General features: G+C 46.6%; 5 protein-coding genes and 1 pseudogene across 5 annotated transcripts; 1 reads left to right on the forward strand and 5 right to left on the reverse strand.

Moving 5' to 3' along the window:
• Positions 1 to 18014: 18014 nt before the first annotated feature.
• On the reverse strand, positions 18015 to 29286 carry kmt5c (lysine methyltransferase 5C). Its single transcript, XM_062480409.1, has 9 exons — positions 28700 to 29286; positions 28383 to 28515; positions 27979 to 28141; positions 27413 to 27522; positions 27095 to 27258; positions 26665 to 26684; positions 26336 to 26472; positions 25987 to 26147; positions 18015 to 25528 (listed from the first exon to the last, which is right to left on the reverse strand). Exons 2-9 carry the CDS (start codon positions 28493 to 28495, stop codon positions 19602 to 19604), a joined length of 6795 nt encoding a protein of 2264 aa, XP_062336393.1. The 5' UTR covers positions 28496 to 28515; positions 28700 to 29286; the 3' UTR covers positions 18015 to 19601.
• A 1578-nt stretch (positions 29287 to 30864) lies between these two features.
• LOC134038675 (zinc finger protein 271-like) lies at positions 30865 to 48144 on the reverse strand. The gene is made up of 4 exons (XM_062484207.1): positions 47942 to 48144; positions 39214 to 40386; positions 32794 to 32869; positions 30865 to 32393 (listed from the first exon to the last, which is right to left on the reverse strand). The coding sequence occupies exons 2-4, from the start codon at positions 40245 to 40247 to the stop codon at positions 31233 to 31235; spliced, it is 2271 nt and encodes a 756-aa protein (XP_062340191.1). The 5' UTR covers positions 40248 to 40386; positions 47942 to 48144; the 3' UTR covers positions 30865 to 31232.
• Positions 41021 to 54318, reverse strand: LOC134036909 (zinc finger protein 658B-like). The gene is made up of 4 exons (XM_062482084.1): positions 54214 to 54318; positions 51507 to 52573; positions 47886 to 47892; positions 41021 to 42453 (listed from the first exon to the last, which is right to left on the reverse strand). Exons 2-4 carry the CDS (start codon positions 52396 to 52398, stop codon positions 41562 to 41564), a joined length of 1791 nt encoding a protein of 596 aa, XP_062338068.1. The 5' UTR covers positions 52399 to 52573; positions 54214 to 54318; the 3' UTR covers positions 41021 to 41561.
• A 6790-nt stretch (positions 54319 to 61108) lies between these two features.
• Positions 61109 to 64292, reverse strand: LOC134036579 (zinc finger protein 239-like). Its single transcript, XM_062481581.1, has 3 exons — positions 63980 to 64292; positions 63415 to 63530; positions 61109 to 62371 (listed from the first exon to the last, which is right to left on the reverse strand). Exon 3 carries the CDS (start codon positions 62228 to 62230, stop codon positions 61484 to 61486), a length of 747 nt encoding a protein of 248 aa, XP_062337565.1. The 5' UTR covers positions 62231 to 62371; positions 63415 to 63530; positions 63980 to 64292; the 3' UTR covers positions 61109 to 61483.
• Positions 64293 to 69008: 4716 nt separating this feature from the next.
• Positions 69009 to 69078, forward strand: LOC134015954 (U6 spliceosomal RNA; annotated as a pseudogene).
• Positions 69079 to 71245: 2167 nt separating this feature from the next.
• Positions 71246 to 77775, reverse strand: LOC134038681 (uncharacterized). The gene is made up of 14 exons (XM_062484217.1): positions 77767 to 77775; positions 77118 to 77449; positions 76817 to 76933; positions 76497 to 76691; positions 76266 to 76381; positions 76102 to 76160; positions 74734 to 75182; positions 74314 to 74638; positions 73384 to 74191; positions 73065 to 73274; positions 72647 to 72959; positions 71900 to 71959; positions 71536 to 71798; positions 71246 to 71490 (listed from the first exon to the last, which is right to left on the reverse strand). The coding sequence occupies exons 1-14, from the start codon at positions 77773 to 77775 to the stop codon at positions 71246 to 71248; spliced, it is 3501 nt and encodes a 1166-aa protein (XP_062340201.1).
• Between the last annotated feature and the right edge of the window lie 66063 nt (positions 77776 to 143838).

Here is a 143838-nt window from a genome sequence, read left to right on the forward strand (position 1 = left end):
ATTAATACAGCCTATAAAAACTAAATGATTATGAAATAATGAATTTTAATTGTATTTAAAATAATTGACTAATTCAAAGAACAAAATAATACTTGTAGGCTTAAAGGCGCACACGATCATCCTCACATTCTGTTCCTGTCAATCCTGCATGAGGGAGGGCCGAGCCAACTCACACAGTCAGAGAGTAGTCAAAACTCGGAGGAGAGCCATGACAAATCAATGCATTTTTTAAGATATGTGTTATATAAAATACTACTAATAACAATTGATATGTGGTGGTCGAAATATGAAAAAATGCAGGATGTTCGTGAATTTACCAGCTAACTTGCTTCAGACAACTTAATTTGCAATTCATTGTTGCTAGCTCTACTAACTAGGCTAATAAGAGCTATATATATAAGACTTACTTTGTATGCCAACGAACACCAATAATTAGAACTAATTTGACAGACTATAAGCCAACTGACTTCTGGTTATGATACACGTGCTCTCTAGCTAGCTTCAGTAAAAGTGTTGCTTATGTTAGATACTAGCTAGACCTACAGTCTAGCTCTAACTGCGTTTCGAATCAAACAAGCTATAATCTTACGATAAACTTTATCTAAAGCTAGCTATATGAAATACTACTAATAACAATTGATATGTGGTGGTAAAAATATGAAAAAATGAAGGATTTTCATCAATTTACCAGCTAACTTGCTTCGGAGACACTGAAAATGAATGGGGTTGAACGGTGGAAAATGCAATGTTTGGAACTACAGGTCGCATGTGACACGCTTTACTTCCGCATTCCTCGATAACAATGGGAGTCTATGGAAGTGTCGCAACTCTCTTTTTCTATGGCTCTGGATAACATGCCTCTGAAGTTTGACTTTTTGCAGAATTACAATACTTATAGGCAACTAGTCATCATATCTTCCGCTCCATGAAACACATGTCAATGCTTAGTAGTAGGCTACACATATATGGTTCTTTAATGTATTTGCATTGTACTACAGTTTTTTTAAATTGCTAAAACACTAAAACCCATCGGCTGAACAAAGTTCTCAGTTGCCTGAACTCATGTAGCTAATTGTGCAGTCTGTTGTCAATACCTTAAACCATTTCGCATGGTAAAACACAATTTGCAGATCTCACATAGACTTTTCAGCAAAACTCTAAACACATTCTCATTCTCAAAACACATTCTGCACTCTAATGCACATGTCATCCATACTGGTAAACACAAATGGCAACAATCAAATACAAATAGCGAAAACATGTCATTGACTAAACACAACCACTCAAAATATATTTTACTTGTTTCAAATGATGTGACACAACCAATATAAGCCAGTTCAGAGAGCAAACAGGTTGTTGAAGGTGGGAAAATATTGCTTGTGATGTCGACGAAGTGCTCTGGCCTGACCCAGCCCAAAGACAAGAAGAAGCACATTGATCACATGTTTACTCCTTAGATTTTTGTCCCTTTTACTGTAGTATTGTATACTGTAGTACAGTGCATTGTAGGCTGTATACTGTACAATGAACAAATTGTATGGCCCTGAACATTGTGCTTTCCATTTGTTACAGTAACCGTACTGACTGCTCAATAGATTTTGACTGGTTGCAGGTTCATATCAACAAAGAACAAGATTGAGTTGTGAGTAGTGAGATGCAGGGTACAGTACTGTATAGGGGTACAAGGATGGAGAAAGAACAAAAAAAATTGCAAAGAGCAAAGCAGAGTAGTAATTTCTGATACATTTTGAGCTACTATGATATAACATGTTGTCGTTCATCAAAAGACAATGACGGATAAATATGAAATTTGTTTTGAGATTACGTAAAAATGTACTTCTCCTTCAGAACTATATGTTTTGAACAATGTGTTTTCCATTTTTTTGTGTATTGTTTACTGACTGCTTGATAGTGTATATCATTTTGATCACTTTGAGAGCAGTGTTTGATTTTGAGCACAGGTAAATCTGTTTTGAGGCGAAAGCTTGATTTTGAGCACAGGTAAAAGTGTTTTGAGGCGAAAGTTTCATTTTGCAAGAGGATTCAGAGGTTTTGTAAATAGTGCTTGAAGATGAGGTTTTGTGTTTACAGTTTTGAGAAAATGGGTGACTGTTTCAAGAATGTGTTTTAGCAATTGTGAAAAACTGTAAAATGCGTTCATTTTCAATGGGCATAAACTGGTGCAGCCCACATTTTTCAACATTAACATTTCAATATAACAAGTCATTATGGCCTTTGGAAAAATGTTTTTTGGGGGGGGGAGGTGGGGTCGTGCATTATAGACCCCTGTGCCTAAGCTTTTGTCCTTCATGGCATTTTGTCCCCTTACTACTTTTACTTGTATACTTTTAGTTTTGAAACCATTACTTTTATACTTTTACTTGAGTAAAAAGCTTGAATTGATACTTCAACTTCTACAGAAGTATTTTTAAACCCTAGTATTTATACTTCTACTTGAGTAATGAATGTGAATACTTTTGACACCTCTGATAGGGGTACAAGGAGGAGAAAGAACAAAAAAAAATGCAAAGAGCAAAGCAGAGTAGTAATTTCTGATCAATTTTGAGCTACTATGATAAAACATGTTTTTGTTCATCAAAAGACAATGACAGATAAATATAAAATTTGTTTTGAGATTACCTAAAAATGTTCTCCCTGAGAACTGTGTGTTTTGAACAATGTGTTTTCAATTTTTTGGTGTATTGTTTACTGACTGCTTGATAGTGTATATAATTTTGATCACTTTGTTTATGATTTGAGAGCAGTGTTTGATTTTGAGCACAGGTAAATCAGTTTTGAGCCGAAAGTTTCATTTTGCAAGAGAATTCAGAGGTTTTGTAAATAGTGCTTGAAGATGAGGTTTTGTGTTTACAGTTTTGAGAAAGTGGGTGACTGTTTCAAGAAATGTGTTTTAGCAATTGTGAAAAACTGTACTTCCTACCTACCGTGATCAATTGCATGTCTTAATTACCGCCCTGTATAGAAAGAAGGACACTAGTTGTTGGGGCCTGAATACATTCTGCTGGTGCACCACGCACACACTCTGTCACCACAGACCACACACACACCACACACATAACCCTGACGATGACTAAAACTTATGTGTGCCTACGCAGAAGCCAGGAGCACCGTAGGATGACCCCTGTACAGACCAGAGAAGAAGAGAGAAAAAGAGAGAAGAAGAAGAGAGAAGATGAGGAACTGAAGTTCATCTTCTCGAGTGCTGATTCACCGGGGCATCATGAGCCAGAAGTGAAACAGCACAATGATACATTCACCAGGCAATTCTCCACTCACAAAGTGTGTCAAGCCTCTCATTGAGGACTTTCCCTCTAAGAGCTTTCCTGTTTATAGGGTGTACGTTTATGAACATATGTATACATATCTTTATATACATATCTATCTATATATATACATATCTATGTATGTATGTAACTACCCCGTTTGAAACAGTTAAACAAAATGCTGTAAGAAATAATTAAACAACTAAAACAAAAAACTTTCATACTGCCATACATACAAAAACAATCATATATAAGAAAATATTCATGTAAAACCTCTTGAGTGCCTAAGACTTCTGCACAGTCCTGTATATATTTATATATATCAGACACATACACACATATCTGAATATTAATAAAGAAGCTAAGTCAGAGGTTCTACAGAGAGACGGGGTCAGCAAGAGGAAAGCTGACATCACTAAGAACACACCAGGAAGCAGTCTTCAGTGTGAGCAGGGATGTTGCACCAGAACACACCAGGAAGCAGTCTTCAGTGTGAGCAGGGATGTTGCACCAGAACACACCAGGAAGCAGTCTTCAGTGTGAGCAGGGATGTTGCACCAGAACACACCAGGAAGCAGTCTTCAGTGTGAGCAGGGATGTCGCACCAGAACACACCAGGAAGCAGTCTTCAGTGTGAGCAGGGATGTCGCACCAGAACACACCAGGAAGCAGTCTTCAGTGTGAGCAGGGATGTCGCACCAGAACACACCAGGAAGCAGCCTTCAGTGTGAGCAGGGATGTCGCACCAGAACACACCAGGAAGCAGCCTTCAGTGTGAGCAGGGATGTCGCACCAGAACACACCAGGAAGCAGCCTTCAGTGTGAGCAGGGATGTCGCACCAGAACACACCAGGAAGCAGTCTTCAGTGTGAGCAGGGATGTCGCACCAGAACACACCAGGAAGCAGTCTTCAGTGTGAGCAGGGATGTCGCACCAGAACGCACCAGGAAGCAGTCTTCAGTGTGAGCAGGGATGTCGCACCAGAACGCACCAGGAAGCAGTCTTCAGTGTGAGCAGGGATGTTGCACCAGAACGCACCAGGAAGCAGCCTTCAGTGTGAGCAGGGATGTCGCACCAGAACGCACCAGGAAGCAGCCTTCAGTGTGAGCAGGGATGTCGCACCAGAACGCACCAGGAAGCAGCCTTCAGTGTGAGCAGGGATGTCGCACCAGAACGCACCAGGAAGCAGTCTTCAGTGTGAGCAGGGATGTCGCACCAGAACGCACCAGGAAGCAGTCTTCAGTGTGAGCAGGGATGTCGCACCAGAACACACCAGGAAGCAGTCTTCAGTGTGAGCAGGGATGTCGCACCAGAACACACCAGGAAGCAGTCTTCAGTGTGAGCAGGGATGTCGCACCAGAACACACCAGGAAGCAGTCTTCAGTGTGAGCAGGGATGTCGCACCAGAACGCACCAGGAAGCAGTCTTCAGTGTGAGCAGGGATGTCGCACCAGAACGCACCAGGAAGCAGTCTTCAGTGTGAGCAGGGATGTCGCACCAGAACGCACCAGGAAGCAGCCTTCAGTGTGAGCAGGGATGTCGCACCAGAACGCACCAGGAAGCAGCCTTCAGTGTGAGCAGGGATGTCGCACCAGAAGGCACCAGGAAGCAGCCTTCAGTGTGAGCAGGGATGTCGCACCAGAACGCACCAGGAAGCAGTCTTCAGTGTGAGCAGGGATGTCGCACCAGAACACACCAGGAAGCAGTCTTCAGTGTGAGCAGGGATGTCGCACCAGAACACACCAGGAAGCAGTCTTCAGTGTGAGCAGGGATGTCGCACCAGAACGCACCAGGAAGCAGTCTTCAGTGTGAGCAGGGATGTCGCACCAGAACACACCAGGAAGCAGTCTTCAGTGTGAGCAGGGATGTCGCACCAGAACGCACCAGGAAGCAGTCTTCAGTGTGAGCAGGGATGTCGCACCAGAACACACCAGGAAGCAGTCTTCAGTGTGAGCAGGGATGTCGCACCAGAACGCACCAGGAAGCAGTCTTCAGTGTGAGCAGGGATGTCGCACCAGAACGCACCAGGAAGCAGTCTTCAGTGTGAGCAGGGATGTCGCACCAGAACGCACCAGGAAGCAGCCTTCAGTGTGAGCAGGGATGTCGCACCAGAACGCACCAGGAAGCAGCCTTCAGTGTGAGCAGGGATGTCGCACCAGAAGGCACCAGGAAGCAGCCTTCAGTGTGAGCAGGGATGTCGCACCAGAACGCACCAGGAAGCAGTCTTCAGTGTGAGCAGGGATGTCGCACCAGAACGCACCAGGAAGCAGTCTTCAGTGTGAGCAGGGATGTCGCACCAGAACACACCAGGAAGCAGTCTTCAGTGTGAGCAGGGATGTCGCACCAGAACACACCAGGAAGCAGTCTTCAGTGTGAGCAGGGATGTCGCACCAGAACACACCAGGAAGCAGTCTTCAGTGTGAGCAGGGATGTCGCACCAGAACACACCAGGAAGCAGTCTTCAGTGTGAGCAGGGATGTTGCACCAGAACACACCAGGAAGCAGTCTTCAGTGTGAGCAGGGATGTCGCACCAGAACACACCAGGAAGCAGTCTTCAGTGTGAGCAGGGATGTTGCACCAGAACACACCAGCGTCCGGCTCGTGAGGCCCAGTGAGGAGCTACGGTGGGAATCCTGCCGCGCTGCTGACGCTGGTGATTACCGTCCTGGGCCACAGCCTCCGCCACGCGCCCCCGGCTAAAAATAGCTGCACTTTGATGATGCACTGGTGACTGCTGGGAAAATGCCCATCCCTCCCTCCTCCCTCCCTCCCTCCCTCCCTCCCTCCCTCCCTCCCTCCCTCCCTCTCTCTCTCTCTCCCTCTCGGTGCCACAGTCGGCCCTGATCAGCCCCGGCCCAGCCGGCCACCAGGGAGATGCTGGCTGGTGCGTCAGTCTTATTGCCATGGATGGGATTGTTGCTGAGTGCCAGATGTGGATTGAACCAGACATGGGACGTGCAGAGAGGGAGAGAGAGACAAGAGAGAGAGACCAAGAGAGAGAGAGAGAGAGTAGAGAGAGAAATAGAGAGAGACGACACAGAGAGAGAGAGTAGAGAGAGATAGAGAGCGAGAAGACAGAGGACAGTAAGACAGGGGAGGACTAGAGGTGTCATGTCCACCTCCAGGGGCTGCTGGTATCAGACACCTGGCTGTCCTGTCTGACAGCCCACAGCTCTCCAAGGTCACCAACCCAGGGTCACCAACCCAGGGTCACCAACCCAGGGTCACCAACCCAGGGTCACTAACCCAGGGTCACCAACCCAGGGTCACCAACCCAGGGTCACTAACCCGGGGTCACCAACCCCGAGTCACCAACCCAGGGTCACCAACCCCGAGTCACCAACCCAGGGTCAGCTCTACAGCAGCGCTGCTGAGGACGACAAACAGCTGCTACCAGGAGGTTTATACTTTAGGTTACTTCGTTAAAAAGCCGCTTGTTTTCCTACATTTGACAAAACTGAATGTACCAGGGTACAAGGCACCAATTACGTATCTACAGCACAGAGTCATATTTAGACTGGAAAGTCTTCTGCCCTGCAGGGGTCTGATGCTCAAGACAGCTCCATCTTTCTGTGATATTTTCAATAAAGGAAAACACAGAGATGGACTCTGAGAGATAGATGAGGACACAGGACAGAGGTGGACTGAGAGAAGAGGAGACAGAGAGAGAGAGAGAGAGAGGTACAGGGAGATCCTGTAGAGAGAGAAAGAGAGGTGGGTGGAGAGAGAGAGGAGAGGAGACAGAGAGAGGGAGAGAGGACAAGAAGTAGGACAGAGCGCAGGGGAGGCTGTCTGTCCCAGATCAGTCGTTTACCTCGGGCGAGAGAGAAAGAGAGAGGGGGAGAGAGGGAGGGAGAAACTATAGAGAGATCGAGGAGAGAGCGATATACTGTAGAGAGAGGGAGAGAGATATACTGTATACTGTAGAGATAGAGAGGGAGGGAGAGAGAGGGAGAGAGAGAGGGAGAGGGACAGAGAGAGAGAGAGGGCTGAATCTGAAGTTATGAACTACATCCCTCTAACCCTAACCCTCCGGAGAAATGTAGCAAATATTGAAGTGGAAGTAATCCTCTATTCTCAGCACTTAACAAATAAACCAGGAGGAAGACAGGGGGTCAGAGAGACAGAGAGAGAGAGAGAGAGAGAGCATTGAGAGACCGTCACCACAGTGAAGAGTGAAGCGAGGAGGAAACAACACCACTGCTGTACACATCACAGGCCCCAGAAGACAGCTCGGAATGTTGAACGTGACTAGAATTAATCCAATTAAGACAAACTAATCAACATAAGTCTGGCTCAAAACCTCCTCTCTTCAGGGTAGGTAAGCATCAGACTCATGGTTCTGTGTGAAGAGAGATATTCAATTAGTCAGATTAATTAGAATAAACCAGCGTGGTGACAGAGAGCCCTGTGCTCTCCGGGGTCACTGCAGGCGAGAGCATCTGCAGATAGGCAGACTGAGCCTCCCGCAATGACACGTGAGTCTGAGTGTGTTTCCCCGGCAGCACTGGCTCCACACTCAGACCGAGAGACTACCTGGAAGCTACGCCAGGTAGATGTAGGACCTCTCAGAGCGGTCGTGGCCAGGGTGTTTAACTGAAGCACTTCTCACAGGAGCTGATGTTGGTTCAGCACCTGGACTGTGTCCTGTCACACCCTGCTCTGGTCTTACACACTTCACACCCATCCCACACCCTGGTCTGGTCCTGCCCGCCTCACACCCCCTCTCCAGACTGTCTGGGTGAACGAGGTCTGGCCCAGTCTCTCCTCGTCCTGGTCCTGGTCCTGCTTGAGCTGTTGGTGGGTGACTCACTGTTGGACAGCCGGTAAGCCCCATCAACTGTTACTGTAACTAACAGACTGACTGAGACACGTGTGCAGACTGTCTGTGTGAGCATGTGTGTCTGTGTGTGTGTCTGTGTGTGTCAGTGTGTCTGTGTGTGTCAGTGTGTCTGTGTGTGTCTGTGAGCATGTGTGTGTGTCTGTGTGAGCATGTGTGTGTGTCTGTGTGAGCATGTGTGTGTGTCTGTGTGAGCATGTGTGTGTTTCTGTGTGAGCATGTGTGTGTTTCTGTGTGAGCATGTGTGTGTTTCTGTGTGAGCATGTGTGTGTTTCTGTGTGAGCATGTGTGTGTTTCTGTGTGAGCATATGTGTGTTTCTGTGTGAGCATGTGTGTGTTTCTGTGTGAGCATGTGTGTGTCTTTGTGAGCATGTGTGTGTGTCTGTGTGAGCATGTGTGTGTTTCTGTGTGAGCATGTGTGTGTGCAGTGACATCATGACGTAATAAGTGTTTGAGTGTATTTACACAGCAAGACAGGACCATTCAACCGTCTGAAGTCTGAGTCCAACTCTCTCTCTCTCAGTCAGGCAGAACCACTCTGGTCTCACAGACACACTAGTTTATCACCATGGTGACCTCAGCCCTCCTCAGACTGGCTGGAGAACTGTACAGCGGTCTCCCCTGCCTGTGATGCAGCTCTGCCTGTGATGCAGCTCTGCCTGTGATGCAGCACTGCCTGTGATGCAGCGCTGCCTGTGATGCAGCTCTGCCTATGATGCAGCGCTGCCTGTGATGCAGCTCATCCTGTGATGCAGCTCTACCTATGATGCAGCTCTGCCTATAATGCAGCGCTGCCTGTGATGCAGCTCTGCCTGTGATGCAGCGCTGCCTGTGATGCAGCTCTGCCTGTGATGCAGCGCTGCCTGTGATGCAGCTCTGCCTGTGATGCAGCTCTACCTATGATGCAGCGCTGCCTGTGATGCAGCTCTACCTATGATGCAGCGCTGCCTGTGATGCAGCTCTACCTATGATGCAGCGCTGCCTGTAATGCAGCTCTGCCTGTGATGCAGCGCTGCCTGTGATGCAGCTCTGCCTGTGATGCAGCGCTGCCTGTGATGCAGCTCTGCCTGTGATGCAGCTCTACCTATGATGCAGCGCTGCCTGTGATGGAGGAGTGTGAGAGATGGGGGAGCTGATGGAGGAGCGTGAGAGATGGGGGAGCGTGAGAGATGGAGGAGCGTGAGAGATGGGGGAGCGTGAGAGATGGGGGAGCGTGAGAGATGGAGGAGCGTGAGAGATGGAGGAGCTGATGGAGGAGCGTGAGAGATGGAGGAGCTGATGGAGGAGCGTGAGAGATGGAGGAGCTGATGGAGGAGCTGATGGAGGAGCGTGAGAGATGGAGGAGCGTGAGAGATGGAGGAGCTGATGGAGGAGCGTGAGAGATGGAGGAGCTGATGGAGGAGCGTGAGAGATGGAGGAGCTGATGGAGGAGCGTGAGAGATGGAGGAGCTGTAGATAGACGCTGGGGATGGCAGAAGCAGTGCTGGAGCAGAGCAGCCATGTCTGAATGAGTCTCTTCCAGAGGATATGTACACACACACAGTGACAGGATGCTGTAAGTGTGTCTGTGTGTGGGTGAGTGTGTGAGGGTGTGTGGTCTCATGTGTGTGTTTGTGCGTGAATGCATACTAAGAAGGATCTGTTTATGGCAAAGCGCACAGTTACACCTCGCTCAGCTACCTATGATAGGAACATAATTGTATTATTCGCTCATGATGAGTCGGGGCTGTGTGTTGGCGCAGCAGTGTGTGGTCTGTGTGCCAGCGTTGACCTGCAGGATGTTCCCGTGTGTGTGTCTCTGCGTGTGAGACTGGAAGGATTCACACGGTGCTCATCCAGCTGATGTTTGCACCAGTGACATCGCTGAGTGCTGCTTGCCGACAGCATCCCTAGGAGAACGAGGCGTCACTCAGCCACCCGGCGTGCGTGCGGGCGTGGACGGGTGTGTATCAGGTTGTGACAGGACGGTAGACACAGGGACTTTCAGATACCGCTGCCGCTTCCTTTCACACTCTGTGTTCTGATGCATACGCTCAGTGTGATGCCAGCGCAGAATGCAACCCAACGCTGGCATCCTCTCCTCATCCTGAACAACAACCACGTCTCTCCTGGACTCTCTGTGTTGCTGTGTTGGTGTATTCACCTCCTTGTCTCTGTCTGTCCTGGACTCTCTGTGTTGGTGTATTCACCTCCTTGTCTCTGTCCTGTACGCAGACCAACTGTTTCTGCTGCTCCCAGGCAGCGATGACCTGCCTGATAGGAACACTGCTGTTTGAACACACAGCTGAGACTCATCATGAGCAAATAATACTATTATGTTCCTATCGTAGGTAGCTGAAGAGCGATGTGTAATTGTGGACTTTGCCATAAACAGATAACTCTTAGTGTGCACACATACTGACACACACTCACACACACACACAGACATTGCTTTCCTTCTGTCTGTCCTTCTTCTGAGATCCTCCTCTGCCTTCTCTTTCTCTCCTTTCATCTGAACATCTACAGTCTTCATCGGAGGACAGGCAGCACATGTGCGTCTATAGTTACAGTAAGGACACCACTCCTCATGCTCATCTGCCAGGGAGACGGACGCCTTCAGAAGATTCACATCAAAGCCGTGACTTGAACACACCCCCACACACACACCCTACCAACCCCCCCACCGCAAGTCCAACACCTCACCCTCCAGCCCCCCCCCCACACACACACACAACCTACCCACTTCCCCTCCAACACCCCACCCTCCACACCCCCCCCAGCACCCTCGCCAAAAAAAAATCCCGCTCCTCTCAGCTTGCCGAGCGAAATCCCCCCATCGTCTCCCGAGAGAAAAGGAAATCACTTGACTTACTGTCTTCTTCTTGGTGTCTTGTTAAACAGGTCCTCCAGTGGACGGAGGGGGGGGGGGGGGCAGGAGAGGGGGGGGGGGGACCCAGCAGCTTCCAGATGCAGATGGGTTTAAGGAGAGGGAGGTAGAGGGAGGTAGAGGGAGGTAGAGGGAGGAAGAGGGAGGAAGAGGGAGGAAGAGGGAGGAAGATCACGGCTGCAGTAGTCAGACCCCCAAAAATCACATTTTACGGCAGGTCTGCAGTCTGTGTTCGCTGGGAGCCGATATCCTCAATGCCCCGCTCTATCTCCCTGCAGCGGCACGGCGCAACGCTTCTGTTTCCTTGGTTCTGACGATCTCCCTCTCCCCTGCTCTCTCTCCTTCTCTCTCTCCCCCTGAAGCATGTTCAAACAGCCCAGATCTCTCTCCCTTTCAGCTGGTTGGTTGGTTTCTCTCCCTCGCCCCCTCCCATACCCATCTCTCTCTTTCTCTCTCTCCCTGATGCTGTGGCCCCTCCCCCCTCATCCTCTCTTCCTGGTCTCACTCTCAGTCGCCTCCATCAGCACCCACAAACAAGGCTCCCTCCTCCCTCCCCCTTCCCATCCCTCCCTCCCCCTTCTTCTCTCCTCTCTCCCTTTTCTTTCTGTGTATCTCTTTGATGTTCTGAGGAGTTTGACTCTTAGCTGTGAAGGGAATATGCATGTTCTCATTGAGCTGAAGACAGCGCTGCAGATACAAGTAGGATTCCACCCAACATAACAGACCCAAAACACTGTCAAATCTAATTTACATTGCACAATATTGACGGCGCAAATACATTGATAAATAAAACGCTCCTGTTGTTCACATTTCTGGTTGTCAGAATTCAGTCTTAGCACCCTAAATGCAGCCCAGTCTTGGTTATGTGCAGGACTGAGCACACGCAGAAAGACATGCATATTGAAATGAAGTGAATCAGGAATAAAACATGCGTGTAAGCGAATTGGTGAAGCTGGTGCTGCAAGGCTTGTTACCATCAAGACGCAGAGAGGAAGGAGAGGGGGAGAGACAGTGGGTGGAGAAGGAACACTAACTAGACAGAACAGCAACTGGTTATCGACTTCACCAATCCCATCACTGGTGAGTGAGAAACATGGAAGCTGCTGTGGAGACGCTGACAGCAGACTCTCCTGGTTCCTCTTGTCCTCCTGGAGGGGTCTGGCAGGGCTGTTTGAAGCTGCTGTGGAGACGCTGACAGCAGACTCTCCTGGTTCCTCCTGTCCTCCTGGAGGGGTCTGGCAGGGCTGTTTGAAGCTGCTGTGGAGACGCTGACAGCAGACTCTCCTGGTTCCTCCTGTCCTCCTGGAGGGGTCTGGCAGGGCTGTTTGAAGCTGCTGTGGAGACGCTGACAGCAGACTCTCCTGGTTCCTCCTGTCCTCCTGGAGGGGTCTGGCAGGGCTGTTTGAAGCTGCTGTGGAGACGCTGACAGCAGACTCTCCTGGTTCCTCCTGTCCTCCTGGAGGGGTCTGGCAGGGCTGTTTGAAGCTGCTGTGGAGACGCTGACAGCAGACTCTCCTGGTTCCTCCTGTCCTCCTGGAGGGGTCTGGCAGGGCTGTTTGAAGCTGCTGTGGAGACGCTGACAGCAGACTCTCCTGGTTCCTCCTGTCCTCCTGGAGGGGTCTGGCAGGGCTGTTTGAAGCTGCTGTGGAGACGCTGACAGCAGACTCTCCTGGTTCCTCTTGTCCTCCTGGAGGGGTCTGGCAGGGCTGTTTGAAGCTGCTGTGGAGACGCTGACAGCAGACTCTCCTGGTTCCTCTTGTCCTCCTGGAGGGGTCTGGCAGGGCTGTTTGAAGCTGCTGTGGAGACGCTGACAGCAGACTCTCCTGGTTCCTCCTGTCCTCCTGGAGGGGTCTGGCAGGGCTGTTTGAAGCTGCTGTGGAGACGCTGACAGCAGACTCTCCTGGTTCCTCTTGTCCTCCTGGAGGGGTCTGGCAGGGCTGTTTGAAGCTGCTGTGGAGACGCTGACAGCAGACTCTCCTGGTTCCTCTTGTCCTCCTGGAGGGGTCTGGCAGGGCTGTTTGAAGCTGCTGTGGAGACGCTGACAGCAGACTCTCCTGGTTCCTCTTGTCCTCCTGGAGGGGTCTGGCAGGGCTGTTTGAAGCTGCTGTGGAGACGCTGACAGCAGACTCTCCTGGTTCCTCTTGTCCTCCTGGAGGGGTCTGGCAGGGCTGTTTGAAGCTGCTGTGGAGACGCTGACAGCAGACTCTCCTGGTTCCTCTTGTCCTCCTGGAGGGGTCCGGCAGGGCTGTTTTTGCGTCGGTATCCATGATGATTCTTGGGAGTGTGTCGGTCCTGCAGTCATATCTCTTCTGGCTCCATGACATCAAACAATTTCAGCCCATAATTGGTTTACTCTGAGCTGTGATGGGAGGCCCTGTCAGGCCCAGGTCCCGGTGCTCTGCTGGTGGAAGTTCTCACCAGAACCATCTGTCACAGCACTCCCATGGCTGACGCTGGATGGACTACAGATGCTGATGAATTTAGCTGAAAATGTCACAACAACAAATGATTAAACTGTGGTTATGGAGACTAGCGATGCACTCTGACATGATAGGGAGACCTGTATCTCTTCAGGTAACCGTCCACATTCAAGATGAAACGGGTCCTAACATACTAGCACATTACGTGTACATTAAAGCGATCACTCGTTTTAACTGTGTTTATTTCGATCTGTAAGTGCATCGCTTCCTGATTGAGATCATTTACAAGAACTCAGCTGTGATGCAGCAATGTGTGTGTGAATGTGTTCATGTGCGGTTACTCTTTATCGTATTTCAGAGGAACTGACATATTCAGTGACTGTGGGACACTTGCTTTCTCGCGGTAATCCTCTGCAAAGAGCTTGTTTTCATCACATCATAACCTACCCCCAGCCCATGAGCACTGCTGCTGCTAAACATTTATTTTATGTAATTTAGTTGTTCTTTATTGTTTGTCCTATACTATGTTTCCAGAATGCTAAAGGCATATTTTAATGTCAATTAAATGGACAATAACGTTTCCTTATCTTAGATGATCAAACACAGCTCATGTCTTTAACCACACAGGTAAGCAGCCGACTGGCTGAAAAAGGAAACATGGTTTTAATAATGATAGGAGCCAAAAATGCCGTTTGTGGCATTGCCATATTTATCCAGGCCTTTCTCTCACACAGCTTTATCATCGCTGTGATTTACAGCCACGCCCTGGCATCTTCAGCCGACAATCACCTGGGAAATAACATCGTCCACCCCAGCACTTCTGAGCTTCCATCCGCCCTGCCCTTCCTCTCCTCGCTCCCTGCCCTTCCTCACCTCGCTCCCTGCCCTTCCTCTCCTCGCTCCCTGCCCTTCCTCTCCTCGCTCCCTACCCTTCCTCTCCTCGCTCCCTGCCCTTCCACTCCTCGCTCCCTGCCCTTCCTCTCCTCGCTCCCTACCCTTCCTCTCCTCGCTCCCTGCCCTTCCTCTCCTCGCTCCCTGCCCTTCCTCTCCTCGCTCCCTACCCTTCCTCTCCTCGCTCCCTGCCCTTCCTCTCCTCGCTCCCTGCCCTTCCTCTCCTCGCTCCCTGCCCTTCCTCACCTCGCTCCCTACCCTTCCTCACCTCGCACCCTGCCCTTCCTCTCCTCGCTCCCTGCCCTTCCTCACCTCGCTCCCTGCCCTTCCTCTCCTCGCTCCCTGCCCTTCCTCTCCTCGCTCCCTGCCCTTCCTCACCTCGCTCCCTGCCCTTCCTCTCCTCGCTCCCTGCCCTTCCTCTCCTCGCTCCCTGCCCTTCCTCTCCTCACTCCCTGCCCTTCCTCTCCTCGCTCCCTACCACTTCAGCCTTCCATTTTCTCCATCCTCCCTCGCCTCTCTCTCTCCCCTCTCCCTCCTTCCCTCCCCCTCTCTCCCTTCTCCCTCCCTCCCCCTTTCCTCCCTCCCCCCCCTCCCCTCCCTCTCCCTCCCCCCCTCTCTCCCCATGGCTCTCTGTCGGCTCCACCAGAGCTACGTCACTGTTCTAAACACCAGAACAGGCAGCCACTGCCCTGCTTCTGTGACGGTGTCTGACAGCCTGTAATAACCAGGTTCTGACCCATGTAGTGGCAGGGAGGCAGGGCGGCAGGGAGGCAGGGCGGCAGGGAGGCAGGGCGGCAGTGCAACAGGGAGGCAGGGCGGCAGTGCAACAGGGCGGCAGGGAGGCAGGGCGGCAGCATGCTCAGTTTAATGGGATTGTGATATACAGCAGCAGTGGAGGGTGTGTTGAATAATTGAGATGGAAAGTCGTCATGATTAACATGGTTCTTGGTGAAAAAGATAACAATTATGGAATTGTCAGAGGCAGATATTCAGTGTTGAGAAAACCCTCTGTGACAATGCTTGTAAAAGGGACAAATACATTTGATGTGATGTGTTGAGGTGGTGCTGACAGCTGCTTTGTGGTATACCTCACAAATATGTACCTCATCTTCAAGTCCAGATTTAGGAGGTTGGAAGTTATTCCGATTAGTAGTTGAAAAAGATACCATATTAAATAATCAAGTCATACATACTTTCTACATTTAAAAGGAATTATATTACGTGGTTTAGTCCATTCTACTGTAATAGAGCCCAAATGTGTTTTTAATAACTCCAACCGGTGGTTCATATAAACCAGTCCATCATCATTTCCCCAACTGCCCGCAAATACATAAATACAAGTAGTGAATTTCCTCAACCTTCTCCTGCTGAAAGATATCAGTGTGGTGCCAGTGCCAATACCAAGGACACTAAATGCTCTGAGACCATTCCATGGCCTGCCTCTCCCTTTCTCCCTCTGCCTGCCTGCCTCTCCCTTTCTCCCTCTGCCTGACTCTCTCCCTCTGCCTGCCTGCCTCTCCCTTTCTCCCTCTGCCTGCCTGCCTCTCCCTTTCTCCCTCTGCCTGACTCTCTCCCTCTGCCTGCCTGCCTCTCCCTTTCTCCCTCTGCCTGCCTGCCTCTCCCTTTCTCCCTCTGCCTGACTCTCTCCCTCTGCCTGCCTGCCTCTCCCTTTCTCCCTCTGCCTGCCTGCCTCTCCCTTTCTCCCTCTGCCTGACTCTCTCCCTCTGCCTGCCTGCCTCTCCCTTTCTCCCTCTGCCTGCCTGCCTCTCTCCCTCTGCCTGCCTGCCTCTCTCCCTCTGCCTGCCTGCCTCTCCCTCTGCCTGCCTCTCCCTTTCTCCCTCTGCCTGCATCTCTCCCTGCCTTTCTCCCTCTGCCTGCCTCTCTCTCCCTCTGCCTGCCTCTCCCTCTGCCTGCCTCTCCCTTTCTCCCTCTGCCTGCCTCTCTCCCTCTGCCTGCCTCCCTCTCCCTCTGACTTTCTCCCTCTGCCTGCCTCTCCCTCTGCCTTTCTCCCTCTGCCTGCCTCTCCCTCTCCCTGCCTGCCTCTCCCTCCCTCTGCCTCTCTCCCTCTGCCTGCCTCTCCCTCTCCCTGCCTGCCTCTCCCTCTGCCTGCCTCTCCCTCTCCCTGCCTGCCTCTCCCTCCCTCTGCCTCTCTCCCTCTGCCTGCCTCTCCCTCTCCCTGCCTGCCTCTCCCTCTGCCTCTCTCCCTCTGCCTGCCTCTCCCTCTCCCTGCCTGCCTCTCCCTGCCTGCCTCTCCCTCTGCCTGCCTCTCCCTCTCCCTGCCTGCCTCTCCCTCCCTCTGCCTCTCTCCCTCTGCCTGCCTCTCCCTCTCCCTGCCTGCCTCTCCCTCTGCCTGCCTCTCCCTCTCCCTGCCTGCCTCTCCCTCCCTCTGCCTCTCTCCCTCTGCCTGCCTCTCCCTCTCCCTGCCTGCCTCTCCCTCCCTCTGCCTCTCTCCCTCTGCCTGCCTCTCCCTCTCCCTGCCTGCCTCTCCCTCTGCCTCTCTCCCTCTGCCTGCCTCTCCCTCTCCCTGCCTGCCTCTCCCTCTCCCTGCCTGCCTCTCCCTCTCCCTGCCTGCCTCTCCCTCTCCCTGCCTGCCTCTCCCTCTGCCTGCCTCTCCCTCCCTCTGCCTCTCTCCCTCTGCCTGCCTCTCCCTCTCCCTGCCTGCCTCTCCCTCTGCCTGCCTCTCCCTCTCCCTGCCTGCCTCTCCCTCCCTCTGCCTCTCTCCCTCTGCCTGCCTCTCCCTCTCCCTGCCTGCCTCTCCCTCTGCCTCTCTCCCTCTGCCTGCCTCTCCCTCTCCCTGCCTGCCTCTCCCTCTGCCTGCCTCTCCCTCTCCCTGCCTGCCTCTCCCTCTGCCTGCCTGCCTCTCCCTCCCTCTGCCTGCCTCTCCCTCTGCCTCTCTCCCTCTGCCTGCCTCTCCCTCTCCCTGCCTGCCTCTCCCTCTGCCTGCCTCTCCCTCTCCCTGCCTCTCCCTCTGCCTGCCTCTCCCTCTCCCTGCCTGCCTCTCCCTCTGCCTGCCTGCCTCTCCCTCTCCCTGCCTGCCTCTCCCTCTCCCTGCCTGCCTCTCCCTCTCCCTGCCTGCCTCTCCCTCTGCCTGCCTCTCCCTCTCCCTCCCTCTGCCTCTCTCCCTGCCTGCCTCTCCCTCTCCCTGCCTGCCTCTCCCTCTGCCTGCCTGCCTCTCCCTCCCTCTGCCTGCCTCTCCCTCTGCCTCTCTCCCTCTGCCTGCCTCTCCCTCTCCCTGCCTGCCTCTCCCTCTGCCTGCCTCTCCCTCTCCCTGCCTCTCCCTCTGCCTGCCTCTCCCTCTCCCTGCCTGCCTCTCCCTCTGCCTGCCTGCCTCTCCCTCTCCCTGCCTGCCTCTCCCTCTCCCTGCCTGCCTCTCCCTCTCCCTGCCTGCCTCTCCCTCTGCCTGCCTCTCCCTCTCCCTCCCTCTGCCTCTCTCCCTGCCTGCCTCTCCCTCTCCCTGCCTGCCTCTCCCTGTCCTCATTATGAGAAGGCTGTTCCACTTGGCATAAAAGTTAACCCATCACTTTCCCCAAAGAACCCAAACTGGGTCATGGCTTGGGAGAAGGAGACCAAGATGGACAGAGAGGATGGAGAGCAGAGAGGGACAAACACAACAAAGTGATTCTTAACTAGAGTAAGAATCAACATGACAATCAACATCCTGAGTTTGGCACCATGCCAAGTACACCAGTCAAAGGAACGAATACAAGGAGAATTCATTAAATAAAATGATTTAATTTAACAATTTACAGATTTATATTTTTTACAGCAGATCTTTACAAAGTTTGTAAAGAGTTTGCCTCTTCAAAAAGGCTTATATATCTTTGCCGTGACTCCAACTGACTAAAATTGATCTGAGGACCATGTCATAACAGAAGATAAAATTAATTTCCAATCACTATATAAAACATTTCATTTTGAACAGTGTGTAAAATATTAAAATACATTAAAGCACCATTCAAGAATGAGGATTTTCAAATAAATAAAACATTGGCCTGCAAATTATGCAAACACAAACAGTACCAATTCACTGTTTTCACATGAAACACAGCAGTCACTCTCCAACATTGCTCCAGAAGAACAGCATTATGCGGCTGGAATGCTGAAAGTAACATCCAACATGCCTAGCAACTGTAAAAAAACATGTGATGAATTGCAAAGAAGGTGAAATAAACCAGATCAATGACAATATTCAAAATGAACCGTCACATAAAACTTGACACTGACTGATTTACATCCAGCCTACTGGACCCACACAAAGACTGCCATGTTGCTACAGGATGCTTTGGTGTTTAGTGAACAGTACCAGAGGGGACACAGAGATGATGACAGAGATGAAAGGTTACATACACACCCTGAAGCCGCTCTGAAGCCGGTCTGGACTCGCTCTGGAGCGGCCTGTGTGTGCAGCTTGCTGCCTGGACGCCGGATGAGGAGCAGACCTGACAAGGGTTCTACAACTGCGTATAGTGAAATTTGAAAACATTTTACAGCACACTGTTCATGCACTGCCTTATTCGTTTACGCACCGCTGACTCACCGCTGACTCCCTCATCCAGTTCGGCAAGGCAGTGCTTAGACACAAAAAGTGTGTGGCGGACAATCTGATGCACACATTCCCTGTAGACTGGACTAGACAACATACATACTAAAACCAGATTCATATTAGTTCTTTCAGAACCTAGCAAATTCAAACTGAAAGGGTGAGAGCTTTGGCAAACAATGAGCCAAAATGAACAAGTATTAATCGATAAACAGTGCAACACACCGCTTTTAAACTTATCAATAAAGATGAAGGAATCATCGTTATGCTTCAGTTTATGTTCCATCAATTTTTTACAGGGAAGTTCATGCAATTATGTTACATGTCAAAACATGCTCTGAATTACTGGGCAACTGAGTTGAATGAGCCCACCTTGAGGTGAACCTCAGTTATTACAGATTGAATGAGCCCACCTTGAGGTGAACCTCAGTTATTACAGATTGTCAAATGCTTAAGGAGCTAGTTGCACTCACAACAGCTATTTTTTTTAACCAATTTTAATTTTGACATTCAGAGGACATATGATTAAAAACAACCAACTCCTACTTCATAAAAATAAATACCATCAAATATGTTTAAACTTGACTCACAGATTTGCGAGCAAACAACCCAAAAATCCAATTGCATCCTTGAAATCGATGTACGCAATCAAAAAACAAATCAAAAGGACTGACAGACACATTTGCAATGTAACACACACTTTTTTCAAAAACAACAAACAATCCCAAACGTGTCACTTCTTGAACGCACACGTCATCCTCAGTCTGTGTACTGCAGATCCAGATCCACAGTTCCGTCCGTCACCACCAGCCTCAGTCTCCTGGGCTTCCTGTCCGAGAGGGGCGTGGCCGTGGGCGGGGCTGGTGGGGGGCCGTAGTGGGAGGTCGGGGGCTGTGCCCTGGGCTGGCTCGCTGCTTGCGTGTCCCTTCTGCACTGGTCCTCCTGACCTTTGACCCCTGAAAAGCCCCCCACAGAGAAAGAGGGTGAGTTCGACCTCTGGGGTCCGCAGGGCTCAAGGACCAGCCTCCCCTGGGTGCCTGAAGGCTCCATCAGGCAGTGGTACGTGTAGTTAGCGTGCCCCGACCCCGGGAAGCCCTCCGCCCCGTCCCTGAGGCCCAGGGTCACCGAGTGGTCCCCACTGAAGTTCAGCACGTAGGGCTGGCCCTGGTGCCCGAAGGGGATGGAGGAGGACGACAGGTTTTTGTTGCCCGGTGCCTGGGGGCCGGAGGGGGGGATGCTGGTCGCCAGGGGGCTGTGGAGCTGAGTTACAGAAGGAGAGAGGGACGACCCGAAAGTCAGATCAAAGGAATCCTGTTGGGCGTAGCTCAGCTGGTGCTTGTCAGGGGGTGAGTCATGGCTCAAACTTCTCTGATCGGGAGTCTCGTAGCTATTTACCTGGCTAGGGAAGAAGAAGGGCCGCTGGAGGGAGGAGAAGTTCATGCTTCTAAAGCTCGATTCCAGAGGCTGGGATTTATCCAATGTCTTACTATGGCAAGGCGAGTTGTTAAAAACAGAACTTTCTTTGTTACTGAGAGCATTTGACTTTGTGGGGTAGGTGGACGCGTCGAGACTGACGCCGTCTTTTCCTGAAGCGAGGCCTTGACCTTTCTGACAGCCAGGGGTGGAACCGGAGCGTTTCTGGCCCAGCTGGGTCCCCTGACCAGTCTTGTGACTTAATTTTGTCACAGGAAGCTTAGATGTAACAGCAGTGGGGCAGCCAGCCATAGTGTTGTCTTTACAAGGAGCACTGTTCAAATTCTGGCACTGTTTCCCTCCTTGATACTTGAGCACACTCTGGATCACGCTGGAGCTCTTATCACAGGTGTTGAAGAGAGGGTCCCCGGTAGTGGGAGTTCTCACGGAGAAGAGCGGGGGAGGGAACATGTTAGAAAAAAAGGATGAGGGGACGGACTTGTTTGTGCTACTCTGAGAAGCGAGTCTGAACGAGTTGGACTGAGAAGTGGTGGACGGCTGGTGTTTATTGAACAGGCTCATACGATGAAAGGGCCCCTGTGTTTTGAGTTGGGACTGGACTTTTGCCTGGCTGGAGCTTGCTACTGTTTGCAAGGCCTGGACGCCAGGACTACCTTGAGTGCTCTGAGAATGGGTGGCATACGATGCACCAAACACCTGTGAGTCCTTGGGTAGACTCTGGGGTTTATTAGCTGAAAAAAGGGGTTGTGCTTTAGGCTGTGTTTTGGGATCTTCTTTAAAGAGTTTTATAGATGAAGTTTTGCTCAAAAAACGATCCATGAAAGTCCCTTCAACATTGCTGGCCTGAACGGAAGTGAAGTTTGCACTGGCCATATTTTCATCTTTGGAGGAATCCTTCACTTCACATCCCAAGGAGGGAAGGTCATTTTTAGAGGACAGGAGGCTGGGGCAAAACTGCAGATCTTCTGTACTAAAGCTGTTCCCTGGACTAGGAGGTCCGAGGTATGGGGTTTCTGTGGCCCAGGTGTCGGGGGGGCTGTGAGAGAGAGGACTGCTAAAGGGGTCAGTAGCTGGTTCCAAAGAACAGAGACCCGATGGAGAGCTTGGGAGAATGTTCTGAGGATGATAATAACCTTCAAAATTGAGACACTGAAAGTCCAGCAGGTCTTCACAGCAGGTGAAGCTAGGTTCTGTGGAGAGAATCCTGTCTGGGAAGTTGAAGACAGGAGATTCGGACTGTGGCTGGCTCACAGGGACGGAGGTGGTGGAATAAAGGGGGTTTTTCTCTAAGGACTGGGACGTACATAATCCTTCAGAGAGTCTAGAGAGGCTGTGATTTATCTGTTGTAGGCTATTATTAAGACAGGTGGACGCTGTCTCTGCATTTGAGCAAACGAGAGGCATCTCTGTATTGTGCTTTTGTTTCTTTCCCCTACAACTAGACTCCGAAACGACCCGACCCTTCATCCGATCAGAAACAGAACCAAACTCGTGAATGCCATCGTACTGGGGTGAGTGGAGGGATAGAGGTGAGAGGGACAGAGAGAGACGGTGAGTGTCAGGTGAGGTATCCATGACACTTCTGCAGCTTCCAATTTGTTGACAGGAAGACAAGCCCTCTTTTTTGGGCTTGAGGGGAGTCAGAAGCCCTCGGCTGGGTCTCTCTGGGAAGGCCGGAAACTCCAGTCTCTCCGAGTCTGCTCCTGCTTCTCTCTGCTCTCCTTCCGTATTGGGGACATCAACCTCCCACACTCCTTCCACCTTCCTCCGCAGCTTTATTCTAGGTAAAGGTACATCTTTTTTATCTTCCGTTTTTACTTCCAATTGTTCACCCAGTGCCTCACATTCACCACAGCTTCGTTTATATCCAGCATGTACACCCTCCACTTTGGCTGTTGCCTCCTCTGCAGATGTCGCTTTATTACACTGTGATTCTCCTCTCTTCCCCAAGGGCTGCACACACCCGTCTGACCTGTCAACACACCTGTCTAGCACATCCCTGGTCTCCAGCACATCCCTGGTCTCCAGCACTCTGGTGTCCAGCACATCCCTGGTGTCCAGCACATCCCTGGTGTCCAGCACATCCCTGGTGTCCAGCACATCCCTGGTGTCCAGCACATCCCTGGTGTCCAGCACATCCCTGGTCTCCAACACATTGTTGTGAGAACCACCTAGCTGCCCTGGTTTCTCAAAATCAGTTTGGTCAGATTTTACTACAACTGCGAATCCCCTCCGTCTTTTACTTAATTCGGAACATTTATTTTTCAGACCACATGACTGAGTGCCCCTGTCCATCTCTAGGTTTAATCTTGACACAGAATTCAAAATGGCACTAAAAGGATCACATAAATCTGAACTTGCTTCGTTTTCTGCTTTTAACTTTAAATCCTCGCTCAACGCAGCTTTCTCTAACTCCCAAACCTTGCCTTGCTTTCTCTTGAAACGTATTCGGAAGTTTAAATCCTGCTCCTTCTCAGCGCAAGCTTGAGTACTTAGATAGCTAGGAACCTCCGCATGAAGCTCAGGAACTTTCACTCCATCCTTCATGTCCTCTGGATCTTCACCTGGGTGATGCTCTGCAGGATCCGGAAGGTTCCCGCCCAGCCCAGGCCCGTTGTTGTCACCCAGAACAACGGCCGCATTCTTAACACCTTGTCTTTTTTTCTTTCTTGGCCGGCCTCGAGGACGCTTTTTATCTTTGGGACACAGTTTTGCGTTTATTCTGAGCGCCCGTCTCTGGGTTCGGGCCTCCAGTATCTTGGCCCGCGATTTTAAGGAAGATTTAAAACACTTTCTAACTTCATCACTGGCCTCCGTCAATGCTGTGGTGGTTTCAGGTTTTTTTTCTGGAAAAGGATCAAGTTCCTGGTTCTGGTCTGTAGGACTCACGACTGAGAGATCCTTAGGGGACGGCTCCTCCACTGGAGAGCTTAAACCTTGCTCAGAGTCAAAGTCCACAGAATTCCGAAACGTGCGTTTCTTCAAGGGAATGTTGGACTGTAGGGGCGTCTGCTGTGGACTGTCCACACGTGGGGCTCCCACAGGGGGCCCCGTGGGCAGAGTGTCCGAACACGCCAGCAAAGGTTGGGGAAGGGGAGTTGGAGAGCGACCCTCTACATCGCTCTTGGTTGCGGAGGCGTCTTTGTTTGGTTTCCTGCCTTGGTTCCGTTTCTTCCGCGGTCTGCCTCTCCTTCTCACCATCACTTCCGGGACCGTCTCGGGCAGCGAGACCGTCTCGGGCAGCGAGACCGTCTCGGGCAGCGAGACCGTCTCGGGCAGCGAGACCGTCTCGGGCAGCGAGACCGTCTCGGGCAGCGAGACCGTCTCGGGCAGCGAGACCGTCTCGGGCAGCGAGACCGTCTCGGGCAGCGAGACCGTCTCGGGCAGCGAGACCGTCTCGGGCAGCGAGACCGTCGCTGTTTCCAGTGAATCGTCTACTTTCCCCCCAGCCTGCTCCTCACTTACCACGTCCCTACAACCGTTTTCCTTCCTCAAAATATCGGCAAGTAGAATCCTCACTTGTTTAATGACGATACCCTCTTTACTTTTACATGTGGGTGGGTATCTCCCAGTCACTAACCTATCTTCCTTCTCAACTCTTACTGGTGTTTCAGAATCATCATTACTTTTATTGTTGAAATGCGTTTGTCTCATCTGATCCATTCCTATACTTCCTGTTCCCTCCTTCCTTGTCATTAGTGCCCTTTTCTTACCCCTTCTAACTGGAGATTTAACACGGTTGGTATCTGCTAAATTCTCTCCACCTTCGTTCATCACAACCTGCGTATGCCTCTTCTTTGCTCGGCCCTGCATCTCCCCACTAACAGACTGTATTTCGATGACCTCATCACCATGCAATACATTATCAGATACCTTAGACATCTGCTTTATCATTTCATCACATTTGTCAACTGACTTAAAAAACATTTCCCTCACCCCTGTCTTACCTGCAGTCCTAGAGACATCGTCACTGCTTCCTGCTGGCTGCTGCTCACACCTGGACTCTCTACCTGCCTTTGGGGACGGCGGCCTAGTCCCCTGTTCCCTCAGCACTGCCCTCCTGCCACCTGGCCTCCTAAGCCCCTCCCCCTGCTGTGCTCGGGGAGCCCCCTTTGTCTCTACACTGCCTGGTATCGACACCCTTATCAAATTCACTGTGAGGTACTTCTTCAGTCCTGGCATGTGAGGGCCGAGGGGTCGAGCCTGGCTGGAGACACGCTGACAGACCTCACCGCCAGGCTTGTTCTCAAGCTTCCTCCCTTCCATCTGAACTGCCGGCGCGTTCTGACCAGGGTGCTTTGCGGTCGTGCTTCCTTCAGGGTTCGATCTACCGCCGCTCGTCGTGTTGTTGACGAACGGCGCCCCGGTGCTGCTACCGGGGCCGTCTCCCACCGCCGTGTCACCGGGGCTGTGACCATCTGGCAACACACCATCCTGCTCATCCTCTAACTGGCTGCGACTGGTAACTGCTTGGCTGTTCGTCTTGGTCACTGAAGCAGAGAGACGCGTGGCAGGGTTTCCAATCATCCTCCTGGTCCTGAAGGAGGACCTGAAGACCCTTTCCACCACGCCGACGGACCCTCCGCCTGGACTCCGTCCTGGGGGTCGTCGCTCGTCCTTCTCCTCCTCAGGCGTCGGGTTCACCTTCGGCGAGGCGTCATCGTTCACCGTTTCATCATGTGATTTCTGGCTCGTCGCCGTGCCGAGTTGGGTTCCCTGGCTCGTCACCGTGCCGAGTCGGGTTCCCTGGCTCGTAGTCGGGCTGAGTCGGGTTCCCTGGCTCGTAGTCGGGCTGAGTCGGGTTCCCTGGCTCGTCGTCGGGCCGAGTCGGGTTCCCTGGCTCGTCGTCGGGCCGGGTCGGGTTCCCTGGCTCGTCGCCGTGCCGAGTCGGGTTCCCTGGCTCGTCGTCGGGCTGAGTCGGGTTCCCTGGCTCGTCGTCGGGCTGGGTCGGGTTCCCTGCTCGTCGTCTGGCTTCATGTTTTCCAGCAGGTGCAGCAAGAGCCTCTCTTTGCTAAGGGGGTCTTTACAACTCAACAGGAAATCCACCTTGTGGCGCCGAACTCGGACCCTGAGGTCTCTAAGCACAACCTGAGATAAAGGAATCTGCTTGGCCAGGGAAGCCTCGAGTTGTGCGTTCCCGAATCGGCTCCTTTTCTTCTCCTGTGTTGAATTGTATGTCTTCCTGGTCAAGGTTCTGCTCGTGGAGACATTTCTCTTCATCAGCTGGGTGGAGGAAGTCCTTGAAGGGACGGCTATCAAAAGAGAGAAAAAAGGCACAGATTAGGTTTTTTTCATGGATATAATTTATCTTTATCATACTATCATAATATTATCATATTGAATCTATTACCTTATTATCAGTTCATATGTTTTATTATCCCTTCATTCAGCATGCATGTGTTTCTGCTGTAACTTACTGTGGTCTGATAACAGATGTAGGATCCTCCTGCCTATAATAACAAACACCTATTGGCTGTGTGTTATTCTGGTTGTTCTCTATTTACAATCAGCACGTCCTGGACCTTCATGCTTCAGAGAGAATTTGCTAGTATCTCGTGTCTGAACCGGTCATTTTTATGTCGACGTGCTAGTTAAACTCTCTCCAACCTGCAGATTGCTTAATCCTTATAAAGCCAGAACCTAAACCGAACAGTCACACCGCTCCTGCAGAGACAAACTGAACCTTTCTTAAGGTTCGACTCCAGCTTACCCGTGTGTGTGGCTGGACACGTGGACCGTGCAGGACACTGGCTTCTCTCCCTGTTCAGCCGCAGATTGGTCTCCCTCAGACGATACTTCTGGCCCACCTGTGTTTCTGTCTCTCTGGAGACCGGATGGCCCCCTTTAAGTCTGAAGTGACCTTCTCCTTTCCTTAAAACAGAACAAACAAACGAGCTGACAAACAGAATGGCAAACAGACGGTTGTTTGCTTGTGGTAGCATCAATATCTCCAGCTTCTCTGAGAAATGCCGGTTCTCAGTTCGAGGTGAGTGTTTAGCGACGGCGCTCGTCTGGAGACCTGCGAGGGCGGGGTGAACCGCCGCCGGGAGAGCGCTCACCTCTCACAGGTGCAGCATTCGCACATCTCATTGTCTTCGCCAAAAAAACTGTCGCCATAGTAACATGTGATTTCCTCCCAAGGTGCGATGGATCGGACCACCTCCACGCAGGCGCCGTTCTTCTCCCCGGGGACGAACTGGAGGCAGAGGTGGGGGGGGGGGGACCAGGTGACTATCAGGGGAACGCACCAAGTATAACAACATTTTACATACTTGTCAAACATAAAATTCAGTTGGAACAAAACAAAACACTTCTCTCCAATAAAGAACATAAACAGTCCTGAAAAGGAACAAACGGATGCAATAGAGAAATAAATGTGGATGACTACCTTACAGTTTGGCCTGCAGTCTTCATCCCAGAGAGATAAATAGAAATGAATAATATTAGGATTAGATGATCACATAACACAATCACAATCAATTATTGTAAAAAAATATATAATATTTACTAATACGACACTAGTTCATACTGATAAGTTATATCATCTTATTTTAGCCATTTAACAAAACTCTCAAGACCCACTTAACTTCTCTCTTGAGTGTCTAAACTGAATCCCAGAGGAAGGTGTGTGTGTGGTACTGTATAGTGTGATAAACAACAATCCAGGGTTTCTACACACTCACCATGGTTAATGAAAGCAGCAGGTGTGTGTGTGTGTGTATACTCTCACCATTGTTAATGAAAGCAGCAGGTGTGTGTGTGTGTGTGTATACTCTCACCATGGTTAATGAAAGCAGCAGGTGTGTGTGTACCCTCACCATGGTTAATGAAAGCAGCAGGGCCCAGCCAGAGCTGGGCGCAGCGCTTGCGCGTGGAGTACATCACGCTGAAGTCGTTCACCCCTGCCCTCAGAAGGGCGCTGTCGGCCGGGCTCAGCTCAGAGATGCACCCCTGAAGCACCTCCACACGCTCACCCACACACCTGCAATGGCCCACAGCAACATGCTCACAACCTCTATACACACGGGGGGGGGGGGGGTCGGGGGACTGCACACATGACTTCTACCCACCGTTGCCCTTGTGTATATGGTTGACTGACAATATAAGGATCTGTTTTGATTGGATAGCAGGCTTACCAGTGTTTGGTGGAGGTAATCTTTGCACCATTGGTTTCAGAAGAATATCTGTCACAAGGCTCAATCTGAACACCACTCTCCAGCAGGAAGGCACTGAGGTAGCGGTACACCTGAGGAAGCAGGGGAGACCAAACACACACTCTGAGGAAGCAGGGGAGACCAAACACACACTCTGAGGAAGCAGGGGAGACCAAACACACACTCTGAGGAAGCAGGGGAGACCAAACACACACTCTGAGGAAGCAGGGGAGACCAAACACACACTCTGAGGAAGCAGGGGAGACCAAACACACACTCTGGCATAAGACAAGACTTAAACACACACGCTGGCATAAGACAAGACTTTCACAGATCCCCTGGTGGGAACATTTGGGTGTTTCGGCATCAGCTGATAAACAACATGAACATATAAATAAAAACATGTACTTGCAGCCCCTGCCCCCCCCCCCCCCCCCCCCCATAACCATCTCAAAGTAATGAGGTTTAGACAGACACAGGCAGCATTAAATATATTTGGTAGGCTGAAATAAACGGTGCTGCTAACTGATCTGTCAGATATCACTCACGTGCTGGCTCAGCAGTTCCAGGCGATGGGTGCCCAGACTGGTGACGTCACCGGCCCAGTCTCCCACGGTGAGAGCCTCAAAAGTGGACTGGAAATCATGCGTGCGCTGATAGCGCAACAGAGTCTCTTTGAGGTAACCCCAACGGCGGATCTCTGGAGGTGGACTACGGGAGATGTGGAGGAGTAGGAATACAGTTAATGCCATGCATCTATAAATCTATCTACTCGGTTAACTAACAAAAAATGCCAGCTATAACTTAGAACTACCAAATAACTATAATTTAACGCATTGACAGTATACACCTGTATTTACAGTCAAAACGCAAGCATTTACACAGACAAGCTGCACAAGTTTCGTGCATTCTTCCGCGTCGTCACTAGTTCCTGCTAGCTAGCAAACGTTACCTGATGTTCATTTTGTGAGTACTGAAACCCAACAATGGGTCCAGCACCAGGCTGGTAGCCAGGTCATCCGTGTCGCACAGCTCCTTCACACTCATTCTAGTACACCCGTCCATCCTCTCCCACCATCAGCATGCTGAAAACACCGTAACAACAAGGCACGGGTGAATGACCCCATGGACAGTCATCTAGACAACAACACCGCCCGCTAGTAGCCGGCCAAGCTAGGCCTGACTAGAATAATAAAAGCGATACACGACTTTTAAGACCAACGAGCCAAGTGTGTAACGATACATCAGATATAATACAGTATCACCTACCTGGGAGTCTTTAGCTAACGAAGTTCTCGTCAGATTCTGTCAGTGGGAACTGTCGCTTGTCTCCTGACTAGCTAGACTGCTGGATGTCCAGTTGGCTAATCTGGTCAGCCAAAATGCTAACAAGCTAATGTTGTTATTTCCTGTGCTGCTGTCTCGGAGGCGTTGTTGCCCTGTTCGAGTTCGCGCCGATTTTGTAAAACAGTTTTGTAGTTGGTAGAAAATTCTTAATCCTCAGAAAATGACTTTCCAAAGGTTAGCATTAATTTCCCAGGAAGCTGGCTAGATATGTTTTCGTATAAAGCTAAACGAACTAGCTAGTTAGCTTGGCTAGCCTGTACAGCTAGCTACGAACAGTCATGGCGTACCAATGTTAATCAAACTACTAGCTTTACGCCCAACGTTGCGAAAACAGTTACGCCGCCACACTATTGGTCCAGAGGAGCTTCGGCTGTGCTTAAACTAAGCACAAACTTGCAAATCGCGGACACAACGATGCGAATAATAACTGATAGAATGGTGACCTCGATAGCTGTTACTGTAGCGACAAAGCTCTCTTAGCTTAAACATTTGTTCTTCTTCTTCCGCGTTAGATGGCAACTACCGTTAAGGACCTTAATAAGGTGCATTACCGCCTCCTGTTGGAGTGAGGACCGAGTTATCTATCCCCGGAGTTTCTAATCGTGTCTTTCAAGTTTCATTTTCCCACTGGTGAATTTTGAACCTTTTACGCGCCTTAAAAAAGTAGCCTACGTATGCTAATAAGTGGCTTAATGAGACTCGAGGAAATTAAACATAATCACACCAAACAAACATTGCATTTACATTTACAAAGAATACCCCCTTCACCCGTATATACCATTGTAGTGGTGGGTTTCAAGTTAAGTTCCCAGTTTAAAGTTAATTTTAATAAACTTATTTTATTTTATATGTGACAAGAGATGAAGTTGCACATTTCAAACACCAGGTAGCTCCAGAACTGTACATTAGGTGCGTTCGACATCGACTGCGGCTGCATGAAACGACCGGCGAGAGTATTAGTCGGGGAGAGTTAAAAGCATGAAGTCAGAGCCCGTCTACGGAGTGCCTAACCACTTCCTATTAAGCCATAATAGGACAATGGGGGCTTAATATGGAACCAGAGTGGAACTGCAACCAGTTTAGAACCCGGAAGTTTCCCGAGAGTGACAGTTCTCCCCATATTAGACATTCTCTGATGAAGTCGAATACACCTAATTGACACGACTTGAGGCGGAAGTAACATTCTCAAACGTCAATACTGTATGACTTTAGGCAGGTGTCGTGCCAAGGCACTTATCCTCGCCAGGATTTGTATCCCCTGGCCAAGTGAGCGCGCGTGCACTCAGATAAGCGGAGTTTAACTGCTGCACTTTGAATTCACCTCTTAAATGGAACAAATAGCAATGTGGAAGACTCAACAGGGTTTTCCATAGTAACAATGGACTCATTTATATACATAAATACGTTTATTTGTCTGTTACATTAAGGCGACGTGTGAATTGTTTAATGCGTCAGGTGATACCAGGTGAAAAAAAGGCCTGATATAATGTGTATCCCCTCAGTAACTTATATGGTAGACAGGTGAACAAAGCAGTTAATTGAAAAGCCATATTAAACTAAATTAAAACAGAAATCACGTTAGAGGGCAGGGAGGGACTGAGCTGCACTAAGCTAGCTGTCGTGAGCCGGAAATAGGCATCTGATGGAAACAATATTATTGATGTTAGTGCAATACAGAAATTCAGACTATTTTACTGTTTAAATACTGGCTAGATAATATTTAAAGGGGATGGGTTACTTCAGTAGGTATAGCTGGAAGGTTATTAGCTACAATTAGTTTGCACTGCTGATTTCAAAGAATCAGAATTCGGTTTATTCGCCATGTATGTTATACAAACACGGAATTTACTGTGGCAGGGAGGTGCAAAACACTAAACATATACAGATCTTAAATTAAGTAAAAGTACAAAAGTTTAACTATTTCTAAGAACTAAACAATCTAAGAATACAACAATTTAAATATAAAATATATATAAAAATAAGAATAGAATGAGCAGCAGCGTGAGTATCCTTTATGGATGAAATGCTAGCTAGCTAACAGAACGACAATATAAAGTGGATACTTTCAGTGCAGATAGACAGAGAGAGTAGGTCAGATAACTTTATTTGTTTATCCCCTTTTAAATCACCTTTCAAATCAGTCTAAGGCCTTTACATTGATCAAATACAAGAAAGGTAACAGAGACTGGAACCAAGTGATGATAGGGAATTATGCGATTCAATGATAACACTGACAACATCATGAAACTATCAGCACTACAATATAGTAAATAACAATAAAAAAATAATGTGTGTGTGCTGTCATGTTGGACTGTATCTGGTGTCACTGCATGTGCTGTCATGTTGGACTGTATATCTGGTGTTACTGCATGTGCTGTCATGTTGGACTGTATATCTGGTGTTACTGCATGTGCTGTCCCAGTAGGTGCAGGCCAGTAGTTCTTCCAGCTGTGGGTCATACAGAAGTTCTCTCAGGTGGTGACTGCTGGGACAGCTTGGCCCTAGACATCACTGCTTTGATTTGTTTTTTATAGTGGATACGCAGGTGACTCTTCAGATTGCCATTTGTTTGACATGAATAGTCACAGTGTGGGCAGCTGTAGGGCTTCTCTCCAGTGTGGATCCTGCGGTGAGTTCTAAGATTGCCAGCCCGGTTAAATGTTTTACCACAGATGTCACAGCTGTGGGGCTTTTCTCCGGTGTGGATCCTGCGGTGAACTCTGACATCCCCCTTCAGGCTAAAGTTTTTATCACAGAGGTCACAGCTGTAGGGCTTTTCTCCAGTGTGGACCCTGCTGTGAGCTCTGAAATTGCCAATCTGGTTAAAGGTTTTCCCACAGAGGTCACAGCTGTAGGGCTTCTCTCCAGTGTGGATCATCATGTGCCTCTTCAACTCAGTAGAAGTAGAGAATAACTTATTGCAGCATTCACAGAAGTAAGGCTTCTCTCCAGTGTGTTTCCTTATGAGGTGAACTTTGAAACTGCTAGGTTTGCCGAAGGATTGACCACAGAGTTCACAGCTGTAGGGCTTCTCTCCGGTGTGGATCTTGCGATGAACTCTGAAATGGCCAACCTGGCTAAAGGATTTACTACAGAGGTCACAGCTGTATGGCTTCTCTCCAGTGTGCATCCTGTTGTGAACTCTGAAACTAGAAGAACGGCTAAAGGTTTTACTACAGAGGTCACAACTGTAGGGCTTTTCTCCAGTATGGATTCTGGTGTGAACTCTTAAACTGTCAGCCTGGCTAAAGTTTTTACCACAGAGGTCACAGATGTAGGGCTTCTCTCCAGTATGGATCCTGGTGTGAACTCTGAAACTAGAAGTATGGCTAAAGGTTTGACTACAGAGTTCACAGCTGTAGGGCTTTTCTCCAGTATGGATTCTGGTGTGAACTCTTAAACTGCCAGCATGAATAAAGCGTTTACCACAGATGTCACAGCTGTAAGGCTTTCCTCCAGTATGGATTCTGGTGTGAACTCTTAAACTGCCAGCATGGATAAAGCATTTACCACAGAGGTCACAGCTGTAGGGCTTCTCTCCAGTGTGGATCTTGCTGTGCTGCTTGAGGCTACTGGATGAGGAAAGGCTCTTCCCACAGGTGTCACACTGATGTGTCTCCATAACTCAGGGCTCTCTCTGTTCTCTGTCTGGTCTCTAGTCTCTGGAAGCTCTTTTCTGTGGTTAAGTCTCTCTGGAGCCTTAAGATGTCTTCTTTATTTAGTCTCCACCCACAATCAAGTATGATTGGCCAATAGGGGATCTGGAGGAAACAGTTCGAAGTTAATGAACATTCAGCCAAAAAATGAAATATCTTGTCCTTCATAATGTCCACTCTGCATATGTAATATTGATAATTTGGTGAGGAGTGTGTTTCTCAGGTTTATACTCCTTTACAAACTATTATAAACAACAGTTTTACACAATATGCAGAATATGCAACTTAATTAAATGTGATTGCATAGTTTTAAATCCAATAATAATAATAATGCAAGTTTCTCATCTGGAAAGGATTTACCACAGAGGTCAGCTCTGTGGAAGCCTGATAATGGTCATTCATTTCAGTCAGGTGCATGTGTGGAGCACGGAAACATCTAGAACATACAGGACAGCAGTCCACAGGGACCAGGATTGAACACCCCTGGTTCAGGGGGGGCGACATTGGGATTGGGCCACAGTGTCGCACTGAACACAGGAACATTCTTATTTTGCTTTCAATGGCATATTAATTTTCATTGCAAAAGGATAACCTTTGTTAATCGCATTAGTTCAATCGCGGTAGTCCACTGCACTCCGTTGGACTATAAAAAGGACACCTGCAAAATATTAACTTGTTGCCTGGTTCTCGAGTCGAGATATTAATGGGAAACTCACTGCAGACCAGAGGACCAATCAGAGTGAAGAAGCTGCAGACCAGACTGTCGCTTGTCTCCTGACTAGCTAGACTGCTGGATGTCCAGTTGGCTAATCTGGTCAGCCAAAATGCTAACAAGCTAATGTTGTTATTTCCTGTGCTGCTGTCTCGGAGGCGTTGTTGCCCTGTTCGAGTTCGCGCCGATTTTGTAAAACAGTGTTGTAGTTGGTAGAAAATTCTAAATCCTCAGAAAATGACATTCCAAATGTTAGCATGCATTTATAGGAAGCTGGCTGGATATGTTTTCGTATAAAGCTAAACGAACTAGCTAGTTAGCTTGGCTAGCCTGTACAGCTAGCTACGAACAGTCATGGCGTGCCAATGTTAATCAAACTACTAGCTTTACGCCCAACGTTGCGAAAACAGTTACGCCGCCACACTATTGATCCAGAGGAGCTTCGGCTGTGCTTAAAACTAAGCACAAACTCGCAAATCGTGGACACCACGATGCAAATAATAACTGATAGAATGGTGACCTCGATAGCCGTAACTGTAGCGACAAAGCTCCCTCTGCTTAAACATTTGTTCTTCTTCTTCCGCGTTAGATGGCAACTAGCGTTAGGGACCTTAATAAGGTGCATTACCGCCTCCTGTTGGAGTGAGGACCGAGTTATCTATCCCCGGATTTTCTAATCGTGTCTTTCAAATTTCAGAGTTTCCCACTTGTGAATTTTGAGTGTTTGATGCTAATAAGTGGCTTAATGAGACTCGAGGACATTAAACATAACCCATATATACCATTGTAGTGGTGGGTTTCATGTTAAGTTCCCAGTTTACAGTCAATTTGATACACTTATTTTACAGTACTTTTTTATTTTATGTGACGAGATGAAGTTGCACATTTCAAACACCAGGTAGCTCCAGAACTGTACATAAGGTGTGTTCGACATCCACTGCGGCTGCATGAAACGACCGGCGAGAGTTGCCGCTTGCCGTCGGGGAAGAGTTAAAACGCCACCTTAAAGTCTGACATTCCTGCTTCTCTGGTTTGCTGCGTTGACGTCAGTCATGGCCGATCAAGCGCTGTTTGCTTACTTTATCGCTGACGAACTACATGGTTGCAAATGTAATTGTTTTCGCATTAGAACTTGCACGAGACAGTGCACTGAAATTTGTCATTTTATGTATTGGGCTGTGTTAAACTCTTTCTCCAATCTGCAAATTGATAATACAACCAGAACTCAATAAAACTTCCATTAGTGAAGAGGCGGACTAAAACCCTTTCTTCAACAATAGTAGGCTATCGCAATCTGTCAATAAAGGCAAATATTTAATTCAATTGTACTGTTTGGTCCGGATTTGAGCATTGGCGAAACTGAAGGTGTCAGAATAAATACAAAACACGCGTAAAAATTGTCGTGTGTGAGTCTGGCCAATCATGAAATAGCTGTGTCGTCATTAGAACCCGCGTATGGAACGCTGAGTTAGTCAAATTTAAATAAATAAAAACTAGGTAAATAGATAAATACATAGGCTTCATAAATAAATATGGCTATGAAATAAATTATGAAATTAAAAAAGATGGCAATAAATATAGCATAATATAATTAGATAGCTGAATCCATTTACCTACATCAATAAATAAATAAATTTATTTATTTCAAAATGACGTTTTTGAAAAAACAACATTTATTTATTTCATGGGACTTTTATTTCCTAATGCCACATATATTTATTTTTGGAGACTTATTTCCTAACGCCACATATATTTCCGAGCACCACATTTATTTCTGTGCTGTATTTATTTCCAGTCTCACATGCAAACGAGAGGGGCGTGGTTACCTTCAGACCAACGCAGCTGCACAAGATCGAAGGCAGATAGGGACACCTAGATTCGGTAGATGATGGAAGACATTAGTCGTGTCAGCGATCGCATGCTGGCCCTTATAGATCAAATTGATCAGCATGGCTTGTCAGGATATATTATTTGGCAGTACTTGCACTTTTGAGGTTCATGTTTAATTGTAACATGATTAACTACATGATTAACTACAGGCACTTATTTGGCTTTTCACAATGTATGCTTCATGTTTTGGCTACCCGCAATGTTTGGGGTTATCTCGTTGTTATGATCAATGACCTATGCACTTTTGTAAAGCTCTCTCTTGGAAGTCGCTTTGGATAAAAGCGTCTGCTAAATGAAAATATGTAAATGAAAGTCGAATACACCTAATTGACACGACTTGAGGCGGAAGTAACATTCTCAAACGTCAAAACTGCGTGACTTTAGACAGGTGTCGTGCCAAGGCACTTATCCCCGCCAGGATTTGTATCCCCTGGCCGCGGGAGCGCGCGTGCACTCAGAGAAGCGGAGTTCAGGGGCGTTTCTACACGGGGGCCTACAGGGTCCAGTGCCCCTGTAAAAATGTCCCTTTACCCCCCCTGTGGCCCCCCCTGAGCTGACTGAATAAAAAAAATAATATCTTTTTTTCGTTTTTTTTTTACACGTTTTTCTTCTTCTAGTATTCATCATGAAACAAGGAAGGGACATTGCAGCCTTTTTTGCCCCAGTAAATAATTTTTTTGAGAAACATATCAAGGTATTGAGAGAGCTGAGGAGCTGGAAGAGGGAGAGCCAGAGCCGTTTGTATGATTTTAACCCTCGTGCTGCCTTCGGGTCACATGACCCAAAGGTTCATAACGAACCATCGTTGTGTTTACCCAATTTTACCCAATACAAAAACAAATTAAAATAATTTTCTTTTAACCTTTGCAATGTGGGGGGTCTGAGACAGCCCAACGGTTAAAAGAAAATGCTTCACTTTGTCTTTGTATGCGGTAAATCTGTCGCAATACGACGGTGGGTCACAATGACTGATGGGTCAGAATGACCCGAAGATAACACAAGGGTTAATGTAAAGCTAAATTAAAGTATTTAATGTTTAAATATAATTTGTTTCTGTTTTTTAATGTGCCCCTCTGATTAAACACTGGCCCCCCCTTGCCCCCCCCCCCCAGTAAAATCTGTCTAGAAGCGCCACTGGTGGAGTTTAACTGCTGCACTTCGAATTCACCTCTTAACCCTTGTGTTATCTTCGGGTCATTCTGACCCATCAGCCGTGTGACCCACCGTCGTATTGCGACAAATTTACCTCATACAAAAACAAAGTGAAGCATTTTCTTTTAACCGTTGGGCTGTCTCAGACCCCCCACATTGCAAAGGTTAAAAGAAAATTATTTTTATTAGTTTTTGTATTGGGTAAAACTGGGTAAACACAACGATGGTTCGTTATGAACCTTTGGGTCATGTGACCCGAAGGCAGCACGAGGGTTAAATGGAACAAATAGCAATGTGAAAGACTCAACATGGTTTTCCATGGTAACAATGGACTAATTTATCTACATAAATACGTTTATTTGTCTGTTACATTAAGGCGACGTGTGAATTGTTTAATGTGTCATTTAGTATTGTGGATTAAAAATATTCAGATTTATAAAACACAGCAAACCAAATAAAGTACATGATCCCACTCCAGTTATCCTTAGTAAATCTAACCTGGAAATTGAGCAGACGTGTGCGATCGTCTTGTCCGACCCATGTGATCATAACCACACTGTGTCCACCGCTGTCATTAGGTATGTTCGACTTCATGCAGCGCCGGCGTCGCCTGCAGCTGCCTGTAGCCCAGCTGACTTGAAGCAGCCAATGGCATTCTCAGCTTCAAGACATCCGGCTGCAGACGGCAGTCGGCGCCGCCGGCGTTGCATGAAGTCGAACACACCTAATGTGATCATGCCCACCGCTGTCAATGTGATCATGCCCACACTGTGTCCACCGCTGTCAATGTGATCACGCCCACACTGTGTCCACCGCTGTCAATGTGATCATGCCCACAGTGTGTCCACCGACCAATATATATTTTTGTCATTCAACCTCCCTTTCAAGAATTTCACTTTCACATTTGATGAAAAAAAAAAATAATTAGGGGCGTTTCAGTGACCTACAGGCAATTTTGGGTGTTATTTGGGTGGGACCATAGGCTAAAAAGAATGTAGCAAACTGTTTTGTATGATACTTGATGTTAATAGGTGAATTCTTTCACATCTAAAGGCCTAAATGGTAAGTTATTTTTTAATTAAAACAACCTTTTTTTGTCCTTCCAATGTCAGGATCAAATCATCTATTTTAACGTAAATGTACAAAACAATGAAGCGCAATGAACATTAAACGTAAGAAACAAGTTTGTTTAAAAATGATATTAACTACTTACTAACCGAACGGTCAAGGTTAGTAAGTTGTTTATTATATGGCATTTTTAGCTCTTTTCATTTAAAACATGTCGTTTTGTTCAGCTCTCAAGTCTTCTCACGGTGTGTTTCAGGTGTTGCCTACAGCGACCAATCTGAAATCTGAGCAACCAAACCTAGCAATCTGCCTAGGATAGCGCTTGTCGTTTTTCTCTGTGTTCACACTTTTCTGCTCTTTTAGAAAGTTAATAATTTCCTCGTCGATGTTGATGTCTTCATTGTCATCTGGATAGTAAAAGTCCTCGATATCGCTCATTTTGAAGATGACATCAGAGGGCAATAAGTATCCGTATCAGACCGCAGATGACGTCAGAGGGCAATAAGTATCAGTATCAGACCAGCGAGGAGGTCAATACGCAGCTGGCATGACTACCCATTAGCCAATCAGAACGCTCTTACTGTCGTTGCCATATAATAAGAATTATTATTACAATCAGGAATATTACACATTCATGAGCACGAGGGACATTCTATAATGAGAATAACATACTTCTTTAAACATGTCTAAAATTCAGTGTAATACAGTTTAGTGATGGATTCTTGTCACAAACCTTTGTCTCGTGCTCATTGCACGAAACAAACTTCACCTAATTTAGGTAACCTGTCACAAAACAACTAAGATAGAGAAAGTATCTCAGACAACTTTATTTGTATATCACTTTTCAAATCTGTTTTACAAAAGGCTTTAGATTTACCAACAAAGCTAACAGTACTTCAATATAGAGTAAAGATTGACAGATTCATCATATTTCAGTCTAGTCTGAAAAACAATAGCAAGTGATCACTTGGTGAAAGACACAGTAACCCTCTACGTCAGAACCTCCAAGATTATTTTAACCCTCGTGCTGCCTTTGGGTCACATGACCCAAAGGTTCATAATGAACCATCGTTGTGTTTACCCAATTTTACCCAATACAAAAACAAATTAAAATAATTTTCTTTTAACCTTTGCAATGTGGGGGGTCTGAGACAGCCCAACGGTTAAAAGAAAATGCTTCACTTTGTCTTCGTATGCGGTAAATCTGTCGCAATACGACGGTGGGTCACAATGACTGATGGGTCAGAATGACCCGAAGATAACACAAGGGTTAAACAACAAAAACTGAAATTTCAAATTGTTGAATCAAATTGCTTTAACCCTCGTGCTGCCTTCGGGTAACATGACCCAAAGGTTCATAACGAACCATCGTTGTGTTTACCCAATTTTACCCAATACAAAAACAAATAAAAATAATTTTCTTTTAACCTTCGCAATGTGGGGGGTCTGAGACAGCCCAACGGTTAAAAGAAAATGCTTCACTTTGTTTTTGTATGCGGTAAAGTTGTCGCAATACGACGGTGGGTCACAATGACTGATGGGTCAGAACGACCCGAAGATAACACAAGGGTTAAAACAGAAAGATGTCAGCCAGAGTTGACCAGGTTTCTACCCAGCCTGACACAGCTTCCCCTCCATCATTACAGGGGTAGATTATCTTTCCTGTGTCCTGTCATGTTGGACTGTAGATCTGGTGTTACTGCATGTCCTGTCATGTTGGACTGTAGATCTGGTGTTACTGCATGTGCTGTCATGTTGGACTGTAGATCTGGTGTTACTGCATGTGCTGTCCCAGTAGGTGCAGGCCAGTAGTTCTTCCAGCTGTGGGTCATACAGAAGTTCTCTCAGGTGGTGACTGCTGGGACAGCTTGGCCCCAGACATCACTGCTTTGGTTTGTTTTTATTGTGGATACGCAGGTGACCCTTCAATTGGCTATTTGTTTTACATGAAAAGTCACAGTGTGGGCAGCTGTAGGGCTTCTCCAGTGTGGATTCTGGTGTGAACTTTGAAATGGCTATGCTGACTGAAGGTTTTACCACAGAGGTTACAGTTGTAGGGCTTCTCTCCATGGTTGATCCTGCAGTGAACTCTAAGATGGCCAGCCTGGCTAAAGGTTTTACCACAGAGGTCACAGCTGTAAGGCTTCTCTCCTGTGTGGATTCTGCGGTGAACTGTGAATTCCCCTCTCTGTTTAAAGGTTTTATCACAGAGGTCACAGCTGTAGGGCTTCTCTCCAGTGTGGACCCTGCTGTGAGCTCTGAAATTGCCAATCTGGCTAAAGGTTTTCCCACAGAGGTCACAGCTGTAGGGCTTCTCTCCAGTGTGGATCATCATGTGCCTCTTCAACTCAGTAGAAGTAGAGAATAACTTATTGCAGCATTCACAGAAGTAGGGCTTCTCTCCAGTGTGTTTCCTTATGAGGTGAACTTTGAAACTGCTAGGTTTGCTGAAGGATTGACCACAGTGGTCACAGCTGTAGGGCTTCTCTCCGGTGTGGCTCTTGCGATGAACTCTGAAATGGCCAACCTGGCTAAAGGATTTACTACAGAGGTCACAGCTGTATGGCTTCTCTCCAGTGTGCATCCTGTTGTGAACTCTGAAACTAGAAGAACGGCTAAAGGTTTTACTACAGAGGTCACAACTGTAGGGCTTTTCTCCAGTATGGATTCTGGTGTGAACTCTTAAACTGTCAGCCTGGCTAAAGTTTTTACCACAAAGGTCACAGATGTAGGGCTTCTCTCCAGTATGGATCCTGGTGTGAACTCTGAAACTAGAAGAACGGCTAAAGGTTTGACCACAGAGGTCACAGCTGTAAGGCTTTTCTCCAGTATGGATTCTGGTGTGAACTCTTAAACTTCCAGCATGGATAAAGCGTTTACCACAGAGGTCACAGCTGTAGGGCTTCTCTCCAGTGTGGATCTTGCTGTGCTGCTTGAGGCTACTGGATGAGGAAAGGCTCTTCCCACAGGTGTCACACTGATGTGTCTCCATAACTCAGGGCTCTCTTTGTTCTCTGTCTGGTCTCTAGTCTCTGGAAGCTCGTTTCTCTGGTTGAGTCTCTCTGGAACCTTAAGATGTCTTCTTTGTTTAGTCTCCACCCACAATGAAGTATGATTGGCCAATAGGGGATCTGGAGGAAACAGTTCCAAGTTAATGAACATTCAGCCAAAAAATGAAATATTTTGTCCGTCATAATGTCCACTCTGTATATGTAATATTGATAATTTGGTGAGGAGTGTGTTTCTCAGGTTTATTTTGTCAGGAGAAACACAAAAAACTGTGATGACAACTGCATCTCCAGCAAACAACTGACAGTTGACAACTGTTTACAAACTATTATAAACAACAGTTTTACACAATATGCAAAATATGCAACTTGCATGTGTGGAGCACGGAAACATCTAGAACATACAGGACAACAGTCCACAAGGACCAGGATTGAACACCCCTGGTTCAGGGAGGGGCGACATTGGGATTGGGCCACAGTGTCGCACTGAACACAGGAACATTCTTATTTTGCTTTCAATGGCATATTACTTTTCATTGCAAATGGATAACCTTTCATTGCAAATGGATAACCTTTGTTAATCGCATTAGTTCAATCGCGGTAGCCCACTGCACTCCGTTGGACTACAAAAAGGACACCTGCAAAATATTAACTTGTTGCCTGGTTCTCGAGTCGAGATATTAATGGGAAACTCACTGCAGACCAATCAGAGTGAAGAAGCTGCAGACCAGCGGACCAATCAGACCAAAGCGGCGGCAAATACATTTTCATAATTTTATGTCGAAATGCTTATCCCAACAACATCACTCTGCGCTCTGTTGGAATATAAAGAAGACACTTGCGGAATATGAACTTTGCAGAGTGCCCTGTTCTTTCTCTGATCGTGGGAAACTAACCCCATTCTAATTTGTACATACACAGATTCCTGGAATTAATAGAGAGATAAATGATCCACCGAGACAGAGAGTAGGTCAGATAACTTTGTTTATCACCTTTTAAATCACCTTTCAAATCAGTCTAAGGCCTTTACATTGATCAAATACAAGAAAAGTAACAGAGACTGGAACCAAGTGATGATAGGGAATTATCCGAATCAATGAAAACACTAACAACATCACGAAACTGTCAGCACTACAAAATAGAAACAAAAATTAAAAAGAATGTGTGTGTGCCGTCATGTTGGACTGTAGATCTGGTGTTACTGCATGTGCTCTCCCAGTAGGTGCAGGCCAGTAGTTCTTCCAGCTGTGGGTCATACAGAAGTTCTCTCAGGTGGTGACTGCTGGGACAGCTTGGCCCTAGACATCACTGCTTTGGTTTGTTTTTTTATCATGGATACGCAGGTGACTCTTCAGATTGCCATTTGTTTGACATGAATAGTCACAGTGTGGGCAGCTGTAGGGCTTCTCTCCAGTGTGGATCCTGCGGTGAGTTCTAAGATTGCCAGCCCGGTTAAATGTTTTACCACAGATGTCACAGCTGTGGGGCTTTTCTCCGGTGTGGATCCTGCGGTGAACTCTGACATCCCCCTTCATGCTAAAGTTTTTATCACAGAGGTCACAGCTGTAGGGCTTCTCTCCAGTGTGAAAAGACATGTGGTTTTTCAGATTGCCTTGTGTGGTACAGCAATAGTCACACAGGTCACAGCTGTAGGGCTTCTCTCCAGTGTGGATCCTGCGGTGCTGCTTCAGTTCACCAGCGGTATAGAAAGTTTTAACACAGCAGTCACAGCTGTAGGGCTTCTCTCCAGTGTGTTTCCTGCGGTGAAGGCTGAAAGCAGTAGCAAGGCTAAAGGTTTTATCACAAAGGTCACAGCTGTAGGGCTTCTCCCCAGTATGTTTCCTGCGGTGAACTCTAAACTGGTCAGCCCGCCCAAAGGTTTTACCACAGATGTCACAGCTGTGGGGCTTTTCTCCGGTGTGGATCCTGCGGTGAACCCTGAAATCCCCCTTCATGCTAAAGGTTTTACCACAGATGTCACATCTGAAGGGCTTCTCCCCGGTATGTATCCTGCGGTGAGCTCTGGAATTGCTACCAGTTTTAAAGGTTTTCCCACATATGTCACAGCTGTAGGGCTTCTCTCCTGTGTGGATCCTGCTGTGAGATCTTAAACTGGCAGCCTGGCAAAAGGATTGACCACAGATGTCACAGCTGTAGGGCTTCTCCCCAGTGTGGGTCCTGCGGTGAAGTCTGTAAGAACCAGCCCGGCTAAAGGTTTTACCACAGAGGTCACAGCTGTAGGGCTTCTCCCCAGTGTGGATCGTCATGTGCTGCTTGAGGCTCCCAGATGAGGAAAGGATCTTCCCACAGGTGGCACAGAGATGTGTCTTCATAACTCTGGTTTCTCTTGGTTCTCTGTCTGGTCTCTCTGGGTCCTGTCTGGTGTCTAGTCTCTGGATGCTTGTTGCTCCCTGGTAGATCCTCTCTCTGTGGTCTCTCTGGTTGAGTCCACCCACGATCAAGTAAGATTGGCCAATAGGAGATCTGCAAGAAACAGTTCCAAGTGAATACAAACTTCCATTTGAATTTCTGAATCTATAATTGTTTTCAATATAATATTTTGAATCTGAATTTTACTGTTCAAATATGAGCAACCTGAATTTCCAAACGTGTAATTGTTTTTTTTTTACAAAACCAACAAATTCAGGTATGGTTTTTGAAGTAAAATATGTTGGTGCTATGAATTTTGTGGTGTTTAAATTTCAATATTAAGTATTCAATGCCTTTTAAAGTCAAAAAATTATGTCACGGATTTGCTTCCATACGCCACTCGTGAATTTTGAAGCTTTTACGTGTCTTTAAAAATACGGTTGCTAACAAGTGTCCTAAAGGAAACTGCAGAGGTTGTCGGAGACAATGCAAGTCCTCTTGTTAAGCAAACTACTCACTGTCCGTCTTTACAGCCTCTAGTTGAGTTTATACTTTCGTCTTGCAACGTTAAGTTCTTTGTTCGTTAGCTTGCTACATTGCATTCACATTTGTGTGGAGAATTAGCTCCACCTCTTTTACAGACTTGTGTCTAGAGAACGGATGGTAAGGTGGATAGACAGAAAAGGAAATGCTCCATTTTTTTCTTCCAATATTTATGTAGCTAATGTGACTTAATATTATGTAAGCTAATGTGACTCAAACATATCTTTAGTTTGATTTTAGTTTCCTGTCATTATTCTGTCAGAAACGCCTGTGTGGCTGTTAGGGGACTTTTTATCAAATGGCCCCAAAATGCTTTTTGGCATTCTATGCAAATAATACTGTTCTATGCAGGGGCACCACTGAGGTATCTAGGCCACCTGGATAATTTGTACAAAATCATACAGGAAAGTACCCAGAGTGCAAATTGCTGCTGGGTCCCATCTGCCCCCAACAGTTTTATTTTTATTTTAACATGTACAGTCGTGGCCATAGGTTTTTGCAATGACAAATGTTATGTTTTGCAAGGTAAATGCAAATGTTAAGTTTGCTGGTTCAGCATTTGAGGAAAATGTTTTTTAAATCTTTTTGGGGGGCAAAAATGTTCAATATATGCAAATAGTCCCCCCTTTTACAGCAGTCAATCTGCTCTTAAAATCCAATCAGAATGAATGAGTGATTTCACCTGGCTAGAACTAGTTCACACTTTCCCCTGTGCTGATGATATGACTTACTGAAATTATGTTAGCAGTCATTTTATGCCAAGGCCCAGCAAGCTTTGCAAAGACAAAATGTATGTCGCTCCCAAGCTTTTGGCCACGGCTGTATATCAAATTCACAGCAATGAAAATAAAGCACCCCCATTGTATTGTCTTGCTGCTAGTTAACTAGCCAGCATTTTATCTATAAAGAAACACCTTTGAAACAAGCTGTTTCAACTACCGTGTTATCACTCAACACTGCTCATTTGGCCGAATTTGCGCTGGAATAGGGATACCGTACGTAAATTATCTTGTGCTAAATGAAAGACTTTCCCCCCAAAAAATGTAAATAAGCTTAAATGCATTTTTCAGAAAAACTGGTTGACTAACTGCCAACTGAAATGCTGTCCAGCAAGTAGGCCTAGACTAAGTAAGACAAGGTTCATGGCTATCTAAGTTAGTAGGCTACCTAGCGAGAAGGTAACTTTTTGGTCCTGCTGGGCAGACTTCCTTCACTGACCTGATCAGATCTCATCTTCCTTCTGACACGTTGCTCCACTTCATCATTGCAGTTTGTTTTGGACCCGGTTGGTTTGGAAAAATGACTTATTCGTTGCATGTTTTCACTCGTAGTTTTTTTTCGCCTGTCTCGTTTGGACAGAAGTGAGGTGCCTGAGGTAACGCTGGAACCTCGATGTGACAGTTGAAGTTAGCTCTACCTACACTATACAACAGGCAACGTTACTTTGCTGCTATTGGCTGTAATCATACTAGTAACCATACATTTTTTTATCCAGTTCTGCAAATGTTCTCAGTCTAATATAGCGTTAGTTTGACAATGACAACAGATTAGCCAGCTACGTACCGAACAGTAGCTACGTACCGAACAGTAGCTACGTACAGAACAGTAGCTACGTACCGAACAGTAGCTACGTACAGAACAGTAGCTACGTACAGAACAGTAGCTACGTACAGAACAGTAGCTACGTACAGAACAGTAGCTATACTGGAGCAGGTGGAGCCATTTCTGTTGATCTTTGATGTATTTAGTTGAGAACGGGGCCTCCCACAGTTAAGTCCAGTGTCTGCATCTTTATTAGGGATGCACCGAGCCGACTTTTTCAGTCCCGATACCGATGCCTGGGCTTTGTGTATCTGTCGATACCCGATACCGTTGTTGAATTAATAATAAACTGTATACCTCCCACCTTATACCTTCCTTCCACCATGTGGAAGAGACTAAAGGTACCAGACTTTCCTAACTAAACATTACTTTCCTAACTAAGACAAAATAACAGATGTAATGTACTGAATTCCTATTTATTTGTCATTTAAAAAACACTTGTGCATTCAAAATTCGAAAATAGAATGTAATCAAACGTATTAAAATAAATAAAATGTAGCAGTAGAAACAAAATAGTGTATTGGTCAAACATACAATAGTAATCAAACAGTTACCAAACATTGTAAACATGTAAGAAAAAAAAAAAAAGGAATTCTTATTAGTTTGTTGTCGCTGGTGTGTGAACCATGGAAGTTTTTAGCTTGAAGCATTGCACCGTGCGGTGTACAGCTCGTGTCCAACCAGTGGACAGATACACTTAAAAGCAACATGGAGCGAGCCAAAAAGCAACATGGAGCGAGCCAAAGAGTCGGCTGTGTGGAGATATTTCACGCTTGCCACGCCAACTAGTTTTTCGGCTGTTTGCAATGTCCGCAAAGTAGAGCTAAATGTTTTGAGGGGTGGTGTTAGTACTGCAAAGTACAATACTACCAATTTAATCAAGCACATCCAAAAGCACAATGCTAGGAGCACGCCGAATTCCTGCAGCTCAACAACTGTACTATACTCGCTCATATGTGATCGTTCGAATGCGGGTCTCACAGCGTAACGTCGCATATGCAATTTCGAAAATTCCAACTGAATATTTTCCTATAGACAAAAACTGTGCGACAAACGCTGTATGGCTTCAATATGTACTAATGAGAAGGCTAACAGGTATCACTAGCATGCTAGTGCTACGAGTATTATGCTTGCTGTGGGGACCGTCGGAAATATTTAGAACTCCCGCATCTAAAGGTTTGGTTAACTCATGCTGCTGAAAAATAACATATGTGCTGCGGAAATGTTTTTATGGATCGGCCAGTGGATCTGTTAATTTTTCCGATCCCAGATCCAGCTATTATGTCAATATCGGGGCCGATATCCGATCGGTGCACCCCTAATCTTTATATGACAGGTCAATTAAATTAGCATTACCAGTATTTCAAAGAAAGTTCATACTGTGAAAGGCCTCTCACACCACCTCAATACAGACACATTGCGTCTGTATTGATGTGTAGGACCCTGGCTTGTCGACCACAAGGTCTGAGGAGATATCTTCAACAGTCATATGCCCACTAACAAACTGACCTTATCTATATTATTATTACTGACAACACTAGGTAGTTCACTTATATAAAATATATCTAATTAGAGCAATCAGCCTATATCACTTATTTACCCATAACATTTGGTCTCATGCCACCTAAAAGCAAAGCTCAAAACACGTGTCAGGGAAAACCTAAAGGTATGTCTTCAGATTTTTTTCTAATTTGCAGAGAATGGGTCAATGTTGCCGACATGTTGAAAAAGTTACAAAGGATTTTTTTTTTTTTATATATATATATAGACAGAGAGACACACACAGAGAGAGAGAGAGAGAGAGAGAGAGAGAGAGAGAGAGAGAGAGAGAGAGAGAGAGAGAGAGAGAGAGAGAGAGGAAAAAAAGGGTATTGAATAATATGGAGTCAGATGGCTGAGCGGTTAGGGAATCGGGCTAGTAATCCAAAGGTTGCTGGTTCGATTCCCTGGCTGTGCGAAATGACGTGTCCTTGGGCAAGGCACTTCACCCTACTTGCCTCGGGGAGAATGTCCCTGTACTTACTGTAAGTCGCTCTGGATAAGAGTCTGCTAAATTACTAAATGTAAATGTAATATAAAAATTGGATCCAAAAATTAAAAGTTCAGAAATTCAGGTTGCTAAAATTCAAACAGTAAAATTCAGATCCCAAAAGTTCGAACCAAAAAAATCTTGAGCCAAAAAATTCAGATTGCAACATCCCGGATACCAAGGTATTGCTTGCCTCAGACCGGACCTCTCTCCCCAGACCCCAGGCTGTGATTAGATGACTGATCTGCCTGCAGCTACACCTGGATGAGAGGGGCCTGCAATTGGACACTTGTCAGAGAAGTGAGATGGTTCGATTGCATTCAGACACGATTGCTTGACCTATAATTGGTATCCCGGATGTTGCAATCCAATTTTTTCGCCTCGAATTTGATAGGCTCTAATTTATTTAGGCTCCAATTTCTGATTTTTTTTTTACACTGACATAAATTCATATGTGAATTCGGTGTCGTTTATATGTCAATATTAAGTATTCAATGCCCTTTAAAATACCATACATTATGTCACTGATTTGTTTCCATACCAGGCGGCTCTTAGCTACATTCAGGCTAACTTAGGCTTCCTAAACATTAGATTCAATACGAAGTCTATTTATCTTGCAGTACAGTAGTGGGTTAGCTAGCCTTTACCAAACATGCTGTAATGCTGTAATCATGCTATAGCGCTTCATGCTGCACATGTGAACGGTAAAATAATAGTTTACAAAGCATGAAGAATGGCCTAACGTTACGTACCTTGTGAGACTCAACTTTCCGACGAACTCGCTGTATCTGAATAACATGAAATAACATTAACGTTACATTTAACTAGCTAGTACATCGTACTAAGATATAGCCTCTGAATTCTTAAAAACCACAACCTGTCTATGGAAGAAAGGCTACCATGCTTAATAACACTATGCACAAACATTTGGATGCAAATAGCAACGCATATTATTAGTAGACTACGGTAGAGCTAGCCTAGGGCTAACCTTTAGCTATATGCTAGCTGTAGTAGTAGGCTAACATTTGAAACAGTGCTCTGAACTTATCGACTTTTGAATATATCAACGTAAATGAACATCAAGGCTTATTTCGATAAATCTCACAAATTCCAGTGAGAGTTAAGCTTCATTACCGTAGTTTATTGGGTTCCCAGCTCAGTTACTACGGTAACTTCTGTCGCCTAGCATGCTCCGTTGCAAGCTAACTGCTGTATTTAGCTGTGTTACAAAGAAGTTCGCACATGCGGAAAAAAGAATCCCAACAGACAGTTCCATCAAGTGTCTTCTCGCTCTCGCAGCACCTTTGCTCTGTCCGTTTTCGAAAACAGAAAAATGTTTCTCACAATATGACCCAGCATGAATGTACTTGTTTGATCTCAAAAGAACGTATTAATTTAAATAAACATGTTAAGAATCATGAATACCACTTCACCTGTTTTCAATTTTTTTACTTGTGTTTGGCAATAAAAGTTAAATATCCCCATTGACCAAAAAGTAAACATCCATATTGACCAACCACCCCCCTGTATCGGCATGAAATGGTTTCTTCCTGCCTTAGCGCACTTATCACTGACGGTGTTTAGTTAAGAGTCAGTAGACGCACTAGTCGCCAGAAATAGTGATCACAATGTCGCCAAGTAAACATAAATCAGGTTTTCAAAAAAGGCCAGAGAAAAAAGAGAGAGGAAAGACAAAGCAGAGGTTTTTAATTGTCCATAGTGAAATAAGCTAGCTAGCTACACACTAGTGTTAGCCTACATTTTATCAACATTTAATCAGTACAGGGAAACGTTTAGCAAGATATTCATATTAAATCATTGTCCCGACTCCCTGCCCCTTTTAGCAGACTTAACAACAGATGAGTCAGCAGCACCCCAGTTTCCCCATAACTGTAGCTACCCCTCCCTGTCCCAGTGAAGAAGGTGAGCAACATTGTGTTAACGACATGCCAGTTAGCATCATTCCAGGGAGTCTGTGGGGATTTCTCTGTCTCTCTTGCTCTTTTTACCACAACAAAAAATATAAATAAATATTTATTAATGACAGAAATTCAAACAAATTATTTTCTCTCATTATGATCAGTATCATACACATCAGTATTATTATTTTTTAAACAACATACTGTCTGTACTGTACTGGATGCTGGACAGTTGGAAACAGTGAGTAGCTTATCTCAGCCTGCATGTAAGTTACAGACAATATACAAATAATTCAGTTTGATACGTTTATTTAGATTGAATTATGTCTGTTAAATGGCATCTATAGATACAGACTTTATTATTCCCATCATGAAGGGCAAATTGTTTGAGAAGCTTGCACACACACACACCAAAATAATCTATCAGATCTAATGTATGTAATCAAGTGGTGGTGATACAGAACTGTAGGTAATTTGGGTCAATGTTCTGTAGTGTTAGTGGCATTTATTGGTATATGGCATATTTTTATATATACTGTATATATCACAGTAAATATGTATATATCACATGCATTGTGTACATCCTACAGAGCCAGAGCCCTCTCAGGTAGAGCTAGAAGGAGGAAGACGTGTGGAAGCACAGGAAGAAGGGAAAGAAAGTTATAGTGATGATGAGGATGAGAGATGCATGGTGGAAGAAGACAGAAGTCATAAAAAGGATGTTGACCCAGGTTTGTGGCCAGCAGGTTTGACTGACAGGGACAGGGAGGCTTTTGTGAGGGCACTGGCCTGCAGAGATGATGATGATGTACACATGCAGACTTGCATGTACAAATCATCAGCAGTAAATATTGTACTAGTACTAGTATTGAACTACAAGAAGCAAGACAGTTGCAAGCCTTTAATCAGAGTTATGTAAAGCTTTTGATGTGACAGTTAGGTCCTAGAGATGTGGTGACAACAGCTGCGCAGAGGGGGCCAATTAGATCATGTCATGGGGCCTAAAATTCTTGGCGGCACCCCTGATCCCACCAGACCCAAGGGTCTTCAGAGACAGAGGTAATGAACTGTGCTTCCCTGACCAGTATGTGGAGGAAGTAGGCTACAGGTTCAGACCCTAACCCTAACCCGATATGTATATCATATAGTTTGTATTAGAAGATTCCAGTGAGGTAGGAGAGAAATATGTAAACTGCCCTGGCTGTTATCATCTGCGAAATAGGACAATAAACCCTTTGTTTCACAACCATCCAGTCTCATGACCCTTGACTTGCAAATGTAAATACAGAGTGTGCATCTATACCCTTCAACAATGGATAAAGATTAGTGTGCATTGAACCTGTCATCGGCAACATCATTTATGACGAATATTACACATTCATGGGCACAAGGGAAATTTTATGCTGAGAATAACATACTCATGTCAAAAATTGTAGTGAAATACAGTTTACAGTGATGTATTTTTGCCACTAACTTTTGTCTCATGCTCACAAGTAGTTTGGAAACAAACTTCACCCAATTTAGGTAACCTGTCACAAAACAACCAAGATAGAGAAAGTATTTCAGACAACTTTATTTGTATATCACTTTTCAAATCAGTTTTACAAAAGGCTTTAGATTTACCAACAAAGCTAACAGTTCTTCAATATAGAGTACAAATTGACAGATTCAACATATTCAGTCAGTATTGTCTGAAATATATTCAGTCTAGTCTGAAAAGCAATAGCAAGTGATCACTTGGTGAGAGACACAGCAACCGTCTACATCAGAACTCACCAGGTTCTGATGAGAGTTTCAACCCACATGTTCCTGTAGAGCTCTTATCATCACAGCATCACCTGACTATTTTAACCAACACAAACAGAACAACAAAAGATGGAAAATTCCAATTGCTTGAATCAAATTGCTTCAGAATAGAAAAGATGTCAGCCAGTGTTTACCAAGATTCTACCCAGTCTGACACAGCTTTCCCTCCATCATTACAGGGGTAGATTATCTTTCCTGTGTGCTGTCATGTTGGACTGTAGATCTGGTGTTACTGCATGTGCTGTCATGTTGGACTGTATATCTGGTGTTACTGCTGTTACATGTGCTGTCCCAGTAGGTGCAGGCCAGTAGTTCTTCCAGCTGTGGGTCATACAGAAGTTCTCTCAGGTGGTGACTGCTGGGACAGCTTGGCCCCAGACATCACTGCTTGGTTCAGTTTTCTATTGTGGATACGCAGGTGACTCTTCAGATTGCCATTTGTTTGACATGAATAGTCACAGCTTCTCACCTCTATGGATCCTGCTGTGCTTCTTCAGTCCACTAGAGGAAGAGAAGGCTTTATCACAGCACTCACATATATAGGGCTTCTCCCCATTGTGGGTCCTGCAGTGTTTCCTTTAGGATTATTTTTTTTAGCAGTGGGGGCATGTCTGTCCGAACAACCCCCCCCCCCCCCCCCCCGGACCAGGGTGGAGAACCACTGTGTTATACGACTTGCAGTTCTCAAGGACACACACGCAATCTCAACTGGCTCGTTATCGTCCGGACAGCGGCAGTCTCTTTTTACTTTCTCTCCCTTTTCTGCCGAGTGGCGCACGTGCCCGCTCGCGGTGTGAAGCGTGTGTCCGTGCTATTCTCTGACATGCACTCAATCACTGCTGATAGACGGCCTTTTGTACAGCCCTATGTCTGATACCGTGGCGGCAGAAATTGTGCCGTGGCGAGCCATCAACATAGAGGAAACACTGTGTAGGGCTTCTCTCCGGTATGGACCCTGCTGTGAACTCTGAAACTGGAAGCATGGATAAAGGTTTTACCACAGAGGTCACAGCTGTAGGGCTTCTCTCCAGTGTGGATCCTGCTGTGAACTTTGACATAGCTAGCATTGGTAAAGGTTTTACCACAGACGTCACAGCTGTAGGGCTTCTCCCCAGTATGGATTCTGGTGTGAATTCTTAAACTCTGGGGCTGATTAAAGTTTTTACCACAGACGTCACAGCTGTAGGGCTTCTCCCCAGTATGGATTCTGGTGTGAATTCTTAAACTCTCAGCCTTCCTAAAGTTTTTACCACAGAGGTCACAGGTGTAGGGCTTCTCTCCAGTGTGGATCCTGCTGTGGACGCTGAAACTAGAAGTGCAGCTAAAGGTTTGACCACAGAGGTCACAGCTGTAAGGCTTCTCTCCTGTGTGGATCCTGCTGTGAACTGTTAATTGGCCAGATTGTCTGAAGGTTTTACCACAGATGTCACAGGTGTAGGGCTTCTCTCCAGTGTGGATCCTGCTGTGAACGCTGAAACTAGAAGTGCAGCTAAAGGTTTGACCACAGAGGTCACAGCTGTAGGGCTTCTCTCCTGTGTGGATCCTGCTGTGAACTGTTAATTGGCCAGATTGTCTGAAGGTTTTACCACAGAGGTCACAGCTGTAGGGCTTCTCTCCTGTGTGGATCCTGCTGTGAACTGTTAATTGGCCAGAGTGACTAAAGGTTTTACCACAGAGGTCACAGCTGAAGGGCTTCGCTCCTGTGTGGATCCTGCTGTGAACTGTTAAATGGCCAGAGTGACAAAAGGTTTTACCACAGAGGTCACAGCTGTAGGGCTTCTCCCCAGTATGGATCATCATGTGCTGCTTGAGGCTCCTGGATGAGGAAAGGCTCTTCCCACAGGTGTCACACTGATGTGTCTCCATAACTCAGGTCTCTCTTTGTTCTCTGTCTGGTCTCTCTGGGTCCTGTCTGGTTTCTAGTCTCTGGAAGCTTGTTTCTCTCTGGTTGAGTCTCTGTAGTCTCTCTGTTGTTCTCTGGAAGAAGTCTCCCACTGTCTAGTCTCCACCCACGATCAAGTATGACTGGCCAACAGAGGATCTGGAGGAAACAGTTCCAAGTTAGTGAACATTCAGCCTTCACATAAACAGGAAATATTGATTTCAAATACAGATTTACCTGTTAAAGTACACTATAAGCTAACACACGCGATTATATAAATCACATTCAGCTCAACCAAGCAACAAGAGAAAACATTATGATTTCGCGCGTGCAAGGAAGGTGGAACAGGGGAACTGAATTCTCCAGAACACAGGTGTCATGACAAATTCACACCCCCTGCCAAAATCTAATCCCCCTGCTTGTGAACGCGTTGCTTCTGCATTGTTGCGACTCTCTTACTTTGACTTTGCTATTCACTTCGTAATCAATGTATCCTACATTTCGCTGTTCTTACTGAATGAATTGTTTTTTATTGGAGTCCTTTAAGACAACATTTAGTTGTTTTGTTATAGAAAAGAATTGTGGTTTGTTTGCGTGGGCGACACGTATAATGTGCAGTTCTCGAGTGTAGGCTATTCGTCTATACATTTGTTTATACAAAGTATACGCCCTTATCGCCCCACGTCTTATATTTTAAAGTGCGTTAAGTTTATCATCTAGCCCAGAGCTCCCCATACCATGGCCTGCGGGCCGAATATGCCCCGCTCACACATTTGGACCGGCACTCTGAACAATACCAGAGACATATTGACATTTTTATTTTAAATAGGCCTATATGTTTTAATCGTATATCTGTATTTGATAATGAAGGTTGGCTTTCAAATTAAAATGTCCCTTAGTTATTACCTATTAAAATGTACCTTAGTTATTAACTATAATTATTAACGTAATAATGCTCTTTTAATAGGCTATATATCCCTTGATATGTACGGATGTACGGTGCATAACAAAATAAACTAATCTAGCATAAATACATTTAAAATCATAATAAAATCTCCACAATAATACTGGTAGTCACTCCGGCCCATGTAATTTTCTGTTACAGACCGACCCGGCCCCACATTAAAGAAAGGAACTGATCTGGCCCTCGCAGAAAAAGGTTTGGGGACCCCTGACTTAGCCAAACGAGCAGGGGGGGTAGATTTTGGCAGGGGGTGTGAATTCGGCATGACACCGGATTCAAAATATTCGAGTCCCTGCATGTAATCAAACCTCCAATCACTATGCAGCAGGATGAGCACGTGGGAAGTAGGAAAAGAAAGAAAAAGTTCGAAAATTGGTGCAAACAGAAAAACAAAATATAGGGTTGTTTTTTGTTTTTTTGTTTGCTGGATTGAATGGAATAAATGAATGATCAGATACAGGGAACGAGTCCGTTACCCACCCCGTCAACTCCCATAGGCTATTTTATTTACATGGTTGTTGAAACGCCCATATTTTGTACATGTATGGTACAATTTAAAAACGTTAAAAATCTGCCAATACTATTAAACCATATACATTTTCTTATCGCACAAACAACCCGATTGTCCTCCCTACTAATATTAGTAAATTAGTAAAGCCGGCTTGCTAGCTAGCATACAACAAACGTGGTGATCTTAAAACTAAGATCAAATTCAGGACACAATAGTGCCATTAGCAAGGCATAACATATTACAGATCAGTTTTGCAACTTCGAACTACTACATAAAGTCTCAAAATAAATGTTAAAACCTGGCAAAACACTTAACTTTACGTACCTCTGGCATGATAAACAACTGTAGATTGAGCAAAGGGCACATTTCCACCCGTATGCAATAGGGTCTATTTGCAGCACTCTCTCCTCAGACCCCTGAAGCCGGAACCAGAGCCTGTTTAACCCTTGTGTTATCTTCGGGTCATTCTGACCCATCAGTCATTGTGACCCACCTTCGTATTGCGACAGATTTACCGCATACAAAGACAAAGTGAAGCATTTTCTTTTAACAGCTAGGCTGTCTCAGACCCCCCACATTGCAAAGGTTAAAAGAAAATTATTTTAATTTGTTTTTGTATTGGGTAAAATTGGGTAAACACAACGATGGTTCGTTATGAACCTTTGGGTCATGTGACCCGAAGGCAGCACGAGGGTTAAACCATGTTTAGAGGAACTGTTAACAATATTTCCATGTGCGTGTTATGCAAGCTTAACCCTTGTGTTATCTTCGGGTCATTCTGACCCATCAGTCGTTGTGACCCACCGTCGTATTGCGACAACTTTACTGCATACAAAAACAAAGTAAAGCAATTTTGTATTTTTGTAAGCATGCGTCAGACCCCCCACATTGCGAAGGTTAAAAGAAAATTATTTTTATTTGTTTTTGTATTGGGTAAAATTGGGTAAACACAACGATGGTTCGTTATGAACCTTTGGGTCATGTGACCCAAATGCAGCACAAGGGTTAAAGAATACTGTTGTACCATATATTATAAAGTGCAGAAAGATCCTCCCAAATGAAGTTAGACATGCTGGCTAGTAGTTAAACAGACTGACCGTTACCTCTACTCAGCATGTAAAGATTTTTCATTTAGCAAGTAAGCTAAGCAGGGTCAAACTCCATATTGTATCTTTCCCTTCAAACTAAAGAAGTAGTTTAACCCTTGTGCTGCCTTCGGGTCACATGACCCAAAGGTTCATAACGAACCATTGTTGTGTTTACCCAATTTTACCCAATACAAAAACAAATAAAAATAATTTTCTTTTAACCTTTGCAATGTGGGGGGTCTGAGACAGCCCAACGGTTAAAAGAAAATGCTTCACTTTGTTTTTGTATGAGGTAAATTTGTCGCAATGCGACGGTGGGTCACAATGACTGATGGGTCAGAATGACCCGAAGATAACACAAGGGTTAAAGTCTGCAGAAAAGTTTGGGTCAAAAGGGTGATTCAATCTTCTATCTTGATAGTGAATGTAGTCTGATTAAATTAAGATAGTTATGGCTTGAGGGAAAGTTCTTGAAAGGGTTAGAAGGAGACACACAGTCATGTGCTGATCAAACAGTTGTGGCATCTTTTGTTGTATACCGTCCGAGTGGTTTATCACCTGGGAGAAGAAGCTTTGAGACAGTTCATCTGGAGATAATGTTGATTCAACTCTGTGTATTGTTTTAAGGAGTTAACCAATGACTATTGATAAACTGAGTAATATAAATGGTTTTGCAAGGAGACTAGCTATTAGACAACTTTGTAACCGCGATCAAACTTGTCTCCTTGCTGGCAAGCATTAAGCCTTGTGCTGCCTTCGGGTCACATGACCCAAAGGTTCACAAACGAACCAACGTTGTGTTTACCCAATTTTACCCAATACAAAAACAAATAAATAGCATTTTCTTTTAACCTTCGCAATGTGGGGGGTCTGAGACAGCCCGACGGTTAAAAGAAAATTCCTCACTTTGTTTTTGTATGCAATAAAGTTGTCGCAATACGACGGTGGGTCACAATGACTGATGGCTCAGAATGACCTGAAGATAACACAAGGGTTAAACTATATTGTACCTTCCTTGAAGCCAACGACTTTGTGCCCTTTATAAAATGTACCCAACAGGAACATAAACTAGCTAGGTTAGGGTCTTCCTGCCTCCCACAAGCCTGGATATTCCCACACTGTTTGATCTCTTTCCAAAAAATATCTCCCAATGAAAAACAGATCTACTTCTCTGACCTACGTATGTTGTAAGAAGTTTCTCTCTAAATTCTGCTTTGTAAGCCTCAGTTAGACAAAACACTATCCGAATCATATCAGTTTGATACAAAATATTGTGATGACAAATAAGAATGATCTGAAAACAAGAAGACTAGCTAACATTCTGATATTTACAATTTACTATTCATTAATTTAACAAAAGTTGTCTCCAAAGCAACCACTAGTGGATGTGAAGAAGTGTCAGGTGCAGAGCAGAAGAGACTCAGTTGCAGACCAAGCCAGGGTGAAAAGAGGAAGGATTTAATCAGTTCCACAACCACTAGGTACAAAAACAGCAGCCAGGCTCTGAATGCACAGCCTGGCAAGAGTTACAGGGACAACCACAGAATACAAAAATCAGCCAGTCAGAAAAGTAGTTATCGCAGAAACGTGAAGGTAACTGAACTGTACTTTTATTTTCTATTGTTGATTTAAGTTCAAAACAATAAACAGTCGCTCACAACATGAGTCTCATGTCGGCTACGTGGATGTTAGCTTGCTTCGTTAACGGGCTGTGACATATTGTTGGCTAGTTAGCTAATATAGCTATTTTTTTAAGTGTAAGGATGATTTGTTGAATTGTTTTGAATATTCTTTTATTATTGGTTGGATGTTATAATTATTGGATAAATATAGTTCTTGATTGGACGGAGTCCCAGCCAGAGTTTACCAGGTTTCTACCCAGTCTGACAGCTTCCCCTCCATCATTACAGTCCAACATGTGCTGTCATGTTGGACTGTAGATCTGGTGTCACCGCATGTGCTATCATGTTGGACTGTAGATCTGGTGTTACTGCATGTGCTGTCATGTTGGACTGTAGATATGGTGTTACTGCATGTGCTGTCCCAGTAGGTGTAGGCCAGTAGTTCTTCCAGCTGTGGGTCATATAGAAGTTCTCTCAGGTGGTGACTGCTGGGACAGCTTGTCACCAGACATCACTCCTTTGGTTTGTTTTTTAATGTGGATACGCAGGTGACTCTTCAGATGGTCATTTGTTTTACCTGAATAGTCACAGTGTGGGCAGCTGTACTGTACAGCTTCAATCCACTAGAGGAAGAAAAGGTTTTACCACAGAGGTCACAGTTGTAGGGCTTCTTCGATGTGGCTCCTGCGGTGAACTTTGACATTTCTAGCATTGCTAAAGGTTTTACCACAGAGGTCACAGCTGTAGGGCTTCTCTCCAGTATGGATCCTGCTGTGAGCTTTTAAACTGCCAGCCTGACTAAAAGTTTGACCACAGAGGTCACACCTGTAGGGCTTCTCTCCAGTGTGGACCCTGCTGTGAACTCTGAAATTGCTAGCACAGCTAAAGGTTTGACCACAGAGGTCACAGCTGTAGGGCTTCTCTCCAGTGTGAGTTCGCATGTGGCTCTTGAGATTGCCTTGTGTTGTACAGCAATAGCCACACAGGTCACAGCTGTAGGGCTTCTCTCCAGTGTGTTTCCTGCGGTGAACTCTGAAAGTGGTATCAAGGCAAAAAGTTTGACCACAGAGGTCACAGATGTAGGACTTTTCCTTAGTATGAGTCACCATGTGCCGCTTGAGGTTGCTGGATGAGGAAAGGCTCTTCCCACAGGTGTCACACTGATGTGTCTCCATAACTCAGGTCTCTCTTTGTTCTCTGTCTGGTCTCTCTGGGTCCTGTCTGGTGTCTAGTCTCTGAAAGCTTGTTTCTCTCTGGTTGGTCCTCTCTCTGGTTGAATCTCTCTGGAGCCTTAAGATGTCCACTCTGTCTACGAGATCTGAAAGAAACAGTTCCACGTCAACACAAACTCAAATTTACAAATCATATGGAAATATTTTGTATGTCATAATGTCCATTTTGCATATGTAACAGTGTTAACTCAAAAGGTCAAAACAATATTATGACCCTATTTCTCAGTTTTTGCAGGTACCAGCAAGAAGGATATGAAATAATCAGACAAATTATTATAAATAAATAAAAAATAATACCAAAAACAAGCTGTTATATTTACATGTGGGGTTGACTTCCTAAAATGACGAAAATATATTACGGCCTTATTTTGCGTTTGTCAACACGTGTTTCACATTTCAAAAATCATTGCCCACCAGGTACACAGACCCATCTTCGTCGAAGTTGTTCAAATTTAAGGAAGTAGCGCTGTGGTACAATTACAAAACATCCCTAAACGTTAACTTGCAAATACTATTAAACCATATTACGGCGGGCAAGCTAGCTAGCTAGCATACATCAACGTGGTGATCTTAAGTCACAAATTCTGGACACAACGTCAACGATGCCAATAGCAACGTGTACAATGCTAACCTTGATAGCTGTCAGATTTGCAAGTTTGAACTTAAAATACATCAGGTTAAAAAAAAACTGAGGCCCAACACTGTTAACTTTACGTACCTGCTCTGGCATGATAAACAAACAACTGTAGACTGAGCGACAGTAGTACGGGGCACATCCACCGGCTGGTGCATCATGGATTGAGACCGTGCTCACCGCGGTTGGTTCTTGGCCAGCGGGGTATTCCATGAACGTAGATTAAAGTATATCAAATTGTATTTCGATAAACGTCGCTTTGATTACTGTGGTATTTAAAATATGTAATTTACTTGAACAGTCTAGCCTGCTTCGTGGTAGGCTAACTGCTGAGCTGTATTTAGTTGTGTTACAAATAATTTTCAACAGGCGAAACATAACCCCAAAAGACAGTTCCGCCAAGTGTCTTCTCACCCTCGCTGGGCTCTTGTCCTGCCCGTGTTCATAAATGCTGCTGCAGACTTGTTTCTCACAATGTGACGCAGCATGGCTTTACGTATTTACTTTATCTCCAAATAACGAATTAATTTAAATAAACACGTTAAACTTTTTTCAAAAGCAATTGGTTAATTGACATAGACCTAAACTACAGCAGTGCGTGTAGTCATGTTACAGGTTACAGGGACAGACAAACACAGAATCCATAAATGACAGGCAAAATCTGGGTCAAAAATAGATACTGTAGGTGTCTGTACGGAATGTAACTCTAGCAAACACTGGAAAGGCACAGGAAAAATACTGGCACAATCTGGCAGGGTCCCAAGAACAGACAACGATAGTATAGTCAAAGTAAAAGTTCCTTCCCAGTTCTGCATTTCCCATACTCCAAATGTGCAAGTAATACAACATTTTATAATTTGACATACTCGTGCAAAACAGACATCAGTAGGTTAAAAAACAACATATACGATAAAAACAACATATAGGAGTAAAGTGCTGAATAGCAGCATGAATACATTATGTTATTGTGCAAATGAAGCGCATAGTGCAAACATTGAACAAGCAGTCAGTTGGTCCTTAGTGGGTATATGTGGCACAGGACAGGAGCACCTGATAATGTGATTGGTCCTTAGCGGGTGTATGTGGCGCAGGAGCACCTGATCATGTGATTGGTCCTTAGCGGGTGTATGTGGCGCAGGAGCACCTGATCATGTGATTGGTCCTTAGTGGGTGTATATGGCGCAGGAGCACCTGATCATGCGATTTCTTTGTAGTGTGTTAAGTAGTCTGATGGCCTGTGGGAAGAAGCTGTTCCTGAGTCTGGTAATCTTGCACAGCATGCTGCGGTAGTGCTTGCCAGATGGTAGGAGGGTGAACAGTTAGTGTGCTGGGTGGGTGGGGTCTATGGTGATGGCTCTCTTGAGGCAGCGGGACAGGTACATGTCCTGAATGGATGGTTGGGCTGATCTGGTGATCTTCGCTGCTGTCCTCACCACTCTCTGCAGGGCCTTCTGGTCAGCAGCAGAGCAACTGCCGTACCAGACTGAGAGGCTGCTGGTTAGGATGCTCTCAATGGCACCTCTGTAAAAGGTGGGGAGGACAGAGGGTGGGAGGTCAGCTCTCCTTATCCGGCGAAGGAAGTGGAGGCGTTGCTGTGGCCTCTTGACCAGAGAGGTGGTGTTGGTGGACCATGTCAGGTCATCTGTGATATGCACCCCCAGGAACTTGGTGCTTTTCACAGACTCCACAGCACTGCCATTAATAGTAAGTATATACAGAGTCAATTTAGACAGAACACAGGTGAAGCTTGTGATGCTACCATTGAACTGAGGGATGTGGTCAAAGGCTAATCTCAGACTGAGGTTCTGACAAGAAGGGAAGAGAAAGTACAGTAGAAAAAAAAGAACCTGAAGTGCAGAGTTCTAACAGTATTTTGGTGGTTAGAGTAAAGAACCAGTCTGTATTTCTACTTTCAGCTCAGTCCCCGACTGACATGGAGAGGTTGGGCTTGTAGTGGAGTGAGAAACAGATGTGTTAGGGTAAACAGGTCTAGTTAAAGCGTCACTCATGAGCAGAATCGTACAGCCTGCACATCTGAACTTGGTGTAGGTGATTCAGTAACATCATTATTTAAGGGCTACATGTGCTGAATGGCTTTAGTCCAATATGCTGTAGCCTATATAGTGTGACTGAATACACAACATGAATACTACCATTAAACAAGCCTATGATTAAAGAGAGCTGAATCAAATAAGGAATTGTTATAATGTTATGTTGAATCTTTTCCTGTTGATGCACAGCATTTAATTTGTGAGTCTTAATGTGTGTACACATGCTGGCATAGTCGTGTGGCTTGAAAATAGATGCCTGGCAGAATGGGCAATTAAATAAATGTCCCTTTTGGCACAGGGACTAAATGACTGCTGTCTGTGTTTTTCCAAATGGTTATTATGCTATCAAACACAAACATTAATGACACAAGTGTACTACATCAGTCAGGTAGATGAACAGAAAGGACAAATAGGCTAATGTGAAGGTTAATGAACTGCAGAGCTCGAAACAATAAACAGTCGCTCACAGCCAACATGAGTCTCGTGTCAGCTACGTAGATGTTACCTAGCTTTGTTAGTGAGCAATAACATGTTCGCTGGTTAGCTAATTATTAGGATGATGTCAATCGGTGGCCGGAAAGATGAACGACAATTAAAAAGAGTTGACTTGGTTTATTAGAACGAGCTGGAATAATTTAACCAGTCCAAGGCAGAGTGGTCAGATGAGTGAGGCCATGGATTACAAACAGCCTTTATACAATGAAGTAGACAAGTTCAAATATAATTTCCTTACTATATTTCCTCACATGGCACAGCATGCGGTCTGCATGTTTGTATTCTTGAAAGGTTATACCTGACAGCATCGTAACTCATTGAAGCCTTTTCCAGCATAGTTTCTCCTCACTGACTCGTCAGTCTGAACAAGCTAGACCCTGGGAGATCCACAACATGACCTCTTGACCTGAAAAGGAGAGAAGCCTCTCACAGAAATTCTGCATATCAGTCATATAGCTCTTCCAGCTGTGGGTCATACAGACCTTCTCTCAGGTGGTGACTGCTGGGACAGCTTGGCCCCAGACATCACTGCTTTGGTTTGTTTTTTATTGTGGATACGCAGGTGCCTCTTTAGATGGTCATTTGTTTTACTTGAATAGTCACAGTGTGGGCAGCTGTAGGGCTTCTCTACTGTGTGGATTCTGCTGTGCTTCTTCAATTCACTAGAAGTAGAGAAGAATTTATTGCAGCAGTCACAGAAGTAAGGCTTCTCCCCAGTGTGTTTCCTTGTGAGGTGAACTCTGAAAGTGCAAGCTCGGCTGAAGGTTTTACCACAGCACTCACAGCTGTAGGGCTTCTCTCCGGTGTGGATCTTGTGGTGAAGGCTGAGATTACCAGCCTGGCTAAAGGTTTTACCACAGAGGTCACAGCTGTAGGGCTTCTCTCCAGTGTGGATCCTGCTGTGAACTCTGAAACTGGAAGCACGGTTAAAGGATTGACCACAGAGGTCACAGCTGTAGGGCTTCTCTCCAGTGTGGATCCTGCTGTGATCTCTGAAACTGGAAGCACGGCTAAAGGATTGACCACAGAGGTCACAGCTGTAGGGCTTCTCTCCTGTGTGAATACGCAGGTGGCTTGTCAGGTGGCATTTTGTTGTACAACTATAGCTACAGTGGTCACAGCTGTAGGGCTTCTCTCCTGTGTGGATCATCATGTGCTGCTTGAGGCTACTGGATGAGGAAAGGCTCTTCCCACAGGTGTCACACTGATGTGTCTCCATAACTCAGACCTCTCTTTGTTCTCTGTCAGGTCTCTCTGGGTCCTGTCTGGTTTCTAGTCTCTGGAAGCTTGTTTCTCTCTGGTTGGTCCACTCTCTGGTTGAGCCCATCTCTGGTTGAGTCTCTCTGGAGCCTTAAAGATCCTGTAAAGTAAATTCCATGTTTTGCTTTTAAGTACATTATATACGTGTGAAATGAGTTCCTGAAAGCATGTGCAAAGCGCTAAAACTTTGTCACACTGAAATGTGGAGTTAAACCGAAGAACAGTTTCTCTTCCGTTTTCAGATCAGGTTTTAATGGGCGGAGCCAAAAAATGCCCTATCTACGTCATTTCGCCCTATCTATGTCAGATCACTGAATGGCTCCTCCTGCTGTACTGTTATTGCAGCCTACATCAGCTAGCTAGCTAGCTTCAGGATGTCTCCCACCACCCGCAACTGCATCTTCTCTGGATGCAAGAACTCCAGCTGCGCTGCAGCGCCATTTAAGTTCCCTATTGATAATGAAAGGAAAAATAGGTGGATAGATTTTGTGAATAGCTACGCTCATGGAAAGCTTTGGATAAACTCCAACAGCCGCCTCTGCACTGACCATTTCACGGCGGACAGTTTTAACATGGACCAGAGACAGACGGGGTTCACCAACACACGGCTTCTCTTGCAGCGCGGAGCCGTACCGAGCATCGCCCCTCCGGCCGTTCATCCTCCTCCGGTCGCACCTGGACCATCCACCGCCGCCAGCAGTTCATCACTCAGTTCTGTGTGCTTGTTATAATTATACTAGATAACTTTTCCAGAGGTATCTCTGCTATGAGTTAGTGCAAACCACTAAATTGATATTAGGCTACTCTGTGTAGAATGATGGTATTTTGGTGAAATGGTAGCTAATGTGTTAGAAGTAGCCTAGTTGGAGAGCTCACTAACTGCTGTCTCTGGTGTCCATTTTTACTGTTACAGCTCAGGGGAATATTTCATTTATATGCATCTGTATGTTTCACTCATTGAACAAATAAATTCTAATTCTATACGGTTTTGTTTGGCTTGACATAGCGTCCATTATCTGGGTCGGAGGTAGGCACGAGGCAGCGAGGGGCGGAGCTTCAGCTCCTTCAGGCGACACGCCCCCCCAGTCTCAAGCAGAGAAGACTGCTGATTTTTTAACAATTTCAAAGCCTAATTTAACATACTTATAACACATTATTCTGTGGTGTGGCGGACTTAAAACTCGTTTCCAGGTCCACTTTACAGGATCTTTAAGATGTCCTCTCCGCCCATGATCAAGTTGGATTGGCCAATAGGAGATCTGAAAGAAACAGTTCCAAGTTAATACAAACTCAAGCTTTCACATAAAAAGGAAATATTTTGTCTGTCATAATGTCTACTCTGCATATGTAATGTTGATCATTTGGTGAGAAGTGTTACTTAGGTTTATTATTTCTGGAGAAACACGCCATACAATGTGATTACACTATAAGCAATACGTGCAAATTAACAATAACATGACATTGGATTACAACTGCTAAGTTTCAGATCCAATAATGATAATAGTACAAAATAATACAATAAAACGACACGTAGATGACACACACACGTTTTATTAAAGATAAACTGTTATGAAATTCAACAACTTCCTCTGGAATAACTATCAAAACATGTCACATTATCCTCCCTACTGTAGAATACAATGACATGGTGATATCAAAACTAAGCGAAAAGTCACAAATTCTGGACACAACAGCGTAAAATGCTAACCTTGGTAGCTGTCAGATTTGCAACTTTGAATTTAAAATACATCAGAGCCCGATGATGGATTGAGAATTTGGTCACCGCATCTGGAATGTTTAGCCAGGTGGTATTCCATCAACGTAAATGAAGGAAAATCCAGGTTTATTTCGATAAATCTAGCTAATTTCAATGAGGGATCCGTTCCATTGCCGTGTTTTGTTTTCCCAGCGCAGTGACGAGTAACTTGTATCGCCTAGTTTGCTCTGTGGCAAACTAATTGTCGAGCTGTATTTAGCTGTGTTACAAATAACTTTTAACTGGCGGAAACACAACCCCAAAAGTAAGTTCCGTTAAGTGTCTTTTGGCGCTGGCATGTTCGGAAACATGAGTGCAGCCTTTTTTCAGCCAATGTAAACCAGCATGAATTTACGTATTGACGTTTTTTTTGGAAAAGAAGGCAGAAGACTCCTCAGTCTTGTTGACTTCAGGAAATGGTGCGCTGGCGCCAGCGTGTTGCCTTGGTGGAGCTGACGCCATGCTGGCTGCCGAGTAGGGATGGGCGGATCGATCCTAAAGTATCGATATTTTCGATACTGGCATTGTATCAAAAGGATCGATTCTCAATTTGAAATATCGATCCTACCTGGGATTAAACAAGTGATTTTATAATATTTTTATAATAGTTGTAGGCCGTATAGAAATTTACTTAACCCTTGTGTTATCTTCGGGTCATTCTGACCCATCAGTCATTGTGACCCACCGTCGTATTGCGACAAATTTACCTCATACAAAAACAAAGTGAAGCATTTTCTTTTAACTGTCGGGCTGTCTCAGACCCCCCACATTGGAATGGTTAAAAGAAAATTATTTTTATTTGTTTTTGTATTGGGTAAAATTGGGTAAAAACAACAATGGTTCGTTATGAACCTTTGGGTCATGTGACCCGAAGGCAGCACGAGGGTTAAATAAGAAAGTCAATGGGAACTATTTTTTCTTCCGCTGTGTCTGCCGCTCATGATGCCGCTGATGAACTCATGATAAGCACACTCAGTGCAGATTCGAGTGCATTGCTGCGGTCATGACTGAAAGAAAAAGAACCACAATCTGGAGTTATTTCACTCCTGTTAACAACGATGAAGCTTTATGTGACATTTGTCAAACAACAATACGCCATTGTGGCAATACCACAAACATGACAAGCATCTAAAAGTTAAACACCCTAAAGAGCACAAAGAAGTAGTTACAGCTGACGCGAGCAGAGGAGGCAACACAGACAAGTAATGCTATGCGGTTGATTTAATATTAATAACGATGGCTTTCAGAATGCATTATAAAATTACTAAAATAAACATTTCATAGAAGTATCGGTATTGATATCGACGATTCTGGTCTTGAAAGTACTTGGTATCGGATCGAAAAGAAAATGATTGGTATCGCCCATCCCTACTGCCGAGTGAATACTATGGTGCATACATTCAAAGTCGTACGTGGAAGTGGGGTACGGTGTTCATTTTAGGACATCCTCAGATCTCAGACTCATGTGTCAGACTCAAACGAAAAGGCGTCAAGTCTCAGACCAAAAGTCGTCAGACTCAAGCGAAACGGCTTCAGTCTCAGAAAAACCTGTCATTCTCAGACAAAACGCTAGCTCTCAAACCAAACGCTGTCATTCTCAGACAAAACACCCTCAAACTAAACAACATCATTCTCAGACAAAACGCTCTCAAACCAAACGTCGCCATTAGTTTCTTGCATGTACGGTTCGGGAGATATAACGCTTTGTCTTTCTCCAGCGTCAATTGACTTTGAAGGGTTTTAAGGTACTGTAATGAGCGATCGCACTAACTAAGCATCACACAGACCTGGCAACCCTGTGTCGAACACACCTAGTGTGCTTGTTTCTGAAGCTGCGGTCGCTTATTTGTCTGGTGATAGTTGGAAACCCTGATCGAGATGTTTGGCTTCACTTTGTGGAGCTGTTTTGTCGTCCATCTCTATGTCAATGAGTGTGAAACTCAACAAAAAAGAAAGAAAGCATAGAGAAAAGAGAGTCAATGCTTTTTTCACCACAACAGCAAAATATTTGAGAGGTGAGCCAACAGTACGCTAGTAGCTATCATGATGTAGTGGCAACCAGCCAGCCAGGCTCGCACGTGAGCTAGCACTTCTCACGCTTCCTTAACCCTCGTGCTGCCTTCGGGTCACATGACCCAAAGGTTCATAACGAACCATCGTTGTGTTTACCCAATTTTACCCAATACAAAAACAAATTAAAATAATTTTATTTTAACCTTTGCAATGTGGGGGGTCTAAGACAGCCCAACGGTTAAAAGAAAATGCTTCACTTTGTCTTTGTATGCGGTAAATCTGTCGCAATACGACGGTGGGTCACAATGACTGATGGGTCAGAATGACCCGAAGATAACACAAGGGTTAAATAGCTAGTTATCTGACATTGCCCGTGATGTAAACCAACAACAGACAATGGGCTAATATCTCCGTAATTAATAACTTACTGAGTTACCATTCAAGCCCGTTTACTCTGTTGACTATAACGCACTACTTCAAACGCTGACTGCAACAAGTGAATGCACCTGTCAGCCACAGTGATCTCCTAGCTACAGCCAACCCGGGCCCAGGGTCAGAGCATCACCACCCCTCTCAACATCTTTGAATAAAAGTAGATGCTTTTATCCAAAGCGACTTCCAGTAGTATGCATTTTTAGCTACTACATGTTAACTAGAAAGCTAGCTTGCATGACATTATTAGCTAGCGAGCTAGCTAGGTAGGTGGTATTATTTTAAGCTCACTGATTACATTTGTTTGCCACAGAAAATAGATGAAACGATGACCCAAACGATGACACATGACCCAAAGAGAAAAAAATCCAATCATAAATTTGGCATGTACTGTACAATCATGTACTGTATAATTTTGACATGCCTTGTGTGTAGTTACTCAAATGTATGTGAATGTTTACAATTATCCATTGTCAATTAACAAAGAATACAAATATGACACAAAAGTTGACTTTAATTCACTTAATTTAAATATAGACTGGTCCCGAAGAAAGGCCCCCGATATGTCCCAGATTTTTCCCCACCACTTTTGGACCTGTGGTGCCACCTCTGCACGCTGAAATCACTATTCAAACAGCCACAAGGTATGCATCTTTTCTTCTTGTGTCACATAGCTCTGCCAGACAAACAACACTTTTCAAATACTTCTGCATGTCTGCTTGACTAACTACTAGGCCGATTGGTAGAATAAGTTACGTTGACCTTGTGACACAAGTTGCGTGACGTGACTTGCCATATAATAATTTCTTTATTCATTAGCCAATCACAAGCACAATTCTGATGAGGGTATTAGTCTTACATCAAATTGTGAATTGCATGTGTGCACAGTGCTATATTTTCACAGCTCACTGTCAGCAAATATTGTACAGTATAGTATTGGACAACAATCGAGTTGCAAGCCTGTAAAGGTAGAGCTGTTTAGTAAAGCTTTGAATAGGTCTATTGTGTTCTGAGTGTGTGGTTACAGCACAGTGTTGGTGTGGCCTGGGGGGGTGGCCTGGGGGGGTGGGACCCAGTGGTCTGGGGGGTGGGTGGGACCCAGTGGTCTGGGGGGGTGGGACCCAGTGGCCTGGGGGGTGGGTGGGACCCAGTGGTCTGGGGGGGTGGGACCCAGTGGCCTGGGGGGGTGGGACCCAGTGGTCTGGGGGGGTGGGACCCAGTGGCCTGGGGGGGTGGGACCCAGTGGTCTGGGGGGGTGGGACCCAGTGGTCTGGGGGGGTGGGACCCAGTGGTCTGGGGGGTGGGTGGTCTGGGGGGGTGGGACCCAGTGGCCTGGGGGGTGGGTGGGACCCAGTGGTCTGGGGGGGTGGGACCCAGTGGCCTGGGGGGGTGGGACCCAGTGGTCTGGGGGGGTGGGACCCAGTGGTCTGGGGGGGTGGGACCCAGTGGTCTGGGGGGGTGGGACCCAGTGGTCTGGGGGGGTGGGACCCAGTGGCCTGGGGGGGTGGGACCCAGTGGTCTGGGGGGGTGGGACCCAGTGGTCTGGGGGGGTGGGACCCAGTGGTCTGGGGGGTGGGTGGTCTGGGGGGGTGGGACCCAGTGGTCTGGGGGGTGGGTGGTCTGGGGGGTGGGTGGGACCCAGTGGTCTGGGGGGTGGGTGGGACCCAGTGGTCTGGGGGGTGGGTGGTCTTACTCAGTGGGATATCTGTTCATGGGGCCATACATCCCCCTGCAATTTAAATATCAAGCCATTTGTCAAATGGCAATTCAGTGTGGCAGCGAAACAGCGTACCCAGTCTAATGCAGCATCATTTACTTGTCACCACGTTCTTTTTGCATCAAAATTAAAATGGAAATGCACTCTGTCAGTGACTCGTCAGGCGGGTCTTCAGTTAGGACGTCACTTCCTCGTTCAGTGACTTGGATGACATTGAACCGTATGTGCTTCAGCGGCACATATACTAAAACATACAGAGAAGATTAGCATGGCCTAGTGGTGTTCTCATGTAGGTAGCTCCCTCTTTACGCTGTGGAGTGGAGGAGCTGGGGGAGGGGAAGTGACTAGAATGCTGAAGAACAAGCTCAGCTTTCAGCGGGGGAGTGGAGGAAGGGGGGAGGAACAAAGGCCAGCCTGTTCTCTCTATGTTGTGGAGCTGGGGGAGGAGAACTGTTACGTAAGAATACACATACTCAATCCTTTTGTTCCGGAGCACCAATCGTGGTTAGAGAACGCTGTTGAGACCCAGGACAACCAATCCTGTTCTAAGAGAAGACTAAACCAGCGCCATACTTGTCCCCTTGGCCAACTGGTCTATGTTGACGGTAGTGAACTCATAATATTTGACAGTCTTCAACTGCAGTCAATAAAAGAAACAGTTCAAGATTGTCGTCGTTCTGTGCCAAGTCATTTCTTAGTTTCAGATAGTTATCTGGTGTCTGTTGAAAGGCTAATTTGGGAGTGTAGTTGCTGAGACTCCCCTGTGATGTTTTGACCAGGTTTTGGTCTACAGATAGGGCTTCCCCAGGGTGATAGTCTGTGCTTACTTCGGTAGCACATATACTAAAATTGGAACGATACAGAGAAGATTAGCATGGCCCCTGCGCAAAAAATCCTGCTCATTGTTCTCCTTGAAGGTGGGAGGGAATGGGGGCTGAAAAAGGAAAAGAATGTAAACAAGTAGCCATGTGCTCACAGACAGAAAGGGGGTTTTGGTACCTCCTCCTGGCAGACATTGGTACTGCATGGAGGAAGTACAGTCTGGCACACTTTGAGACAACATGCATATAATAAAGATTAAATATAGTGTATGACAAAGATTGTTGTTACTAACTACTTTTTATTCTGGTGAAAACATCACAATGAGTATGTATCTAAAAGTAAAAACATCCATAAAGCAGTTAGTACTGTACATTGTGATTCATTTCATATTTATGCCTTCTCCTTCTCTGCAATAAAGAAGTATTGTATTCCACATAATTCATACCATTTACTCAACAGTGTATTTAGTGCTTTTCCATTTCTGCAATAAAAATATTCTGCAATAAAGATCATTTACTGTACATTGTGATTCATCCAGTTCACAGTCACTGAACAGCATAGTTATTCCTTCTCCTTTTCTGTAATAAAGATATATTGTATTCCACATCATAATTCATACCATTTCTACTGCACATTGTGACTCATCCAATTCACAGTCACTGAACAGCATAGTTATGACTTCTCTGCAATAAAGAAGTATTGTATTCCACATAATTCATACCATTTACTCAACAGTGTATTTAGTGCTTTTCCATTTCTGCAATAAAAATATTCTGCAATAAAGATCATTTACTGCACATTGTGATTCATACAGTTCACAGTCACTGAACAGCATAGTTATTCCTTCTCCTTTTCTGTAATAAAGATATATTGTATTCCACATCATAATTCATACCATTTCTACTGCACATTGTGACTCATCCAATTCACAGTCACTGAACAGCATAGTTATGACTTCTCTGCAATAAAGAAGTATTGTATTCCACATAATTCATACCATTTACTCAACAGTGTATTTAGTGCTTTTCCATTTCTGCAATAAAAATATTCTGCAATAAAGATCATTTACTGCACATTGTGATTCATACAGTTCACAGTCACTGAACAGCATAGTTATTCCTTCTCCTTTTCTGTAATAAAGATATATTGTATTCCACATCATAATTCATACCATTTCTACTGCACATTGTGACTCATCCAATTCACAGTCACTGAACAGCATAGTTATGATTTCTCTGCAATAAAGAAGTATTGTATTCCACATAATTCATACCATTTACTCAACAGTGTATTTAGTGCTTTTCCATTTCTGCAATAAAAATATTCTGCAATAAAGATCATTTACTGCACATTGTGATTCATACAGTTCACAGTCACTGAACAGCATAGTTATTCCTTCTCCTTTTCTGTAATAAAGATATATTGTATTCCACATCATAATTCATACCATTTCTACTGCACATTGTGATTCATCCAGTTCACAGTCACTGAACAGCATAGTTATGACTTCTCTGCAATAAAGAAGTATTGTATTCCACATAATTCATACCATTTACTCAACAGTGTATTTAGTGCTTTTCCATTTCTGCAATAAAAATATTCTGCAATTAAGATCATTTACTGTACATTGTGATTCATCCAGTTCACAGTCACTGAACAGCATAGTTATGACTTCTCTGCAATAAAGAAGTATTGTATTCCACATAATTCATACCATTTACTCAACAGTGTATTTAGTGCTTTTCCATTTCTGCAATAAAAATATTCTGCAATAAAGATCATTTACTGTACATTGTGATTCATACAGTTCACAGTCACTGAACAGCATAGTTATGACTTCTCTGCAATAAAGAAGTATTGTATTCCACATAATTCATACCATTTACTCAACAGTGTATTTAGTGCCTCTCCATTTCTGCAATAAAGATATTCTACTGAACATTGTGATTCAAACAGTTCACTGAACAGTGTATTCATTCAGTCCTTGTCCTGGGTTTATCAAGTGAATTGAACCGATGTTAGTCTGGTGTCTCACCTCAGACCTGCTTGCCATGGGAGTCCCTGCCAGTAGTCCTAAGACTACAGGCAATTTAGCTCTGAGGGTCCTGGACACACACAAGCCTCTAAACCTCGCCAAGGTCTCGGTTCTTCTAGAGGAGGAACGCAGAACAAGAACTTGAACTATTTACAAACTGAAACGTCCAAGCTACCCAACACGAGGCTCAGTGTCACTATCACTTCGCCCCCTTACTAGCGTCTCTCTGTTCCGCCAGCCACACCTCAACGCTCTTCCCGCCGGAGGACACAGAGCAAAAGTAGGAGCCGCCGAAGTGGCTGTGTCCTGTGTCTTTCCTCTTCGGCAGCCCACACTTGCTACACAGAAATTGTCTTGTGGCCTTCCGGGGCTGGTCGGTGCCACCCGCCGCCGCCGCCTCCTCCCTCTTTCGTTTCCTCCAGGCAGTGGTACGGGAGACTGTCTCTGGAGGAGGAGGAGGAGGAGGAAGAAGAGGGTGGGGGGGTTCACCGACATTGTCCTGGGAGAGAGCAGTTGAGGCTGGGGGCTGGGCTGGCGGAATGGGCACTGGGGCGGGCCGTCGCTGCTGGGTAGCCTGGCGTGCGAGGTCCTGCGGCGTCAGGAAGGCAAAGGGCTGCCGGTGTCCCTCCTGCTGATAGTGGAGGGGCCTGGCAGCAGGGAGAGGCTGGGCAGCAAGGCTTGGTCCAGGAGCAGGGGGGACCAAGTCCTGTAGGAGGATGGCCCTCTCCCTTTCCCTCTGACGCATGCAGTACCTGTAACACACAGACAACATTCTGTCATTCATGTATTACACACACAGTCATGTTTATAGAGACAGCCCTCCCTAATACCGTTACATTTCCAGATATCTCACCATTGGGACAATGTCCTTTGATTTAGCTGAAACAGCTGTAGGTTGGTCTGGGCCATCATCCTCGGGCTGTCCAGCACTGCCTCTCTAATGGCCACGTAGTCCGCCATAATGAGGGACCACCTGGTCCTTTTGACCCCGGCGGACTGCGTGGCACTGGGATGGAGATGGCAGAGCTGGCTGCAAATGGCCTCCACGAGTCGACTCGTGCTTGGCCAACTTGCAGGGCCCGAGGCGGTTCCGAGCAGGCAACTACAACAAAAAAATAACTGTTATAAACTCCATCTATATTTAATATGAGCCATAGATGCCTTTTCTGTGTTATGAAATGAATGAAAATAAAACATACCGCTTGAGTGACTCCCTGCCGGCAACACCGGGAGTCTTGATTGCCTTGAACCTCCCCCTGACCAACCTCTCCTGGTGTTGCGCAGGGTAGACCAGATGCCGTTTGTCTGGCTCTGGTAGAGCCTGCCATAGCTCTACCAGCCGGTCTACCCTGCTCTCACTCAGCCCCGGAAGGTGACGCACCTCCACCAAGGCTGTGGCCAGCCTGTGGACATGTTGGTATCCAGGCTGACCATCAGGGCCTTGGGTCTCCTGTAAGAGGAAAGACACAACAAAAAGGGAAAAGTGAATAAAAAGGCCAACACACAAACAACCGCATGTACGTACGCACGCAAGTCTACAAATTCACTCCCTCGTACCTCAGTGTCTGAAGAGGAGTTCGGAGGTGCGTCAACCTCTAACTCCGGGGCCTCAGGAGGGTTCTCGCTGTCATTGTCAGGGGGGGCGCCCGGAACGGATGGCCCAGACCTGGGTGCACCAGCGTGAACGCCTGACCGAGTTGCCGCCGCTGAGCTGGAGGACGAGGCGTCGGGAAGAGGCAGGTCGACATGGATGGTAGGGTCATCCTCATCGTCGCCTGCCTCTTCAAAGCCCTCGTCCTCCACATCGAGCTCCTGGATGGCGGCTTCCTCGTCCGGAACGTCAGGGTCCACGCTGGCGTCCTGCAGCACTCTGCCTGTCTGGGAGTACAGGTACTCCACCCCCAGGAGTTCTCCTGTAATGAAATAAAGAGAGGGGCAGTGGTTAGGATGGGGGGGGGGAATTTGGATGATAACTTGGATACGTTTACACTGACGAGAAGTATATTCAAATTACGCACCTGTGTACTCCCTTGGGGCGGTGTGATCCTTAACCAGACTCACGCCAAGCACCCGTTGGCTGAGCTGGTTAAGGGAGTGCTGCAGGTGGCCACTGTAGGAGAGCAGAGGCTGCTCCCGTCCCTCCACTGCCGCTGCGGCGCGGTTCTCGTTCCACCTCACCAGTCCATCCAGCAGGAACGCCTGAAAGTGTACATCGTTCGCTGATGTTCCTGAAGGAGGAAGACAAAAAGGCGTGCGATCAGACAGAGAACGAGACACCTTCTATCTGAAACCGATTATACACACAGAAAAAAAAGATGGTGTACGTCAATCAATTACCTGGGATGAACCGGTTTATATGGAGGTGGAACGACTCCAGCGATGTTGAACCGCGCGCGCAGCGATAAACCGGCAGACTGACGCTGCCCTTGGTCAGCCTGCCGGTCTCCGTGTACAGATCCACACCGGGTGGATCCTGGATGCAGTGGAGGTGACGCCTCTGCTCTTGCCAGATCGCCTGGATGCGGCTGCTGTCCAGGATGGGGATGCCCAGGGTGTCGAGTCCTTTCTCACCGCCGAAGGCCTCCAGCAGGTCGATGAGCCGCAGTTCCGTCTCCGCCGCTCCACGCGTGCGGCGACGGCAGTGGCGGCCCATCTCCTTCTTCGAGACCCGGCTGAAGACCTCCCCGTCGGTCAGGCCGACCATCCCCTGCTCCACCTCCAGCTGGGACCGCTTACCCTCCAGCAATCGACGGACGTCTGCTGCATCCCATTCAAAGATGCAGGAAGACAGCTGCCTCATGAAGGGACCGTACAGCTGGTGGCTCTCAGTGGTGACACCTGCTGCGAACCGCCGCATCAGGTGCCAGATGTCCAGCCGAACCACCAGCCGGTCCCAGTTGGCGAACAAGGCAGCTGTCTTGGATCCGCCGAAGCTGGAGCAACAGTCCCGGTCCACGTAGATCAGCTGGGGTGGAGGCACCCCGGCGAGTCGGTACCGCTCCTGTAGCCCGGCCGCCATGGGGAGCAGCAGGTCCACGCTCTCAGCGCTGGTGAGCACGCTCACGAGGACCTGCCCGTGCTCATTCCCAACGTTGGTAACCCAGGCGGCCGTGTTGGCAGCGGTACCAGCGAGCTTCTTGGTCACCTGGACACAAGGAGAGGGCAGGAGAGAGGGGAGAGACTGATTAAGTGACATGCATGCAAACAACGTGTGAAAATCTGACAGATGGGTATTACAGCAAGATGAAGCTAGTGAACACACGTTACCTTCTTGGTTGAGTCCATCTTCAAGATGGACCCAAACACTGAGGTGACCCTGGCCTTCACCTCGTCCAGCCGCGACAGCACGTCCATGCTGTAGACGGTCAGCAGCCAGACGGGCGAGGGCACCGGCGGCATGGCTGGTGGTGGTGGAAACTGCCGCCGCCCGGTGCCCAAGGCCAGGAAGTGCTCGCACTCGCCGAGGTACTGCATCGCGCGCCGCATCCAGGCTTCGCTGTGGCTCTCACACAGCTTAGTGTAGAGCTGAGTGGCGCTGTTCCCCAAAGCGCGCTCCCTCAGCATGGTAACTACCCGCAGGTCACAGGACAACCTGAAAAGGGACAGTGAGGGGGAGACAATAGAAATGCTTAATACCTAATACAATATCAAGTATTGAAAAACTGGTTGCTGGAGGTCTCCGCTTACTTGTAGGTGAGGACAGCTGGAAACAAGCAGCGGTGGGCTGCATCCAGCTGCCTCACGATGCCCTGTGACCATGCCACAACCTTCTTCGTACACCGAGAGCATGCCAGGTACTCAGTGGCCATGAGATACCAGGCATCGATGTCTAAGACCTTCCGGATGGTCTTGGTGTACACCCCAGCCTTGTGCATTTTGCCATTGCAGGCAGGCTGGGGGCATGTCAGCTTGAATGCCCATAAGCGAACGGGCATCCAGAGGAACAGCCGACAAGCGAAGAAGGCGTCTGGCGATGCGGGTGGCTGGTTGTAGATCGGCCGGGGCTGCGGAGGCTCGTACCAGAGCTGGAGATCTGGACGAACCTCCGCTCGGTTGTTTTTCCAGACGAAGAGCACCCGGCCGATCCACTGTTGCTGTGCAGTGCTGAGCGTGCCACGCCAGCCAGGGGGACACAACTGTGTAAGAACAACAAAGAGAGAGCACACACGTTTTCATATTAATTGATAACAGAATTATATAGTTAATCAGCTCATATAAAACATAGCCAATCATTTACCTCAGCACTGTCATCAGGGGGCCCTGCGGGCAGGAGGGCTTGCAGCAGGGGTAGCTGCTGCAGCTGCCCCTCCTCCTCCTCCCTCGTTGGGGCTGGGGGCGCCCTCACAGGAGGGAGAGGGGCCTCCCTCACAGGAGGGAGAGGGGCCTCCCTCACAGGAGGGAGAGGGGCCTCCCTCGTTGGGGCTGGGGGCGCCCTCACAGGAGGGAGAGGGGCCTCCCTCACAGGAGGGAGAGGGGCCTCCCTCGTTGGGGCTGGGGGCGCCCTCACAGATGCAGAAGGCTGAGGCACTTGGACCTGTATGCTCAAGGCTTTAGAATAAATAAATAAAAATAGAGAAGTTAGAAAAGCTATAAAAGCCTCACCAAAACACCAATAGAAATATTATGAGATGTTAATTTGCACTGCATTGCTTTGTGAGTAAAGTAAAAATGTTAGAAGGAAGCAGGCCTCAGCAATTATTGACATAGAACATGCACCCTTCTGCAGCCAAGGAGTAATTATCTGGACAACAAGCCCAATGAAAAAGGTAGTGTAAAATGTGAAAAGGTGATTGATGAAAGGGCAAGTCACTACAATGATGAAGCACGGACAGACGGCGTGAGCAGAGGACCGCTACAAGACACTGCTACGAAACAGTGGAGTGATATTTAAATTTCTCTCACCAACCTTACCCATCCTTTTTTTGATGTGTTAAAGGGAGGAGAAAAACATGTCAGACCGTTATATATCAAAAAGAATACCACAAATACTTTCACTACTACAAATACTACATTCAATAAAGTCTTTAACTTACAGTTCTCATATTCGTCAAGTACTCCGGCCAGCTCAGCGTCTGTGAAACTGTCCTGAGCTGGCCGCTGAGGAATAGACACCGCTGCAAGACACAGGAAGAGGGAGAGAGTGAGACGGACACAATGTCAGGAAACCAACTTTCCTCAATCATTGGAAAAAAATGACATAAAAAATCGTTAGCGCTCACCTGGTGCTGCAGGCTTTAGGGACGGCTTGATGACCTTCATCACCTTTGCCTGCAGCGCCTGGGGAGTCAGGGGTCTCTGCTGCCCTAAGCACTGAGAGACCACCTCACCAAGACGCCTATAAATGACACAAAAGGGAAGAGATCAGACACTGTTAACTCTGCTACTATAATAAATGGAGGCATATGTTCAAGTAATCCCCAGTTGGTCACACGACTTGTGAGACATCATACCCCTTTTGAGCCTGGCTGGCCGGACGGGAGGGGGGCGGCAGGATGGGCACTGGAGTGGAGGCCGCATGGGTGGATGTAGGGCCCCCCACTCCTGCTGCCGCCGCCACCTTGTGGTCTCTCATGCGGATGTACTTTAGGGCAGCATCCATCTGACTCCCCGGCTGCGGTGTCTTTCTCCTCAGCCACTTGACGAAACTGAAACGTTTGATGGCGTAAATAACTGTTTATATAATGTCATATATAATATTTATATAATCACAGACATGTCACTTTCTTCTTAAAATAGTCAAAGTATGTTGGTGTGGTGTGAATAGCCTTACCCGACTCTCTCCTTGTCCTTGGCGTCATTCAGATCCTGGAGCCGCTCACCCTTGTGTTCGCCGAAGCCAACAAGGGCCTCGCCCTCATGTCCGGGCTGGGAGGCCCTCATGTCCGGGCTGGGAGGCCCGGACTCACGCTACGTCACACGCCTGGTCGAACCTGTGGAAGACAAGGTTTGTGTTGCGGATGGCATTTCATTTCATGAAATTCACATGTAAGGGTTTACACAGCATTGGGTTCTAACATGTCCATTGTCTGGTCTCATGCAGTTCCATAACATACTGTACTCCTTCCACAAACCTGAGTGCCTCCAAAAACTCAGGAAAGGCGTGTGCGTAGCGAGTGAGGGCGTCCTTGTTGGCCATGAGCGCCGACTGTGAGCTGCTCCTCTCCCGCTCCTTCTGATGGGAGTATACGAGCGGGAGGGTGTAGCCCACGTTGTTCTCCAGTAGCCACTTGAACGTCTGACCCCAGTACTTCCCAAACTGGAGCCGGTGCTGGCTCAGCACCAGCAGGTCCGTACTGGGGTCACCGCCCTGGGAGACGACGTGGGCCCGTGCCTCAGCCTCCACCTCCTGTGCCGCTTTGGCCCTGGCGGGGGTTTGGGGGCACCCAGGGCCGCAGGTGTGGCCCTGAGCACCAGACCCCCCTTCAGGGTCTTCACAAATTTGGGGTTGCTTTCCATCTACACATTATGGATAAGTATGCAAAAGTATGGTTACACACTAGGAAAACATGAACATAATTGTGTATTCAGAGCCATCAGGCTTCTGAATGGACATTGATGCACTTCACACTAGTTAGCCACTTTACACACTGTCTCTATCAGCTAATGCTGGACCATCATCCAATGCCCATTGAAATCACAAGATCATGAGTTCGACTCCCGAGTCAGGGTATAGTATTTGTGCTACCTCATTTTTTATTTAGACATCTAGCATACGAATACCATTACCATTGTCAAGTAAATAATTTTTAAGAGACTAAGGCGAACAGCATATGCTATCATTGTGACAGCTACACGTGCTGAAGTCTTCACAGACACGGTGTTAAACTCGCTAAACAACGAATCGTGACGAGCCCAAATTAACACTACAGCTAAATCGTTGTTATGTCTGACAAATACAAGTACAGAATCTTATTGACAAGGACAATTTATAGACAAAATCACTTACGATTGTAAGTAAAAGTTGATCGCTGTCTCCAACTACAACAATGGCTGCAAGCTATAAAATCAATATTCCTAACGGCGGTCTGTGATTGGAAACACAAATGAAACAAGCTGGCATGCCCATTGGTGGCATTTGCAGTAGACGAGGGATTGGACGAGGCTGACCATGTGACTAAATGTAACAAATGAAACATTAAATTAGCGTTCCTCATTTTAGGCCCCTGTGCCTCTCTAGGACCTCAAAATATGATCAAAAACGGCAATTCAAATGGCAATTCAACGTGTCAAAATGCAGTTTGTATTATTTTGAATACCATTTTGAACAAACGCTTATTACATTGCATTTCATATTGGCAAGCTTTTTTTGAGTCTTTGTTCAAATGGAAATGCTTTTTTCAAGTGCCGATTCAATGTGCAAAGTGGCAATGCAATCCGCAATTTAAATGGGAATGCATTTGTCAAATGGCAATTCAATGTGGCAGTGAAACAGCGTACCTTGTCTACTGCATTATCATTTACTTGTCACTAGGGGTGGGAATCTTTTGGTACCTCGCGATTCGATTCAAAATCGATTCACGATTTTTTCGATTCGTGATTTTTTTTGATTCATGATCTTTTCGATTCATGATCTTTTCGATTTCATGATTTTTTCGATTCATGATCTTTTCGATTCATGATTTTTTCCATTCAGGTTCAAGAATTTACGCGTCATCCTTCTTTGCTCTGCGCCAGGGGCCAATGCTAATCTTCTCTGTATCGTTCCAATTTTAGTATAACCCTAACCCGCTAGCTCACTGACAACGACAATTACTGTTAAAGAATAAATTACTCATGATTGTCTGATTTACAGATCCGCCATGGCAGTGTTTTACGGAAGTTGGTGTCCACATTTGCATTACTGCTACTTCGGACAGTTCTAAATAGAATCTAAATTAAATTGTCGTCATGTTTGACGAATACATTGTTGTTGGTGGCCAAGCAGCGAAGCTGCGGAGCCACTTAAGTGTTTCTACCTTTTCATGATATCTTGGGACATCCCGTATGTGACACATGATAACTTGTGATAACAGCCGAATTGATGCGGCCGCCATTTTGAATGACTTAAAAAATCTACTTCTCCTACAATTTCAAATGTCATCAAAATTTGCAGTTAAGCCAGCAAACAGGAAGTTGGGTCGTTGCATGTCATCCTTGCGCTATTGAAAGAGGAATGAGCTCTGTGCAGATTCCAATTATTTTCCAAATTGATTGGCGCATGTGACCACCGGTTCCATTTATTTGACCAATGGCTACTGCCCCGAAAATGCTGGTTCCATTTAGCGAACCAATCCAAACCGTGTATTCGTCTTAAAAAACCTCCATTGCCAAGTTTAACCTGTAGCCCTCGTCTCGTACTGTACACCCATACCTAGCGTAAGTTAAGCACCCATCGTTTTATGAAAAACGACCCTCAAAACGTCTGTAAAGTAACGTAAGCTGTAGCTGGCTTTCGATATATAACATGTGCTGTTTGTAAACGATAGTGGCATAGTAGATAAGTGTGAAATAAGTTACGATTGACACAGTAGGCACTGAAATCATATCGCTAGCTAGTCATCATAGTATAGGTTAGTCATCATAGTATAGGTTGATGTAACCTGGTGAGGGGATGGGGCTTGATTTTTTGAGTTAGAGATGACGGGATGTTGGTTTGAGTGAAAGGAACCTTGAAATAATTTGCATTTCAATATCCCTTTGAGGACAGGACAGAACAGGAGAAAAAAGTTCAGACATCATGAGAGTTCACCCTGTTAAGTTTTCTGGGGACGCATCAACCCCCCCTCCAGGAAAAACGTTCTGTGCACCATGGTGGCCTCCAATTTTGCCAACCACAAGTAAGTCTGGTTTAAAGTGTGAATCTGGTGTGAATATTGTCTTTGCTCAATGTCGGTGAGGATTAACACAAGTTTTTGTTTTTTAGAAAGGAAGAGATCCAAGACAGTCCCAGACCCCCAGACTCCCACTCCACCACCAAAAAGTAAGCTTTGCGCTATTGAAAGAGGAATGAGCTCTGTGCAGATTCCAATTATTTTCCAAATTGATTGGCGCATGTGACCACCGGTTCCATTTATTTGACCAATGGCTACTGCCCCGAAAATGCTGGTTCCATTTAGCGAACCAATCCAAACCGTGTATTCGTCTTAAAAAACCTCCATTGCCAAGTTTAACCTGTAGCCCTCGTCTCGTACTGTACACCCATACCTAGCGTAAGTTAAGCACCCATCGTTTTATGAAAAACGACCCTCAAAACGTCTGTAAAGTAACGTAAGCTGTAGCTGGCTTTCGATATATAACATGTGCTGTTTGTAAACGATAGTGGCATAGTAGATAAGTGTGAAATAAGTTACGATTGACACAGTAGGCACTGAAATCATATCGCTAGCTAGTCATCATAGTATAGGTTAGTCATCATAGTATAGGTTGATGTAACCTGGTGAGGGGATGGGGCTTGATTTTTTGAGTTAGAGATGACGGGATGTTGGTTTGAGTGAAAGGAACCTTGAAATAATTTGCATTTCAATATCCCTTTGAGGACAGGACAGAACAGGAGAAAAAAGTTCAGACATCATGAGAGTTCACCCTGTTAAGTTTTCTGGGGACGCATCAACCCCCCCTCCAGGAAAAACGTTCTGTGCACCATGGTGGCCTCCAATTTTGCCAACCACAAGTAAGTCTGGTTTAAAGTGTGAATCTGGTGTGAATATTGTCTTTGCTCAATGTCGGTGAGGATTAACACAAGTTTTTGTTTTTTAGAAAGGAAGAGATCCAAGACAGTCCCAGACCCCCAGCCTCCCACTCCACCACCAAAAAGTAAGCTTGGTTGAAAGTGTGAATCTAGTGTGAATATTGTCTTTTCTCAATGTTGGTGAAGATTAACACAGTCTTTGTTTTTCAGCAAGGAAGAGATCCCGGCCTCCAGTCAATTTCCAGAGCCGTAACTGGACCCTGTACAAAGGTGCGTGCAGAATCCACACCTGCACAGATGTATGCATCCATTTTTCTTTTAAATTTGAATACCTCTAAATGCTTTTTCATTTCTTCTCTCTGCAGACAGGAGAGGAAGCTATGCCACTCCTCCGCCCACGAAAGCGGTCCAAGCTGCGGCCGCCTTGGCTTCCCCTCTCCTGCGGACCAGATCCACGGCACTGAGGAAGAGGCAGAGGGCAGCCGCTGAGGCCAGCGGGTCTGCTGCCCCGACGCAGAGGCAGGGCAGATCTCCCAGGGCTTTCCCCTGCAAGATCTGCAAGCAGCCCAAGAGGAAGGAGTTTGGCCAGTCAGTATAAGGGGGAACACTTCTGTGAGGCAGTAGGAGGAGGGAAGACTGCAGCACAGTGGCTGGAGGAGAAGAGGGGTCAGGACTTTGTTTTGAGGCTGCCAAGGACCACGGCCTGGAGGAGGAAGAAAGCTAGGGAGAATGTGGAGAAGAAGAGGAGGAGGGAGGAGGAGGAGAAGATGAAGGAGAAGAAGAAGGAGAAGAAGAAGGAGAGGAAGAACAAGTAGTAGTTCATATTGTGGATATTTTGTTTCATGTATAAATACAGCACTGTAATCCCAACTTTCAATAAAGAAACACAGTAACAAAAGGAATTAAAATGTTGAACTGTGTCATTCCTAACATCTTACATCTCCAACATAATGTATTCATAGAGGCTTGAATTACAAAACCAAATAATCATTATTATTAGTACATTCACAAATCCTTCTTTGACTCTTGTACATTATAGCTGAAGATGTTCTGTGCCGTCAGCCCAATGCATGCTCTCGTGGCTAATTTGCATATAGCGCATTTGATTGGTCTGCGAAGTTGCCGCCACCAGTTTCAAAGTACAGGTTGTCATGGGCATCCTTCAATGGTTGCCGCCACAGTATAAAAGTCCAGGTTGTCAAGCGTTCTTTCACTTGGTTTTCATCTAGAATCCAAGTACTGCTGTTGACCTTCACTGATCCAAAAGCACAACCTTTGAAAACCTTTGAGAGACTTTACATTGCAATTTGCTCCCCGGACTACACCTGGATTTTCGATTGGATTCTTGTCGACTTGGATTTTGCAGCAACGCGTGAGTGTATATGTTTTAATAATGTAAAGACGATTGCTAAAATATGTCAGATGGCACTGTCGCTAGCAACTGTCGCTTGCACGTGGAGCTGGTAGCTAGGTGAAAAATATGTTGTGAGGGGCTAGGTAGTAGAAAACATATTTAGATATTCAGCTTAGAAATGTTTGTAGTGCTAGATATTTGAATTAATTCTTGTATTTTGTGTGGCTGTGCAGAATGGATTTCTGTCCCAGTTTTAGATTTCGTCCGTCCGGCGAGCTCACCCTTCAGGCTTCACCTGCTGCAGGGGCTGAGGCTCTCGCTGTCCAGCGAGGGCCTTCAGCGGCTGCAGGGGTGAAGACCGCTCGGAGGGTGAGACGGGAGGCGACGGAGTGCGTGGCGGCCGGAGGAGGAGATCCCAGCGACGCCAGGCTGGTTCTCAGCCAGTCGGTGCTCCAGTTCGGTAAGTACAAGGGAATGTCATTTCGCTGGCTGTTGGGGAACGATCTGGGGTATGTTGTGATGGTGTTGGCTGGTCACCAGCTGGAGAGGGAGACTGGCAACGTTTCACAGGTGCCGCTGATGGAGAACAAGGACGCCCTGGACCAGTACGCCCAGCTGTTTCCCCGGGTGGTGGCTGCGGTCCGCGATCGGCGCGTGGTGGACGGGACCCTGGACCTGCCGCCGACGGCCGACGAGGGACGTAAGCTTGTGGGCTTTGGGACGCATTCCGCGGTCTCTTTCGCTGCCCTCTACGAGTCTGTGGACCAGCAGCATGCATCGTAAGTACCAAACTCGTTGAAATGAAACAATTGTTAAATGTAATTACTATTAAGATTGTTGTAATGGGCAAAGTTACTAAGTTACTTTATTTACTGACCATTATCATAAACTATAGTACTGTGTACTGTCTTTAGGTAAGTATAGGTTACTATGTGTACTAGAGGTTTAGTATACTGTATCGTATACATTATTTTGTATATTTAGGAGGTTTATTGTATTATATTTGATCTTATCATAAATGTAATCTATGTTCTGAGTACTTATATGTCATGTTATTCCAGGTTGCTTTGCATTGTGTCCTAAGAATTTTAGTGCCCAGTCTGACCCTCTGTTGTTCTGTGCATCTGACAATAAAAAGAAGACTTGAGACTTGTATTGTGAGAGTAAGCCTTATTTGAAGAAAGTTAACCGTTCTCTGATGTCTTTACATTATCTTACAGATATGTACAGTGGCTTAGAAGACAGGTTTCATGTCCAGGCTCTCAGATGTCGATGCTTATTGACTACATCAAGAGGAGGGATGAGAAGAAAGCGTCTTCTTCCTCTACCGCCTCTCGGCCTCCTTCCTCTTCTTCATCGCAGCCTGCGGGTTCTACAAGAACGTCAGGAGGGTCCTGGACAGAGACGGCTGGTACTACATGGGCACAGAGTACCTGGAGTGTCGTCCCTGTGGCAGGAAGTGGCCTTCGTGGTCACCTGACATCATCCAGCAGCTGGGCATGGAGAAGAGAATGCTGTTCCCAGCCATCCTCACCTACAGGTGGGTGTATCTATGTGTTGTTGTGCCTATGTGTGTGTTAGCCCATTGTGAGGAGGGAGGGGGGGAACTATATTTGAGAGCCTGTTCCATGTTTTAATATGTGCTTTGTCAACAATAATGTAATCTAATTTGTAAAGTAATCTAATCAAATGTTTCCCCTTTTTTTTCCTCTTTTTCTTGTAATTAAGATTGTCTTGCGACAAGAGGGTGATACAACAAATGGCTGGCCGCACTCTGGGCAACGGCGTCTCCCAGCTCCGCTCCTACCTGCTCGAAAGCCACACCAAGGCCTGGATGGAAGCAAACATGGGCTACCTGTTTGCCCGTCGAAAGTTCCTTCAGGCACCAGGCACCGTGGTCGGCCCAGCACCGCTGCCACCGATGGCCGCCGTGCCTTCCCTGCAGTGGCTGTTGTCCGTGTTCGTGCGCGACGCAGCAGATCGTTTGGGGGAGTCCAAAGCCAAGGTGACTTCAGTGTTTGGAAGGATACTGAAGATGGGCTCCACAAAAAAGGTATTTAAAATATAATTCACAACGTTCATTTAACAACAACTCCCGTTTTTTATTGTCAGGTGGCGGCAGTTTTATCTGTGTTTTTTACTAAACAGATGTTTTGTTATTTTGTGGTTTCTCTCTTCAAAGATGACCAAGAAGCTAGCTGGCAAGGCTGCCGGGACAGCTGCCTGTGTCACCAACGTGGGCAATGAGCACGGCCAAGTGCTCATGTCCGTCGTCACCGCGGCAGAGGGGAGCGGCTTGCAGGCCCTTGCTCGTGGCCTCCTCAACCGCTACAGGGATGCGGGAAAACCACCCCCGCAGGCCCTCTACGTCAACCGGGACTGCTGCTCTGCGTCAGGCAAGTCCAAGACGGCGGAACTGTTTTCAGACTGGGAGGAGCTGGTCGTCAGGCTGGACGTGTGGCACTTCATGCGTCGCTTTCCTGCCGGCGTCACCACGGAAAGCCACCAGCTCTACGGAGAGTTCATGCGACGGATCTCCTTCTCCATCTTCGAGTGGGACATTGGGGATGTGGAACGCCTCCGTGAGGCAAAGCTGCCTGCGGGCGCTGCTCCCACCAAGCAGGAGATGGCACGCCACTGCCGCCGATGCACGCGCGGGGCGGCCGAGACAGAGCGGCTGCTGGACGAGACCGTGCAGGCCTTCCTGGAGGCCAAAGACTCCATGGGCATCCCCCTGCTGGACAGGGCCAAGATGGAGGACATCTGGAGCACGCAGCGGCGCCATGTGAAGTGCATCCAGGATCCACCTGGCGTCCACCTGTACACGCGCACGGGACAGCAGGTCAAGGGAGGAGTGGTGCTGCCCATCTATCGATGTGCCAGGGGCTCCACTTCACTGGAGTCCTTCCATCTCCACCTGAACAGGTTCATTCCTGGTAAGTGCTGTTATGTTGAACACATGAACATCAGCGCCAGTGCCTTGCACTTCCAGGTGTACCTGTTGGAAGGTCTCACGCAGTGGAACGAGGACCATGGTTGTGCAGCCGTGCAAGGGGCGGATCAGTCCAAGTCCTGCTACATAGGAGATCTGCAGCACTCCTTCCACCTAACCCTACAAGTGTGCCAGACTGTCTGATTTTTCCCTCTCCTCTTGCCTAAAACCAAACCCTCCTGCTCCCTTTTCTACCCCACCTGCACCCTATCCTAACCTCAACCCTAGACCTCTTGTCTGTCTCCCCTTCTCTTGCCTGAACCTAACCCTCCTGCTATCGATCCTACTCCTGGCACAAACAAGGGAAGGCAAGACAAGGGAAAGCGGGACAGTGGTATGGGAGGACTTGCACACAGGATGTTGGAAGGAGACCTGGACACAGGATGTTGGAGGGAGACCTGGACACAGGATGTTGAAACTGGACTTGGATCCATTCTCTACAGGATTTCTTCACGGTATCTATCCTACTCCTAGCGCAGGTAAGTACCTGATCAGTGTTCTTTTTCAGGTTCATGTTGTTTAATTGTTAAGTCACTTTTCATTTTAAAGTCGCTTTTTATTGCAAAAAGTCGCTTTTTATTGCAAAAAGTCGCTTTTTATTATAAAGTCGCTTTGAAAAAAGCCGTCTACTAAATCAATAAATGTTAATATATTACACTGGCATTCTGTTAGTTCTTTCCATTTCTACCTCAGGACTGCATTGTGTTGGACAGTTTCTCTGTGGACCAGACTATTTTACAAAATTCTGGTATTGATTTACCAATTGGACTGGAATCACACACTGGGGATTTGATTAAACCCTGGTGGGCCTGCCTATGGGGAGGGTGTCTAGCGTATTTAATCTTTATTATATGCACGTAGTCTCTACAAGTGTGCCAGACTGTCTGATTTTTCCCTCTCCTCTTGCCTAAAACCCAACCCTCCTGCTCCCTTTTCTACCCCACCTGCACCCTATCCTAACCTCAGCCCTAGACCTCTTGTCTGTCTCCCCTTCTCTTGCCTGAACCTAACCCTCCTGCTATCGATCCTACTGCTGGCACAAACAAGGGAAGGCAAGACAAGGGAAAGCGGGACAGTGGTGTGGGAGGACTTGCACACACACTGTAAAACCTACCAGCTCATCTTAATAAAAGAAGTAAGCTAACCCAACTTAAATGGCATAGAAAGTTTTAGTTACTTGAGTGATACACTAACATGAACTCATAATTGAACTGCAGCCATAATGACTCAGTCATTTGGAGTTTGATCAACTTCTGGTAGACTTTTAAGTTAGGTGTATCAATTCCAATGTGTTGTATTAACTAATTTGATCTAAAATGACATTAAATACAGTGGCTGTGTTCGAAAACGTGTTCGCCTCGCAAATCATTTCAACCATTATTACTTGTTACATTAACGATGTTATCGGATAGTACAGTGTCTATTTCTCGGTAACTTTTGAAAAATCTAAGCGAGAAAACGCTGAAAATGTAAATTTACATACAAAACACGGCTATCAGCAGAGTTAGGTCCGCCATCTTTGTTCACAATTTCCAGTTGCCGAGGGAGCTGGCGCAGATTTGTGGCTAATAGGCAGCTTCAAGGCTTTATCGATGCTAAGGGAAGAGAGGTCGTAAGACAGTGGGTCTGTCTTTTCTGTATGTAAATTTACATTTTTTGGCATTTTCTCGCTTAGATTTTTCAAAAGTTATTGAGAAATAGACACTGTACTGTCCGATAACATCGTTATTGTAACGAGCCATAATGGTTGATGTGATTTGCAAGGCGTCAGTCAGCCAACTTTCTAACATAGCACAGCCTATGTGCTACGTTCAAAAACAACGTTTTTTTTTATACCTTCACCCATAAGATATCTCACGTCAGACTTATTGAGAGATCAAGGATCAACACAGCCAGCATTTTAAGAGTTTTCGAAAAGACCCAGTATATTGCAAACATGTTTTCATCAACCTCATGCCATTTTAGGCAAAGATGTTTTAATTTTTTTGGGCCCTTTAAAACTATTTGTAAAACCATTAAAACTTAAATGTTGTCATTTCTTGGCTTTCAGATTAGTAATTTTCATTGTGAATTTGTTTTAGTTTTTAGCAGCTTTGAACAATCAGATTGCAGTTGAATAAATAAATCAAAGAACCCACATTGCATCTTTTATGAGGATTGGGCTATTTCAAAAAACACAATTATCAATAAAGAAAGGGGGAAAAAAAAGGAAGAGTAGCGTCTAGATCCCATTAACGCAGTTTACAACCCTAAACCAGGATGAATGACTCCATATTCTGCGTTTTGGGGATCTAGACAAGTGATCTATTTAACATCGACGCAGCGCACTCACATGCTGTTGTTTGTGTGAAGTAGAACTAGCCAGGCGTAACGATACACGGCACGTTGACCCAGCTCAGCTCAACGGCTCAGTTAAGAAAGTGAAGAAAGAAAGAAATTCAAGAAAGTGAACAGAGAAGAAAGAAATTCAAGAAAGTGAACAGAGAAGAAAGAAATTCAAGAAAGTGAACAGAGAAATTCAAGAAAGTGAACAGAGAAATTCAAGAGAGAGAAGAGAGAAACTTTTCTGTGGTTTTTGCTGTCCTTATACCAAGTATGGTAGCTAATGATGTTCTCTTTTATTAGCTTGCTAGCAAGATATTTGAAAGCCAACGTTAACGTCGACATTACTGTGAGGAAAGCGTGCCCTTTCTCAGTTTAGTTTGCCTACGAAACAAGTCTATTTTCACCCGTTAGGGTTTTTGACGTCTGCACATGATTTTTTTGAGTTATCTTAAGTTAACGTAACCGAACATTGTTAACGTTAGCATGATTGTGCTGGGCTCCACGTGGTGAGATCATTCAGTGTGTTTCATTCACATGCAATTTTCACCAGTTGCGCCGTAAGGACAATGGGATTTAGATTTTTAATATGAAAATGATATCAAACGATTGATTTAATTTAAGGCATTCAATATATTTGTTGCTTATACAGCTAATACACAACTATATCAAATGAATGTTACTGCCATATTTTAGCTACTATTTTTTCTTTCTTTTAAGGCTAACTTTAATAAATTGAACAATTTATTTTAATTTCAGGTGTGGCTGAGCTCATGGACCGAAGTCATGTGGAAATGTAAGATATGTGCTTTTTCTAGTCCCATCAAAGTCTGCTTACTGAGACATTACAGACTCCAACATGGACAGTATTCTACTGTTTCTCCCTTACCATGTTTGTATTACAACTGCATATGTACTTTTAGCAGTTTTAATTCACTCAAGATACACGTGTCAAGAGTACACAGACCTAATGTTACTGAGAGAAGGGTAGCAGGCAGTGACTCGCATGGTGTGGCAGACAATTTGGCATTTCATTGCCCTCTGTGATTTCAAGCAAATTGATTAATCAAATCCCCAGTGTGTGATTCCAGTCCAATTGGTAAATCAATACCAGAATTTTGTAAAATAGTCTGGTCCACAGAGAAACTGTCCAACACAATGCAGTCCTGAGGTAGAAATGGAAAGAACTAACAGAATGCCAGTGTAATATATTAACATTTATTGATTTAGTAGACGCCTTTATCCAAAGCGACTTTATAATAAAAAGCGACGTTTTGCAATTAAAAAGCGACTTTAAAATGAAAAGTGACTTAACAATTAAACAACATGAACCTGAAAAAGAACACTGATCAGGTGATTACCTGCACTAGGAGTGGGATAGATACCGTGAAGAAATCCTGTAGAGAATGGATCCAAGTCCAGTTTCAACATCCGGTGTCCAGGTCTCCCTCCAACATCCTGTGTCCAGGTCTCCTTCCAACATCCTGTGTGCAAGTCCTCCCACACCACTGTCCCGCTTTCCCTTGTCTTGCCTTCCCTTGTTTGTGCCAGGAGTAGGATCGATAGCAGGAGGGTTAGGTTCAGGCAAGAGAAGGGGAGACAGACAAGAGGTCTAGGGTTGAGGTTAGGATAGGGTGCAGGTGGGGTAGAAAAGGGAGCAGGAGGGTTGGGTTTTAGGCAAGAGGAGAGGGAAAATCAGACAGTCTGGCACACTTGTAGAGACAACGTGCATATAACAAAGATTACATATAGTGTATGACAAAGATTGTTGTTACTAACTACTTTTTATTCAGGTGAAAACATCACAATGATTGTTTCTAAAAGTAAAAACATATCCATAAAGCAGTACTGTACATTGTGATTCATTTCATATTCATGCCTCCTTCTCTGTAATAAAGATATATTGTATTTCACATAATTCATACCATTAACAGAACAATGTTTTTAGTGCTTCTCCATTTCTGCAATAAAGATCATTTACTGTACATTGTGATTCATACAGTTCAGTCACTGAACAGGATAGTTATGCCTTCTCTGTAATAAAGAAGTATTGTATTCCACATCATAATTCATACCATTTACTCAACAGTGTATTTAGTGCCTCTCCATTTCTGCAATAAAGATATTCTACTGAACATTGTGATTCAAACAGTTCACTGAACAGTGTATTCATTCAGTCCTTGTCCTGGGTTTATCGAGTGAATTGAACCGATGTTAGTCTGGTGTCTCACCTCAGACCTGCTTGCCATGGGAGTCCCTGCCAGTAGTCCTAAGACTACAGGCAACCTAGCTCTGAGGGTCCTGGACACACGAGCCTCTAAACCTCGCCAAGGTCTCGGTTCTTCTAGAGGAGGAACGCAGAACAAGAACTTGGAACTATTTACAAAATGAAACGTCCAAGCTACCCAACACGAGGGTCAGTGTCACTATCACTTCGCCCCCTCACTAGCGTCTCTCTGTTCCGCCAGCCACACCTCAACGCTCTTCCCGCCGGAGGACAGGGAGGAGCCGCCGAAGTGGCTGTGTCCTTCCTCTTCGGCAGCCCACACTTGCTGCAAAGAAATTGTCTCGTGGCCTTCCGGGGCTGGTCGGTGCCACCTGCCGCCGCCTCCCTCTTTCGTTTCCTCCAGGCAGTGGTACGGGAGACTGTCTCTGGAGGAGGGGTTCACCGACATTGTCCTAGGACAGAGCGGTCGAGGCTGGGGGCTGGGCTGGCAGAATGGGCACTGGGGCGGGCCGTCGCTGCTGGATAGCCTGGCGTGCGAGGTCCTGCGATGTCAGAAAGGCAAAGGGCTGCCGGTGTCCCTGGCAGCAGGGAGAGGCTGGGCAGCAAGGCTTGGTTCAGGAGCAGGGGGGATCAAGTCCTGTAGGAGGATGGCCCTCTCCCTCTGACGCATGCAGTACCTGTAACACACAGACAACATTCTGTCATTCACGTATTACACACACAGTCATGTTTATAGAGACAGCCCTCCCTAATACTGTTACATTTCCAGATATCTCACCATTGTGACAAGGTCCTTTTGTTGAGCTGAAAGAGCTGTAGATTGGTCTGGGCCATCATCCTCGGGCTGTCCAGCACTGCCTCTCTAATGGCCTCGTAGTCCGCCATAATGAGGGACCACCTGGTCCTTTTGACCTCGGCAGACTGCGTGGCACCGGGATGGAGACGGCAGAGCTGGTTGCAAATGGCCTTCACGAGGCGACTCGTGCTTGGCCAACTTGCAGGGCCCGAGGCTGTTCCGAGCAGGCAACTACAACAAAAAAATCACTGTTATAAACTCCATCTATATTTAATATGAGCCGTAGATGCCTTTTCTGTGTTATGAAATGAATGAAAATAAAACATACCGCTTGAGTGACTCCCTGCCGGCAATACCGGGAGTCTTGATTGCCTTGAACCTCCCCCTGACCAACCTCTCCTGGTGTTGCGCAGGGTAGACCAGATGCCGTTTGTCTGGCTCTGGTAGAGCCTGCCATAGCTCCACCAGCCGGTCTACCCTGCTCTCACTCAGCCCCCGAAGGTGACGCACCTCCACCAAGGCTGTGGCCAGCCTGTGGACATGTTGGTATCCAGGCTGACCATCAGGGCCTTGGGTCTCCTGTAAGAGGAAAGACACAACAAAAAGGGAAAAGTGAATAAAAAGGCCAACACACAAACAACCGCATGTACGTACGCACGCAAGTCTACAAATTCACTCCCTCGTACCTCAGTGCCTGAAGAGGAGTTCGGAGGTGCGTCAACCTCTAACTCCGGGGCCTCAGGAGGGTTCTCGCTGTCATTGTCAGGGGGGGCGCCCGGAACGGATGGCCCAGACCTGGGTGCACCAGCGTCAACGCCTGACCGAGTTGCCGCCGCTGAGCTGGAGGACGAGGCGTCGGGAAGAGGCAGGTCGACATGGATAGTAGGGTCAGGGTCCACGCTGGCGTCCTGCAGCACTCTGCATGTCTTGGAGTACAGGTACTCCACCCCCAGGAGTTCTCCTGTAATGAAATAAAGAGAGGGGCAGTGGTTAGGATGGGGGGGGGGAATTTGGATGATAACTTGGATACGTTTACACTGACGAGAAGTATATTCAAATTACGCACCTGTGTACTCCCTTGGGGCGGTGTGATCCTTAACCAGACTCACGCCAAGCACCCGTTGGCTGAGCTGGTTAAGGGAGTGCTGCAGGTGGCCACTGTAGGAGAGCAGAGGCTGCTCCCGTCCCTCCACTGCCGCTGCGGCGCGGTTCTCATTCCACCTCACCAGTCCATCCAGCAGGAACGCCTGGAAGTGTACAGCGTTCGCTGATGTTCCTGAAGAAGACAAAAAGGCATGCGATCAGACAGAGAACGAGACACCTTCTATCTGAAACCGATTATACACACAGAAAAAAAGATGGTGTACGTCAATCAATTACCTGGTATGAACCGGTTTATATGGAGGTGGAACGACTCCAGCGATGTTGAACCACGCGCGCAGCAATAAACCGGCAGACTGACGCTGCCCTTGGTCAGCCTGCCAGTCTCCGTGTACAGATCCACACCGGGTGGATCCTGGATGCAGTGGAGGTGACGCCTCTGCTCTTCCCAGATCGCCTGGATGCGGCTGCTGTCCAGGAGGGGGATGCCCAGGGTGTCAAGTCCTTTCTCAGCGCCGAAGGCCTCCAGCAGGTCGATGAGCCACAGTTCCGTCTCCGCCGCTCCACGCGTGCGGCAACGGCAGTGGCGGCCCATCTCCTTCCTCGAGACCCGGCTGAAGACCTCCCCGTCGGTCAGGCCGACCATCCCCTGCCCCACTTCCAGCTGGGACCGCTTACCCTCCAGCAATCGACGGACGTCTGCTGCATCCCACTCAAAGATGCAGGAAGACAGCTGCCTCATGAAGGGACCGTAGAGCTGGTGGCTCTCAGTGGTGACACCTGCTGCGAACCGCCGCATCAGGTGCCAGATGTCCAGCCCGAACCACCAGACGGTCCCAGTTGGCGAACAAGGCAGCTGTCTTGGATCCGCCAACGCTGGTGAGCATGCTCACGAGGACCTGCCCGTGCTCATTACCAACGTTGGTAACCCAGGCGGCCGTGTTGACAGCGGTACCAGCGAGCTTCTTGGTCACCTGGACACAAGGAGAGGGCAGGAGAGAGGGGAGAGACAGAGAGAGAGACAGATTAAGTGACATGCATGCAAACAACATGTGTGAAAATCTGACAGATGGGTATTACAGAAAGATGAAGCTAGTGAACACACATTACCTTCTTGGTTGAGTCCATCTTTAAGATGGACCCAAACACCGAGGTGACCCTGGCCTTCACCTCGTCCAGCCGCGACAGCACGTCACAGCTGTAGACTGTGAGCAGCCAGACGGGCGAGGGCACCGGCGGCATGGCTGGTGGTGGTGGAAACTGCCGGTGCCCAAGGCCAGGAAGTGCTTGCACTCGCCGAGGTACTGCATCGCGCGCCGCATCCAGGCTTCGCTGTGGCTCTCGCACAGCTTAGTGTAGAGCTGAGTGGCGCTGTTCCCCATAGCGCGCTCCCTCAGCATGGAAACTACCAGCAGGTCACAGGACAACCTCAAAAGGAACAGTGAGGGGGAGACAATAGAAATGCTTAATACCTAATACAATATCAAGTATTGAAAAACTGGTTGCTGGAGGTCTCCGCTTACTTGTAGGTGAGGATAGCTGGAAACAAGCAGCGGTGGGCTGCATCCAGCTGCCTCACGATGCCCTGTGACCATGCCACAACCTTCTTCGTACACCGAGAGCATGCCAGGTACTCAGTGGCCATGAGATACCAGGCATCGATGTCTAAGACCTTCCGGATGGTCTTGGTGTACACCCCAGCCTTCTGCATTTTGCCGTTGCAGGCGGGCATGTCAGCTTGAATGCCCATAAGCGAACGGGCATCCAGAGGAACAGCCGACAGGCGAAGAAGGGGAATGGCGATGCGGGTGGCTGGTTGTAGATCGGCCGGGGCTGCGGAGGCTCGTACCAGAGCTGGAGATCTGGCCGAACCTCCACTTTGTTGTTCTTCCATGTGAAGAGGGAGAGGGGCCTCCTCCGTCTGGGCTGGGGGCGCCCTCACAGGAGGGAGAGGGGCCTCCTCCGTCGGGGCTGGGGGCGCCCTCACAGATGCTGAAGGCACTTGGACCTGTATGCTCAAGGCTTTAGAATAAATAAATAAAAATAGAGAAGTTAGAAAAGCTATAAAAGCCTCACCAAAACACCAATAGAAATATTATGAGATGTTAATTTGCACTGCATTGCTTTGTGAGTAAAGTAAAAATGTTAGAAGGAAGCAGGCCTCAGCAATTATTGACATAGAACATGCACCCTTCTGCAGCCAAGGAGTAATTATCTGGACAACAAGCCCAATGAAAAAGGTAGTGTGAAATGTGAAAAGGTGATTGATGAAAGGGCAAGTCACTACAATGATGAAGCACGGACAAACTACGTGAGCAGAGGACCGCTACAAGACACTGCTACGAAACAGTGGAGTGATATTTAAATTTCTCTCACCAACCTTACCCATCCTTTTTTTGATGTGTTAAAGGGAGGAGAAAAACATGTCAGACCGTTATATATCAAAAAGAATACCACAAATACTTTCACTACTACAAATACTACATTCAATAAAGTCTTTAACTTACAGTTCTCATATTCGTCAAGTATTCCGGCCAGCTCAGCGTCTGTGAAACTGTCCTGAGCTGGCCGCTGAGGAGTAGACACCGCTGCAAGACACAGGAAGAGGGAGAGAGTGAGACGGACACAATGTCAGGAAACCAACTTTCCTCAATCATTGGAAAAAAATGACATAAAAAATCGTTAGCGCTCACCTGGTGCTGCAGGCTTTAGGGACGGCTTGATGACCTTCATCACCTTTGCCTGCAGCGCCTGGGGAGTCAGGGGTCTCTGCTGCCCTAAGCACTGAGAGACCACCTCACCAAGACGCCTATAAATGACACAAAAGGGAAGAGATCAGACACTGTTAACTCTGCTACTATAATAAATGGAGGCATATGTTCAAGTAATCCCCAGTTGGTCACACGACTTGTGAGACATCATACCCCTTTTGAGCCTGGCTGGCCGGACGGGAGGGGGGCGGCAGGATGGGCACTGGAGTGGAGGCCGCATGGGTGGATGTAGGGCCCCCCACTCCTGCTGCCGCCGCCACCTTGTGGTCTCTCATGCGGATGTACTTTAGGGCAGCATCCATCTGACTCCCCGGCTGCGGTGTCTTTCTCCTCAGCCACTTGACGAAACTGAAACGTTTGATGGCGTAAATAACTGTTTATATAATGTCATATATAATATTTATATAATCACAGACATGTCACTTTCTTCTTAAAATAGTCAAAGTATGTTGGTGTGGTGTGAATAGCCTTACCCGACTCTCTCCTTGTCCTTGGCGTCATTCAGATCCTGGAGCCGCTCACCCTTGTGTTCGCCGAAGCCAACAAGGGCCTCGCCCTCATGTCCGGGCTGGGAGGCCCTCATGTCCGGGCTGGGAGGCCCGGACTCACGCTACGTCACACGCCTGGTCGAACCTGTGGAAGACAAGGTTTGTGTTGCGGATGGCATTTCATTTCATGAAATTCACATGTAAGGGTTTACACAGCATTGGGTTCTAACATGTCCATTGTCTGGTCTCATGCAGTTCCATAACATACTGTACTCCTTCCACAAACCTGAGTGCCTCCAAAAACTCAGGAAAGGCGTGTGCGTAGCGAGTGAGGGCGTCCTTGTTGGCCATGAGCGCCGACTGTGAGCTGCTCCTCTCCCGCTCCTTCTGATGGGAGTATACGAGCGGGAGGGTGTAGCCCACGTTGTTCTCCAGTAGCCACTTGAACGTCTGACCCCAGTACTTCCCAAACTGGAGCCGGTGCTGGCTCAGCACCAGCAGGTCCGTACTGGGGTCACCGCCCTGGGAGACGACGTGGGCCCGTGCCTCAGCCTCCACCTCCTGTGCCGCTTTGGCCCTGGCGGGGGTTTGGGGGCACCCAGGGCCGCAGGTGTGGCCCTGAGCACCAGACCCCCCTTCAGGGTCTTCACAAATTTGGGGTTGCTTTCCATCTACACATTATGGATAAGTATGCAAAAGTATGGTTACACACTAGGAAAACATGAACATAATTGTGTATTCAGAGCCATCAGGCTTCTGAATGGACATTGATGCACTTCACACTAGTTAGCCACTTTACACACTGTCTCTATCAGCTAATGCTGGACCATCATCCAATGCCCATTGAAATCACAAGATCATGAGTTCGACTCCCGAGTCAGGGTATAGTATTTGTGCTACCTCATTTTTTATTTAGACATCTAGCATACGAATACCATTACCATTGTCAAGTAAATAATTTTTAAGAGACTAAGGCGAACAGCATATGCTATCATTGTGACAGCTACACGTGCTGAAGTCTTCACAGACACGGTGTTAAACTCGCTAAACAACGAATCGTGACGAGCCCAAATTAACACTACAGCTAAATCGTTGTTATGTCTGACAAATACAAGTACAGAATCTTATTGACAAGGACAATTTATAGACAAAATCACTTACGATTGTAAGTAAAAGTTGATCGCTGTCTCCAACTACAACAATGGCTGCAAGCTATAAAATCAATATTCCTAACGGCGGTCTGTGATTGGAAACACAAATGAAACAAGCTGGCATGCCCATTGGTGGCATTTGCAGTAGACGAGGGATTGGACGAGGCTGACCATGTGACTAAATGTAACAAATGAAACATTAAATTAGCGTTCCTCATTTTAGGCCCCTGTGCCTCTCTAGGACCTCAAAATATGATCAAAAACGGCAATTCAAATGGCAATTCAACGTGTCAAAATGCAGTTTGTATTATTTTGAATACCATTTTGAACAAACGCTTATTACATTGCATTTCATATTGGCAAGCTTTTTTTGAGTCTTTGTTCAAATGGAAATGCTTTTTTCAAGTGCCGATTCAATGTGCAAAGTGGCAATGCAATCCGCAATTTAAATGGGAATGCATTTGTCAAATGGCAATTCAATGTGGCAGTGAAACAGCGTACCTTGTCTACTGCATTATCATTTACTTGTCACTAGGGGTGGGAATCTTTTGGTACCTCGCGATTCGATTCAAAATCGATTCACGATTTTTTCGATTCGTGATTTTTTTTGATTCATGATCTTTTCGATTCATGATCTTTTCGATTTCATGATTTTTTCGATTCATGATCTTTTCGATTCATGATTTTTTCCATTCAGGTTCAAGAATTTACGCGTCATCCTTCTTTGCTCTGCGCCAGGGGCCAATGCTAATCTTCTCTGTATCGTTCCAATTTTAGTATAACCCTAACCCGCTAGCTCACTGACAACGACAATTACTGTTAAAGAATAAATTACTCATGATTGTCTGATTTACAGATCCGCCATGGCAGTGTTTTACGGAAGTTGGTGTCCACATTTGCATTACTGCTACTTCGGACAGTTCTAAATAGAATCTAAATTAAATTGTCGTCATGTTTGACGAATACATTGTTGTTGGTGGCCAAGCAGCGAAGCTGCGGAGCCACTTAAGTGTTTCTACCTTTTCATGATATCTTGGGACATCCCGTATGTGACACATGATAACTTGTGATAACAGCCGAATTGATGCGGCCGCCATTTTGAATGACTTAAAAAATCTACTTCTCCTACAATTTCAAATGTCATCAAAATTTGCAGTTAAGCCAGCAAACAGGAAGTTGGGTCGTTGCATGTCATCCTTGCGCTATTGAAAGAGGAATGAGCTCTGTGCAGATTCCAATTATTTTCCAAATTGATTGGCGCATGTGACCACCGGTTCCATTTATTTGACCAATGGCTACTGCCCCGAAAATGCTGGTTCCATTTAGCGAACCAATCCAAACCGTGTATTCGTCTTAAAAAACCTCCATTGCCAAGTTTAACCTGTAGCCCTCGTCTCGTACTGTACACCCATACCTAGCGTAAGTTAAGCACCCATCGTTTTATGAAAAACGACCCTCAAAACGTCTGTAAAGTAACGTAAGCTGTAGCTGGCTTTCGATATATAACATGTGCTGTTTGTAAACGATAGTGGCATAGTAGATAAGTGTGAAATAAGTTACGATTGACACAGTAGGCACTGAAATCATATCGCTAGCTAGTCATCATAGTATAGGTTAGTCATCATAGTATAGGTTGATGTAACCTGGTGAGGGGATGGGGCTTGATTTTTTGAGTTAGAGATGACGGGATGTTGGTTTGAGTGAAAGGAACCTTGAAATAATTTGCATTTCAATATCCCTTTGAGGACAGGACAGAACAGGAGAAAAAAGTTCAGACATCATGAGAGTTCACCCTGTTAAGTTTTCTGGGGACGCATCAACCCCCCCTCCAGGAAAAACGTTCTGTGCACCATGGTGGCCTCCAATTTTGCCAACCACAAGTAAGTCTGGTTTAAAGTGTGAATCTGGTGTGAATATTGTCTTTGCTCAATGTCGGTGAGGATTAACACAAGTTTTTGTTTTTTAGAAAGGAAGAGATCCAAGACAGTCCCAGACCCCCAGCCTCCCACTCCACCACCAAAAAGTAAGCTTGGTTGAAAGTGTGAATCTAGTGTGAATATTGTCTTTTCTCAATGTTGGTGAAGATTAACACAGTCTTTGTTTTTCAGCAAGGAAGAGATCCCGGCCTCCAGTCAATTTCCAGAGCCGTAACTGGACCCTGTACAAAGGTGCGTGCAGAATCCACACCTGCACAGATGTATGCATCCATTTTTCTTTTAAATTTGAATACCTCTAAATGCTTTTTCATTTCTTCTCTCTGCAGACAGGAGAGGAAGCTATGCCACTCCTCCGCCCACGAAAGCGGTCCAAGCTGCGGCCGCCTTGGCTTCCCCTCTCCTGCGGACCAGATCCACGGCACTGAGGAAGAGGCAGAGGGCAGCCGCTGAGGCCAGCGGGTCTGCTGCCCCGACGCAGAGGCAGGGCAGATCTCCCAGGGCTTTCCCCTGCAAGATCTGCAAGCAGCCCAAGAGGAAGGAGTTTGGCCAGTCAGTATAAGGGGGAACACTTCTGTGAGGCAGTAGGAGGAGGGAAGACTGCAGCACAGTGGCTGGAGGAGAAGAGGGGTCAGGACTTTGTTTTGAGGCTGCCAAGGACCACGGCCTGGAGGAGGAAGAAAGCTAGGGAGAATGTGGAGAAGAAGAGGAGGAGGGAGGAGGAGGAGAAGATGAAGGAGAAGAAGAAGGAGAAGAAGAAGGAGAGGAAGAACAAGTAGTAGTTCATATTGTGGATATTTTGTTTCATGTATAAATACAGCACTGTAATCCCAACTTTCAATAAAGAAACACAGTAACAAAAGGAATTAAAATGTTGAACTGTGTCATTCCTAACATCTTACATCTCCAACATAATGTATTCATAGAGGCTTGAATTACAAAACCAAATAATCATTATTATTAGTACATTCACAAATCCTTCTTTGACTCTTGTACATTATAGCTGAAGATGTTCTGTGCCGTCAGCCCAATGCATGCTCTCGTGGCTAATTTGCATATAGCGCATTTGATTGGTCTGCGAAGTTGCCGCCACCAGTTTCAAAGTACAGGTTGTCATGGGCATCCTTCAATGGTTGCCGCCACAGTATAAAAGTCCAGGTTGTCAAGCGTTCTTTCACTTGGTTTTCATCTAGAATCCAAGTACTGCTGTTGACCTTCACTGATCCAAAAGCACAACCTTTGAAAACCTTTGAGAGACTTTACATTGCAATTTGCTCCCCGGACTACACCTGGATTTTCGATTGGATTCTTGTCGACTTGGATTTTGCAGCAACGCGTGAGTGTATATGTTTTAATAATGTAAAGACGATTGCTAAAATATGTCAGATGGCACTGTCGCTAGCAACTGTCGCTTGCACGTGGAGCTGGTAGCTAGGTGAAAAATATGTTGTGAGGGGCTAGGTAGTAGAAAACATATTTAGATATTCAGCTTAGAAATGTTTGTAGTGCTAGATATTTGAATTAATTCTTGTATTTTGTGTGGCTGTGCAGAATGGATTTCTGTCCCAGTTTTAGATTTCGTCCGTCCGGCGAGCTCACCCTTCAGGCTTCACCTGCTGCAGGGGCTGAGGCTCTCGCTGTCCAGCGAGGGCCTTCAGCGGCTGCAGGGGTGAAGACCGCTCGGAGGGTGAGACGGGAGGCGACGGAGTGCGTGGCGGCCGGAGGAGGAGATCCCAGCGACGCCAGGCTGGTTCTCAGCCAGTCGGTGCTCCAGTTCGGTAAGTACAAGGGAATGTCATTTCGCTGGCTGTTGGGGAACGATCTGGGGTATGTTGTGATGGTGTTGGCAGGTCACCAGCTGGAGAGGGAGACTGGCAACGTTTCACAGGTGCCGCTGATGGAGAACAAGGACGCCCTGGACCAGTACGCCCAGCTGTTTCCCCGGGTGGTGGCTGCGGTCCGCGATCGGCGCGTGGTGGACGGGACCCTGGACCTGCCGCCGACGGCCGACGAGGGACGTAAGCTTGTGGGCTTTGGGACGCATTCCGCGGTCTCTTTCGCTGCCCTCTACGAGTCTGTGGACCAGCAGCATGCATCGTAAGTACCAAACTCGTTGAAATGAAACAATTGTTAAATGTAATTACTATTAAGATTGTTGTAATGGGCAAAGTTACTAAGTTACTTTATTTACTGACCATTATCATAAACTATAGTACTGTGTACTGTCTTTAGGTAAGTATAGGTTACTATGTGTACTAGAGGTTTAGTATACTGTATCGTATACATTATTTTGTATATTTAGGAGGTTTATTGTATTATATTTGATCTTATCATAAATGTAATCTATGTTCTGAGTACTTATATGTCATGTTATTCCAGGTTGCTTTGCATTGTGTCCTAAGAATTTTAGTGCCCAGTCTGACCCTCTGTTGTTCTGTGCATCTGACAATAAAAAGAAGACTTGAGACTTGTATTGTGAGAGTAAGCCTTATTTGAAGAAAGTTAACCGTTCTCTGATGTCTTTACATTATCTTACAGATATGTACAGTGGCTTAGAAGACAGGTTTCATGTCCAGGCTCTCAGATGTCGATGCTTATTGACTACATCAAGAGGAGGGATGAGAAGAAAGCGTCTTCTTCCTCTACCGCCTCTCGGCCTCCTTCCTCTTCTTCATCGCAGCCTGCGGGTTCTACAAGAACGTCAGGAGGGTCCTGGACAGAGACGGCTGGTACTACATGGGCACAGAGTACCTGGAGTGTCGTCCCTGTGGCAGGAAGTGGCCTTCGTGGTCACCTGACATCATCCAGCAGCTGGGCATGGAGAAGAGAATGCTGTTCCCAGCCATCCTCACCTACAGGTGGGTGTATCTATGTGTTGTTGTGCCTATGTGTGTGTTAGCCCATTGTGAGGAGGGAGGGGGGGAACTATATTTGAGAGCCTGTTCCATGTTTTAATATGTGCTTTGTCAACAATAATGTAATCTAATTTGTAAAGTAATCTAATCAAATGTTTCCCCTTTTTTTTCCTCTTTTTCTTGTAATTAAGATTGTCTTGCGACAAGAGGGTGATACAACAAATGGCTGGCCGCACTCTGGGCAACGGCGTCTCCCAGCTCCGCTCCTACCTGCTCGAAAGCCACACCAAGGCCTGGATGGAAGCAAACATGGGCTACCTGTTTGCCCGTCGAAAGTTCCTTCAGGCACCAGGCACCGTGGTCGGCCCAGCACCGCTGCCACCGATGGCCGCCGTGCCTTCCCTGCAGTGGCTGTTGTCCGTGTTCGTGCGCGACGCAGCAGATCGTTTGGGGGAGTCCAAAGCCAAGGTGACTTCAGTGTTTGGAAGGATACTGAAGATGGGCTCCACAAAAAAGGTATTTAAAATATAATTCACAACGTTCATTTAACAACAACTCCCGTTTTTTATTGTCAGGTGGCGGCAGTTTTATCTGTGTTTTTTACTAAACAGATGTTTTGTTATTTTGTGGTTTCTCTCTTCAAAGATGACCAAGAAGCTAGCTGGCAAGGCTGCCGGGACAGCTGCCTGTGTCACCAACGTGGGCAATGAGCACGGCCAAGTGCTCATGTCCGTCGTCACCGCGGCAGAGGGGAGCGGCTTGCAGGCCCTTGCTCGTGGCCTCCTCAACCGCTACAGGGATGCGGGAAAACCACCCCCGCAGGCCCTCTACGTCAACCGGGACTGCTGCTCTGCGTCAGGCAAGTCCAAGACGGCGGAACTGTTTTCAGACTGGGAGGAGCTGGTCGTCAGGCTGGACGTGTGGCACTTCATGCGTCGCTTTCCTGCCGGCGTCACCACGGAAAGCCACCAGCTCTACGGAGAGTTCATGCGACGGATCTCCTTCTCCATCTTCGAGTGGGACATTGGGGATGTGGAACGCCTCCGTGAGGCAAAGCTGCCTGCGGGCGCTGCTCCCACCAAGCAGGAGATGGCACGCCACTGCCGCCGATGCACGCGCGGGGCGGCCGAGACAGAGCGGCTGCTGGACGAGACCGTGCAGGCCTTCCTGGAGGCCAAAGACTCCATGGGCATCCCCCTGCTGGACAGGGCCAAGATGGAGGACATCTGGAGCACGCAGCGGCGCCATGTGAAGTGCATCCAGGATCCACCTGGCGTCCACCTGTACACGCGCACGGGACAGCAGGTCAAGGGAGGAGTGGTGCTGCCCATCTATCGATGTGCCAGGGGCTCCACTTCACTGGAGTCCTTCCATCTCCACCTGAACAGGTTCATTCCTGGTAAGTGCTGTTATGTTGAACACATGAACATCAGCGCCAGTGCCTTGCACTTCCAGGTGTACCTGTTGGAAGGTCTCACGCAGTGGAACGAGGACCATGGTTGTGCAGCCGTGCAAGGGGCGGATCAGTCCAAGTCCTGCTACATAGGAGATCTGCAGCACTCCTTCCACCTGACCCTACAAGTGTGCCAGACTGTCTGATTTTTCCCTCTCCTCTTGCCTAAAACCAAACCCTCCTGCTCCCTTTTCTACCCCACCTGCACCCTATCCTAACCTCAACCCTAGACCTCTTGTCTGTCTCCCCTTCTCTTGCCTGAACCTAACCCTCCTGCTATCGATCCTACTCCTGGCACAAACAAGGGAAGGCAAGACAAGGGAAAGCGGGACAGTGGTATGGGAGGACTTGCACACAGGATGTTGGAAGGAGACCTGGACACAGGATGTTGGAGGGAGACCTGGACACAGGATGTTGAAACTGGACTTGGATCCATTCTCTACAGGATTTCTTCACGGTATCTATCCTACTCCTAGCGCAGGTAAGTACCTGATCAGTGTTCTTTTTCAGGTTCATGTTGTTTAATTGTTAAGTCACTTTTCATTTTAAAGTCGCTTTTTATTGCAAAAAGTCGCTTTTTATTGCAAAAAGTCGCTTTTTATTATAAAGTCGCTTTGAAAAAAGCCGTCTACTAAATCAATAAATGTTAATATATTACACTGGCATTCTGTTAGTTCTTTCCATTTCTACCTCAGGACTGCATTGTGTTGGACAGTTTCTCTGTGGACCAGACTATTTTACAAAATTCTGGTATTGATTTACCAATTGGACTGGAATCACACACTGGGGATTTGATTAAACCCTGGTGGGCCTGCCTATGGGGAGGGTGTCTAGCGTATTTAATCTTTATTATATGCACGTAGTCTCTACAAGTGTGCCAGACTGTCTGATTTTTCCCTCTCCTCTTGCCTAAAACCCAACCCTCCTGCTCCCTTTTCTACCCCACCTGCACCCTATCCTAACCTCAGCCCTAGACCTCTTGTCTGTCTCCCCTTCTCTTGCCTGAACCTAACCCTCCTGCTATCGATCCTACTGCTGGCACAAACAAGGGAAGGCAAGACAAGGGAAAGCGGGACAGTGGTGTGGGAGGACTTGCACACACACTGTAAAACCTACCAGCTCATCTTAATAAAAGAAGTAAGCTAACCCAACTTAAATGGCATAGAAAGTTTTAGTTACTTGAGTGATACACTAACATGAACTCATAATTGAACTGCAGCCATAATGACTCAGTCATTTGGAGTTTGATCAACTTCTGGTAGACTTTTAAGTTAGGTGTATCAATTCCAATGTGTTGTATTAACTAATTTGATCTAAAATGACATTAAATACAGTGGCTGTGTTCGAAAACGTGTTCGCCTCGCAAATCATTTCAACCATTATTACTTGTTACATTAACGATGTTATCGGATAGTACAGTGTCTATTTCTCGGTAACTTTTGAAAAATCTAAGCGAGAAAACGCTGAAAATGTAAATTTACATACAAAACACGGCTATCAGCAGAGTTAGGTCCGCCATCTTTGTTCACAATTTCCAGTTGCCGAGGGAGCTGGCGCAGATTTGTGGCTAATAGGCAGCTTCAAGGCTTTATCGATGCTAAGGGAAGAGAGGTCGTAAGACAGTGGGTCTGTCTTTTCTGTATGTAAATTTACATTTTTTGGCATTTTCTCGCTTAGATTTTTCAAAAGTTATCGAGAAATAGACACTGTACTGTCCGATAACATCGTTATTGTAACGAGCCATAATGGTTGATGTGATTTGCAAGGCGTCAGTCAGCCAACTTTCTAACATAGCACAGCCTATGTGCTACGTTCAAAAACAACGTTTTTTTTTATACCTTCACCCATAAGATATCTCACGTCAGACTTATTGAGAGATCAAGGATCAACACAGCCAGCATTTTAAGAGTTTTCGAAAAGACCCAGTATATTGCAAACATGTTTTCATCAACCTCATGCCATTTTAGGCAAAGATGTTTTAATTTTTTTGGGCCCTTTAAAACTATTTGTAAAACCATTAAAACTTAAATGTTGTCATTTCTTGGCTTTCAGATTAGTAATTTTCATTGTGAATTTGTTTTAGTTTTTAGCAGCTTTGAACAATCAGATTGCAGTTGAATAAATAAATCAAAGAACCCACATTGCATCTTTTATGAGGATTGGGCTATTTCAAAAAACACAATTATCAATAAAGAAAGGGGGAAAAAAAAGGAAGAGTAGCGTCTAGATCCCATTAACGCAGTTTACAACCCTAAACCAGGATGAATGACTCCATATTCTGCGTTTTGGGGATCTAGACAAGTGATCTATTTAACATCGACGCAGCGCACTCACATGCTGTTGTTTGTGTGAAGTAGAACTAGCCAGGCGTAACGATACACGGCACGTTGACCCAGCTCAGCTCAACGGCTCAGTTAAGAAAGTGAAGAAAGAAAGAAATTCAAGAAAGTGAACAGAGAAGAAAGAAATTCAAGAAAGTGAACAGAGAAGAAAGAAATTCAAGAAAGTGAACAGAGAAATTCAAGAAAGTGAACAGAGAAATTCAAGAGAGAGAAGAGAGAAACTTTTCTGTGGTTTTTGCTGTCCTTATACCAAGTATGGTAGCTAATGATGTTCTCTTTTATTAGCTTGCTAGCAAGATATTTGAAAGCCAACGTTAACGTCGACATTACTGTGAGGAAAGCGTGCCCTTTCTCAGTTTAGTTTGCCTACGAAACAAGTCTATTTTCACCCGTTAGGGTTTTTGACGTCTGCACATGATTTTTTTGAGTTATCTTAAGTTAACGTAACCGAACATTGTTAACGTTAGCATGATTGTGCTGGGCTCCACGTGGTGAGATCATTCAGTGTGTTTCATTCACATGCAATTTTCACCAGTTGCGCCGTAAGGACAATGGGATTTAGATTTTTAATATGAAAATGATATCAAACGATTGATTTAATTTAAGGCATTCAATATATTTGTTGCTTATACAGCTAATACACAACTATATCAAATGAATGTTACTGCCATATTTTAGCTACTATTTTTTCTTTCTTTTAAGGCTAACTTTAATAAATTGAACAATTTATTTTAATTTCAGGTGTGGCTGAGCTCATGGACCGAAGTCATGTGGAAATGTAAGATATGTGCTTTTTCTAGTCCCATCAAAGTCTGCTTACTGAGACATTACAGACTCCAACATGGACAGTATTCTACTGTTTCTCCCTTACCATGTTTGTATTACAACTGCATATGTACTTTTAGCAGTTTTAATTCACTCAAGATACACATGTCAAGAGTACACAGACCTAATGTTACTGAGAGAAGGGTAGCAGGCAGTGACTCGCATGGTGTGGCAGACAATTTGGCATTTCATTGCCCTCTGTGATTTCAAGCAAATTGATTAATCAAATCCCCAGTGTGTGATTCCAGTCCAATTGGTAAATCAATACCAGAATTTTGTAAAATAGTCTGGTCCACAGAGAAACTGTCCAACACAATGCAGTCCTGAGGTAGAAATGGAAAGAACTAACAGAATGCCAGTGTAATATATTAACATTTATTGATTTAGTAGACGCCTTTATCCAAAGCGACTTTATAATAAAAAGCGACGTTTTGCAATTAAAAAGCGACTTTAAAATGAAAAGTGACTTAACAATTAAACAACATGAACCTGAAAAAGAACACTGATCAGGTGATTACCTGCACTAGGAGTGGGATAGATACCGTGAAGAAATCCTGTAGAGAATGGATCCAAGTCCAGTTTCAACATCCGGTGTCCAGGTCTCCCTCCAACATCCTGTGTCCAGGTCTCCTTCCAACATCCTGTGTGCAAGTCCTCCCACACCACTGTCCCGCTTTCCCTTGTCTTGCCTTCCCTTGTTTGTGCCAGGAGTAGGATCGATAGCAGGAGGGTTAGGTTCAGGCAAGAGAAGGGGAGACAGACAAGAGGTCTAGGGTTGAGGTTAGGATAGGGTGCAGGTGGGGTAGAAAAGGGAGCAGGAGGGTTGGGTTTTAGGCAAGAGGAGAGGGAAAATCAGACAGTCTGGCACACTTGTAGAGACAACGTGCATATAACAAAGATTACATATAGTGTATGACAAAGATTGTTGTTACTAACTACTTTTTATTCAGGTGAAAACATCACAATGATTGTTTCTAAAAGTAAAAACATATCCATAAAGCAGTACTGTACATTGTGATTCATTTCATATTCATGCCTCCTTCTCTGTAATAAAGATATATTGTATTTCACATAATTCATACCATTAACAGAACAATGTTTTTAGTGCTTCTCCATTTCTGCAATAAAGATCATTTACTGTACATTGTGATTCATACAGTTCAGTCACTGAACAGGATAGTTATGCCTTCTCTGTAATAAAGAAGTATTGTATTCCACATCATAATTCATACCATTTACTCAACAGTGTATTTAGTGCCTCTCCATTTCTGCAATAAAGATATTCTACTGAACATTGTGATTCAAACAGTTCACTGAACAGTGTATTCATTCAGTCCTTGTCCTGGGTTTATCGAGTGAATTGAACCGATGTTAGTCTGGTGTCTCACCTCAGACCTGCTTGCCATGGGAGTCCCTGCCAGTAGTCCTAAGACTACAGGCAACCTAGCTCTGAGGGTCCTGGACACACGAGCCTCTAAACCTCGCCAAGGTCTCGGTTCTTCTAGAGGAGGAACGCAGAACAAGAACTTGGAACTATTTACAAAATGAAACGTCCAAGCTACCCAACACGAGGGTCAGTGTCACTATCACTTCGCCCCCTCACTAGCGTCTCTCTGTTCCGCCAGCCACACCTCAACGCTCTTCCCGCCGGAGGACAGGGAGGAGCCGCCGAAGTGGCTGTGTCCTTCCTCTTCGGCAGCCCACACTTGCTGCAAAGAAATTGTCTCGTGGCCTTCCGGGGCTGGTCGGTGCCACCTGCCGCCGCCTCCCTCTTTCGTTTCCTCCAGGCAGTGGTACGGGAGACTGTCTCTGGAGGAGGGGTTCACCGACATTGTCCTAGGACAGAGCGGTCGAGGCTGGGGGCTGGGCTGGCAGAATGGGCACTGGGGCGGGCCGTCGCTGCTGGATAGCCTGGCGTGCGAGGTCCTGCGATGTCAGAAAGGCAAAGGGCTGCCGGTGTCCCTGGCAGCAGGGAGAGGCTGGGCAGCAAGGCTTGGTTCAGGAGCAGGGGGGATCAAGTCCTGTAGGAGGATGGCCCTCTCCCTCTGACGCATGCAGTACCTGTAACACACAGACAACATTCTGTCATTCACGTATTACACACACAGTCATGTTTATAGAGACAGCCCTCCCTAATACTGTTACATTTCCAGATATCTCACCATTGTGACAAGGTCCTTTTGTTGAGCTGAAAGAGCTGTAGATTGGTCTGGGCCATCATCCTCGGGCTGTCCAGCACTGCCTCTCTAATGGCCTCGTAGTCCGCCATAATGAGGGACCACCTGGTCCTTTTGACCTCGGCAGACTGCGTGGCACCGGGATGGAGACGGCAGAGCTGGTTGCAAATGGCCTTCACGAGGCGACTCGTGCTTGGCCAACTTGCAGGGCCCGAGGCTGTTCCGAGCAGGCAACTACAACAAAAAAATCACTGTTATAAACTCCATCTATATTTAATATGAGCCGTAGATGCCTTTTCTGTGTTATGAAATGAATGAAAATAAAACATACCGCTTGAGTGACTCCCTGCCGGCAATACCGGGAGTCTTGATTGCCTTGAACCTCCCCCTGACCAACCTCTCCTGGTGTTGCGCAGGGTAGACCAGATGCCGTTTGTCTGGCTCTGGTAGAGCCTGCCATAGCTCCACCAGCCGGTCTACCCTGCTCTCACTCAGCCCCCGAAGGTGACGCACCTCCACCAAGGCTGTGGCCAGCCTGTGGACATGTTGGTATCCAGGCTGACCATCAGGGCCTTGGGTCTCCTGTAAGAGGAAAGACACAACAAAAAGGGAAAAGTGAATAAAAAGGCCAACACACAAACAACCGCATGTACGTACGCACGCAAGTCTACAAATTCACTCCCTCGTACCTCAGTGCCTGAAGAGGAGTTCGGAGGTGCGTCAACCTCTAACTCCGGGGCCTCAGGAGGGTTCTCGCTGTCATTGTCAGGGGGGGCGCCCGGAACGGATGGCCCAGACCTGGGTGCACCAGCGTCAACGCCTGACCGAGTTGCCGCCGCTGAGCTGGAGGACGAGGCGTCGGGAAGAGGCAGGTCGACATGGATAGTAGGGTCAGGGTCCACGCTGGCGTCCTGCAGCACTCTGCATGTCTTGGAGTACAGGTACTCCACCCCCAGGAGTTCTCCTGTAATGAAATAAAGAGAGGGGCAGTGGTTAGGATGGGGGGGGGGAATTTGGATGATAACTTGGATACGTTTACACTGACGAGAAGTATATTCAAATTACGCACCTGTGTACTCCCTTGGGGCGGTGTGATCCTTAACCAGACTCACGCCAAGCACCCGTTGGCTGAGCTGGTTAAGGGAGTGCTGCAGGTGGCCACTGTAGGAGAGCAGAGGCTGCTCCCGTCCCTCCACTGCCGCTGCGGCGCGGTTCTCATTCCACCTCACCAGTCCATCCAGCAGGAACGCCTGGAAGTGTACAGCGTTCGCTGATGTTCCTGAAGAAGACAAAAAGGCATGCGATCAGACAGAGAACGAGACACCTTCTATCTGAAACCGATTATACACACAGAAAAAAAGATGGTGTACGTCAATCAATTACCTGGTATGAACCGGTTTATATGGAGGTGGAACGACTCCAGCGATGTTGAACCACGCGCGCAGCAATAAACCGGCAGACTGACGCTGCCCTTGGTCAGCCTGCCAGTCTCCGTGTACAGATCCACACCGGGTGGATCCTGGATGCAGTGGAGGTGACGCCTCTGCTCTTCCCAGATCGCCTGGATGCGGCTGCTGTCCAGGAGGGGGATGCCCAGGGTGTCAAGTCCTTTCTCAGCGCCGAAGGCCTCCAGCAGGTCGATGAGCCACAGTTCCGTCTCCGCCGCTCCACGCGTGCGGCAACGGCAGTGGCGGCCCATCTCCTTCCTCGAGACCCGGCTGAAGACCTCCCCGTCGGTCAGGCCGACCATCCCCTGCCCCACTTCCAGCTGGGACCGCTTACCCTCCAGCAATCGACGGACGTCTGCTGCATCCCACTCAAAGATGCAGGAAGACAGCTGCCTCATGAAGGGACCGTAGAGCTGGTGGCTCTCAGTGGTGACACCTGCTGCGAACCGCCGCATCAGGTGCCAGATGTCCAGCCCGAACCACCAGACGGTCCCAGTTGGCGAACAAGGCAGCTGTCTTGGATCCGCCAACGCTGGTGAGCATGCTCACGAGGACCTGCCCGTGCTCATTACCAACGTTGGTAACCCAGGCGGCCGTGTTGACAGCGGTACCAGCGAGCTTCTTGGTCACCTGGACACAAGGAGAGGGCAGGAGAGAGGGGAGAGACAGAGAGAGAGACAGATTAAGTGACATGCATGCAAACAACATGTGTGAAAATCTGACAGATGGGTATTACAGAAAGATGAAGCTAGTGAACACACATTACCTTCTTGGTTGAGTCCATCTTTAAGATGGACCCAAACACCGAGGTGACCCTGGCCTTCACCTCGTCCAGCCGCGACAGCACGTCACAGCTGTAGACTGTGAGCAGCCAGACGGGCGAGGGCACCGGCGGCATGGCTGGTGGTGGTGGAAACTGCCGGTGCCCAAGGCCAGGAAGTGCTTGCACTCGCCGAGGTACTGCATCGCGCGCCGCATCCAGGCTTCGCTGTGGCTCTCGCACAGCTTAGTGTAGAGCTGAGTGGCGCTGTTCCCCATAGCGCGCTCCCTCAGCATGGAAACTACCAGCAGGTCACAGGACAACCTCAAAAGGAACAGTGAGGGGGAGACAATAGAAATGCTTAATACCTAATACAATATCAAGTATTGAAAAACTGGTTGCTGGAGGTCTCCGCTTACTTGTAGGTGAGGATAGCTGGAAACAAGCAGCGGTGGGCTGCATCCAGCTGCCTCACGATGCCCTGTGACCATGCCACAACCTTCTTCGTACACCGAGAGCATGCCAGGTACTCAGTGGCCATGAGATACCAGGCATCGATGTCTAAGACCTTCCGGATGGTCTTGGTGTACACCCCAGCCTTCTGCATTTTGCCGTTGCAGGCGGGCATGTCAGCTTGAATGCCCATAAGCGAACGGGCATCCAGAGGAACAGCCGACAGGCGAAGAAGGGGAATGGCGATGCGGGTGGCTGGTTGTAGATCGGCCGGGGCTGCGGAGGCTCGTACCAGAGCTGGAGATCTGGCCGAACCTCCACTTTGTTGTTCTTCCATGTGAAGAGGGAGAGGGGCCTCCTCCGTCTGGGCTGGGGGCGCCCTCACAGGAGGGAGAGGGGCCTCCTCCGTCGGGGCTGGGGGCGCCCTCACAGATGCTGAAGGCACTTGGACCTGTATGCTCAAGGCTTTAGAATAAATAAATAAAAATAGAGAAGTTAGAAAAGCTATAAAAGCCTCACCAAAACACCAATAGAAATATTATGAGATGTTAATTTGCACTGCATTGCTTTGTGAGTAAAGTAAAAATGTTAGAAGGAAGCAGGCCTCAGCAATTATTGACATAGAACATGCACCCTTCTGCAGCCAAGGAGTAATTATCTGGACAACAAGCCCAATGAAAAAGGTAGTGTGAAATGTGAAAAGGTGATTGATGAAAGGGCAAGTCACTACAATGATGAAGCACGGACAAACTACGTGAGCAGAGGACCGCTACAAGACACTGCTACGAAACAGTGGAGTGATATTTAAATTTCTCTCACCAACCTTACCCATCCTTTTTTTGATGTGTTAAAGGGAGGAGAAAAACATGTCAGACCGTTATATATCAAAAAGAATACCACAAATACTTTCACTACTACAAATACTACATTCAATAAAGTCTTTAACTTACAGTTCTCATATTCGTCAAGTATTCCGGCCAGCTCAGCGTCTGTGAAACTGTCCTGAGCTGGCCGCTGAGGAGTAGACACCGCTGCAAGACACAGGAAGAGGGAGAGAGTGAGACGGACACAATGTCAGGAAACCAACTTTCCTCAATCATTGGAAAAAAATGACATAAAAAATCGTTAGCGCTCACCTGGTGCTGCAGGCTTTAGGGACGGCTTGATGACCTTCATCACCTTTGCCTGCAGCGCCTGGGGAGTCAGGGGTCTCTGCTGCCCTAAGCACTGAGAGACCACCTCACCAAGACGCCTATAAATGACACAAAAGGGAAGAGATCAGACACTGTTAACTCTGCTACTATAATAAATGGAGGCATATGTTCAAGTAATCCCCAGTTGGTCACACGACTTGTGAGACATCATACCCCTTTTGAGCCTGGCTGGCCGGACGGGAGGGGGGCGGCAGGATGGGCACTGGAGTGGAGGCCGCATGGGTGGATGTAGGGCCCCCCACTCCTGCTGCCGCCGCCACCTTGTGGTCTCTCATGCGGATGTACTTTAGGGCAGCATCCATCTGACTCCCCGGCTGCGGTGTCTTTCTCCTCAGCCACTTGACGAAACTGAAACGTTTGATGGCGTAAATAACTGTTTATATAATGTCATATATAATATTTATATAATCACAGACATGTCACTTTCTTCTTAAAATAGTCAAAGTATGTTGGTGTGGTGTGAATAGCCTTACCCGACTCTCTCCTTGTCCTTGGCGTCATTCAGATCCTGGAGCCGCTCACCCTTGTGTTCGCCGAAGCCAACAAGGGCCTCGCCCTCATGTCCGGGCTGGGAGGCCCTCATGTCCGGGCTGGGAGGCCCGGACTCACGCTACGTCACACGCCTGGTCGAACCTGTGGAAGACAAGGTTTGTGTTGCGGATGGCATTTCATTTCATGAAATTCACATGTAAGGGTTTACACAGCATTGGGTTCTAACATGTCCATTGTCTGGTCTCATGCAGTTCCATAACATACTGTACTCCTTCCACAAACCTGAGTGCCTCCAAAAACTCAGGAAAGGCGTGTGCGTAGCGAGTGAGGGCGTCCTTGTTGGCCATGAGCGCCGACTGTGAGCTGCTCCTCTCCCGCTCCTTCTGATGGGAGTATACGAGCGGGAGGGTGTAGCCCACGTTGTTCTCCAGTAGCCACTTGAACGTCTGACCCCAGTACTTCCCAAACTGGAGCCGGTGCTGGCTCAGCACCAGCAGGTCCGTACTGGGGTCACCGCCCTGGGAGACGACGTGGGCCCGTGCCTCAGCCTCCACCTCCTGTGCCGCTTTGGCCCTGGCGGGGGTTTGGGGGCACCCAGGGCCGCAGGTGTGGCCCTGAGCACCAGACCCCCCTTCAGGGTCTTCACAAATTTGGGGTTGCTTTCCATCTACACATTATGGATAAGTATGCAAAAGTATGGTTACACACTAGGAAAACATGAACATAATTGTGTATTCAGAGCCATCAGGCTTCTGAATGGACATTGATGCACTTCACACTAGTTAGCCACTTTACACACTGTCTCTATCAGCTAATGCTGGACCATCATCCAATGCCCATTGAAATCACAAGATCATGAGTTCGACTCCCGAGTCAGGGTATAGTATTTGTGCTACCTCATTTTTTATTTAGACATCTAGCATACGAATACCATTACCATTGTCAAGTAAATAATTTTTAAGAGACTAAGGCGAACAGCATATGCTATCATTGTGACAGCTACACGTGCTGAAGTCTTCACAGACACGGTGTTAAACTCGCTAAACAACGAATCGTGACGAGCCCAAATTAACACTACAGCTAAATCGTTGTTATGTCTGACAAATACAAGTACAGAATCTTATTGACAAGGACAATTTATAGACAAAATCACTTACGATTGTAAGTAAAAGTTGATCGCTGTCTCCAACTACAACAATGGCTGCAAGCTATAAAATCAATATTCCTAACGGCGGTCTGTGATTGGAAACACAAATGAAACAAGCTGGCATGCCCATTGGTGGCATTTGCAGTAGACGAGGGATTGGACGAGGCTGACCATGTGACTAAATGTAACAAATGAAACATTAAATTAGCGTTCCTCATTTTAGGCCCCTGTGCCTCTCTAGGACCTCAAAATATGATCAAAAACGGCAATTCAAATGGCAATTCAACGTGTCAAAATGCAGTTTGTATTATTTTGAATACCATTTTGAACAAACGCTTATTACATTGCATTTCATATTGGCAAGCTTTTTTTGAGTCTTTGTTCAAATGGAAATGCTTTTTTCAAGTGCCGATTCAATGTGCAAAGTGGCAATGCAATCCGCAATTTAAATGGGAATGCATTTGTCAAATGGCAATTCAATGTGGCAGTGAAACAGCGTACCTTGTCTACTGCATTATCATTTACTTGTCACTAGGGGTGGGAATCTTTTGGTACCTCGCGATTCGATTCAAAATCGATTCACGATTTTTTCGATTCGTGATTTTTTTTGATTCATGATCTTTTCGATTCATGATCTTTTCGATTTCATGATTTTTTCGATTCATGATCTTTTCGATTCATGATTTTTTCCATTCAGGTTCAAGAATTTACGCGTCATCCTTCTTTGCTCTGCGCCAGGGGCCAATGCTAATCTTCTCTGTATCGTTCCAATTTTAGTATAACCCTAACCCGCTAGCTCACTGACAACGACAATTACTGTTAAAGAATAAATTACTCATGATTGTCTGATTTACAGATCCGCCATGGCAGTGTTTTACGGAAGTTGGTGTCCACATTTGCATTACTGCTACTTCGGACAGTTCTAAATAGAATCTAAATTAAATTGTCGTCATGTTTGACGAATACATTGTTGTTGGTGGCCAAGCAGCGAAGCTGCGGAGCCACTTAAGTGTTTCTACCTTTTCATGATATCTTGGGACATCCCGTATGTGACACATGATAACTTGTGATAACAGCCGAATTGATGCGGCCGCCATTTTGAATGACTTAAAAAATCTACTTCTCCTACAATTTCAAATGTCATCAAAATTTGCAGTTAAGCCAGCAAACAGGAAGTTGGGTCGTTGCATGTCATCCTTGCGCTATTGAAAGAGGAATGAGCTCTGTGCAGATTCCAATTATTTTCCAAATTGATTGGCGCATGTGACCACCGGTTCCATTTATTTGACCAATGGCTACTGCCCCGAAAATGCTGGTTCCATTTAGCGAACCAATCCAAACCGTGTATTCGTCTTAAAAAACCTCCATTGCCAAGTTTAACCTGTAGCCCTCGTCTCGTACTGTACACCCATACCTAGCGTAAGTTAAGCACCCATCGTTTTATGAAAAACGACCCTCAAAACGTCTGTAAAGTAACGTAAGCTGTAGCTGGCTTTCGATATATAACATGTGCTGTTTGTAAACGATAGTGGCATAGTAGATAAGTGTGAAATAAGTTACGATTGACACAGTAGGCACTGAAATCATATCGCTAGCTAGTCATCATAGTATAGGTTAGTCATCATAGTATAGGTTGATGTAACCTGGTGAGGGGATGGGGCTTGATTTTTTGAGTTAGAGATGACGGGATGTTGGTTTGAGTGAAAGGAACCTTGAAATAATTTGCATTTCAATATCCCTTTGAGGACAGGACAGAACAGGAGAAAAAAGTTCAGACATCATGAGAGTTCACCCTGTTAAGTTTTCTGGGGACGCATCAACCCCCCCTCCAGGAAAAACGTTCTGTGCACCATGGTGGCCTCCAATTTTGCCAACCACAAGTAAGTCTGGTTTAAAGTGTGAATCTGGTGTGAATATTGTCTTTGCTCAATGTCGGTGAGGATTAACACAAGTTTTTGTTTTTTAGAAAGGAAGAGATCCAAGACAGTCCCAGACCCCCAGCCTCCCACTCCACCACCAAAAAGTAAGCTTGGTTGAAAGTGTGAATCTAGTGTGAATATTGTCTTTTCTCAATGTTGGTGAAGATTAACACAGTCTTTGTTTTTCAGCAAGGAAGAGATCCCGGCCTCCAGTCAATTTCCAGAGCCGTAACTGGACCCTGTACAAAGGTGCGTGCAGAATCCACACCTGCACAGATGTATGCATCCATTTTTCTTTTAAATTTGAATACCTCTAAATGCTTTTTCATTTCTTCTCTCTGCAGACAGGAGAGGAAGCTATGCCACTCCTCCGCCCACGAAAGCGGTCCAAGCTGCGGCCGCCTTGGCTTCCCCTCTCCTGCGGACCAGATCCACGGCACTGAGGAAGAGGCAGAGGGCAGCCGCTGAGGCCAGCGGGTCTGCTGCCCCGACGCAGAGGCAGGGCAGATCTCCCAGGGCTTTCCCCTGCAAGATCTGCAAGCAGCCCAAGAGGAAGGAGTTTGGCCAGTCAGTATAAGGGGGAACACTTCTGTGAGGCAGTAGGAGGAGGGAAGACTGCAGCACAGTGGCTGGAGGAGAAGAGGGGTCAGGACTTTGTTTTGAGGCTGCCAAGGACCACGGCCTGGAGGAGGAAGAAAGCTAGGGAGAATGTGGAGAAGAAGAGGAGGAGGGAGGAGGAGGAGAAGATGAAGGAGAAGAAGAAGGAGAAGAAGAAGGAGAGGAAGAACAAGTAGTAGTTCATATTGTGGATATTTTGTTTCATGTATAAATACAGCACTGTAATCCCAACTTTCAATAAAGAAACACAGTAACAAAAGGAATTAAAATGTTGAACTGTGTCATTCCTAACATCTTACATCTCCAACATAATGTATTCATAGAGGCTTGAATTACAAAACCAAATAATCATTATTATTAGTACATTCACAAATCCTTCTTTGACTCTTGTACATTATAGCTGAAGATGTTCTGTGCCGTCAGCCCAATGCATGCTCTCGTGGCTAATTTGCATATAGCGCATTTGATTGGTCTGCGAAGTTGCCGCCACCAGTTTCAAAGTACAGGTTGTCATGGGCATCCTTCAATGGTTGCCGCCACAGTATAAAAGTCCAGGTTGTCAAGCGTTCTTTCACTTGGTTTTCATCTAGAATCCAAGTACTGCTGTTGACCTTCACTGATCCAAAAGCACAACCTTTGAAAACCTTTGAGAGACTTTACATTGCAATTTGCTCCCCGGACTACACCTGGATTTTCGATTGGATTCTTGTCGACTTGGATTTTGCAGCAACGCGTGAGTGTATATGTTTTAATAATGTAAAGACGATTGCTAAAATATGTCAGATGGCACTGTCGCTAGCAACTGTCGCTTGCACGTGGAGCTGGTAGCTAGGTGAAAAATATGTTGTGAGGGGCTAGGTAGTAGAAAACATATTTAGATATTCAGCTTAGAAATGTTTGTAGTGCTAGATATTTGAATTAATTCTTGTATTTTGTGTGGCTGTGCAGAATGGATTTCTGTCCCAGTTTTAGATTTCGTCCGTCCGGCGAGCTCACCCTTCAGGCTTCACCTGCTGCAGGGGCTGAGGCTCTCGCTGTCCAGCGAGGGCCTTCAGCGGCTGCAGGGGTGAAGACCGCTCGGAGGGTGAGACGGGAGGCGACGGAGTGCGTGGCGGCCGGAGGAGGAGATCCCAGCGACGCCAGGCTGGTTCTCAGCCAGTCGGTGCTCCAGTTCGGTAAGTACAAGGGAATGTCATTTCGCTGGCTGTTGGGGAACGATCTGGGGTATGTTGTGATGGTGTTGGCAGGTCACCAGCTGGAGAGGGAGACTGGCAACGTTTCACAGGTGCCGCTGATGGAGAACAAGGACGCCCTGGACCAGTACGCCCAGCTGTTTCCCCGGGTGGTGGCTGCGGTCCGCGATCGGCGCGTGGTGGACGGGACCCTGGACCTGCCGCCGACGGCCGACGAGGGACGTAAGCTTGTGGGCTTTGGGACGCATTCCGCGGTCTCTTTCGCTGCCCTCTACGAGTCTGTGGACCAGCAGCATGCATCGTAAGTACCAAACTCGTTGAAATGAAACAATTGTTAAATGTAATTACTATTAAGATTGTTGTAATGGGCAAAGTTACTAAGTTACTTTATTTACTGACCATTATCATAAACTATAGTACTGTGTACTGTCTTTAGGTAAGTATAGGTTACTATGTGTACTAGAGGTTTAGTATACTGTATCGTATACATTATTTTGTATATTTAGGAGGTTTATTGTATTATATTTGATCTTATCATAAATGTAATCTATGTTCTGAGTACTTATATGTCATGTTATTCCAGGTTGCTTTGCATTGTGTCCTAAGAATTTTAGTGCCCAGTCTGACCCTCTGTTGTTCTGTGCATCTGACAATAAAAAGAAGACTTGAGACTTGTATTGTGAGAGTAAGCCTTATTTGAAGAAAGTTAACCGTTCTCTGATGTCTTTACATTATCTTACAGATATGTACAGTGGCTTAGAAGACAGGTTTCATGTCCAGGCTCTCAGATGTCGATGCTTATTGACTACATCAAGAGGAGGGATGAGAAGAAAGCGTCTTCTTCCTCTACCGCCTCTCGGCCTCCTTCCTCTTCTTCATCGCAGCCTGCGGGTTCTACAAGAACGTCAGGAGGGTCCTGGACAGAGACGGCTGGTACTACATGGGCACAGAGTACCTGGAGTGTCGTCCCTGTGGCAGGAAGTGGCCTTCGTGGTCACCTGACATCATCCAGCAGCTGGGCATGGAGAAGAGAATGCTGTTCCCAGCCATCCTCACCTACAGGTGGGTGTATCTATGTGTTGTTGTGCCTATGTGTGTGTTAGCCCATTGTGAGGAGGGAGGGGGGGAACTATATTTGAGAGCCTGTTCCATGTTTTAATATGTGCTTTGTCAACAATAATGTAATCTAATTTGTAAAGTAATCTAATCAAATGTTTCCCCTTTTTTTTCCTCTTTTTCTTGTAATTAAGATTGTCTTGCGACAAGAGGGTGATACAACAAATGGCTGGCCGCACTCTGGGCAACGGCGTCTCCCAGCTCCGCTCCTACCTGCTCGAAAGCCACACCAAGGCCTGGATGGAAGCAAACATGGGCTACCTGTTTGCCCGTCGAAAGTTCCTTCAGGCACCAGGCACCGTGGTCGGCCCAGCACCGCTGCCACCGATGGCCGCCGTGCCTTCCCTGCAGTGGCTGTTGTCCGTGTTCGTGCGCGACGCAGCAGATCGTTTGGGGGAGTCCAAAGCCAAGGTGACTTCAGTGTTTGGAAGGATACTGAAGATGGGCTCCACAAAAAAGGTATTTAAAATATAATTCACAACGTTCATTTAACAACAACTCCCGTTTTTTATTGTCAGGTGGCGGCAGTTTTATCTGTGTTTTTTACTAAACAGATGTTTTGTTATTTTGTGGTTTCTCTCTTCAAAGATGACCAAGAAGCTAGCTGGCAAGGCTGCCGGGACAGCTGCCTGTGTCACCAACGTGGGCAATGAGCACGGCCAAGTGCTCATGTCCGTCGTCACCGCGGCAGAGGGGAGCGGCTTGCAGGCCCTTGCTCGTGGCCTCCTCAACCGCTACAGGGATGCGGGAAAACCACCCCCGCAGGCCCTCTACGTCAACCGGGACTGCTGCTCTGCGTCAGGCAAGTCCAAGACGGCGGAACTGTTTTCAGACTGGGAGGAGCTGGTCGTCAGGCTGGACGTGTGGCACTTCATGCGTCGCTTTCCTGCCGGCGTCACCACGGAAAGCCACCAGCTCTACGGAGAGTTCATGCGACGGATCTCCTTCTCCATCTTCGAGTGGGACATTGGGGATGTGGAACGCCTCCGTGAGGCAAAGCTGCCTGCGGGCGCTGCTCCCACCAAGCAGGAGATGGCACGCCACTGCCGCCGATGCACGCGCGGGGCGGCCGAGACAGAGCGGCTGCTGGACGAGACCGTGCAGGCCTTCCTGGAGGCCAAAGACTCCATGGGCATCCCCCTGCTGGACAGGGCCAAGATGGAGGACATCTGGAGCACGCAGCGGCGCCATGTGAAGTGCATCCAGGATCCACCTGGCGTCCACCTGTACACGCGCACGGGACAGCAGGTCAAGGGAGGAGTGGTGCTGCCCATCTATCGATGTGCCAGGGGCTCCACTTCACTGGAGTCCTTCCATCTCCACCTGAACAGGTTCATTCCTGGTAAGTGCTGTTATGTTGAACACATGAACATCAGCGCCAGTGCCTTGCACTTCCAGGTGTACCTGTTGGAAGGTCTCACGCAGTGGAACGAGGACCATGGTTGTGCAGCCGTGCAAGGGGCGGATCAGTCCAAGTCCTGCTACATAGGAGATCTGCAGCACTCCTTCCACCTGACCCTACAAGTGTGCCAGACTGTCTGATTTTTCCCTCTCCTCTTGCCTAAAACCAAACCCTCCTGCTCCCTTTTCTACCCCACCTGCACCCTATCCTAACCTCAACCCTAGACCTCTTGTCTGTCTCCCCTTCTCTTGCCTGAACCTAACCCTCCTGCTATCGATCCTACTCCTGGCACAAACAAGGGAAGGCAAGACAAGGGAAAGCGGGACAGTGGTATGGGAGGACTTGCACACAGGATGTTGGAAGGAGACCTGGACACAGGATGTTGGAGGGAGACCTGGACACAGGATGTTGAAACTGGACTTGGATCCATTCTCTACAGGATTTCTTCACGGTATCTATCCTACTCCTAGCGCAGGTAAGTACCTGATCAGTGTTCTTTTTCAGGTTCATGTTGTTTAATTGTTAAGTCACTTTTCATTTTAAAGTCGCTTTTTATTGCAAAAAGTCGCTTTTTATTGCAAAAAGTCGCTTTTTATTATAAAGTCGCTTTGAAAAAAGCCGTCTACTAAATCAATAAATGTTAATATATTACACTGGCATTCTGTTAGTTCTTTCCATTTCTACCTCAGGACTGCATTGTGTTGGACAGTTTCTCTGTGGACCAGACTATTTTACAAAATTCTGGTATTGATTTACCAATTGGACTGGAATCACACACTGGGGATTTGATTAAACCCTGGTGGGCCTGCCTATGGGGAGGGTGTCTAGCGTATTTAATCTTTATTATATGCACGTAGTCTCTACAAGTGTGCCAGACTGTCTGATTTTTCCCTCTCCTCTTGCCTAAAACCCAACCCTCCTGCTCCCTTTTCTACCCCACCTGCACCCTATCCTAACCTCAGCCCTAGACCTCTTGTCTGTCTCCCCTTCTCTTGCCTGAACCTAACCCTCCTGCTATCGATCCTACTGCTGGCACAAACAAGGGAAGGCAAGACAAGGGAAAGCGGGACAGTGGTGTGGGAGGACTTGCACACACACTGTAAAACCTACCAGCTCATCTTAATAAAAGAAGTAAGCTAACCCAACTTAAATGGCATAGAAAGTTTTAGTTACTTGAGTGATACACTAACATGAACTCATAATTGAACTGCAGCCATAATGACTCAGTCATTTGGAGTTTGATCAACTTCTGGTAGACTTTTAAGTTAGGTGTATCAATTCCAATGTGTTGTATTAACTAATTTGATCTAAAATGACATTAAATACAGTGGCTGTGTTCGAAAACGTGTTCGCCTCGCAAATCATTTCAACCATTATTACTTGTTACATTAACGATGTTATCGGATAGTACAGTGTCTATTTCTCGGTAACTTTTGAAAAATCTAAGCGAGAAAACGCTGAAAATGTAAATTTACATACAAAACACGGCTATCAGCAGAGTTAGGTCCGCCATCTTTGTTCACAATTTCCAGTTGCCGAGGGAGCTGGCGCAGATTTGTGGCTAATAGGCAGCTTCAAGGCTTTATCGATGCTAAGGGAAGAGAGGTCGTAAGACAGTGGGTCTGTCTTTTCTGTATGTAAATTTACATTTTTTGGCATTTTCTCGCTTAGATTTTTCAAAAGTTATCGAGAAATAGACACTGTACTGTCCGATAACATCGTTATTGTAACGAGCCATAATGGTTGATGTGATTTGCAAGGCGTCAGTCAGCCAACTTTCTAACATAGCACAGCCTATGTGCTACGTTCAAAAACAACGTTTTTTTTTATACCTTCACCCATAAGATATCTCACGTCAGACTTATTGAGAGATCAAGGATCAACACAGCCAGCATTTTAAGAGTTTTCGAAAAGACCCAGTATATTGCAAACATGTTTTCATCAACCTCATGCCATTTTAGGCAAAGATGTTTTAATTTTTTTGGGCCCTTTAAAACTATTTGTAAAACCATTAAAACTTAAATGTTGTCATTTCTTGGCTTTCAGATTAGTAATTTTCATTGTGAATTTGTTTTAGTTTTTAGCAGCTTTGAACAATCAGATTGCAGTTGAATAAATAAATCAAAGAACCCACATTGCATCTTTTATGAGGATTGGGCTATTTCAAAAAACACAATTATCAATAAAGAAAGGGGGAAAAAAAAGGAAGAGTAGCGTCTAGATCCCATTAACGCAGTTTACAACCCTAAACCAGGATGAATGACTCCATATTCTGCGTTTTGGGGATCTAGACAAGTGATCTATTTAACATCGACGCAGCGCACTCACATGCTGTTGTTTGTGTGAAGTAGAACTAGCCAGGCGTAACGATACACGGCACGTTGACCCAGCTCAGCTCAACGGCTCAGTTAAGAAAGTGAAGAAAGAAAGAAATTCAAGAAAGTGAACAGAGAAGAAAGAAATTCAAGAAAGTGAACAGAGAAGAAAGAAATTCAAGAAAGTGAACAGAGAAATTCAAGAAAGTGAACAGAGAAATTCAAGAGAGAGAAGAGAGAAACTTTTCTGTGGTTTTTGCTGTCCTTATACCAAGTATGGTAGCTAATGATGTTCTCTTTTATTAGCTTGCTAGCAAGATATTTGAAAGCCAACGTTAACGTCGACATTACTGTGAGGAAAGCGTGCCCTTTCTCAGTTTAGTTTGCCTACGAAACAAGTCTATTTTCACCCGTTAGGGTTTTTGACGTCTGCACATGATTTTTTTGAGTTATCTTAAGTTAACGTAACCGAACATTGTTAACGTTAGCATGATTGTGCTGGGCTCCACGTGGTGAGATCATTCAGTGTGTTTCATTCACATGCAATTTTCACCAGTTGCGCCGTAAGGACAATGGGATTTAGATTTTTAATATGAAAATGATATCAAACGATTGATTTAATTTAAGGCATTCAATATATTTGTTGCTTATACAGCTAATACACAACTATATCAAATGAATGTTACTGCCATATTTTAGCTACTATTTTTTCTTTCTTTTAAGGCTAACTTTAATAAATTGAACAATTTATTTTAATTTCAGGTGTGGCTGAGCTCATGGACCGAAGTCATGTGGAAATGTAAGATATGTGCTTTTTCTAGTCCCATCAAAGTCTGCTTACTGAGACATTACAGACTCCAACATGGACAGTATTCTACTGTTTCTCCCTTACCATGTTTGTATTACAACTGCATATGTACTTTTAGCAGTTTTAATTCACTCAAGATACACATGTCAAGAGTACACAGACCTAATGTTACTGAGAGAAGGGTAGCAGGCAGTGACTCGCATGGTGTGGCAGACAATTTGGCATTTCATTGCCCTCTGTGATTTCAAGCAAATTGATTAATCAAATCCCCAGTGTGTGATTCCAGTCCAATTGGTAAATCAATACCAGAATTTTGTAAAATAGTCTGGTCCACAGAGAAACTGTCCAACACAATGCAGTCCTGAGGTAGAAATGGAAAGAACTAACAGAATGCCAGTGTAATATATTAACATTTATTGATTTAGTAGACGCCTTTATCCAAAGCGACTTTATAATAAAAAGCGACTTTTTGCAATAAAAAGCGACTTTTTGCAATAAAAAGCGACTTTAAAATGAAAAGTGACTTTAACCTTTTCATGTTCCTGTTAAATTTGCCTGAAAACGCCTAAACAGCATACCCAAAGTAAATTGGAAGCTGTTCTTGAACCATTTGGAGTACATGCATGTAAATGATCTCTTTTGAAAGCTGACACTCTGAAGTTATGTCCCCTGTTGTCAGGACCCCTGTCAGTCCTTCTAGTGTTGAGTAATAGAAGCTTGAACACAAGGAAAGTGAAAATTTCTATTTCCGCCTAGATTTTGTTTTGAAAACAGAGGCCTGAAGAGGCCTAGAGGTGGTAGGTATTATCTGGAAGACTAAATTGGACCACAGGTTGAAGCCTTACCCAATTCAAATCAAAAGTCAAACATAATACCACAATATATTCATATTTGACACATGTTTTTATAAGAGTACATCCAGGAATTTTCTAAAAGGGTCTTTTGGAGACTCCAAAATGACCCTTTGTAACCAAGGTCAAGGTCAAATAAAAAGGTATTATTTTTCATAATTGTTATCTCTGGCCCATCTCTGGTACTTAGAAATATCATATATAATAGCTAAATCCCTAATTAGTAATACTGAAACACAAAAACTGAAGCATGAACACATTGGAGTGCTTTATCTGATTCCAAGGATTGGCGCACAAAGAACACTGATTCTGTCAACCATATTGCGCAATCGACTGTTATTTTGAAGGCTCCACAGACGCATACAAATGAGGTATTGGCATTTTCAGCTAGCTGTCAGCTACAAGGCTAACGAGCTAATTTCAGAGCCAGTCGAAGCCAGTTCGAGAAATTTGTTTAGAACGAGTGTGGGGGGGGGGGGCGGGGGGGGGCAGGACGCACAGACCTAGTTGGCTTTAGAGGGCTGTCAACGGGGCATGGAAGCTCCTATTGGGTCGAACAAGGTGTCAATCAAAAGGGGAGGGTTCAACGGACATTTTGAGACCTTCATTTTGTAAATACTCCGTTGATAAATCGGAGAAAATAACACTTTTATGTGAACAAGTTGTTTCTTCCGTCGGCTAACTTGCATAATGAAACAAAGGATAATGGCTATTCATGAACGTAAAACATTGTATTTGGACGAATTACTTTACATGGTTAGATACTTTGAACCCTTGGGACTTACGCAGATCAAGTTTTGATGGCATGATTTGCACACCTGGACCTATTTGAACAACTTAGGGTGAGTACAACTTTTTTCTTTGGCATTGTTGAAGGAATGTTCACCGGAAAAAGACGTTGACTTTGCTTGCTATTGCGACTTGATCTTGAATTGGTTTATTTCAATGGAAGCACAAGAATCGTAGCTTTCCAACGATGTATAACATGTGTAGCGTCTAAAAAATATATTTTTTAGAATTTAGTGCGTCGTAACTGAGGAAGGGGGAGGCAGCATTTTTGTCTCGCGGGCGAAACAGGAGCGTAAACAGGTTAACAATTAAACAACATCAACCTGAAAAAGAACACTGATCTAGTACTTACCTGCACTAGGAGTAGGATAGAGACCGTGAAGAAATCCTGTAGAGAATGGATCCAAGTCCAGTTTCAACATCCTGTGTCCAGGTCTCCCTCCAACATCCTGTGTCCAGGTCTCCCTCCAACATCCTGTGTCCACGTCTCCCTCCAACATCCTGTGTCCACGTCTCCCTCCAACATCCTGTGTCCACGTCTCCCTCCAACATCCTGTGTCCAGGTCTCCCTCCAACATCCTGTGTCCAGGTCTCCCTCCAACATCATGTGTCCAGGTCTCCTTCCAACATCATGTGTCCAGGTCTCCTTCCAACATCCTGTGTCCAGGTCTCCCTCCAACATCCTGTGTCCAGGTCTCCCTCCAACATCCTGTGTCCAGGTCTCCCTCCAATATCCTGTGTCCAGGGGCCTCATGTATAATGGATTGCGCAGATTTCATACCAGAAGATGGCGTACGGCCAAAACTCGAAAAGTACCTACGCACAGAAATATTCACATGTATAAAACCGGTCGTACGCCAGGTCCTGCGCACCTTTCCTTTATAAATCACAATCAACGTGAGATTGACCGCACGTGAACGAGCCACTGACCCCGCCTTGCCTCCTCCCATAAATGAATATGCAGATGGCCTATAAATGCGCTCCTGAGGTCATTTCTTTGTCTGAATTACCGTATTTCTTTGAATAAACGCCGCCCTCGAATAAATGCCGCACCAAAAATGAACGTTATTTAATAAACAAAGAAATACAGTGACTGTGAGATCGAGGTTCTGACAACAGGTGGAGGCGAGAAAATGTGTCCTGTTTGTCGGCCTGTCATCAGAAAGTCAGCGGAGTGGAAAACTGTCACTATTTGCGCCCTTTCTTGTTTTTAACCTGTAGCACTTTGAGATTTAGCTAAATGTAAAGTGCATTACAAATAAAATCACGATTATTATTATAGGGCCATAAATGATGTGGGTTCAGAGAACCGGACCATGGCAGAAATTAAAAAGAAATGGTCCGATGTAAAACTTTAAATGAAGAAACGTGTGGTGGCACATCGTAACAGCATGGCAGCTATAGGGTTAGCGTGACATGCATTTCCTGAGTGATTGTGTCGTTCGTTTGACACCCTCAAGTGTAACAGAAGTTATTAAGTGGTGGTGGATTAAACAGAAGGCTATATAGCATTTCCCGTTTTGGGTTTTGGCATTTTTATGTGATCTTCCACATTAATGATCAAACTTTTATTTTTATGTTTTTTGAATAGTCAACGTCATAAACGTAGTAGTGGAAACTTTATTTTATGTTTGGTGAGTTTTGGCACTTTTCAGTTAGAATTCGCCACGTTACAGAGCCAGACAAGAATTTGCGACGGTCCGCACATTCTCACGTCTGCTCAAAACTTTACGTGACGGCCCGCACATTCTCACGTCAAGTAAATCTTTATACATCACAAAGTGTGCGTGGAAACCAGCGTACGCAAGCTTTTTGTGCGTACGCAACGTTTATACATGAGGCCCCAGGTCTCCTTCCAACATCCTGTGTGCAAGTCCTCCCACACCACTGTCCCGCTTTCCCTTGTCTTGCCTTCCCTTGTTTGTGCCAGCAGTAGGATCGATAGCAGGAGGGTTAGGTTCAGGCAAGAGAAGGGGAGACAGACAAGAGGTCTAGGGCTGAGGTTAGGATAGGGTGCAGGTGGGGTTAGAAAAGGGAGCAGGAGGGTTGGGTTTTAGGCAAGAGGAGAGGGAAAATCAGACAGTCTGGCACACTTGTAGAGACAACGTGCATATAATAAAGATTAAATACGCTAGACACCCTCCCCATAGGCAGGCCCACCAGGGTTTAATCAAATCCACAGTGTGTGATTCCAGTCCAATTGGTAAATCAATACCAGAATTTTGTAAAATAGTCTGGTCCACAGAGAAACTGTCCAACACAATGCAGTCCTGAGGTAGAAATGGAAAGAACTAACAGAATGCCAGTGTAATATATTAACATTTATTGATTTAGTAGACGCCTTTATCCAAAGCGACTTTATAATAAAAAGCGACGTTTTGCAATTAAAAAGCGACTTTAAAATGAAAAGTGACTTAACAATTAAACAACATGAACCTGAAAAAGAACACTGATCAGGTGATTACCTGCACTAGGAGTGGGATAGATACCGTGAAGAAATCCTGTAGAGAATGGATCCAAGTCCAGTTTCAACATCCGGTGTCCAGGTCTCCCTCCAACATCCTGTGTCCAGGTCTCCTTCCAACATCCTGTGTGCAAGTCCTCCCACACCACTGTCCCGCTTTCCCTTGTCTTGCCTTCCCTTGTTTGTGCCAGCAGTAGGATCGATAGCAGGAGGGTTAGGTTCAGGCAAGAGAAGGGGAGACAGACAAGAGGTCTAGGGCTGAGGTTAGGATAGGGTGCAGGTGGGGTTAGAAAAGGGAGCAGGAGGGTTGGGTTTTAGGCAAGAGGAGAGGGAAAATCAGACAGTCTGGCACACTTGTAGAGACAACGTGCATATAATAAAGATTAAATACGCTAGACACCCTCCCCATAGGCAGGCCCACCAGGGTTTAATCAAATCCACAGTGTGTGATTCCAGTCCAATTGGTAAATCAATACCAGAATTTTGTAAAATAGTCTGGTCCACAGAGAAACTGTCCAACACAATGCAGTCCTGAGGTAGAAATGGAAAGAACTAACAGAATGCCAGTGTAATATATTAACATTTATTGATTTAGTAGACGCCTTTATCCAAAGCGACTTTATAATAAAAAGCGACGTTTTGCAATTAAAAAGCGACTTTAAAATGAAAAGTGACTTAACAATTAAACAACATGAACCTGAAAAAGAACACTGATCAGGTGATTACCTGCACTAGGAGTGGGATAGATACCGTGAAGAAATCCTGTAGAGAATGGATCCAAGTCCAGTTTCAACATCCGGTGTCCAGGTCTCCCTCCAACATCCTGTGTCCAGGTCTCCTTCCAACATCCTGTGTGCAAGTCCTCCCACACCACTGTCCCGCTTTCCCTTGTCTTGCCTTCCCTTGTTTGTGCCAGGAGTAGGATCGATAGCAGGAGGGTTAGGTTCAGGCAAGAGAAGGGGAGACAGACAAGAGGTCTAGGGTTGAGGTTAGGATAGGGTGCAGGTGGGGTAGAAAAGGGAGCAGGAGGGTTGGGTTTTAGGCAAGAGGAGAGGGAAAATCAGACAGTCTGGCACACTTGTAGAGACAACGTGCATATAACAAAGATTACATATAGTGTATGACAAAGATTGTTGTTACTAACTACTTTTTATTCAGGTGAAAACATCACAATGATTGTTTCTAAAAGTAAAAACATATCCATAAAGCAGTACTGTACATTGTGATTCATTTCATATTCATGCCTCCTTCTCTGTAATAAAGATATATTGTATTTCACATAATTCATACCATTAACAGAACAATGTTTTTAGTGCTTCTCCATTTCTGCAATAAAGATCATTTACTGTACATTGTGATTCATACAGTTCAGTCACTGAACAGGATAGTTATGCCTTCTCTGTAATAAAGAAGTATTGTATTCCACATCATAATTCATACCATTTACTCAACAGTGTATTTAGTGCCTCTCCATTTCTGCAATAAAGATATTCTACTGAACATTGTGATTCAAACAGTTCACTGAACAGTGTATTCATTCAGTCCTTGTCCTGGGTTTATCGAGTGAATTGAACCGATGTTAGTCTGGTGTCTCACCTCAGACCTGCTTGCCATGGGAGTCCCTGCCAGTAGTCCTAAGACTACAGGCAACCTAGCTCTGAGGGTCCTGGACACACGAGCCTCTAAACCTCGCCAAGGTCTCGGTTCTTCTAGAGGAGGAACGCAGAACAAGAACTTGGAACTATTTACAAAATGAAACGTCCAAGCTACCCAACACGAGGGTCAGTGTCACTATCACTTCGCCCCCTCACTAGCGTCTCTCTGTTCCGCCAGCCACACCTCAACGCTCTTCCCGCCGGAGGACAGGGAGGAGCCGCCGAAGTGGCTGTGTCCTTCCTCTTCGGCAGCCCACACTTGCTGCAAAGAAATTGTCTCGTGGCCTTCCGGGGCTGGTCGGTGCCACCTGCCGCCGCCTCCCTCTTTCGTTTCCTCCAGGCAGTGGTACGGGAGACTGTCTCTGGAGGAGGAGGAGGAGGGGTTCACCGACATTGTCCTAGGACAGAGCGGTCGAGGCTGGGGGCTGGCAGAATGGGCACTGGGGCGGGCCGTCGCTGCTGGATAGCCTGGCGTGCGAGGTCCTGCGATGTCAGAAAGGCAAAGGGCTGCCGGTGTCCCTGGCAGCAGGGAGAGGCTGGGCAGCAAGGCTTGGTTCAGGAGCAGGGGGGATCAAGTCCTGTAGGAGGATGGCCCTCTCCCTCTGACGCATGCAGTACCTGTAACACACAGACAACATTCTGTCATTCACGTATTACACACACAGTCATGTTTATAGAGACAGCCCTCCCTAATACTGTTACATTTCCAGATATCTCACCATTGTGACAAGGTCCTTTTGTTGAGCTGAAAGAGCTGTAGATTGGTCTGGGCCATCATCCTCGGGCTGTCCAGCACTGCCTCTCTAATGGCCTCGTAGTCCGCCATAATGAGGGACCACCTGGTCCTTTTGACCTCGGCAGACTGCGTGGCACCGGGATGGAGACGGCAGAGCTGGTTGCAAATGGCCTTCACGAGGCGACTCGTGCTTGGCCAACTTGCAGGGCCCGAGGCTGTTCCGAGCAGGCAACTACAACAAAAAAATCACTGTTATAAACTCCATCTATATTTAATATGAGCCATAGATGCCTTTTCTGTGTTATGAAATGAATGAAAATAAAACATACCGCTTGAGTGACTCCCTGCCGGCAATACCGGGAGTCTTGATTGCCTTGAACCTCCCCCTGACCAACCTCTCCTGGTGTTGCGCAGGGTAGACCAGATGCCGTTTGTCTGGCTCTGGTAGAGCCTGCCATAGCTCCACCAGCCGGTCTACCCTGCTCTCACTCAGCCCCCGAAGGTGACGCACCTCCACCAAGGCTGTGGCCAGCCTGTGGACATGTTGGTATCCAGGCTGACCATCAGGGCCTTGGGTCTCCTGTAAGAGGAAAGACACAACAAAAAGGGAAAAGTGAATAAAAAGGCCAACACACAAACAACCGCATGTACGTACGCACGCAAGTCTACAAATTCACTCCCTCGTACCTCAGTGCCTGAAGAGGAGTTCGGAGGTGCGTCAACCTCTAACTCCGGGGCCTCAGGAGGGTTCTCGCTGTCATTGTCAGGGGGGGCGCCCGGAACGGATGGCCCAGACCTGGGTGCACCAGCGTCAACGCCTGACCGAGTTGCCGCCGCTGAGCTGGAGGACGAGGCGTCGGGAAGAGGCAGGTCGACATGGATAGTAGGGTCAGGGTCCACGCTGGCGTCCTGCAGCACTCTGCATGTCTTGGAGTACAGGTACTCCACCCCCAGGAGTTCTCCTGTAATGAAATAAAGAGAGGGGCAGTGGTTAGGATGGGGGGGGGGAATTTGGATGATAACTTGGATACGTTTACACTGACGAGAAGTATATTCAAATTACGCACCTGTGTACTCCCTTGGGGCGGTGTGATCCTTAACCAGACTCACGCCAAGCACCCGTTGGCTGAGCTGGTTAAGGGAGTGCTGCAGGTGGCCACTGTAGGAGAGCAGAGGCTGCTCCCGTCCCTCCACTGCCGCTGCGGCGCGGTTCTCATTCCACCTCACCAGTCCATCCAGCAGGAACGCCTGGAAGTGTACAGCGTTCGCTGATGTTCCTGAAGAAGACAAAAAGGCATGCGATCAGACAGAGAACGAGACACCTTCTATCTGAAACCGATTATACACACAGAAAAAAAGATGGTGTACGTCAATCAATTACCTGGTATGAACCGGTTTATATGGAGGTGGAACGACTCCAGCGATGTTGAACCACGCGCGCAGCAATAAACCGGCAGACTGACGCTGCCCTTGGTCAGCCTGCCAGTCTCCGTGTACAGATCCACACCGGGTGGATCCTGGATGCAGTGGAGGTGACGCCTCTGCTCTTCCCAGATCGCCTGGATGCGGCTGCTGTCCAGGAGGGGGATGCCCAGGGTGTCAAGTCCTTTCTCAGCGCCGAAGGCCTCCAGCAGGTCGATGAGCCACAGTTCCGTCTCCGCCGCTCCACGCGTGCGGCAACGGCAGTGGCGGCCCATCTCCTTCCTCGAGACCCGGCTGAAGACCTCCCCGTCGGTCAGGCCGACCATCCCCTGCCCCACTTCCAGCTGGGACCGCTTACCCTCCAGCAATCGACGGACGTCTGCTGCATCCCACTCAAAGATGCAGGAAGACAGCTGCCTCATGAAGGGACCGTAGAGCTGGTGGCTCTCAGTGGTGACACCTGCTGCGAACCGCCGCATCAGGTGCCAGATGTCCAGCCCGAACCACCAGACGGTCCCAGTTGGCGAACAAGGCAGCTGTCTTGGATCCGCCAACGCTGGTGAGCATGCTCACGAGGACCTGCCCGTGCTCATTACCAACGTTGGTAACCCAGGCGGCCGTGTTGACAGCGGTACCAGCGAGCTTCTTGGTCACCTGGACACAAGGAGAGGGCAGGAGAGAGGGGAGAGACAGAGAGAGAGACAGATTAAGTGACATGCATGCAAACAACATGTGTGAAAATCTGACAGATGGGTATTACAGAAAGATGAAGCTAGTGAACACACATTACCTTCTTGGTTGAGTCCATCTTTAAGATGGACCCAAACACCGAGGTGACCCTGGCCTTCACCTCGTCCAGCCGCGACAGCACGTCACAGCTGTAGACTGTGAGCAGCCAGACGGGCGAGGGCACCGGCGGCATGGCTGGTGGTGGTGGAAACTGCCGGTGCCCAAGGCCAGGAAGTGCTTGCACTCGCCGAGGTACTGCATCGCGCGCCGCATCCAGGCTTCGCTGTGGCTCTCGCACAGCTTAGTGTAGAGCTGAGTGGCGCTGTTCCCCATAGCGCGCTCCCTCAGCATGGAAACTACCAGCAGGTCACAGGACAACCTCAAAAGGAACAGTGAGGGGGAGACAATAGAAATGCTTAATACCTAATACAATATCAAGTATTGAAAAACTGGTTGCTGGAGGTCTCCGCTTACTTGTAGGTGAGGATAGCTGGAAACAAGCAGCGGTGGGCTGCATCCAGCTGCCTCACGATGCCCTGTGACCATGCCACAACCTTCTTCGTACACCGAGAGCATGCCAGGTACTCAGTGGCCATGAGATACCAGGCATCGATGTCTAAGACCTTCCGGATGGTCTTGGTGTACACCCCAGCCTTCTGCATTTTGCCGTTGCAGGCGGGCATGTCAGCTTGAATGCCCATAAGCGAACGGGCATCCAGAGGAACAGCCGACAGGCGAAGAAGGGGAATGGCGATGCGGGTGGCTGGTTGTAGATCGGCCGGGGCTGCGGAGGCTCGTACCAGAGCTGGAGATCTGGCCGAACCTCCACTTTGTTGTTCTTCCATGTGAAGAGGGAGAGGGGCCTCCTCCGTCTGGGCTGGGGGCGCCCTCACAGGAGGGAGAGGGGCCTCCTCCGTCGGGGCTGGGGGCGCCCTCACAGATGCTGAAGGCACTTGGACCTGTATGCTCAAGGCTTTAGAATAAATAAATAAAAATAGAGAAGTTAGAAAAGCTATAAAAGCCTCACCAAAACACCAATAGAAATATTATGAGATGTTAATTTGCACTGCATTGCTTTGTGAGTAAAGTAAAAATGTTAGAAGGAAGCAGGCCTCAGCAATTATTGACATAGAACATGCACCCTTCTGCAGCCAAGGAGTAATTATCTGGACAACAAGCCCAATGAAAAAGGTAGTGTGAAATGTGAAAAGGTGATTGATGAAAGGGCAAGTCACTACAATGATGAAGCACGGACAAACTACGTGAGCAGAGGACCGCTACAAGACACTGCTACGAAACAGTGGAGTGATATTTAAATTTCTCTCACCAACCTTACCCATCCTTTTTTTGATGTGTTAAAGGGAGGAGAAAAACATGTCAGACCGTTATATATCAAAAAGAATACCACAAATACTTTCACTACTACAAATACTACATTCAATAAAGTCTTTAACTTACAGTTCTCATATTCGTCAAGTATTCCGGCCAGCTCAGCGTCTGTGAAACTGTCCTGAGCTGGCCGCTGAGGAGTAGACACCGCTGCAAGACACAGGAAGAGGGAGAGAGTGAGACGGACACAATGTCAGGAAACCAACTTTCCTCAATCATTGGAAAAAAATGACATAAAAAATCGTTAGCGCTCACCTGGTGCTGCAGGCTTTAGGGACGGCTTGATGACCTTCATCACCTTTGCCTGCAGCGCCTGGGGAGTCAGGGGTCTCTGCTGCCCTAAGCACTGAGAGACCACCTCACCAAGACGCCTATAAATGACACAAAAGGGAAGAGATCAGACACTGTTAACTCTGCTACTATAATAAATGGAGGCATATGTTCAAGTAATCCCCAGTTGGTCACACGACTTGTGAGACATCATACCCCTTTTGAGCCTGGCTGGCCGGACGGGAGGGGGGCGGCAGGATGGGCACTGGAGTGGAGGCCGCATGGGTGGATGTAGGGCCCCCCACTCCTGCTGCCGCCGCCACCTTGTGGTCTCTCATGCGGATGTACTTTAGGGCAGCATCCATCTGACTCCCCGGCTGCGGTGTCTTTCTCCTCAGCCACTTGACGAAACTGAAACGTTTGATGGCGTAAATAACTGTTTATATAATGTCATATATAATATTTATATAATCACAGACATGTCACTTTCTTCTTAAAATAGTGAAGGATTCAAAATCTTTGTGTCTATTCCAATATGTAATGATGGTAATTCAATGACACAAATCTGTGTTCTAGAAAGAGTGGTCTGGAGTCGCAGAGGTCCGATAATATCAGCTTTAATGCAGCAGTTGGAAATCAACAAGTACAGAGCTCTGGGGTTGTCTACGTTTCCCTACCCGCAACAGAGTTTGGGCTGGTTCACGAAGTCCAACTGGCTATCTTTCCCTGCCCCAGCATATCATATACAATGCAATTGAAAACACAAGTATCAAAAAAGGGTTGAGCTTGTTCTCTCGTGCATCAGGGAGTTGTTCTTGCCTCCGCGTCCCACCTGCTCGGGTGCCATCTCCACCCAGATTCAAGGTTGTTTCTGAAAATGAAAAGATAGAGACACAAAGAACAGAGACACAAAGAACAGCCTGCTTCCCACACTCAGTGTGAGACCCTATGTTTAAGCCTGAGCACACTTCTAAGTTTCATAAGACATAACTTTAATAAGCACAATACATAAAGACATGCATCCTTCATAAATCCTGTTGTTATATTCACTCGTGCACAGTGCCCGTGATGCATTCAGTGATTAAAATGCCACACATATAAATAACTGGGATTATAGTTAGTGCCGTGCCTGATATGCAGCTGGTGATTACAGTTCTAGAATATGTGTTGTAATGTATTATACATTCTTTAGTCTTTGGGAAAGCGATGAAAGGCATAAATACTGTCACATTGGTAGTTGTTGCAGTTGATTGCCAAACACTGCGTTCTTTGAGTCCACTTGGACTTCGTTGTCATATTGTGTCTCTTTCTGTGTAACTGTTATAACTAGCTAGTATGTAACTTTGTTACTATTAGTCCAGGCAAAGTAGCGTTTTACGACAGACTAAATGTTTTTGTTTTTTTTTGCAGCTTAGTTCATTTCTATGAGGTGTCCAGAACAACATACTAAAAGTCCTAAGAAATCCTAGTTGAGAAAATATGTTAAATTCTCATCAATCCGAGATGTGTGCCAATAAGGCCAGGCAACATTACACCCCAATGGGGCTATTTTTTTCCTTTACGCCTATCAAAATGAAACTTTACACACTGAAACTACCCATGACAAGTAAACATTTTTTGTATTACAAGTTCTTTAAAAATGAATGTTAATATGCAAATGAGCTATACACAAATCGAATATGCCCAAAATACAGTCCCAAAGGGAAGAACCATAAGAGCATGTTTAGACAAGTTACAATTAAACAACATGAACTTCAGAAGTGCAAGAGTGTACCTGTATAAAAAGCAAGCAACAATAATATAATTCACAGCGAGTACAATAACTTTAAGTCAGTTACAACTAACCAACAAGAGCAACAAGTCTCTCAATAAGAGTCATTGTGATCCTGGAGGAAACTAATATCAGGTCCAGCCAATCATTCCTAAGTACCGGAACAAGTGCGTCTTGAGCCTTTTCTTGAACGTGGGGAGACAGTCAGTGTCTCTGATGGAGGTGGGGAATTGATTCCACCATTGGGGGGCCAGACAGGAGAAGAGCTTGTGTTGGGACCGGGCACTCTTGAGCGGTGGGACCACCAGACGGTTGTCAGAAGAAGACCGTAGTTGGCGGGTGGGGGTGTAAGGCTGGAGGAGAGACTTGATGTAGTCGGGTGCAGTCCCATTTACCGCTCGGAAAATAAACCTGGATATTGAGCTCTGAGTAATGAGCTGTCTGAAAGAGCAGTGCCAGCTTTGCACGAACACTGACTGGCGGTCATGACGAAAGGTTCTGAATCACGTACACATCTGTGTAAAATACACAAAGAGACAATTAGACAAACATTGATACTGATGTATCCTCTGAAGTGTTTTTGAAGTGAATTTTGCTACTATTCAGATACCGCTGAATTAAGAATTGGCCTAGTAAAGTTGCTGGGGTAAGTTTGTTGACAAGGGGTTTCCTACAAGTCTATTACAATACGAGGTGAGGTATACCGGGAGTCAGATGGCTGAGCGGTTAGGGAGTCGGGCTATTAATCAGAAGGTTGTTGGTTCGCTTCCCGGCCGTGCCAAATGACGTTGTGTCCTTGGGCAAGGCACTTCACCCTACTTGCCTCGGGGAGAATGTCCCTGTACTTACTTACTGTAAGTCGCTCTGGATAAGAGCGTCTGCTAAATGACTAACATATAAATGTAATACCATACCAAATATGTTGCAATAGAAAGATTTACTGTCAATCAACTTTGCCCCAATTACCTTACTTCTGTACTAACAGGTAGACTATAGCCATTTATCAAGTGTCTCAGAAGAATGTTTACATAGTCAAGAACATGCTCATGGTCAAATGAAAGCAGTTATAATGTACGCATGATGAACGCATGCTATGCTGCAGTCATTGAACTGGAACAGACTGCAAAATTGAACAGAATACCCAAACCCATCCCTAAACATTAGCCTACTCTCAAGCTGTGTGGTTTTTTATTCTTCTGCATGGACCTGTGACAAGCTGCTCTGACACTGATAGTACCGGTCAACCTGTCTTTGTTTGAAACTGGTGGACAAGAAGATACAGCATTCATCCATTCAGTACTTTTATCATTCTTCTAACAATATTTTAGAAATCTGAAACACCTGCCAGAACAGCAGTCTACATTAGACCTACAGTCGACACATTAGACCTACAGTCAGATGGATTACATAACGGTTGACCAGCATAAACACACAGGACATCGTAGTAATTATACTGTTGGTACTATAACCCCATCGCTAAAATGCAGTCTTCGTTTGATCGTTTTAATCGTCTGCGAGCAAAAATAAAAGACTAAACTACTGATAGCATACAAGTCTATAGGCTAACACTATCGCTATATCCGATGCCATTAGCAAAAGCTACATATATTACATACCTTTATAATTATGAATAAATGAGGCGTAAAACTTAAATACCTTGTCTAACAGAGTACTCGGGGCTCTGGACGTCCGTTTGGCAATACGGTGTACATCGGAAATTGTATTTAAGGGTAGCTCCTGTAAACACCGAAGGTGGCCATTACTACGCTGTGTTTACCTCAGTAGCGGACGGCCGGAAGTAGTTACATCTGTTTTGTAGAACCCGGAAGAATGTTGCGCAGGGGTTAGCAGAGACTGGAGAGGGGAAAATCAGACAGTCTGGCACACTTGTAGAGACAACGTGCATATAATAAAGATTAAATACGCTAGACACCCTCCCCATAGGCAGGCTCACCAGGGTTTAATCAAATCCCCAGTGTGTGATTCCAGTCCAATTGGTAAATCCATACCAGAATTTGGTAAAATAGTCTGGTCCACAGAGAAACTGTCCAACACAATGCAGTCCTGAGGTAGAAATGGAAAGAACTAACAGAATGTCAGTGTAATATATTAACATTTATTGATTTAGTAGACGCCTTTATCCAAAGCGACTTTACAATAAAAAGCGACTTTTTGCAATAAAAAGCGACTTTAAAATGAAAAGTGACTTAACAATTAAACAAAAAGAACACTGATCAGGTACTTACCTGCGCTAGGAGTAGGATAGATACCGTGAAGAAATCCTGTAGAGAATGGATCCAAGTCCAGTTTCAACATCCGGTGTCCAGGTCTCCCTCCAACATCCTGTGTCCAGGTCTCCCTCCAACATCCTGTGTCCAGGTCTCCCTCCAACATCCTGTGTCCAGGTCTCCCTCCAACATCCTGTGTCCAGGTCTCCCTCCAACATCCTGTGTCCAGGTCTCCCTCCAACATCCTGTGTGCAAGTCCTCCCATACCACTGTCCCGCTTTCCCTTGTCTTGCCTTCCCTTGTTTGTGCCAGCAGTAGGATCGATAGCAGGAGGGTTAGGTTCAGGCAAGAGAAGGGGAGACAGACAAGAGGTCTAGGGCTGAGGTTAGGATAGGGTGCAGGTGGGGTTAGAAAAGATTGCCTTGAACCTCCCCCTGACCAACCTCTCCTGGTGTTGCGCAGGGTAGACCAGATGCCGTTTGTCTGGCTCTGGTAGAGCCTGCCATAGCTCCACCAGCCGGTCTACCCTGCTCTCACTCAGCCCCCGAAGGTGACGCACCTCCACCAAGGCTGTGGCCAGCCTGTGGACATGTTGGTATCCAGGCTGACCATCAGGGCCTTGGGTCTCCTGTAAGAGGAAAGACACAACAAAAAGGGAAAAGTGAATAAAAAGGCCAACACACAAACAACCGCATGTACGTACGCACGCAAGTCTACAAATTCACTCCCTCGTACCTCAGTGCCTGAAGAGGAGTTCGGAGGTGCGTCAACCTCTAACTCCGGGGCCTCAGGAGGGTTCTCGCTGTCATTGTCAGGGGGGGCGCCCGGAACGGATGGCCCAGACCTGGGTGCACCAGCGTCAACGCCTGACCGAGTTGCCGCCGCTGAGCTGGAGGACGAGGCGTCGGGAAGAGGCAGGTCGACATGGATAGTAGGGTCAGGGTCCACGCTGGCGTCCTGCAGCACTCTGCATGTCTTGGAGTACAGGTACTCCACCCCCAGGAGTTCTCCTGTAATGAAATAAAGAGAGGGGCAGTGGTTAGGATGGGGGGGGGGAATTTGGATGATAACTTGGATACGTTTACACTGACGAGAAGTATATTCAAATTACGCACCTGTGTACTCCCTTGGGGCGGTGTGATCCTTAACCAGACTCACGCCAAGCACCCGTTGGCTGAGCTGATTAAGGGAGTGCTGCAGGTGGCCACTGTAGGAGAGCCCGAAATGTTCACCACATGCCCGCTGTGGTGGCACAGAAAGTTTCCTTAGATCTCCGGAATATGCTGTGCCCAGTGGACCGCAGCATCCTCTGGCCACACTGTTTGCAGCACCGTTCCTTTCTCTCCGGGGGGGGGGGGGGAGCCTGCCATCTCCCTCGCCCTATTCCTCCTCCACCTCCAGGCGGTGGTCCGGGGCACAGTACGGTGGAGGGCGGGGTTGACGGGTGAAAGGGTGAGCTGCTCAGCCTCGCTGCTCAGCCTCGCAGTGGGGTCTGGAACAGCTGCTTCTGTCATCGAGGCACGGCAGCTTCTGCTGCGTGTGATCATCCCTGAGAAATAAGAACGGGAAGAAATATGGAGAATATTAAATAACATACAAATACTAAATCCTAATTCTAAAATACACTTTACAGGACATACCTTTGGAGGAGGAGGAAGTGCTGGGGGTAGCCTGCTGGTTGGGGGGGGGACTGCTGGCTTGGGGGGGCCACAGAAACATTCGCACAGCTTAGTGTAGAGCTGAGTGGCGCTGTTCCCCAAAGCGCGCTCCCTCAGCATGGTAACTACCCGCAGGTCACAGGACAACCTCAAAAGGAACAGTGAGGGGGAGACAATAGAAATGCTTAATACCTAATACAATATCAAGTATTGAAAAACTGGTTGCTGGAGGTCTCCGCTTACTTGTAGGTGAGGATAGCTGGAAACAAGCAGCGGTGGGCTGCATCCAGCTGCCTCACGATGCCCTGTGAGCATGCCAGGTACTCAGTGGCCATAAGATACCAGGCATCGATGTCTAAGACCTTCCGGATGGTCTTGGTGTACACCCCAGCCTTCTGCATTTTGCCGTTGCAGGCGGGCTGGGGGCATGTCAGCTCGAATGCCCATAAGCGAACGGGCATCCAGAGGAACAGCCGACAGGCGAAGAAGGCGTCTGGCGATGCGAGTGGCTGGTTGTAGATTGGCCGGGGCTGCAGAGGCTCGTACCAGAGCTGGAGATCTGGCCGAACCTCCGCTTTGTTGTTCTTCCATGTGAAGAGCACCCGGCCGATCCACTGCTGCTGTGCAGTGCTGAGAGTGGCCCGCCAGCCGGTGGGACACAACTGTGTAAGAACTGGCAAGAATATTGGCAAGCTTTTTTTGAGTCTGTGTTCAAATGGAAATGCTTTTTTCAAGTGCCGATTCAATGTGCAAAGTGGCAATGGCAATTCAATGTGGCAGCGAAACAGTGTACCTTGTCTAATGCATTATCATTTACTTGTCACTAGGGGTGGGAATCTTTTGGTACCTCTTAATTCGATTCAAAACATTTTCACAATTTTTGCGATTCATGATTTTTTTTATTTATGATCTTTTCGATTCATGATTTTTTCGCTCCTTGATTTTTTCCATTCATGATTTTTTCCTTTTTGATATTTTCCATTCACGTGTTTTTTATTCTTCTATTTCGATTCAATATATGCTTACATTTGATTCCAGGTTGCTCTTCAGTGTTACTTGTTTCTATTTGACTGTGATGGGCAGATAAGTGTTGAAGAAAAAAATCCCAATGCATCAAAACCTTGACATTTATTGGGTGTGCTTTGCATTCGGCAAGGGCACGACCTTTGTTCTCTAACATATATATTTATTATTGTTTAATTTCATGCCCCTAAGGATCCCTCAATATTTGGACTACATACACAACGGTGGTGTCAAAAGGTTCGTCTTGGTAGCGATTGCGTTGGTTGTATTTTTATTTACATTCCGTTGGATGGTTTAAGTTCAAATTACGTTTTTGTGGCGAAAAGTTAAGCATACGGTGGCTAACTTGCTAGCCACAGTCACTGACGTTACTTACGTCACTAACGTCACGTAAACACGCGTGACTACCTGTAGCAGAACATTAGTTTCGCATCTGTTAACTTGGGGGATAGCTAGCTAACTATAGATTTACTGCAAGGCAGCTGCAGAAACGCCACAAGCAAAGAGGCCAGGGTGATAACTATTTACTCATTTTACTTTGTGATGTGAAACACAATTGTGAAATGTAATGTACAATATTACCTGATATTATTAAGGAAGTAGGCCCACATCTACTTTCGGAAACGGTAGTCTACTATTTCACTGAAGCATTAGCATCATGACATTAGCCTCTGTTGCCAAGGGATACTACAGTGGTCTATGATGCATCTGTTTTCAATCGTTAAAATGAACATTCCTCACAAATATATTTTCGTTGTAGGATTTATTATGACATAACATTACAAGTAAACGATTTGTTGGTGAAATTATCATTACCTGTGGTTTCACTGTATTTCAGCCTAAACCGTACAAATGAACGTTACATCGAATTCAACCAACGCAATCGCTACCAAGACGAACACAGTAGTAGTCTAGTACTGTACTGTAGTAGTACAATTTACCGGGGCAGCTTCTCCACACAGGGCTATATCGCATTTTGCGTTGTTACTGACAATGATCGCTACCAGTGAGCTTTTTATGAATGAGCGATTTTCCACTAAATAAATGTCAAGCTTATTTACGTTTTTGGGGGCATATTTTCAGTTAGCAGATGGTACTGTTTGAATCGAGATTCCATCTTCTACTGCCGGTAACGTCGTAGAATAATCTTCAAAGGGGGTTCTTTATTAATGAATGCCATATGAGTAGGCTAAATGCCTGAAAATATCACGAGAAGGGAAAAACTTAAAAGGACGTTTAAGCCTGGAGGTGGAATAGGGTGAGGGAGATGGCAGGCCTCCCCCCCCCCCCCTGGAGAGAAAGGAACGGTGCTGGCCAGAGGATGCTGCCGTCCACTGGGCACAGCATATTCCGGAGGTCAAAGAAAACTTTCTGTGCCACCACAGCAGGCATGACTGTGCCACCACAGCAGGCATCACTGTGCCACCACAGCAGGCATCACAGTGGAGGAGTGGCTGCAGGAGGAGAGGGTGGCACATCCCTGAAAGTTTTTTCTTTTTGTATATAGTTCATACTGTTGTGTTTTTGTGATAGATAAACCTTGAAAATGATTCAACTGTCTTGATTCCTGGCTATAATTATGCTCATTCAATGGAAAAAAATCACCAGTCATCACAGTATTTAAAAAGAAAAAACATTTATTCATAAGCAATCACAAAAAGAGATTTAACATTTACAATGCTTACTATTGAAAAATAAAGTGACACACTGCAAAACATGACATTTTGGGCCGTCCCTGCACCCACCAGCCTTTTTCAGGGCTGGCTGGTTGGGCAGTGCTGCAGGTAGGGCTTGTTGCCTGCATGCTGCAGGTAGGGCTTGGTGCCTGTGTGCTGGTAGTGCAGTGTCGAACAGCTACGGTTTCTTCCTCTTCTCGGCCAGCCACTCTTCCACCGAGCGTCCAGCTGTGGATGAGCAGAAGTTTTACATTTAGTCATTTTTTTCATTTAGCAGACGCTCTTATCCAGAGCGCCTTACAGTAAGTACAGGGACATTCTCCCCGAGGCAAGTAGGGTGAAGTGCCTTGCCCAAGGACACAACGTCATTTGGCACTGCCCGGGAAGCGGCTGTGGCCAAACTCCTTGGTCTTTGGCTGACCGCAGAGCTTGCAATTGAACTTGATGAAACGCCTCTCCTTCTTTGCAGGAAGAGCCGTAACCTGCGTGACATTGGACACAGCCTTGTCCATCTTCTTTTTCCTCCGCCATGCTGTTGTCTTGGAAACGGCACTGATCTAGTACTTACCTGCGCTAGGAGTAGGATAGATACCGTGAAGAAATCCTGTAGAGAATGGATCCAAGTCCAGTTTCAACATCCGGTGTCCAGGTCTCCCTCCAACATCCTGTGTCCAGGTCTCCCTCCAATATCCTGTGTCCAGGTCTCCCTCCAATATCCTGTGTCCAGGTCTCCTTCCAACATCCTGTGTGCAAGTCCTCCCATACCACTGTCCCGCTTTCCCTTGTCTTGCCTTCCCTTGTCTGTGCCAGGAGTAGGATCGATAGCAGGAGGGTTAGGTTTTGTCTGACATGACATCATTAGCAAATAGGAGTCTTATCAGCATTAACATCCCTCATGGATGACATACTGTTGTCCGAAGACTTTAACACTACCCATTGCCAAGGTCTCCAGAATAAAAGTGTTCAAGAAAAACATCCTGTGTCCAAGTCTTCTACCACTGTTGTTTTCTTGTGTCAAACATGACATTATTAGCAAATAGGAGCCCATCAGCATTAACATCCCTCTGGATGATATATCATTGTCCCAAGACTGTAATACTACCTATTGCTAACATAAGTACAGCTGTCTCAGCGTCTGTCAGTCAAGTAGAAGTGAGAAATAAATCCAAATGTGAAAATCAAAATTGTGGAAACATGTCAGTAGTATACCTAGGATCATCGGATGTTTCAGCCTTTGAAACGCTAGACACCCTACCCATAGGCAGGCCCACCAAGGTTGATCAAATCCCAAGTGTGTGATTCCAGTCCAATTGGTAAATCAATACCTGAATTTTGTAAAATAGTCTGGTCCACAGAGAAACTGTCCAACACAATGCAGTCCTGAGGTAGAAATGGAAAGAACTAACAGAATGCCAGTGTAATATATTAACATTTATTGATTTAGTAGACGCCTTTATCCAAAGCGACTTTATAATAAAAAGCGACTTTTTGCAATAAAAAGCGACTTTTTGCAATAAAAAGCGACTTTTTGCAATAAAAAGCTACTTTAAAATGAAAAGTGACTTTAACAATTAAACAACATAAACCTGAAAAAGAACACTGATCTAGTACTTACCTTCACTAGGAGTAGGATAGAGACCGTGAAGAAATCCTGTAGAGAATGGATCCAAGTCCAGTTTCAACATCCTGTGTCCAGGTCTCCCTCCAACATCCTGTGTCCACGTCTCCCTCCAACATCCTGTGTCCAGGTCTCCCTCCAACATGCTGGAAAGCGCTCCTCCCGGAGATTCCCTCGTCCTCCTGGGGGACTTCAATGCTCATGTGGGCAATGACAGTGAGACCTGGAGGGGCGTGATTGGGAGGAACGGCCCCCCCAATCTGAACCCGAGCGGTGTTTTGTTGTTGGACTTCTGTGCTAGACACGGCTTGTCCATAACGAACACCATGTTCAAGCATAAGGGTGTCCATATGTGCACTTGGCACCAGGACACCCGAGGTCTCAGTTCGATGATAGACTTTGTAGTCGTGTCGTCGGATCTGAGGCCGAATGTCTTGGACACTCGGGTGAGGAGAGGGGCGGAGCTGTCAACTGATCACCACCTGGTGGTGAGTTGGCTACGATGGTGGGGGAAGACGCCGGTCAGGCCTGGCAGGCCCAAACGTAATGTGAGGGTCTGCTGGGAACGGCTGGCAGAATCCCCTGTCAGAAGGAGCTTCAACTCCCACCTCCGGGAGAGCTTCGACCATGTCTCGGGGGAGGCCGGGGACATTGAGTCCGAATGGGCCATGTTCCGGGCCTCCATTGTTGAGGCGGCTGACCGGAGCTGCGGACGCAAGGCGGTCGGTGCATGTCGCGGCGGTAACCCTCGGACTCGGTGGTGGACGCCAGAGGTGAGGGAAGCCGTCAAGCTGAAGAAGGAGGCCTATCGGACTTTGTTGACTGGTAGGACTCCAGAGGCAGCTGATGTGTACCGGCAGGCCAAGCGGAATGCGGCTTTGGCGGTCGTGGAGGCAAAAACCCGGGCGTGGGAGGAGTTCGGTGAGGCCATGGAGAATGACTTACGAACGGCTTCGAAAAGGTTCTGGACCACCATCCGGCGACTCAGGAGGGGGAAGCAGTGCACTGTCAACGCTGTATATGGTGGGGATGGTGCGCTGCTGACCTCGATGGGGGACGTCCTGGATCGGTGGAAGGAATACTTTGAAGACCTCCTTAATCCCACCAACACGCGTTCCGACGTGGAGGCAGAGTCTGGGGACATTGGGGGGGGCCCTTCTATCTCTGGGGCTG

The sequence above is a fragment of the Osmerus eperlanus genome, chromosome 2 (genome assembly GCF_963692335.1).
Source record: "Osmerus eperlanus chromosome 2, fOsmEpe2.1, whole genome shotgun sequence".
In the NCBI taxonomy this organism is placed as follows: domain Eukaryota; kingdom Metazoa; phylum Chordata; class Actinopteri; order Osmeriformes; family Osmeridae; genus Osmerus; species Osmerus eperlanus.

Excerpts from the sequence above, each read along its gene's own strand:
- LOC134038675 (XM_062484207.1), bottom strand. The coding sequence starts at position 40,247 with ATGGAGACACATCAGTGTGACACCTGTGGGAAGAGCCTTTCCTCATCC. Across the intron at positions 32,870-39,213 it reads GCCCTACAGCTGCCCACACT|ATGTTTCCGTGCTCCACACA; the intron begins GTGACTTTTCAT and ends TGTATGTTCTAG. Across the intron at positions 32,394-32,793 it reads CCACAGAGCTGACCTCTGTG|ACACATCAGTGTGACACCTG; the intron begins GTAAATCCTTTC and ends TGAGTTATGGAG.
- kmt5c (XM_062480409.1), bottom strand. The coding sequence starts at position 28,495 with ATGGACGGGTGTACTAGAATGAGTGTGAAGGAGCTGTGCGACACGGAT. Across the intron at positions 28,142-28,382 it reads ACTCACAAAATGAACATCAG|TCCACCTCCAGAGATCCGCC; the intron begins GTAACGTTTGCT and ends CATCTCCCGTAG. Across the intron at positions 26,473-26,664 it reads ACTGCAGGCCAAACTGTAAG|TTCGTCCCCGGGGAGAAGAA; the intron begins GTAGTCATCCAC and ends CTCTGCCTCCAG.
- LOC134038681 (XM_062484217.1), bottom strand. Across the intron at positions 76,934-77,117 it reads GAGTTTTTGGAGGCACTCAG|CCCGGACATGAGGGCCTCCC; the intron begins GTTTGTGGAAGG and ends CGGGCCTCCCAG. Across the intron at positions 76,382-76,496 it reads GCCAGCCAGGCTCAAAAGGG|GCGTCTTGGTGAGGTGGTCT; the intron begins GTATGATGTCTC and ends TGTCATTTATAG.
- LOC134036579 (XM_062481581.1), bottom strand. The coding sequence starts at position 62,230 with ATGGAGACACATCAGTGTGACACCTGTGGGAAGAGCCTTTCCTCATCC.
- LOC134036909 (XM_062482084.1), bottom strand. The coding sequence starts at position 52,398 with ATGGAGACACATCAGTGTGACACCTGTGGGAAGAGCCTTTCCTCATCC.